The following is a 116,746-nucleotide window of genomic DNA, read 5'->3' on the forward strand; positions in this document are numbered from 1 at the left end:
CCCCACCCCCACCCCCACCCCCACCCCCTCCCCTACCCTCTCCCCCAACCCCATCCCCACCCCCACCCCCACCCCCACCCCCTCCCCTACCCTCTCCCCCAACCCCATCCCCACCCGCACCCCCTCCCCCACCCCCCTCCCCCACCCCCTCCCCCACCCCCATTGCAACCCCACCCCCCACCCCCTCCCCCACCCACTCCCCCAGCCCCTCCTTCACCCACTCCCCCACCCCCACCCCCACACCCACTCACACCCCCACCCCTCCACCTCCCCAACCCCTCCCCCACCCCCCGCCCCTCCCCCACCCCATCCCCACCCCCACACCTTCCCCCTTCCCCCCCCGCCCCCACCCCCTCCTCCGATTCCACCCCCCCCTCCCCCAGCACCACCCTCATATTAGCTTCAGCATTCCTTAAACCTGAGAACTTTTGTGGCTGCTCCTATGGGGTAAGAGATCCCACGGCCTCTCTATTGCAAAAGGGTCAGGGGGAACGAGTAGGATTCCCCAGTGTCTAGGTCAATATTTCTCCCCCTCGCCCACCCTCGCTCAGCCAGTCAGGTTGTTGTTGTTGTTGTTGACAGATGTCGAAGACAGCGGCGCCTAAGAAAACTGCCCCCCCTCCAGGATGCACCATCGACATCAAAGATGCCAAAGTACAAGATGCAGCCATTAAAATCCAGGCTTCCTATCGAGGACACAGGTACACGGGGAAAGACCATGGCTACTCGTACAGGGCCTGTCCGCTAGGCAGCGGGTGGGCAGTGAGAGGGCAGCGAGATGGGTCACTGACTGGGGTCAGAGAGTGGGGTCAAAGTGTAGGGTTAGAGTGTGTGGGGGTCAGAGCGAGTGGGTTTCAGGGCGAGTGGGGTCAGTATGGGGGGGGGGTCGGTGAGCGAGGTCAGAGTGTGGAGTCAGTGTGTGGGGTCAGTATGGGGTCAGAGTGAGTGGAGTCAGAGTGAGTGTGCTTGCACACGAGAAGGGGAGGGATCTCATCCTGAGTGAGACACAGCCAGAGTGAGTGTGGGTCTTGGCAATTTGGTGCACAGTGGGAATTCGGTGCAGAGGGGAAGAGGTGCCCTTTGCATTTTTTCTTTGCTATCTAACTTCTTAAATCTTCAGAGAGTGGTCTTGCCCTGCTGCAGCAGTGAAGTCTACAAGGGAAAGAAATGACTGGTAAGTAGTGGGTCAGGTCGGGTAAGTATTTACTACTTTTATTGCTTATATAGTATAAGGTCTTTTTGTCATTTATAGTTTGCATATTCTGTAGTAACGAGGATCAGGAAAGAAGAACCCTAGAGTAATTGATTTAAAAGGTTTAATTTAAAGGGATAAGTCATGGCAGGAGAGCTCAAAGCCGTGGTGTGCTCCTCGGGCTCCATGTGGGAAGTCGGGAACATTTCCAGTGCCCGGGACCAGCATCTGTGCAGGAAGTGTGTCCAGCTGCAGCTCCTGGAAGCTCGGGTTTCAGAGCTGGAATGGTGGCTGGGGACACTGTGCAGCATCTGTGAGTCTGAGAGCATCGTGGATAGCATGTTTAGAGAGATGGTCACCTCACAGCGAGATGAAGGGACTTGAGGAAGGAAGGGAATGGGTGACCACCAGGAAGTCCAGTTTCCAAGAGAAACAGGCAGGTAGTTTAAGAAGGGTTGTAGAGATAAGCCAGGGAACTACAGTCCAGTGAGTCTCACGTCAGTGGTAGGGAAACTATTGGAGAAAATTCTGAAGGAGAGAATCTATCTCCACTTGGAGAGGCAAGGTTTGATCAGGGATAGTCAGCATGACTTTGTCAGAGGGAGGTCATGCCTAACAAATTTGACTGAATTTTTTGAGGAGGTCACCAGGTGTGTAGATGAGGTTAGTGCAGTTGATGTAGTTTATATGGATTTCAGCAAAGCCTTTGACAAGGTCCCACATGGGAGACTTATAAAGAAGGCAAATGCACATGGTATACAGGGTAATTTGATAAGGTGGATTCAAAATTGGCTTAGTTGTAGGAGGCAGAGGGTGATGACAGAAGGATGCTTTAGTGACTGGAAGCCAGTGTTCAATGATGTACCACAGGGATCTGTGCTGGGTCCCTGATTGTTCGTCATTTAAATAAACGACATAGATGACTCTGTGGGGGGTGGGATTAGTAAGTTTGCGGATAACACAAAGATTGGCTGGATGGTTAACAGTGAGGTTGAGTGTCCTAGGCTACAGGAAGATATAGATGGGATGGTCAAATGGGCAGATAATTGATAGATGGAATTTAACCCTGAAAAGTGTGAGGTGATACACTTTGGAAGGAGTAATTTGACAAGGAAGTATTCAATGAACAGCATGGCACTAGGAAGTTCTGAGGAACAAAGGGACCTTGGCGTGTGTGTCCATAGATCTCTGAAGGCAGAGGGGCATATTAGTGGGATGGTGAAAAAGGCATATGGGACACTTGCCTTTATCAATCGAGGCATAGATTACAAAAGTAGGGAGGTCATGTTGGAGTTGTATAGAACTTTGGTGAGACCACAGCTGGAGTATTGTGTATAGTTCTGGCTGCCACATTATAGGAAGGATGTGATTGCACTGAAGAGGGTGCAGAGGAGATTCACCAGGATGTTGCCTGGGATGAAACATTTAAGTTATGAAGAGAGGTTGGATAGACTTGGGTTGTTTTCGTTGGAGCAGAGAAGACTGAGGGGTGACCTGATCGAGGTGTACAAGATTGTGAGGGGCATGGACAGGGTGGATAGGGAGCAGCTGTTCCCCTTAGTTGAGGGGTCAGTCACAAGGGGGCATTAGTTCAAGGTGAGGGGCAGGAGGTTTAGGGGGGATGTGAGGAAAAACTTTTTTACCCAGAGGGTGGTGAGGGTCTGGAATGCACTGCCTGGGAGGGTGGTGGAGGCGGGTTGCCTCACATCCTTTAAAAAGTACCTGGATGAGCGCTTGGCAGGTCATGCCTGACAAATCTGTTAGAATTCTTTGAGGAGGTAATGAGTAGGTTAGACAAAGGAGAGCCAATGGATGTTATCTACTTGGACTTCCAGAAGGCCTTTGACAAGGTGCCGCACAGGAGGCTGCTCAGTAAGATAAGAGCCCATGGTGTTAGAGGCAAGGTACTAGCATGGAGAGAAGATTGGCTGTCTGGCAGAAGGCAGAGAATGGGGATAAGGGGGTCCTTCTCAGGATGGCAGCCGGTGACTAGTGGAGTTCTGCAGGAGTCAGTTGTGGGACCACAACTTTTCACTTTATACATTTATGATCTAGATGAAGGAACTGAGGGCATCCTGGCTAAGTTTCCATTAGTAGGAGAGACTAGGACCTGAGGGCACAGCCTCAGAGTAAAGGGAAGACCTTTTAGAACAGAGATGAGGAGAAACTTCTTTAGCCAGAGAGTGGTGAATCTATGGAATTCATTGCCACAGAAGGCTGTGGAGACCAGGTCACTGAGTGTATTTAAGACCGAAATAGATAGGTTCTTGATTGGTAAGGGGATCAAAGGTTACGGGGAGAAGGCAGGAGAATGGGGTTGAGAAACTTATCAGCCATGATTGAATGGCGGAGCAGACCCGATGGGCTGAATGGCCTAATTTCTGCTCCTTTGTTTTATGGTCTTATGGTCTTATGGTCTTATAACATCAGCCGCGATCTGATTAAACAGCAGCACAGTATTGAAGGGCTGAATGGCCTCCTCCTGTTCCTATACTCCAATGCTCTCCACAGAGCAGAGTGCAGGAATGCCAAAGGGTTAGTGGGAGTGGGGGGGTGAGCAGAGATACAGTCGAGGAGGGAGGATTGAATGTGAGGGAGGGGGATTGGCAAAAGGAATTCCAACACTCCCGGCCAAGGAGGCTTCACTGGAGAAGACCTGATTGGTGGAATTGAGTTAATTTAATCCCAAAACATGAGAGCAGATCCCAGAACCCCAACCAATCACAGTGGAACTCGATGACCTCATCAGTCTCCTCTTTGTGGCTGACGAATGGCATTGTGGGTTCAGCTAGGGTCACAGTCCCATCAAATATAAACCAGCTGGGATTGAGGCTGGGATTGAGAGTGAAGTGGTAAATTATATAACACATATACCATTCTTCAGACATGGGCTTCGCTGGCTGGGCCAGCATTTATTGCCCGTCCCTAATTGCCCTTGAGAAGGTGGTGGTGAGCTGCCTTCTTGAGCCGCTGCAGTCCATGTGGTGTAGGTACACCCGCAGTGCTGTTAGGAAGGGAGTTCCAGGATTGTAACCCAGCGACAGTGAAGGAACGGCGATATATTTCCAAGTCAGAACGGTGAGTGTGCATGAGTGAGTGACTGGGAGGGCAGAAGATGTAGGGGGGGCGTGAGGATGAACTTTTTTACACAGAGGGTAGTGGGTGTCTGGAATTCGCTGCCCAAGCTGGTGGTAGAGGCAGAAACTCTAAACTCTTTTAAAAAAGTACCTGGATCTGCACCTTAAGTGCTGTAAGCTGCAGGGCTATGGGCCGGGTGCAGGAAGGTGGGATTAGAAAGGGCATCTGGGTGTCCTCGAGCTGGCATGGACAAGATGGGCCAAATGGCCTCCTTCTGTGCTGTAACTTTTCTATGGTTCTATTGCTTGAGGCGACGGTGCTTCTATATACAACTGTCGCCCTTCTACTTGCTCCAACAGCTTCATCCCTCCTATGTTCCCTCCCCTCCAGATCTCGTCAGGAGCTGAGGGAGAAGGGGCCTCCCAGAATCCTGAAGGAACTGAAAGATGTGGTGCTGATCGAAGGCAGTGCAGCCAGGTTGGATTGCAGGGTCAGTGCCTTCCCAGACCCCCTCATCCGCTGGTTCAAGGATGGTCAGGAGCTGAAGGATGGGCCCAAGTATCGCTACACGTTTGAGGACCCTGACATTGTAGCGCTGGTGGTTAGGGATGGGACACTTTCCGATCTGGGCAAATACACTATCTCAATCAGCAACACCTTTGGAGAAGCTTTCGATTCTGCAAAGATCATCATTGAAGGTAAAGGGATTCTGCCGCTCCCTGTGCGCTCTCGTTTGCATTCCCAAATGTCGTCACCCATCTCGTCTCTGCACCATCCTATCGAGAGTCCCCCCGAACCTTTCCCCTCTTGTCCCTTCAAAGCTCCAGAGCCCCTCATCCCGCAGGCAACTCGCAAGCAGTGATCCCGCATCCCAGGCCCATCCCTGAGGCACGAGCCCATAATCCAGGCTAACGACATTCCCAGTGCAGCACTGAAGGTGGGCTACACTGCCAGGGTGCTAGCTTTCAGATACACCAGGCCCCTTCTTCCCTCTCAGATGGACCTCAAAGGCCGCAAGGCCATGGTTTGAAGGAGAGCAGGGAGGTCTCCCCAGTGTCCTGGGTAACATTGGGACCTTACGTTATCCACTCATCGTCACGTTGCTGTTTGTGGGAGCTTGCTGTGCACAAGTCAGCTAATTACAACAGAGACTGAACTTCAAAAGTAGGAAAGTGCTTTGGGAAGCCCTGAGGTGGTGAAAGGTGCTATAGAAATGCAAGTCTTATCTTCTGCCCTTTCTTTCTCCTACACTCTGCAGTCAAAGCGAAATCACAACATCTCCAACTCTAACCCATCTTTGTCAGAATCCTCAAACTGTGGGACCCTATCCCCCTCTCACTCCCCTCAAACTGTGGGATTCCTCCCCCCCTCACTCCCCTCAAACTGTGGGACTCCTCCCCCCCTCACTCCCCTCAAACTGTGGGACTCCTCCCCACTCATCTATCTGCTGTCCTTGTCCTTCTGGATGGTAGTGGTCATGGGTTTGGAAGGTGCTGTCGAAGGGGCCTAGGTGAGTTCCTGCAGTGCATCTTGTAGGTGGTGCACACGCTGCTGCTGCTGTGCGTCGGTGGTGGAGGGAGTGAATGTTTGTGGATGGGGTGCTGATCAAGCGGGGCTGCTTTGTCCTGGATGGTGTCAAGCTTCTTGAGAGTTGTGGAAGCTGCACTCATCCAGGCAAGTGGGGAGTATTCCGTCACACTCCTGACTTGTGCCTTGTAGATGGTGGACAGGCTTTGGGGAGTCAGGAGGTGAGCTACTCACTGCAGGATTCCCAGCCTCTGACCTGCTCTTGTAGCCACAGTATTTATATGGCTAGTCCAGTTCAGCTTCTGGTCAATGGTAACCCCCAGGATGTTGATGGGATTGATGGATAACCCTTTAAAAGAGCTGGCACAGTCATGATGAGATGAGTTAATTTTTTAAATTAATTTTACAGGATGTGGGTATCGCTGGCTGGGCCCAGCATTTATTGCCCATCCCTAGTTGCCCTTGAGAAGGAGGTGGTGAGCTGCCTTCTTGAACCGCTGCAGTCCCTGTGGCCACCTGTGCTGTAGTTGCTGTGATTCCATAGATCTCTGGAGATGACTGTGTCCATCCCCTGTGAGGCTCTCTTGGTTTGGCTCCCCCCCACCCCCACACCCCGGCTCTGAAGCTAGCTCTCCATCGGCTGACCTCGTGACCTCCGCGCCTGTCGCTCTCACCCTGTTCATCTCGTTCCAGTTCCGGGTAAGATTCAGAAGGGGCCTGACAGTGTGAAGGTGAAAGCAGGCCAGACGGTGAAACTGGTCGCCCACATTAGCGGGGAGCCGGAGCCTGACGTGGGCTGGGCCAAGGACGGCCAGGATGTTGAGGAAGACGACAGGTAACAGCGCCTCAGGCTGGAGGCCGGAGGATAGTGAGGGTCTGTAGGGCAGGGCAGGCTGCTTTCCAATGGGAGCTCAGAGTCAGGACTTAAAAAGGGCTGAAATAGAGTTTTTATTTCATTCTGAGGAACGTGGGCATCATTGACGATTTATCGTCCATCCACTAGCTGGTGGATTTGTGCATCACTCACTAGGCCTTTGTTGTCATTCCCAATGACCTTTGGCCTGAGGGTCGTGCTCAGCCATTGCAGAGGAGGGTAAAGTGTCAACCACGTCGCTGTGGGTCTGGAGTCACATGTAGGCCAGACCGGGTAAGGGTGGCAGATTTCCTTCCCTAAAGGGCATTAGTGAACCAGATGGGTTTTTACAACAATCGATGACAGTTTCATGGTCACCATTAATGTTTAAGATGCATTTATTAATTGAATTTAAACCCCACCGTGGTTGGATTTGAACCCTGCTCCCTAGAGCCTTTCCTGGATTATTAGCCCAGTGATGCCACCATCTTCATCCCCCCCACCCCCCACCCATCATCTCCTGAGCTATGGAGAAAATCAAGGGATAGGAATAGTGCAGGGAAGTGGAGTTGATGCAGAAGATCAGTCATGATCTTGCTGAATGGTACAGCAGGCTCGAGGGGCCAAATGGCCTCCTCCAAACCCATGGTCATCTTCTGGTTGCAGGCTTGATACAACTCGCTGGGGCACGTTTTTCCCCATTCGTTCATTCACAGGATCTGAGTGTCGCTGGCTAGACCAGCATTTATTGCCCATCCCTAGTTGCCTGTCCCTGAAAGGTTGGTGCTGAGCCACATTCTTGAGCCGCTGCAGTCCCTGTGGTGAGGGTACACCCACATTGGCCTTTTCCTATCCATTCGGTACAACGGAGAGACGTGCTCGGACATTTCAGAGGGTGGTTGTCATTCAGCCACATTGCTGTGGGTCTGGAGTCACATTCACACCAGATTCGGTCAAAGGATAGTCACTTTCCTGGCCTAAAGAGAGGTTTGTAAACCAGATGGGTTTTTATGACAATCCATCTGTTTCATGGTCACTTTAACCAATAGCAAAACCCAAAGCCAATTCTCATACTCAAAGCTATGGTGAGATTTGTTCTCACACTCTCTGGATTATTGGCCCACAAGTCTAGATATCTAGCCCAGTAACATAACCACAACATTATTGCATCCCATAATCCGAGCTGGTGAAAGAGAATTCAATCTCGGGAGGTGGGAGATAGGAATTTGAAGCCCAGTTCCAAGGTGCTGTGTCAGCCTGTGATGGGGGGCTGGTGGGAGAGGGAGGTTCGGGAAGGTGAGTCTTATGCCTGCGCCCTTACATCAATGGTCATCCCTTCAACTCCATTGTAAACTCTCAGGGAGCTGTGCCCTGAGGCAGGGAGATGGTGGGGTAGTGGCACTGTCATTGGGCTAGCAATCCAGAGGCCCAGGTTAATGCCCTATGAGCTCATGTTCAAATCCCACCCCGGCAGCTGGTGGAATTTCAATTCGATGAATAAATCTGGAATATAAAGATAGTCTCAGCAGTGGTGACCATGGCAACTATCACTGATTGTCGTAAAAACCCATCTGGTTCACTAATGTCCTTTAGGGAAAGAAATCTGCTGTCCTTACCCAGTCTGGTCAACAATGTGGTTGACTCTTAACTGCCCTCTGAAATAACCCAGCAAGTTCAGTTCAAGGGCAATTAGGGACGGGCAACAAATGCTGGCCTTGCCATGAAAGAATAAAAGAAGGCATCTTCCAAAAGGCCCCAGATCTTCCCCACACTACAGCAAGGCCTTAAAGTAATGTGCGAAATACCAGGAGGGGAGTTTTATTTTCACACAGCGAGTTGTTGTGATCTGGAAGGCGCTGCCTGAATGGGCGGTGGAAGCAGATCCAATAGGAACTTTCAATAGGGGAATTGGATCACTACTTGAGGGGGAAAAGTTGACAGGGCTCTGGGGATAGAGCAGGAGAGTGGGATTAATTGGATAGCTCTTTCAAAGAGCTGGCACAGACGTTATAGGCTGAATGGCCTCTTGCTGTGCTGTAAGATTCCAGGCTTTTTCAGAGGACATGTGAGAGGAAGGGTGGGAGGAGTGGGCTGGGCTATATATTTCACAGCAGGAGCCTCCTTCAGAAACTCAATTTCTCTCTCTCTCTCTCTCTCTCAGGTTGTTCTATGATATTGATGTTGACACCACAACTCTGACAATCAAAAACATCACTGCAGCTGACGCAGGAAAGTATGAAGTCTTCGTGGAGAACAGTCTGGGAATGGATCAGTCATTTGCCAGAGTCGATGTCATCTGATCTCACCAATTCGCCATCTCTCTCCCTCTGTATCTTTCCCTGTGTCTCTCATACTCTCTCTGTCCCTCTCACGTTGTTCCTACATCCATGTTCAGAAACAAGATAAATGCTGAACTGACCAGTCTCCCCCATCATTGCCAATCCCAGCAGTCACTGCTCTGTAACCCAGACAAGACAAACTAATGGAGGTTCCTGACTCATTTCGGAGGCTCCCAGTTAGCTGGTGTTAATGAGAACTCCATTCCTCTCCCTCTGACAGACTTACCAGTGTCAAAATGTTAGCTTTTGTTTAAAATAAATATTTGAAACTGTTTCACTATCACCTTTCTGTGTGTGTTTGTGATTATGAGTGTTAGTGTGTGTGAGAATGTGTGTCTGCGGTGTGTATGTGATTGTGTGTGTGTATGTGAGTGTATGTGTGTATATGTGAGTGTGTGTGTATGTGTGTGTGTGTGTATGTGAGTCAGTATGTATGTATATGTGAGTGTGTGTGTATGTGTGTGTGTATGTGAGTTAGTGTGTGTGTAGATGTGAGTGTGTGTGTATGTGAGTGTGTATGTATATGTAAGTGCGTGTGTGTGTATATGTGAGTGTGTGTATGTGAGTGTGTGCGTATATGTGAGTGTGTGTGTACGTGAGTGCGTGTGTGTGTATGTGAGTGTGTGTGTGTATATGTGAGTGTGTGTGTATACCTGAGTGTATGTGAGTGTGTGTATGTATATGTGAGTGTGTGTATGTGAGTGTGTGTGTATATGTGAGTGTGTGTGTATGTGAGTGTGTGTATATGTGAGTGTGTGTGTATATGTGTGTGTGTTTGGGTGTGAGTGTGAATGTGTGTGTGTTTGGATGTGAGTGTGAATGTGTGTGTGTTTGGATGTGAGTGTAAATGTGTGTGTGTGTTTGGGTGTCAGTGTGAATGTGTGTGTGAATGTGTGTGTGTGTGTGTGTGTGTGTGAATGTGTATGTGAGTGTGAATGTGTGTGTGTGTCTGGGTGTGAATGTGTGTGTGTGAATGTGTGTGTGTGTTTCAGTGTGAGTGTGAATGTGTGTGTGTGTATGTGTGTGTTTGTGGGTGAGTGTGAATGTGCGTGTGAGTGTTTGTGGGTGAGTGTGAATGTGTGTGTGCGTGAGTGTGTGTGTGTGTGTGTGTGTGTGTGTTTGGGTGTGTGTGTGTGAGTGTGTGTGTGTGTGTGTGTGAATGTGTGTGTTTGGGTGTGAGTGTGAATGTGTGTGTTTGGGTGTGAGTGTGAATGTGTGTGCGTGTGTTTAGGTATGAGTGAATGTGTGTGTGTTTGCGTGTGAGTGTAAATGTGTGTGTGTGTTTGGATGTGAGTGTGAATGTGGGTGAGGTGGTGGGGGGTTTGAGGGGTGGGGTGGTGGGGGGTTGAGGGGTGGGGTGGTGGGGGGATGGGGGGATGGGGGGGTTGAGGGATGGGGTGGTGGGTGGGGTTGAGGGGTGATGTGGGGTGGGGTTGAGGGGTGGGGTGGTGGGTGGGGTTAAGGGGTGGGGGTGGGGTGGGATGGGGTTGAGGGGTGGTGTGGGGTTGAGGGGTGGGGGTGGGGTTGAGGGGTGGGGTGGTGGGGAGGGTGGTGGGTGGGGTTGAATGGTGGTGTGGGGTGGGGATGAGGGGTGGGGTGGTGGGGCGGTGAGGGGTGGGGTCGTGGGGGGGTGAGGGGTGGGGTTGAGGGGTGGGGTGGTGGGTGGGGTTGAGGGATGGTGTGGTGTGGGATTGAGGGGTGGGGTGGTGGGGAGGTTGAGGGGTGGGGTGGTGGGGGGATGGGGGGATGGTGGGGTTGAGGGGTGGGGTGGTGGGTGGGGTTGAGGGGTGATGTGGGGTGGGGTTGAGGGGTGGGGTGGTAGGTGGGGTTAAGGGGTGGGGGTGGGGTGGGATGGGGTTGAGGGGTGGTGTGGGGTTGAGGGGTGGGGGTGGGGTTGAGGGGTGGGGTGGTGGGGAGGGTGGTGGGTGGGGTTGAATGGTGGTGTGGGGTGGGGATGAGGGGTGGGGTGGTGGGGCGGTGAGGGGTGGGGTCGTGGGGGGGTGAGGGGTGGGGTTGAGGGGTGGGGTGGTGGGTGGGGTTGAATGGTGGTGTGGGGTGGGGATGAGGGGTGGGGTGGTGGGGGGGTGAGGGGTGGGGTTGAGGGGTGGGGTGGTGGGTGGGGTTGAGGGATGGTGTGGTGTGGGATTGAGGGGTGGGGTGGTGGGGAGGTTGAGGGGTGGGAGTGGGGTGGCGTTGAGGGGTGGGGGTGGGGTGGGGTGGGGTTGAGGGGTGGGGGGTATGAGGTAGTGGGGCTCCTGTCTTCTTGCCTTTCGGGGCCCCTCTGAGAGGCATCTACACAGCTGCACGTTAAAGATGGCACCCGGCGTGAGGGAGGGGTGAGGTGGTGAGGTGGTGGGGGGGGTGAGGGTGTGGTGTGGGGTGGGGTTGAGGGGTGGGGTGGTGGGTGGGGTTGAGGGGTGGGGTGGTGGGTGGGGTTAAGGGGTGGGGGTGGGGTGGGATGGGGTTGAGGGGTGGTGTGGGGTTGAGGGGTGGGATGGGGTTGAGGGGTGGTGTGGGGTTGAGGGGTGGGGGTGGGGTTGAGGGGTGGGGTGGTGGGGAGGGTGGTGGGTGGGGTTGAATGGTGGTGTGGGGTGGGGATGAGGGGTGGGGTGGTGGGGGGGTGAGGGGTGGGGTCGTGGGGGGGTGAGGGGTGGGGTTGAGGGGTGGGGTGGTGTGGGATTGAGGGGTGGGGTGGTGGGGAGGTTGAGGGGTGGGAGTGGGGTGGGGTTGAGGGGTGGGGGTGGGGTGGGGTGGGGTTGAGGGGTGGGGGGTATGAGGTAGTGGGGCTCCTGTCTTCTTGCCTTTCGGGGCCCCTCTGAGAGGCATCTACACAGCTGCACGTTAAAGATGGCACCCGGCGTGAGGGAGGGGTGAGGTGGTGAGGTGGTGGGGGGGGTGAGGGTGTGGTGGGGGGGGGGTTGAGGGGTGGTGTGGGGTGGGGTTGAGGGGTGGGGTGGGGTGGGGGTGAGGGGTGAGGTGGTGGGCCAATGAGAGCCCACCCACCATCCTAACAGCGTGTTTCCCGGGAATGCATAATTAATGGGGCGGGATTGGGACGATAGCTGTGAAATGCCACATTGCAGCCGCCTGGTAACATGTTCTTCGTTCCAGCCGCTGCTGCACTTAGTGCAAAAAAGGGATCATTCCACCCTTTGAGTGTGTTTTGGAGTTTGTATGAGTGAGAGTGAATGTGTGTGTGTGTGTGTGTGTGAACATGAGAACATAAGAACTAGGAGCAGGAGTAGGCAATTCAGCCCCTCGAGTCTGCCCCGCCATTCAATACAATCATGGCTGATCTCATTTCGGCCTCAACTCCAATTTCCCGCCCTCTCCCCATAACCTTTCACCCTGTTACTAATTAAAAATCTGTCTCTCTCCTCCTTAAATTTATTCAGCGTCCCGGCATCCACTGCACTCTGAGGTAGTGAATTCCACAGATTCACGACCCTTTGAGAAAAGTAATTCCTCCTCATCTCTGATTTGAATCTACTGTCGCTTAGCCTAAAACTATGGCCTCTCATTCTAGAATGTCCCACAAGGGGAAACATCCACTCCACGTCTACTTTGTCTATCCCCTTTAGCACCTTATATGCCTCAATTAGATCTCCTCTCATCCTTCTAAACTCTAGCAAGTATAGGCCTTGTATAGGCAAGTATAGGCTGAATAGCCCTGGATAAGACTGGATTAGGCCGGATAGGATTGGATAGGACTAGATTAGGCTGGATAGGATTGGATAGGACTGGATTAGACTGGATAGGACTGGATTAGACCGGATAGGCAGAGGTTACTGTCTCCTGGCGCTCTCGCTCTTCTAGGTGCTGCTGACTGCCCATGGTGCTCCTTTCACACGGGTGCTGTTTACTGTCTCCAGGTCCTCTTACTCCTGCAAGTGTTGGAGAGGGTAAATGTGGAGAGAATGTTTCCAATATGAGACAATCCAAAACTAGGGACCGTGAATACAAGATAGTTACTAATAAACCCATTAGGAAAATAAGGAGACATTCCTTGAATCTTGCTGAAGAGAGAGACATGTTGCCAAAGCTTTTCCTCTTGTACTCATCAGGACAAACACAAGAATACCAAATTTCAAGCAATTACAACAATTTGCACTTCAGGAGAAAAGAGTGCTGATTGGCTGATGAGTCAATTCTGATTGGCCAGGGCATTTCCACAGAGAAAGCATTGGAGAACTAGTGGCTCCCCAAGCTTTATTTACTCAGAGGGTAGTTAGAATGTGAAACTCATTACCACAGGAAGCAGTTGAGGCTTTCCAAAGGACACTAGATGAGTACATGAGCGAAAAAGGGATAGAAAGATATGTTGAAAGGCTAAGATGAGGGAGGTGGTTTGGAAGGAGACTCGTGTGGAATCAGCACAGACTCCTTGGCCCAAAAGGCCTGTTTCAACACTACATATTTCATATAACAAAGATTAGCATCAAAACTGAGCCCGATTCTGTCCTTTTCCTGTGGCCAGTCACAAGTTCTTCCCTCTTTATTCTTTCATGGGATGTGGGGGTCACTGGCAAGGTCAGCATTTGTTGCCCATCCCTAATTGCCTTTGAGCTGAGTGGCTTGCTAGGCCATTTCAGGGGGTAGTTAAGAGTCAACCACATTGCTGTGGGTCTGAAGTCACGTGTGGGCCATGCTACGTAGGAACAGCAGATTTCCTTCCCTAAAGGACATGAGTGAACCAGATGGGTTTTTATGACAATCCAGCAGTTTCATGATTATTATTAATGGGTGTGACGATTGTATAACAATTTTCATTATATTTTTCTGGTTTATTGTGAAATAGGTTTATGGGGGTAGGTATAGGTAGTTCTGTCTGTGTGATTTAATTACATTTGGAGTCAAGTAGACTGCAAGTTTGAAATCATCAAAAGAAGCTAGGTGTAGGAATGTGCCTGACATGCTAATGAGTAAATATGAATGTTGGCTTATCGTGTAAAGTATAAAGGGAATTTGCACTTTTCGATAAATGAAGGGTTTGTTGGATTTCAAGGGGATCTTAGTTTGTTTACAACTAGCCAGATAAGCAAGGCTAAGGAGCGTATTTATTTTTCCTGAATGTTGCTGACAATATTGGCAACATGGAAGTTTTTACATTACGAGGAAGATACAGTTTCAAAGACATACAGAAAATAGAATTTACATGTTAAAAATAGAGAAACATATATAAAGGAGAATGTAAGGCTATGTGGAGAAGGTCATGTAAGATCCAGCAGAAGTGTGTGAAACAGCCTTCAAGAAGCCTCCAGCCATTTGTGAATCAGTCTGCTATGTAAAGCAACTGAAGTTGGCGAAGCTATTTGGAACTCCACTGTCAAATGGGCACTGTGTTAACTTGCTGATTTCATTTTATATCTAAAATTTATTTTGGACTGTTGCCTTAAAGGGGGGATGTAACTAAGAGACAGGTCGGTTAGGAATTTTAGGATTTGCTGTCGTAGTAAGTAATTGTAGCTTTACGTATGTACTTGAAATCTTTTATTTTGTTAATAAATATATTAATTTAATTTTTAAAATCTCTATAGGTCTTGGTGGACTCATTACTTCTGAATTCAGTGCACACAACTCGTAATAAATACAAACTGCGAAACTGTTGTGATAGCACAACCAAAATTCCCTAGTGGATTTAGTCCACCTGGCAGACATCATCTTCCACGTCATAACGTGGGACTAGAATTTTATTCCACAATTGTTAATCAGATTTCATTTCCGTAGCTGCTGTGCTGGGGTTTGAACTCATTTCTCCAGATGATTGGTCCTTGCCTCTGGATTATAACACCTTTCACAACCTCAGAATGTCCCAAAGTACTTTACAGCAATGAAATACATAAGCAATAGGAGCAGAAGTAGGCCATTCAGCCCCTCGAGCCTGCTCCTCCATTCAATACGATCGTGGCTGATCTGATTGTGGCCTCAACTCTACTACCCTTGACCTCCTTGTCACTCAAAAATCTGTCTATCTCAGCCTTGAGTATATTCAATGATCCAGCCTCTGCTGCTCTCTGGGGCAGAGAATTCCAAACACTGATGACCCTCGGACAGAAGGAATTCCCCCTCGTCTCCATCTTAAATGGGAGACCCCTTATTTTTAAACTGTGCCCCCTAGATCTAAATTCCACCAGGAGGGGGAAACATCCCTTCAGTATCCACCCTGTCAAGCCCCTCCCTCACGTTTCAATAAGATCGCCTCTCCCACTGTTGTATAGTAGGAAATGCGGCTGCCAACTCATGCACAGCGAGATCCCATAAACAGCAATGTGATAATGACCAACTAATCTGTTTTTAGTGATGTTAGTTGAAGGGTAAACACTGGCCCCAGGGAGAATGGCCCTGCTCTTAGTGACCGTGGGATCTTTCACAACCGCCTGAGAGGGGTAGATCGGGTGTGGGTTTACTGTTACGTCTGAAAGACAATTCTGACAGTACAGCACTCCCGTGGTGCTGCGCTGCAGCTTCAGGCCAGGATTTGTTCTCAAGTTTCTGGGGTGAGACTTGAACCCGCAACCTTCTGACTCTGAGGTGGGAGAGCTACAAATGAATCAAGGGACAAGGATTAATAATAAGGGAGAGGATAATACAGGGAGAGAGAGTCATAAGGACTGTCAGAAGGATAACCGAGAGAGGTACAATCCCTCCTGGTCCCTCACTCTTATTCACCAGCTTGAATATCAAAGGGTAAAAATAACATCATGGATCCAAGTTTCGAACCTAGAGAGAGCCATCTATAGTCCAGACTAGTTGTGCACATGCACACGCACTCACACTCACACACACACACTCATACTCACACACACACACACTCACACACTTACACTCACACTCACACACACACACTCACTCACACACACACTCACACACACACTCATACACTCACACTCACACATTCACACTCACACACTCACACTCACTCACGCACACTCATACTCACACACACACACACACTTACACTCACACACACACACTCACACTCACACACTCAGACTCACACTCACACACACACACTCACACACACACTCACACACACACTCACACACACACACTCACACACTCACACACACTCACATACACACACATACTTGCTCATACACCCACACTTGCATTCACGTTCACTTTCATTCACACACTCACATGCGCTCACACATTCGTACTCACTTTCACACACTCTCATTCACCCATATACACACTCACACTCTCGCTCACTCTCACACTCACGCTCGCTCACACTCACACTCACTCTCACACTCACTCACACTCACTCTCATCTTCACACTCATCCTCACACACATCCTCACACTCTCACTCTCTCACTACCCTGAACTGGGTTTAACTCAGCCCGTGGCAATGGGAAACTTGGCTGCCGGGCCCACTTAATTGCGAGCGAGACCCTGCACCAGTCTCCCAGGGGCAGAGAAACCTCTCTGATTGAGTGGAAGGGAGGGAGGGATTGACACGGGATTCCCAGCCACCACCAGCGACATGTCATTAATGAGCCAATGGACACCCGCTATCCCTGAGCTCACCACAAAAGAGGCCGTGAGGGTCTCCCACAGTCCTGGAAGGATGCCCAGCAAAACCCGTTGGGTTTGCCAGCTGCAACCCTGGGGGGGAGGGGGGCGCTTCCTTCATGGAAATTCCCATGTTTGGAACCCCGGATGTGTGAGTATCGGTGACCCTGACTGAACCTTTCAAAGGTGTCCCTTAGAAACTCCAGAATCACTGTCCAGTTGAGGATGGTGGGGGCAGGGGTTGACGGGGGTGGGGTCAGGGGATGGTGTGGGGGGGTGGGGTGGGGTGAGAGGTCGGGAATTTTTTTAAGGTTTGGTATAACTTCATAGAATCACAGAAACCTACAGGGGAGAAAGCTGTTCAGACCATTGTACCTGCACTGGTCCTTTGAAAGAGCAGCCACCTTTAATCCCACATTGGCGTTTTGATCTCCAAATCTATAAGACCCTCATTCTCCAGGACCTGTCAACCCCCTTTTAAAATTCTTTATAGATCAGCTTCCAGCACCTTTTCATGTGGAGTGTTCCTGATCCCAACGATTCCCTGAGTGAAAATGTCTCCTCATCTCTCCACCCCATCTCACCCAATAATTTGAAATTGACAACCTTTGGTTACTGACCTAATCTACAGCGAATAACTTTTCTTTCTCTCTAATCAGAATCTCTCATCACCTTGAAGACCTCTATTCCATCGCCCCTTAACCTTCTCTATTCCACAGAGAACAGTCCAAACTTTTCCAATCTCTCCCTCGGAACTGAACTTCCTCATCCCTGATCACAATTTATTGATTTTTTCTTGGGATGTGGGGCTTCGCAGGCTGGACCAGCATTTATTGCCCATCCCTAGTTGCCCTTGAGAAGGTGGTGGTGAGCTGCCTTCTTGAACCGCTGCAGTCCATGTGGTGTAGGTACACCCACAGTGCTGTTAGGGAGGGAGTTCCAGGATTTTGACCCAGCGACAGTGAAGGAACAGTGATATATTTCCAAGTCAGGATGGTGAGTGACTTGGAGGGGAACTTCCAGGTGGTGGTGTTCCCTTCTATCTGCTGCCCTTGTCCTCCTGGTTGTGGGTTTGTAAGGTGCTGTCGGAGGAGCCTTGGGGAGTTGCTGCAGTGCATCTTGAGAAATCCTGGCAAACCTCCTTTGGACCCTCTCTTTGACCTTTACCTCTTTCCTGAATCCAGAATTATCCACAATATTCCAACTGAGTCCTACCAGCGAGTTATAAAGACTGAAGATGACCTCTGCTCTTTGAAACAAATTCCTTGCTTTTGTACAACATACCTCCAAGTATAAAGGCTGTGTGTTTCTTATAAACAGCACTCTCAACTTGTCACCCTTCAAGGGCTTATGTACATACATCCCCTGCTCCCCCGGTCTCTCTGTCCCTGCCCCCACCCCCACCCCTCTTTATAATCATTTCTTTTGGTGTTAAGTACAGACAGAGATCAGGTGGACTGTGGATTTCATGCCCCCAGGTGACAATAAATAAATAACTGGAAGCCAGCACAGATTGAATTTCAACCTTTCAATGTTTAATTGGTTGGGAGGACCTATTTGGAGATGCACAGAGGCCCAAGCTGTGTGACACACTCTGGGACAGTACGAGACGAACAGGGAGACTCAACAAAGGGGAGGAGAGTCAACGAGCTTTTAGTGTCATTACTGCAGGTACCATCTTTTACCAAGTGATGTACAAGTGAGAGTGTGTGTGTTTTATGTGCTAAAATCGTGAAAATCACCCTCCTACCCCCCACCCAGTAACAGTTGCTTCAACCCTCCAGGCAGCCATTCAACAGCAAAGGTTCCAGAACATTCCATGACATCATCTAGCATTGAAATGTTGCCAGGGCCCCTACAGCCTCCCATGTGAACAGGACAAGGTAATTCGGCCCCTCTGGCCTGTTCCAGCCACACAATTAAATCTTGGCTGGTCTGTACCTTAACTCCACCAACTTGCCTCAGTTCCTTAACCCTTAATTAATTACCCAACAAAAATTTACCAATTTCGCAGTTTTGACATTTTCAATTAACCCCCGGCCTGCAGAGTTTTTTTTTTTGGGGAGGGGTTGGTGGTGGGGGGGGTGAGTTCCAGGTTTCCAGTCCCCTTTTTGCGAAGAGGTGCTTCCTGACATTACCCTGAATGGTATGTTAAACACCTCGATTAAATCATCTCTTAATCTTCCATTCCCGAGGAAGACAAGCCCAGTCTATGAACCTGTCCCCATAATTTAACTCTTTAAACCCAATCCCTTCTTTGATCTACTGGAATCTGGAGGGGCAAACTCCACTCTAGGCACCTCTACACACACACAGGGTCTGATAGAGTCCAACCTGAGAGACAGACCCTGTCTCTAACTGCACTCCCCATGGAGAGATCAGTGGGGTTCCTGATGGAGAGATCTCTCTACAATGGGGGTCCCGATGGAGAGATCTCTCTAAAATGGGGGTCCCGATGGAGAGATCTCTCTAAAATGGGGACCCTGATGGAGAGATCTCTTTATAATGGGGGTCCTGATGGAGAGATCTCTCTCCAATGGGGGTCCCCATGGAGGGGTCTCTCTACAAGGGGGTCCCGATGGGGAGATCTCTCTAAAATGGGGGTTCTGATGGAGAGATCTCCCTATAATGGTGGTCCTGATGGAGAGACCTCCCTATAATGGGGGTCCTGATGGAGAGATCTCTTTATAATGGAGGTCCTAATGGTAAGTTCTCTCTACAATGGGGGTCCCTATGGAGGGGTCTCTCTACAAGGGGGTCCTGATGGGGAGATCCCCGAACAATGGGGGACCCGATGGAGAGATCTCTCTAAAATGGGGGTCCTGATGGGGAGATCTATCTATAATGGGGGTCCCGATGGAAAGATCTCTCTACAAGGGGGTCCCGATAGGAAGATCCCTCAACAATGGGGGTCCTGATGGAGAGATCTCCCTATAATGGGGGTCCCGATGGAGAGATCTCTCTACAATCGGGGTCCCGATGGAGAGATCTCTCTATAATGGGGGTCTCGATGGAGAGATCTCCCTATAATGGGGATCCCGATGGAGAGATCTCCCTATAATGGGGGTCCCGATGGAGAGATCTCCCTATAATGGGGGTCCCGATGGACAGATCTCTCTATAATGGGGGTCCCGATGGAGAGATCTCCCTATAATGGGGGTCCCGATGGACAGATCTCTCTATAATGGGGGTCCCGATGGAGAGATCTCTCTACAATGGGGGTCTCGATGGAGAGATCTCCCTATAATGGGGGTCCCGATGGAGAGATCTCTCTACAATGGGGGTCTCGATGGAGAGATCTCCCTATAATGGGGGTCCCGATGGAGAGATCTCCCTATAATGGGGGTCCTAATGCCGACAAACACCTGCCAGGGACAATCTCATCTAAAGAGAGAAAGAGAGTTTGAGACTCTCAGCCAGAACTATCAGAATGTGTCCTCCCTTTCCAGGGCTTTACAGCAACACTCCTCCCCCCAACCATCCCTCAATTACCTCCCCCCACCCCACCCCCACCCCCAACACCACACCCCCCCCCCCCCCACCCCACCACCCTGCCACCCACTCTTTCACCTTGGACTCATGTCACCGTGGCTGGCCCTGGTTGCGGTCAATACAATGAGAAAGCTGATGGTCTAACTGGCAGGGGATGCGTTGTGCAGCCTTGCCAGCAGGCTCCGCCTACCCTGGCACAACCCACCAATCGACGATGGCACCACGTCTCACCACACCCAATATCCCTGAGAAAAGAAAAATCTGGAATTGGGAATCGAAATCCGGCTCCAGAGAACTGCCCGAGGAAACATGGTAGCTAATTTCATCGACGGACGTGCTGTTTACCCGGTTTAGCGGTGACCCTTCAACTCACAGCCGCTGAACTGTGACCTCCCGCTTTGACCCGCGACCTGTTAGTGGGTTTTCAAAAAAAAAACAGGCAGCTCAAAGCTAACTTATAAATAACAGTGAAACAAATATAAAAAATACAAGTAAATCTGTACACGGCTATAAAACCAATCGGGCGGAGGGTGAGGGAGGAGTGAGGGGTGAGAGTGTGGTCAAGGGGCAGCAGCACCAATGCAGCAGTATCTTCCTGCTGCCTCAGTAATCCTAGTGTGAACAAACAAGGAGGAAGGAGGGATTCCTGTCCCATCCTTCGAGAGCAAGTGAATGTGGCGGTAACCTGAAAAACAAAGAGGTCAAGTCATTAGAGAGCAGCGGAGGTTAAAGGCAGAAACTCCTCCACTTCCGCAGTAACCCCCCCCCCCACCGTCTCTTCCATGCATCCCCTCCAACCCCACTCCACTTTGTCCTTCTCTCCTCCCCTCGCCCTTACCTCCCCCTCCCCGCTATCGCCCCTTCCCCCTCCCTCCCACTTCTCTTCCCCATCCCCGCTGTCACTCCCCTCCCCCTCTCCTCCTCCCATATTACCCCTCTTCCCCGTGAGACAGCATGGGAAACAGCGACAGACATTTAAGAAGACAGGTTATAACTCTCAACAGAGATACATTCCTTTGGGAAAGAAAGATGCTACGGGTAGGATGTGTCATCTGTGTCTGACTAAGGAGGTTAAAGGTTGTATCAGATTGAAAGAAAAGATGTACAATACTGCAATGATTAGTGATAGGTCAGAAGTGTAGCGTTGGGGAATTAATGGGGAACAAGGAAATGGCAGAGAGTTTGAACAAGTATATTGTATCTGTCTTCACAGTAAGAATCCCAGGAATAGCACAAAATCAAGTGGAAAAGGGCTGGAAGTTAGAACAATCACTACCACGAGAGAAAAAGTAATGGAAAACTGATGGGACTAAAGGCTGACAAGTCCCCTGGACCTGGTGGCCTGTGTGCAATAATCCTCAAGGAAGTGGCTGCACAGATGGTGGGTGGTTTGGTTGCAATCTTCCAAAATTCCCCAGGTCCTGGAAAGGTCCCAGCCAATTGGAAAACTGCAAAGGTAACATGACTATTCAAGGAAGGAGGAGACAGAATGCAGGAAACCATCTAGTTCAGTTGTTCTAACATCTGGCTTTGGAAAAATGCTAGAATCCATAATTAAGGAGGACATTTAGAAAATTATAATACCATCAGGCTGAGTCAACATAGTTTGGTGAAAGGGAAATCACATTTGACAAATTTACTAGAGCTGTTTGAGAATGTAACACACAAAGTGGATAATGGGGAACCTGTAGATGTGGTGTATTTGGATTTCCAAAAGGCATTTGATAAGACGCCACATAAAAAGTTACTGCACAATATAAGAGCTCGTGGTGTTGGGGGGGGGGCGATATATTAGCACAGATAGAGGATTGGCTACCAGGAAACTGAGAGTCAGGATAAATGGGTCATTTTCAGGGTGGCAAAGTGTAACTAGCAGAGTGCTGCAGCTATCAGTGCTGGGGCCTCAGCTACTTACAATTGATATTAATGACTTGGATGAAGGAACCTACAGCGTCGTAGCCAAATTTTCTGAAGATAGTTAAGAAAACAAGTTGTGAAGAGGATACAAAGAGCCTGCGAAGGGCTGGGGACAGGTTAAGCGAGTGGGAAAAAATTGGCAGGTGGAGTATAATGTGGGAAAATGTGAATTTGTTCACTTTAGCAGGAAGAACAGAAAAGCAGCAAATTATTTAAATATTGAAGGGAGTTTTCAGGATGCTGAGGTACAGAGGGATCTGGGTGACCTTGTATATGAATCACACAAAGTTATCATGCAGGTACAGCAAGTAATTAGGGAGGCAATTGCAATGTTGTCCTTTATTGCAAGGGGGATGGAATATAAAAGTAGGAAAGTCTTGCTACAGCTGTGCAAGGCATTGGTGAGACCACGTCTGGAATACTGGGGACAGTTTTGGTCCCCTTACTTGAGAAAGGCTATACTTGCATTGGAAGCAGTTCAGAGAAGGTTCACTCGGCTGATTCCCGGGATGAAGGGTTTTGTCTTATGAGGGGAGGTTGAGCAGGTTGGGCCTGTACTCGTTGGAGTTTAGAAGAATGAGAGGTGATCTTATTGAAAGTTTTAAGACTCTGAGGAGGCTTGACAAGGTGGATACTGAGAGGATGTTTCCTGTCATGGGAGAACTAGATGGCACAGTTTAAAATAAGGGGTCTCCCATTTAATTCGGAGATGAGGAGGAATTTCTTCTCTCAGAGGGTCACTTTTCCATGGAATTCTCTTCCCCAGAGAGCAGTGGAGGCTGGGTCATTGAATATATTCAAGGCTGAGTTAGATAGGCTTTGATCAACATGGGAATCAAAGGTTATGGGGAGCAGGCGACAGCGGAGTTAAGGCCACAAACAGATCAGCCATCATCTTATTGAATGGCAGAGCAGGCTCAATGGGCTGAATGGCCTCCTCCTGCTCCTGTTCCTAATGATTTCATTATCTTATGATCTTATGTGACGGTGAAATGCAGAATAGAAATGGGATGTTTTTTTTTACATCAGTCCGGAGTAAATAGGTGGATATCTCACCTTCCTTGATCGTGGTGAATGGTAACGTATACTGACCCACAAAATCATTCTTCGAAGTCAAGTCATAATCCTCAACCACAAATCGTACAAGAGCCAGGTCAGGGACATGAACAATGAAACTCAGAGTCTCGTACCACACGGGGTTAAAACCTGTGACAACAGCAAAATAAAAGATGTTGACCACTCGGGTGAGAGCTGACACAACTTAGAATCTTACAGCACAGGAGCAGGCCATTCAGCCCATTTGTACCTGTGCTGTAACAGCGATCCAATTAGTCCCAATCCCCTTTGCCTCCTTGCCCTACTCTCTATCCCCACATTCCTACAAATGTTATTCTTTTACAAACATAAATCCAAATCCTTTTTGCTACTGGGAATACCAGGCATAAATCACTCGGCATTCAGGCTCACACTCACCCACACAGTCACACTCACTCTCACAGTCACACTCACCCACACAGTCACACTCACCCACACAGTCACACACAGTCACACTCACCCACACAGTCACACTCACTCTCACACTCACACTCACCCACACAGTCACACTCACCCACACAGTCACACACAGTCACACTCACCCACACAGTCACACTCACTCTCACAGTCACACTCACTCTCACAGTCACACTCACCCACACAGTCACACTCACCCACACAGTCACACTCACTCTCACAGTCACACTCACCCACACAGTCACACTCACCCACACAGTCACACTCACTCTCACAGTCACACTCACCCACACAGTCACACTCACCCACACAGTCACACTCACTCTCACAGTCACACTCACCCACACAGTCACACTCACTCTCACAGTCACACTCACTCTCACAGTCACACTCACCCACACAGTCACACTCACCCACACAGACACACTCACCCACACAGTCACACACAGACACACTCACTCTCACAGTCACACTCACTCACACAGTCACACTCACTCTCACAGTCACACTCAGACACACTCACTCTCACAGTCACACTCACCCACACAGTCACACTCACCCACACAGTCACACTCACTCTCACATTCACACTCACTCTCACACTCACACACACAGTCACACTCACCCACACAGTCACACTGACTCTCACAGTCACACTCACTCTCACAGTCACACTCACTCACACAGTCACACTCACTCTCACAGTTACACTCAGACACACTCACTCTCACAGTCACACTCAGACACACTCACTCACACAGTCACACTCAGACACACTCACTCACATGGTCACACTCAGACACACTCACTCACACAGTCACACTCGGACACACTCACTCTCACAGTCACACTCAGACACACTCACTCACACAGTCACACTCAGACACACTCACTCAGGCAGTCACACTCAGACACACTCACTCTCACAGTCACACTCAGACACACTCACTCAGACAGTCACACTCAGACACACTCACTCTCACAGTCACACTCAGACACACTCACTCATACAGTCACACTCAGACACACTCACTCACATAGTCACAGTCAGACATACTCACCCACACAGTCACACACTCACTCTCACAGTCATACTCAGACACACTCACTCTCACAGTCACACTCAGACACACTCACTCACATGGTCACACTCAGACACACTCACTCAGTCACACTCAGACACACTCACTCACACAGTCATACTCAGACACACTCACTCACAGTCACAGTCAGACACACTGACTCTCACAGTCACACTCAGACACACTCACCCCACAGTCACACTCAGACACACTCACTCACATGGTCACACTCAGACACACACACCCACACAGTCACACTCACTCAGACAGTCATACTCAGACACACTCACTCAGACAGTCACACTCAGACACACTCACTCAGACAGTCACACTCAGACACACTCACTCACAGTCACAGTCAGACACACTGACTCTCACAGTCACACTCAGACACACTCACCCCACAGTCACACTCAGACACACTCACTCACATGGTCACACTCAGACACACTCACTCACACAGTCACACTCAGACACACTCACCCACACAGTCACACTCAGACACACTCACTCAGACAGTCATACTCAGACACACTCACTAAGACAGTCACACTCAGACACACTCACTCACATAGTCACAGTCAGTCACACTCACTCTCACAGTCACACTCACAGTCACACTCACCCACACAGTCACACTCACCCACATAGTCACACTCACTCTCACAGTCACACTCACTCTCACAGTCACACTCACCCACACAGTCACACTCACTCACACAGTCACACTCACTCTCACAGTCACACTCACCCACACAGACACACTCACCCACACAGTCACACTCACTCTCACGGTCACACTCACCCACATGGTCACACTCACCCACATGGTCACACTCACCCACACGGTCACACTCACCCACACAGACACACTCACCCACACAGTCACACACAGACACACTCACTCTCACAGTCACACTCACTCACACAGTCACACTCACTCTCACAGTCACACTCAGACACACTCACTCTCACAGTCACACTCACCCACACAGTCACACTCACCCACACAGTCACACTCACTCTCACATTCACACTCACTCTCACACTCACACACACAGTCACACTCACCCACACAGTCACACTGACTCTCACAGTCACACTCACTCTCACAGTCACACTCACTCACACAGTCACACTCACTCTCACAGTTACACTCAGACACACTCACTCTCACAGTCACACTCAGACACACTCACTCACACAGTCACACTCAGACACACTCACTCACATGGTCACACTCAGACACACTCACTCACACAGTCACACTCGGACACACTCACTCTCACAGTCACACTCAGACACACTCACTCACACAGTCACACTCAGACACACTCACTCAGGCAGTCACACTCAGACACACTCACTCTCACAGTCACACTCAGACACACTCACTCAGACAGTCACACTCAGACACACTCACTCTCACAGTCACACTCAGACACACTCACTCATACAGTCACACTCAGACACACTCACTCACATAGTCACACTCAGACACACTCACTCAGACAGTCACACTCAGACACACTCACTCAGACAGTCACACTCAGACACACTCACTCACATAGTCACAGTCAGACATACTCACCCACACAGTCACACACTCACTCTCACAGTCATACTCAGACACACTCACTCTCACAGTCACACTCAGACACACTCACTCACATGGTCACACTCAGACACACTCACTCAGTCACACTCAGACACACTCACTCACACAGTCATACTCAGACACACTCACTCACAGTCACAGTCAGACACACTGACTCTCACAGTCACACTCAGACACACTCACCCCACAGTCACACTCAGACACACTCACTCACATGGTCACACTCAGACACACACACCCACACAGTCACACTCACTCAGACAGTCATACTCAGACACACTCACTCAGACAGTCACACTCAGACACACTCACTCAGACAGTCACACTCAGACACACTCACTCACAGTCACAGTCAGACACACTGACTCTCACAGTCACACTCAGACACACTCACCCCACAGTCACACTCAGACACACTCACTCACATGGTCACACTCAGACACACTCACTCACACAGTCACACTCAGACACACTCACCCACACAGTCACACTCAGACACACTCACTCAGACAGTCATACTCAGACACACTCACTAAGACAGTCACACTCAGACACACTCACTCACATAGTCACAGTCAGTCACACTCACCCACACAGTCACACTCACCCACATAGTCACACTCACTCTCACAGTCACACTCACTCTCACAGTCACACTCACCCACACAGTCACACTCACTCACACAGTCACACTCACTCTCACAGTCACACTCACCCACACAGACACACTCACCCACACAGTCACACTCACTCTCATGGTCACACTCACCCACATGGTCACACTCACCCACATGGTCACACTCACCCACACGGTCACACTCACCCACACAGACACACTCACCCACACAGTCACACACAGACACACTCACTCTCACAGTCACACTCACTCACACAGTCACACTCACTCTCACAGTCACGCTCACCCACACGGTCACACTCACCCACACAGTCACACTCACCCACACAGTCACACTCACTCTCACAGTCACACTCACCCACACAGTCACACTCACCCACACAGACACACTCACCCACACAGTCACACACAGACACACTCACTCTCACAGTCACACTCACTCACACAGTCACACTCAGACACACTCACTCAGACAGTCATACTCAGACACACTCACTCAGTCACACTCAGACACACTCACTCACATAGTCACAGTCAGTCACACTCACTCTCACAGTCACTCTCACACTCACCCACATGGTCACACTCACCCACATGGTCACACTCACCCACACGGTCACACTCACCCACACAGACACACTCACCCACACAGTCACACACAGACACACTCACTCTCACAGTCACACTCACCCACACAGTCACACTCACCCACATAGTCACACTCACTCTCACAGTCACACTCACTCTCACAGTCACACTCACCCACACAGTCACACTCACTCACACAGTCACACTCACTCTCACAGTCACACTCACCCACACAGACACACTCACCCACACAGTCACACTCACTCTCACGGTCACACTCACCCACATGGTCACACTCACCCACACGGTCACACTCACCCACACGGTCACACTCACCCACACAGACACACTCACCCACACAGTCACACACAGACACACTCACTCTCACAGTCACACTCACTCACACAGTCACACTCACTCTCACAGTCACGCTCACCCACACGGTCACACTCACCCACACAGTCACACTCACCCACACAGTCACACTCACTCTCACAGTCACACTCACCCACACAGTCACACTCACCCACACAGACACACTCACCCACACAGTCACACACAGACACACTCACTCTCACAGTCACACTCACTCACACAGTCATACTCACTCTCACAGTCACACTCAGACACACTCACTCTCACAGTCACACTCACCCACACAGTCACACTCACCCCACAGTCACACTCAGACACACTCACTCACATGGTCACACTCAGACACACTCACTCACACAGTCACACTCAGACACACTCACCCACACAGTCACACTCAGACCTACTCACTCAGACAGTCATACTCAGACACACTCACTCAGACAGTCACACTCAGACACACTCACTCACATAGTCACAGTCAGTCACACTCACTCTCACAGTCACACTCACAGTCACACTCACCCACACAGTCACACTCACCCACATAGTCACACTCACTCTCACAGTCACACTCACTCTCACAGTCACACTCACCCACACAGTCACACTCACTCACACAGTCACACTCACTCTCACAGTCACACTCACTCTCACAGACACACTCACCCACACAGTCACACTCACTCTCACAGTCACACTCACCCACACGGTCACAATCACTCTCACAGTCACACTCACCCACACAGTCACACTCACCCACACAGTCACACTCACCCACACAGACACACTCACCCACACAGTCACACACAGACACACTCACTCTCACAGTCACACTCACTCACACAGTCACACTCACTCTCACAGTCACGCTCACCCACACGGTCACACTCACTCTCACAGTCACACTCACCCACACAGTCACACTCACCCACACAGTCACACTCACTCTCACAGTCATACTCACCCACACAGTCACACTCACCCACACAGACACACTCACCCACACAGTTACACACAGACACACTCACTCTCACAGTCACACTCACTCACACAGTCACACTCACTCTCACAGTCACACTCAGACACACTCACTCTCACAGTCACACTCAGACACACAGTCACACTCACCCCACAGTCACACTCAGACAGACTCACTCACATGGTCACACTCAGACACACTCACTCACACAGTCACACTCAGACACACTCACCCACACAGTCACACTCAGACACACTCACTCAGACAGTCATACTCAGACACACTCACCCACACAGTCACACTCAGACACACTCACTCACATAGTCACAGTCAGTCACACTCACTCTCACAGTCACACTCACAGTCACACTCACTCTCACAGTCACACTCACCCACACAGTCACACTCACTCACACAGTCACACTCACTCTCACAGTCACACTCACTCTCACAGTCACACTCACCCACACAGACACACTCACCCACACAGTCACACTCACTCTCACAGTCACACTCACACACACGGTCACACTCACTCTCACAGTCACACTCACCCACACAGTCACACTCACCCACACAGTCACACACAGACACACTCACTCTCACAGTCACACTCACTCACAGTCACACTCACTCTCATAGTCACACTCACCCACACAGTCACACTCACCCACACAGTCACACTCACTCCCACAGTCACACTCACCCACACAGTCACACTGACTCTCACAGTCACACTCACTCTCACAGTCACACTCACTCACACAGTCACACTCACTCTCACAGTCACACTCAGACACACTCACTCTCACAGTCACACTCAGACCCACTCACTCAGGCAGTCACACTCAGACACACTCACTCAGGCAGTCACACTCAGACACACTCACTCTCACGGTCACACTCAGACACACTCACTCACACAGTCACACTCAGACACACTCACTCTCACAGTCACACTCAGACACACTCACTCATACAGTCACACTCAGACACACTCACTCACATAGTCACACTCAGACACACTCACTCAGTCACACTCAGACACACTCACTCACACAGTCACACTCAGACACACTCACTCACAGTCACAGTCAGACACACTGACTCTCACAGTCACACTCAGACACACTCACCCCACAGTCACACTCAGACACACTCACTCACATGGTCACACTCAGACACACAAACCCACACAGTCACACTCACTCAGACAGTCATACTCAGACACACTCACTCAGACAGTCACACTCAGACACACTCACCCACACAGTCACACTCACTCAGACAGTCACACTTAGACACACTCACTCAGACAGTCATACTCAGACACACTCACTCAGACAGTCACACTCAGACACACTCACTCACATAGTCACTGTCAGACACACTGACTCTCACAGTCACACTCAGACGCACTCACCCCACAGTCACACTCAGACACACTCACCCACACAGTCACACTCACTCAGACAGTCACACTTAGACACACTCACTCACACAGTCACACTCAGACACACTCACACACATAGTCACACTCAGACACACTCACCCACACAGTCACACTCAGACACACTCACTCACATAGTCACACTCAGACACACTCACCCACACAGTCACACTCAGTCACACTCACTCAGACAGTCATACTCAGACACACTCACTCAGACAGTCACACTCAGACACACTCACTCACATAGTCACAGTCAGACACACTGACTCTCACAGTCACACTCAGACACACTCACCCACACAGTCACACTCACTCAGACAGTCACACTTAGACACACTCACTCAGACAGACACACTCACTCACATAGTCACACTCAGACACACTCACCCACACAGTCACACTCAGACACACTCACTCACATAGTCACACTCCGACACACTCACCCACACAGTCACACTCAGACACACTCACTCAGACAGTCACACTCAGACACACTCACTCTCACAGAGACAATATAAAATAAGGGCTACAATTTTTAAGCCAGTGCAGGAGCAGAGGAACCTGGGTTTATATGTGCAAAGATCATTGAAGGTGGCAGGACAGCTGGAGAGAGCAGTTAATAAAGCATACAGTATCCTGGGCTTTATAAATAGGTGCATAGAGTACAAGAGCAAGGAGGTTATGCTGAATTTATTAAGATACTGGTTAGACCTCAGCTGGAATATTGTGTACAGTTCTGGGCGCCACATTATAGGAATGTGCAAGGGTACAGGGAAAAGCCAGGGCAATGGCACTAGGTCACAATGCTCATTTGGAAAGCGGGTACAATGGGCCAAATGGCCTCATTCTGCACCATAACAATTCTGTGATTCTATGTTCAGTCAGACTCAGACATATTCACACTCACTCTCACACACTCGGTCCCTCTCCCTCTTACATTCATTCTCTCTCACTCTCACACTCTCTCACTTCCTTTTTCATTCCCCTCTCACACTCTCACCATTCCTCTCACAGTCACACCTTTCTCTCTCACACTCTGCCTCTTTCACACTCTCTCACTCACTCTCACACTCACTCTCACTCTCACACCCTCTCACGTTCTCTCTCTCCCACTCCTCTGGCAAGTAACATTCACGCCGCACAAGTGTCAGGCAATGACCATCTCCAACAAGAGAGAATCAAACCATTGCTCCTTGACATTCAGTGGCATTATCAACACTAAATCCCCCACTATCAACATCCTGGGGTTACCATTGACCAGAAACTGAACTGGACTAGCCATATAAATACTGTGGCTACAAGAGCAGGTCAGAGGCTGGGAATCCTGCAGTGAGTAACTCACCTCCTGACTCCCCAAAGCCTGTCCACCATCTACAAGGCACAAGTCAGGAGTGTGATGGAATACTCCCCATTTGCCTGGATGAGTGCAGCTCCCACAACACTCAAGAAGCTTGACACCATCCAGGACAAAGCAGCCCCATTTGATTGCCACCAAATCCACAAACATTCACTCCCTCCACCACCGACGCACAGTAGCAGCAGTGTGTGTACCATCTACAAGATGCACTGCAGAATTCACCAAGGCTCCTTAGACAGCACCTTCCAAACCCATGACCACTACCATCTAGAAAGACAAGGGCAGCAGATAGATGGGAACACCACCACCTGGAAGTTCCCTTCCAAGTCACTCACCATCCTGACTTGGAAATATATCGCCGTTCCTTCACTGTCACTGGGTCAAAATCCTGGAACTTCCTTCCTAACAGTACTGTGGGTGTACCTACACCACATGGACTGTAGCGGTTCAAGAAGGCAGCTCACCACCACCTTCTCAAGGGGCAATTAGGGAAGGGCAAAAGATGCTGGCCCAGCCGGTGAAGACCATATCCCAAAAATGAATAAGAAAACCCTCACACACTCTCTCTCTCTCACTCATTCACACACACTCTCTCACACTATCACACACTCTCTCACACTCTCTAACACTATCACACACTATCACACACTATCACACACACTCTCACACTATCACACACTCTCTCACACTTTCACAAACTATCACACACTCTCTCACACTATCACACACTTTCTCACACTATGACACACTCTCTAACACTCTCTCACACTATCACACACTATCACACACTATCACACACACTCTCACACTCTCTCACACTATCACACACTCACACACTATCACACACTCTCTCACACTCTCTCACACTATCACACACTCTCTCACACTATCACACACTCTGTCGCAATATCACACACTATCATACACTATCACACACTCTCTCACACTATCACACACTCTCTAACACTCTCTCACACTATCACACACTATCACACACTATCACACACTCTCTCACGCTCTCTCACACTATCACACACTATCACACACTATCACACACTCTCTCACACTATCACACACTATCTCACACTCTCTCACACTATCACACACTCTGTCACAATATCACACACTATCGTACACTATCACACGCTCTCTCACACTATCACACACTCTCTCACACTCTCTAACACTCTCTCACACTATCACACACTATCACACACTATCACACACTCTCTCACGCTCTCTCACGCTATCACACACTCTCTCACACTCTCTAACACTATCACACACTATCACACACTATCACACACACTCTCACACTATCACACACTCTCTCACACTTTCACAAACTATCACACACTCTCTCACACTATCACACACTTTCTCACACTATGACACACTCTCTAACACTCTCTCACACTATCACACACTATCACACACTATCACACACTCTCTCACACTCTCTCACACTCTCTCACACTCTCTCACGCTATCACACACTGTCACACACTATCACACACTCTCTCACACTCTCTCACACTATCACACACTCTCTCACACTATCACACACTCTGTCACAATATCACACACTATCATACACTATCACACACTCTCTCACACTATCACACACTCTCTAACACTCTCTCACACTATCACACACTATCACACACTATCACACACTCTCTCACGCTCTCTCACACTATCACACACTATCACACACTATCACACACTCTCTCACACTATCACACACTATATCACACTCTCTCACACTATCACACACTCTGTCACAATATCACACACTATCATACACTATCACACACTCTCTCACACTATCACACACTCTCTCACACTATCACACACTCTCTAACACTCTCTCACACTATCACACACTATCACACACTATCACACACTCTCTCACGCTCTCTCACACTATCACACACTATCACACACTATCACACACTCTCTCACACTATCACACACTATCTCACACTCTCTCACACTATCACACACTCTCTCACACTATCACACACTCTCTCACACTCTCACACACAATCACACACTATCACACACTCTCTCACACTATCACACACTCTCACACTCTCTCACACACTATCACACACTATCACACACGCTCTCACATTATCACACACTCTCTCACACTATCACACACCCTCACACTCTCTCACACACTCTCTCACACTATCACACATGCTCTCACACTATCACACACCCTCACACTCTCTCACACACTCTCTCACACTATCACACATGCTCTCACACTATCACACACCCTCACACTCTCTCACACACTCTCTCACACTCTCTCACACTATCACACACTATCACACACTCTCTCACACTCGCTCACACTATCACGCACTATCTCACACTCTCTCACACTATCACACACTCTCTCACCCTATCACACACTCTCTCACACTATCACACTCTCTCACACTATCACACACTCTCACACATTATCACACACTCTCACACATTATCACACACTCTCTCACACTCTCTCACACTATCACACACTCTATCACACTCTCTCACACTATCACACACTATCACACACTCTCTCACACTCTCTCACACTATCACACACTCTCTCACACTATCACACACTCTGTCACAATATCACACACTATCATACACTATCACACACTCTCTCACACTATCACACACTCTCTAACACTCTCTCACACTATCACACACTATCACACACTATCACACACTCTCTCACGCTCTCTCACACTATCACACACTATCACACACTATCACACACTCTCTCACACTATCACACACTATATCACACTCTCTCACACTATCACACACTCTGTCACAATATCACACACTATCATACACTATCACACACTCTCTCACACTATCACACACTCTCTCACACTATCACACACTCTCTAACACTCTCTCACACTATCACACACTATCACACACTATCACACACTCTCTCACGCTCTCTCACACTATCACACACTATCACACACTATCACACACTCTCTCACACTATCACACACTATCTCACACTCTCTCACACTATCACACACTCTCTCACACTATCACACACTCTCTCACACTCTCACACACAATCACACACTATCACATACTCTCTCACACTATCACACACTCTCACACTCTCTCACACACTATCACACACTATCACACACGCTCTCACATTATCACACACTCTCTCACACTATCACACACCCTCACACTCTCTCACACACTCTCTCACACTATCACACATGCTCTCACACTATCACACACCCTCACACTCTCTCACACACTCTCTCACACTATCACACATGCTCTCACACTATCACACACCCTCACACTCTCTCACACACTCTCTCACACTCTCTCACACTATCACACACTATCACACACTCTCTCACACTCGCTCACACTATCACGCACTATCTCACACTCTCTCACACTATCACACACTCTCTCACCCTATCACACACTCTCTCACACTATCACACTCTCTCACACTATCACACACTCTCACACATTATCACACACTCTCACACATTATCACACACTCTCTCACACTCTCTCACACTATCACACACTCTATCACACTCTCTCACACTATCACACACTATCACACACTCTCTCACACTATCACACACTATCACACACTCTCTCACACTATCACACACTCTCACACTCTATCACACACTCTCTCACACTATCACACAATCTCTCACACTATCACACACTCTCACACTCTCTCACACTCTCTCACACACTATCACACACTATCACACATGCTCTCACACTATCACACACTCTCTCACACTATCACACACTCTCTCACACTCTCACACACAATCACACACTATCACACACTCTCTCACACTATCACACACTCTCACACTCTCTCACACACTATCACACACTATCACACACGCTCTCACATTATCACACACTCTCTCACACTCTCTCACACTATCACACACTCTCTCACACTATCACACACTATCTCACACTATCATACACCCTCACACTCTCTCACACACTCTCTCACACTCTCTCACACTCTCTCACACTCTCTCACACTATCACACACTATCACACACTCTCTCATACTATCACACACTCTCTCACACTATCACACACTCTCTCACACTCTCTCATACTATCACACACTCTCACACTCTCTCACACTCTCTCACACACTATCACACACTATCACACATGCTCTCACACTATCACACACTCTCTCACACTATCACACACTCTCACACTCTCTCAAACACTCTCTCACACTATCACACACTCTCTCACACTATCACACACTCTCTCACACTCTCTCACACTATCACACACTATCACACACTCTCTCACACTCTCGCACACTCTCTCACACTATCACACACTATCACACACTCTCTCACACTATCACACATTATCACACACTCTCTCACACTATCACACACTATCATACACTATCACACACTGTCTCACACTATCACACACTCTCTCACATTATGACACACTCTCTCACACTCTCTCACACTCTCTCACACTATCACACACTATCATACACTCTCTCACGCTCTTTCACACTATCACACACTATCACACACTATCACACACTCTCACACACTCTCTCACACTCTCTCACACTATCACACACTCTGTCACACTATCACACACTATCATACACTATCACACACTCTCTCACAATATCACACACTCTCTCACATTATCACACACTCTCTAACACTCTCTCACACTATCACACACTCTCTCACACTCTCACACACTATCACACACTATCACACACTCTCTCACACTCTCACACACTCTCTCACACTCTCTCACACTATCACACACTCTGTCACACTATCACACACTATCATACACTATCACACACTCTCTCACAATATCACACACTCTCTCACATTATCACACACTCTCTAACACTCTCTCACACTATCACACACTCTCGCACACTATCACACACTATCACACACTATCACACACTCTCTCACAACTATCACACACTATCTCACACTCTCACACTATCACACACTCTCTCACGCTCTCCCACACTCTCTCACACTCTCACACACAATCACACACTATCACACACTCTCTCACACTATCACACACTCTCACACTCTCTCACACACTATCACACACTATCACACACGCTCTCACATTATCACACACCCTCTCACACTCTCTCACACTCTCTCACACTCTCACACACTATCACACACTCTCTCACACTATCACACGCTATCACACACTCTCTCACACTATGACACACTCTCTCACACTCTCTCGCACTCTCTCACACTATCACACACTCTCTCACACTATCACAAACTCTCTTACACTCTCTCACACTATCACACACTATCACACACTATCACACACTCTCTCACACTCTCTCACACTCTCACACACTATCACACACTCTCACACACTATCACACACTCTCTCACACTATCACACACTCTCTCACACTCTCTCACACTATCACACACTCTCTCACACTCTCACATACTATCATACACTATCACACACTCCCTCACCCTATCACACACTATCACACACTCTCTCACATTATCACACACTCTCTCACACTATCACACACTCTCTCACACTCTCACACACTATCACACACACCCTCACACTATCACACACTCTCTCACACTCTCACACACTATCACACACTATCACACACTCTCTCACACTCTCACACACTCTCTCACACTCTCACACACTATCACACACTTTCCACACTATCACACACTCTCTCACACTATCACACACTCTCTCACACTGTCTCACACTATCACACACTCTCTCACACTATCACACACTATCACACACTCTCTCACACTGTCTCACACTATCACGCACTCTCTCACACTATCACACACTATCACGCACTCTCTCACACTATCACACACTATCACACACTATCATGCACTCTCTCACACTATCACGCACTCTCTCACACTATCACACACTATCACAAACTATCACGCACTATCACATACTATCACAAACTCACACTATCACACACTCTCACTCACACTTTCTCACACTTCACACTCAGTCTCATTCACGCACTCACACACTCTCACACACTCTCACACCCTCTCACACTCTCTCACAATCTCTCACACACTCTCACACACTCTCACATTCTCTCACACTCTCCCACTCTCTCACACTCTCTCACACCCTCTCACAATCTCTCACATACTCTTACACCCTCTCACACCCTCCGACACTCTCACACTCTCTCACACTCACAAACTCTATCAATCTCTCACACACTCTCTCACACTCTCACACTCTCGCACACACTCTATCACACTCGCACACACTCGCACACTCTCTCACACCCTTTCACACTCTCTCACACTCACTCACTCACTCACACACTCTCGCACACTCTATCACTCTCTCACACACTCTTACACACTCTCACACATTCTCACACACTCTCGCACACTCTATCACTCTCTCACACATTCACATTCTCTCACACTCACTCTCTCATTCTCTCACACACTCTCACACACTCACACACTCTCAATCTCTCACACACTCTCACACACTCTCAATCTCTCACACACTCAATCTCTCACACACTCACACACCCTCAATCTCTCACACTCTCAATCTCTCACACACTCACACACTCTCACGCACTCTCACACACTCTCACATGCTCACTCTCACACTATCACACACTTTCACACTCTTTCACTCTCTCTCACTCTCTCACACCCTCTCACACCCTCTCACACACTCTCACACACTCTCACAGTCTCTCACACTCTATCAATCTCTCACACACTCTCTCACACTCTCACACTCTCTCACACACTCTATCACACTCTATCACTCTCTCACACACTCTCACACTCTCTCACACACTCTCACACACTCGCACACTCTCTCACACCCTCTCACACTCTCTCACACTCTCTCACTCTCTCACACCCTCTCACACTCTCTCACACATTATCACGCACTCTCTCACACTATCACGCACTCTCACACACTATCACGCACTATCACACACTATCACACACTCTCTCACACTATCACACACTCTCTCTCACTCACACTCTCTCACACTTCACAGTCTCATTCACTCACTCACATTCTCTCACTCACTCTCTCTCTCACTCACTCACACTCTTGTGCATTCTCTCATATTCTCACACACTTACACTCTCTCTTTCAGTCTCACACACACTCTCACTCCCTTACACACTCTCTCTCACTCTCTCACATACTCACACTCTCTCACATTTCTCACAATCTCACACACTCTCCCATACTCTCTCCCACACTCACATTCTCACACACTCTCTCATTCTCTCACACTCACTCTCAAGAACTCTCATGCACTCTCACAATCTCACAACCTCTCCCATACTCTCTCACACACTCACATTCTCTCACACTCACTCTCTCATTCTCTCACACACTCTCACACACTCACACACTCTCAATCGCTCACACACTCTCACACACTCTCAATCTCTCACACACTCAATCTCTCACACACTCACACACCCTCAATCTCTCACACTCTCAATCTCTCACACACTCACACACTCTCACGCACTCTCACACACTCTCACACACTCTCACATGCTCACTCTCACACTATCTCACACTTTCTCATTCTCACACTCACCCTCACACTCTCTCACACACACACACTCTAACACACACTCTAACACACACTCTAACACACTCTCACTCGTTTACACTCTCACATACAATCTCACCCTCTCACAATCACATTCTGTCACATATCTCTCACACACTCTCACAGACTCTCACACTCTCACACACACACTCTCTCACACTCTCTCACACTCTCTCACACACTTTCTCACACTCACACACTCTCTCACACTCTCTCACACACTCTCTCACATTCTCTCACTCTCTCACACACTCTCACATACTCTATCACTCTCTCACACACTCTCACACACTCTATCACCCTCTCACACAATCTCACACTCACAATTTCACACTCTCTCTCACACTCTCTCTCACACACTGTCACATTCTCTCACACTATCACACACTTTCACACTCTTTCACTCTCTCTCACTCTCTCACACCCTCTCACACCCTCTCACACCCTCTCACACACTCTCACACACTCTCACATTCTCTCACACTCTCTCACACTCTCTCACACACTCTCACACACTCTCACACTCTCTCACACTCTCTCACTCTCTCACACTCTCTCACACCCTCTCACACTCTCTCACAATCTCTCACACACTCTCACACACTCTCACAGTCTCTCACACTCTCTCACTCTCTCACACACTCTCACACACTCTATCACACACTCTCACACCCTCTCACACCCTCTCACACCCTCCGACACTCTCACATACTCTCACACACTCTCACCCTCTCTCACACTCTCACACTCTCTCACACACTCGATCACACTCTATCACTCTCTCACACACTGTCACACCCTCTCACACCCTCTCACACCCTCTCACACCCTCTCACACACTCTCACACACTCGCACACACTGGCACACTCTCTCACACCCTCTCACACCCTCTCACACACACTCTCTCACATACTCTCGCACACTCTATCATTCTCTCACACTCTCACACCCTCTCACACTCTCTCACAATCTCTCACACACTCTCACACACTCTCACACACTCTCACACTCTCACACACTCTCACACACTCTCTCACACCCTCTCACACCCTCTCACACCCTCTCACACCCTCCCACACTCTCACACACTCTCACCCTCTCTCACACTCTCACACTCTCTCACACACTCTATCACTCTCTCACACACTCTCACACTCTCTCACACACTCACGCACACTCTCACACACTCGCACACATTCACACACACTCTTTCACACTCTCTCACACACGCTCACAAACTCTATCACTCTCTCACACACTCTCTCACACACTCCCTCACATACTCTCACACACTCTCACATACTCTCACACACTCTCACGCTCTCTCACACTCACCCACACACTCTATCACTCTTTCACACATTCTCTCACACTCTCACACACTCACACACTCTCACACTCTCTCACACACTCCCACACACTCTCACACACTCTCACATACTCTATCACTCTCTCACACTCTCTCACACACTCTATCACTCTCTCACACTCTCTCACAAACTCTCACACTCACAATTTCACACACTCTCTCACACACTCTCACACAATCTCACACTCATGATTTCACACACTCTCTCACACTCTATCACTCTCTCACACACTCTCACACACTCTATCACTCTCTCACACACTCTCACACACTCTATCACTCTCTCACACACTCTATCACTCTTTCACACATTCTCTCCACTCTCACACACTCTCAAACACTCTCACACACTCTATCACTCTCTCACACTCTCTCACACACTCTATCACTCTCTCACACTCTCCCACACACTCTCTCACACACTCTATCACTCTCTCACACTCTCACACACTCTATCACTCTCTCACACACACTCTCACACACTCTCACACAATCTCACACTCATGATTTCACGCACTCTTTCACACACTGTCACACACTCTATCACTCTCACAAACTCTCACACACTCTATCACTCACACACTCTCACACACTCTCACACTCTCTCACACACTCTATCACTCTCTTACACTCTCTCACACTCTCTCACACACTCTATCACTCTCCCACACACTCTCACACTCTCGCACACACTCTATCACTCTCTCACACTCTCTCACACTCTCTCACACTCTCTCACACACTCTATCACCCCCTCACACACTCTCACACTCTCTCACACACTCTATCACTCTCTCACACTCTCTCACACTCTATCACACTCTCTCACACTTTCTCACACACTCTATCACACTCTATCACACACTCTATCACTCTCTCACACACACTCTCACACAATCTCACACAATCTCACACTCACAATTTCACACTCTCTCTCACACACTGTCACATTCTCTCACACTCACTCTCTCACACCCTCTCACACATTCTGTCTTTCTCTCATTCTTTCTCTCACACTCTCTCTCTCACACACTCTCTCTCACTCACTCTCAATCTCACACTATCTCTCACCCTCACTTTCTCACACACTTACTCACACTCTCACTCTCTCAATCTCTCTCTCACTCGCTCTCTCTCACTCACACTCTCTCTTACTCTCACTATCACATTCTCACTCTCACACTCTCATTGTCTCACTCCCTCTCTCTCACTCACTTTGTCACCCTGTCTCTCTCTTACTCTCCTTTTCACTCTTAATTTCATTCCCTCCCTTTCACTCCCCGTCTGTCTCCCATTCTCTCCCTCTTTCTCTTACTGTCACTCTCTCTCTCTCAGTCTCTCTCTCACTTATTCTCACCCTCGCTCACTCTCTCTTGCTCCCTCTCTCATGCCTTCTCTCTCGCTTCCTCTCTTTCCCACTCTTTCCCTCACCCACTCCCTCACTCCCTCACTCTCCCCTTCTCTCCTTCTCAATCTCTCATGCTCTCACCCTCTCTCTCCCTGTATACCTCATTCTCTCTCTATCTCTCAATCTCTCTCCACACTCTCTCTCTCACTCTCTCTCTCTCACTCTCTCACTCTCTCTCTCTCTCTCACTCTCTCTCTCACTCTCTCTCTCTCACTCTCAATCTCACTCTCTCTCACTCTCTCTCTCTCACTCTCTCTCACTCTCTCTCTCTCACTCTCAATCTCACACTCTCTCTCACTCTGTCTATCCCTCACTGTCTTTCTCGCTCTATCTCTCACTCTCCAACACACAAACATATCAGTTAGGAGCAGGATTAAACCATGGCCCCTCGAGTCTGCTCCACGATTGCAACCTCAGCTTCACATTCCCACCTACCCCCAATGACCTTTCACCTCCTTGTTAATCAAGAATCTATCTCGCTCTGTCTTAAAAATATTCAATGACTCTGCTTCCACCACCTTTTGAGGAAGAGAGTTCCAAAGACTCACCACCCACTGAGAGAAAAAAATTCCCCTTGTCTCTGTTTTAAATGAGCGACCCCTTTTTTTTAAACAGTGACTCCTAGTTCTAGATTCTTCCACAAGAGGAAACATCCTGTCCACATTCACCTTGTCAAGACCCCTCAGGATCTTATGTTTCAATCTCTTACTCTTCTAAACTCCACCAGATACAAGCCTAACCTGTCCTACCTTTCCCCATAAGACAACCTGCCCATTCCTGGTATTAGTCGAGTAAACCTTCTCTGAACTGCTTCTAATGTACTTACATATGAAAATAGGAACATCAGAACATAGGAGCAGGAGGAGCCCATTCAGCCCATTGTGCCTGCTCTGCCATTCAATATAATCATGGCTGATCCTCCTGTTCAATGCCTTTCCCCCCTCCCACACTATCTCCATGTCCCTCTACGTCACTGGCATCTCTACTTTAAACACACTCAATGACTGAGCTCCCACAGCCCCCTGGGGTAGAGAAATCCAAAAATATTTCTCCTCATCTCAATCCTAAGCAGGTTCCCCCTTATTTTGAAATTGTGCCCCCTGGTTCTAGACTCCCCAAACAGGGGAAACATCTTACCTTTATCTACCCTGTCTATTTCTTCAAGTATTTTGTAGGTTTCAAAGAGATCACCTCTCATTCTTAGAAACTCTAGAGAATATAGGCCCAGTTTCCCCAATCTCTCTTCACAAGACAGTCCAGCCTCCTGGGAACTTTGCTGCACTGTCTCTATGGCAATAATCTCTTTCCTGAGGTAAGGGGGCCAAAACTGCACAGAGTACTGCAGGTGCGGTCTAACCAAGGTTCTATACAACTGTAGCAAGACTTTGCTACTCCTGTACTCAAACCATCTTGCGATAAAGGCTAACATTCCATTAGCCTTCCTAATTGCTTGTTGCACCTGCGTATTAGCTTTCAGTGACATATTGATGAGGGCACCCAAGTCCCTTTGTACATCTACACTTTCTAATCTCTTACCATTTATGAAAGGCTCTGCGCATCTGTTCCTCCTACCAAAGTGGATAACCTCACATTTTTCCACATTATATTCCATCTGCCATGTTCTTACCCACTCACTAAGCCTGTCTAAATACCCTGAAGCCTCTTTACATTTTCCTCACAACTTACATTTCCATCTAGTTTTGTGTCATCAGCAAACTTGGAAATATTACATTTGGTCCCTACAATAAACTCACTGGTATATATTGTGCACAGCTGGGGCCCAGTACTGATCCTTGAGGTACCCCACCAGTCACAGCACGACAACCTGAGAATGACCCGTTTATTCCTACTCTCTGTTTTCTGCTTTTATATCTCTGCTTCAGCCTGAATGAAATTTAGAATTTAAACAGTAAATTTCAGTTAGATATTAAATGTTAAATACAAACAAAATTAGATATTTAGAGATTACCCCTTTCTATGTCTGATTCTCCCCCTCTCTCTTTCTATCTCACACTATCTCTCACACTCTATCTCGCTCATTCTCTCTGACTCACACTCTCTGTATGTCTCTCTCTCTATCTCACTCACTCTCTCCTTCTCCTTCTATCTCTCCTATCTCTCACTCTCTCCCTCATTCTCCTTATCTCTCACTCTCTCCCTCACTCTCCCTATCTCTCACTCTCTCCCTCACTCTCCCTATCTCTCACTCTCTCCCTCACTCTCCCTATCTCTCACTCTCTCCCTCACTCTCTCTATCTCTCTCGCTCTCTCGCCCTCATTCTCTCTTTCTCTATTTCTCATGCCGTCACACCCTCCCTCTTTATCTCTCTTTTTCACTCCCTCTCTATCTCTCACTCTCTCTCTCACTTACAGTCTCTCTCTATCTCTCATTCCCTCTCTATCTCTGACTCTCTCTCTCCCTCACACTCTCTCTCCACCTGTCTCTCCCTCTATCTCCCTTTCTCTATCTCACTCTCTCTGGTTGTAGTTTACGGTTTCTGTCAATAGGTGGGGACATTTCACACTTTAAATTTCTGACAGCGCCACCAGCTGGTGAGATGTGTAATAACAAATAATCCAGGCCTGGAATTGGCTGGTTAGTGAGAGCTGGACTCACCCCCTATCCCAATCCATGCTGGACCTGCCCTGGGAGAGTTTGATGGGGACAGTGTAGAGGGAGCTTTACTCTGTATCTAACCCCGTGCTGTACCTGTCCTGGGAGTGTTTGATGGAGACAGTGCAGAGGGAGATTTACTCTGTATCTAACCCCGTGCTGTATCTGCCCTGGGAGTGTTAAAGATCTATTCAAGTAACCATGCAATTTTCTTCTTTCATGTATTTACCTAATTCCCTTTTGAAAGTTCTGACTAAATCTGCTTCCTCCGCCCTTTCAGGCAGCGCCTTCCAGATCACAACAACTCGCTGTGTAATTATTCTCTCCTCTCCCCTGTTGCCGACTGCCCTCAGTCTGTGTCCCTCTGTTTGCCGACCCTCCTGTCACTCCAAACTGCTTCTCCTTACTTGCCAAAAACCTTCATCATTCTGAACACAACTACCAAATCTCCCCTAATCTTCTCCGCTGCTGATGTGAAGAGGTTTAGGGAGGGAATTCCAGAGCTTGGGGCCCAGGCAGCTTAACACACAGCCACCAACGATGGAGTGATGGAAATATAACACAGTTTAATATGGTTTAATGCGGTTTAAGTGCCAGAGTAACTGACACTCACATCACTGGAAAATGATCAGCACCATTAGTGAAGAGAGGCAGCAGTCCGGGATCAGTAAGGATAGTGAGAGGTTGATAAAGTCTGTACCGTTATTGTCGATGTATTTAGTCTCCTGCTTCACATTGTCCATGGGCACACCATGAATCTCCACCCTCACCAATGGATCCACAATCGATCCCTCCTTGCTGTTCTCCACTTTGGGCAATTGCTGCCCACTGATCACCTTCACAGGGAGAGAGAGAAGGAAATAGAGAGGGAGAGAGAGAGAGAGAGGGTTTTATCTCTTGGGTAAATGAGTTTGTTGGCCAACCAAACTCTAACTGCATGCCTTCCTATATTCTCCTCAACTGCTGCTTGCAATTAATAACAGGAAGAGACTGATGTGAGAATAAACAGTGATGGTTTATTGAGAGATAGGGCAGAACATCAGATCATATGTGCTCACTCAAAAACCTCCAGAACTTGACTACAGTTGCCCGCACTGTACGGTGATTCGTCAGTGCTGTCACATGATTAGCACACTTGCATTTTCTTAAAGGGACAAGGTACCTCACTTTACCACAGAGGGAGAGGGAGAGAATGAGAGAGAGTAGGAAAGGGAGAGAGAGAGAGGGAGAGAAAGAGTGGGAGTGAGAGGGGAGGGAGTGAGAGGGAGAGAGAGAGCAGGAGAGACAGAGGGAGAGAGGGGAGAGAGGGAGAGAAAGAATGGGAGTGAGAGAGGGAGTGAGAGAGGGACAGATGGCCCAAGAAGATGATTTCATAACACAGCCAAACAGGTAATCTGCAAATCCTTCCAACACACGCCAATGGCCGGCGGTAAGAGTGGGAGAGGTTCCTGGTCAGCCATGAAATGGAGAGAACGTTGGAGCCCCTCCCATCATTATCCATAAATACAGGCTACAACATACATGTAAAAGTGCACGTTGCCACAGCAACCAGGACTCTCTGAGTGAAACTGTAACACACCCACCCCTACCCCCGGTGCCATCCAATCAAGTCTGTCTACACCCGAGAAATCATTTCCTTCTCTTCATATTCCAATCCAGTTGAAATAACAACACATATTCCATTAGTTTCTCCATATCTAGGCACTAACAGTAACCATAGATACTGATTACCTGAACCCACAGGTTATGGGGTCATTTGTTAACATCAGCAACAAATTGCATTTATATAGTGCCTGTAATGTGGTAAAACATCCCAAGGTGCTTCACATAAACAACTACAGTATCAAACGAAAGTTAACGTTGAGCCCCACAAGGAGATATTCTTGACAAGTGACCAAGAACTTGGTCAAAGAGGTCAGTTTCAAGGAGTGTCTTAAAGGAGGAGAGGGGGATGGAGAGATTTGGACACATCACTAATGGAGTAGGAATCAGGATGGTCAAGAGGCAAGAATTGGAGGAATATTGGGATCTTGGGTAATTTATTAGCAATTGTAAGGTTTTATTAGTGTTAGTAAGGTTTACTAGGAGTAGTAAAGCTCACTGGGAGGTAATAGGGTTTATTAATTATAAATTAGTTAAGAAAATATGAATAAATTAATTAAAACATAATAAAGATGGCAGAGCAGGTGATGTGTTGTGACTGCAGAATGTGGAAGTTCCTGACCACCAGCATGATCCAGGACAGACATATTATAGTGTAATTGATCTGGAGGCCAAACTACAGACATTGTGACACATGGGGGAGGAGCAAAGTTACCTGGACACTTTGTTCCAGGAGGCAGTCAGGCCCCTTAGGTTAGGGTTGTCTGATTTGGTCAGTGCTCGGGGACAGGAGAGAGTGACTGTAAGTGAGGCTGGTAAGGGGATCGAGGAGGCGGAAGTAGCGGAGTCTCAGCCCTTGCAATTGTCCAACAGGTTTGAAGTTCTTGCAGTTTGTAGCGATGGAAAAGGAGGCTGCAGGATTGATGAGCACACTGACTATGGTAATGTGGTACAGGAAGCCATCCAAGTAGGGGGAGTTCATAGGAAGGTAGCGCTGTAAGGGACAGTATATTCAGGGGGGCTTTACACTGTTCTCTGCAGTCGAGAACAAGATTCCAGGAGGCTGTGTTGCCCGCCCAGTGCCAGGGTCCAGGGCATTTGCTCGGGGCTGGAGAGGAACTTGAAGTAGAAAGGGGAGGATCTAGTGGGCGTGGTCCATGTTGATACCAATGACGTAGGCAGGATGAGGAAGGAGATTCTGCTGTGGGATTATGACCAAATAGGGGACAAATTGAAAAGCAGAACCTCGAAGGTCAGAATCTTTATCCCACCAAACATTAATCCCTGCAGTACCCCACTGGTCACCACCTGCCACTCCGCAAAAGACCCATTTATTCCTACTCTGTTTCCTGTCTGTTAACCAATTCTCAATCCGTGCCAACATATTACCCCCAATCCCCTGTGCTTTAATTTTGCAAACTACCCTCTTATGTGGGACTTTATCAAAAGCTTTCTGAAAATCCAAATACACCACATCCACTGGTTCTCCCTTATCTATTCTGCTAGTTACATCCTCAAAAAACTTCAGTAGGTTTGTCGAACATGATTTCCCTTTCATAAATCCATGTTGACTTTGTCTAATCCCGTTGATATTTTCCAAGTGTCCTATTATCACATCCTTTATAACAGACTCTAGCATTTCCATAATAGTGAGACTAGGCTAACCGGTCTGTAATTCACCAATTTTCCCCTCCCTCCTTTTTTAAATAGTGGGGTTACATTTGCCACCCTCCAATCTGCCAGGACTGTCCCCGAATCTACAGAATTGTGGAAGATGACAACCAACACAACCATTGTTTCCATGGCCACCTCCTTTAGTACCCTGGGATGTAGATTATCAATCTCTTTGACTTCCTTTGCTGAATTCTAAACTGTTCCCAATCCTCAGGTTTGCTACTTTTTCTGGCAACTTTATATGACTCCTCTTTGGTTCGAATACCATCCTTAATTTCCTTTGCTGGTAATGGTTGGGCCAATTTTCCTGTTGTGTTTTTGCCAGGAAGGAATGTATAACTATTGCAATGCATGCATTTGTTACTTAAATATTAGCCATTGCCTATCCACCACCACTGCCCAATCTAACTTAGCCAACTTACGCCTCTGACCTTTATACTTTCCTTTGTTTAGATTTAGGATCCTAGTTTTGGATTGGACTACTTCATTTTCCATCCTAATGAAGAGTTCTATCATGTTATGGTCACTATTCCCTAAAGGATCCCACATAAGAGGATTATTAATTAAACCATTCTCATTGCATAACCCTAGGTCTAGTAAAGCCTGATCCCCAGCCAGTACCTCGACACACTGGTGTAAAAAACCATCTCAAACACACTCCAGGACACCACAGTATTATTGCTAATTAGATTTGCTCAGTCTATATGTAGATTAAAGTCACTCACAATTATCATAGCATCCTTGTTACATGCATCTCTAATTTCCTGTTTAATACTGTCCCTTACCTTATCCCTACTGTTTTGAGATCTATAGACAACTCCCACTAATCCTTTCTGCTCCTTGTTGCTTCTAAGCTCCACCCAAACTGATTCTACGTCTAGATTTTCAGAGTCAATATCCTTTCTCACTATCGCACTGATTTCATCCTTAACTAACAACGCCACACCACCTCCTTTTCCTTTTTGCCTGTCTTTCCTACATCGAGTACCCTTGGATATTCAGTTCCCAGCCTTGGTCACCCTTCAGCTATGTCTCCGTAATCGCAATCATATCATACCCGCTTACATCTATTTGCACTGTTAACTCACCTACCTTATTGCGAATGTTATGTCAGTGATACCGTGCCTTTAGATTAGTCTTTTTAACATTTTTACACTTCTTTTTTTTGGATTATGGCCCTATTTGCTGTTGCTTTTGTTTCCTGTACCTTCCACTTTTGCTTTTTACTTTTCTATCTTGCATTTCTATCTTTGCTTCTCTCTCTTGTGCCTCCCCACTCAGGTACCCATCCCGCTCCACTCTAGTTTATGTGGTAATGCAGCAGAGTATAATTTGGGTACTGATAACCAGAATATGGCATGAAGGGACAGAGAGTACAAACTCAAGAGTGCTCCATCAGATAAGGTTAGAGATTGCAAAATTGGTAAAAAGTCAGGGTTAAAGGCTTTGTATCTGAATGTGCGCAAAATTCGTAAGAAAATGGATGATTGTTAGCACAGATAGAAATAAATATGTATGACCTGATGGCCATCCCAGAGACATGGTTGCAAGGTGACCAAGGCTGGGACCTGAACATTGAAGGGTAGTTGACATTTTGAAAAGATAGGAAGCTAAGAAAAGGTGGTGGGGTAGCTCCGTTAATTAAATATGTCATTAGAACATTAGTGAGGGATGACCTTGGCTTGTAAGAATAAGATATAGTATCAGTTTGTGTGGAGATAAGAAATAGGAAAGGTAAGAGGTCACTTGTGGGAGTAGTTTATAGGCCCTTAACAGTAGTTGTATTGTAGAACAGAATATACAGGAAGAACTAAATAGACCGTGTAAGTATGGCACCGCAATAATCATGGATGACTTTAATCTACATATAGATTGGATGAATCAGTTTGGCAAAGGGTAGACTTGCAAATCAGCTCATAGAGTGTATGTGGGACAATTTCTTAGAGCAGTACATTCTAAAGCCAACTAGGGAGCAGTCTATTCCAGACCTGTGTAATGAAGAATGAGACAGGATTAATCAATGACCTCATAGTAAAGGAGACTTTAGCTGATAGGGATCATAACATGATACAATACCATGTTCAGGTTGAAGGAGAGAAGGGTGATTCTAAGACTAATGTTTTAAACCAGAATAAAGGTAATTAATTATGAGAGTATGAAAGCAGATCTAGCTAAAGTGATTTGTGAAACTAGGTTAAAAGGTAGGAGAGTAGAGATGCCATGGCAGACTTTTAGGTGTTATTTAATAAATCTCAGGGTATGAATGCAGAGCTAGCTAAAGTAACTGGGAAACGAGACTGAAAGATAAGACGTTAGAGATACTTAAGGAGATATTTAATAACTCTCAGCAAAGATTTATCCCGGTGAGAAAGGAAGAGTCTTTGAGAAGGATGCATCATCTGTGGCTAAATAAGGAAGTTAAGGATTGTATTAAACTGAAAGAAACACTCTACAAATCTGCAAAGATTAGGGGTAGATCAGAGGATTGGTCAGATTTTAAGAATCAGCAAAGAATGACTAAAAAAAAGAGGAAGTGAGTATGAGAGAAAGCTAGTGAGTAATATAAAAACAGATAGTAAGAGTTTCTACAAGTATTTAAATAGGAAAAGAGTAACGAAAGTGAGTGTTGGTCCTCCAGAGAGTGAATCTGGGGGTGGATGTGTTGGACAGGGAAGTTTACGTCTGTCTCCACTGTGGGAGACTTAGAAAACTTCCCAAAGATACCTGAAAATCAAGAGGTGAACGAGAAGGAGGAACTTAAAACAATCACCATCACCAGGGAAAAGGTGCCGGGAAAACTATCAGGGTGAAAGGTCAGCAAGTCCCCAGGACCTGATGGGCTGCATCCTGGGGTCTTAAAAGAAGCGGCTGCAGAGAGAGTAGATGCATTGGTTATAATCTTCCAAAACTCCTTAGATCCTGGAAGGATCCCAGGGGATTGGAAAGTAGCTAACGTAACACCTTTATTCAAGAAAGGAGGAAGACAAAAAGCAGGAAACTACAGGCCAGATAGCCTGACATCTGTCACAGAGAAACTGCTGGAATCCATTATTAAGGAAGTTATTGCAGATTACCTAGAAAACCATAATGGGATCAGGCAGAGTTCAACATGGTTTTGTGAAAGGGAAATCATGTTTAGCTAATTTATTAGAGTTTTTTGAGATGTAACGAGCAAGGTGTATAAAGGGGAACCTGTCAAGTGGTGTGCTCGGATTTCCAAAAGGCCTTTGGTAAAGTGCCTCATCAAAGGTGAGAGATGAGAGAACATGGTGAGGGAGAAACATATCAGCATGGTCCAAGGATTGTTTAGCTAACAGGAAGCAGAGAGTAGGGATAAATGGGTCTTTATTAGTTTGGCAAGCTGTAACCAGTGGAGTGCCACAGGAATCAGTGCTAGGTCCTCAACTATTTACACACTACATCAGTGACTTGGATGAAGGGACTGAATGTATAGTTGCTAAATTTGCTGATGACACCAAGATAGGTAGGAAAGTAAGTTGTCAATAGGTAGAGAGTCTGCAAAGGGATAAAGAGAGAGGATAAGTGAGTGGGCAAAATTTTGCCAAGTGGAGTATAACATGTGTAAATGTGAACTTGTCCACTTCGGCAGGAACAATAAAAAAATCAGTACATTATTTAAATGGAGAGAGATTGCAGAACTCAGTGGCACAGAGGGATCTGGGTGTCCTGGTACATGAATCACAAAATGTTAGTCTGCAGGTACAGCAAGTGATTAGGAAGGTAACTGGAATGTTGGTGTTTATTGCAAGGGGGATGGAATATAAAAGTAGGGAAGTTTTACTATAGCTGTACAGGGCCTTGGTGAGACCACATCTGGAATACTGTGGACGGTTTTGATCTCCTGATTTGGAAAAGGTTATAATTGCGTTAGATGCAGTTCAGAGAAGGTTCACTCGACTCATTCCTGGGATGAGGGGCTTATCCCATGATGAAAGGTTGAACAGGTTGGGCCTATACCCATTGGGGTTTAGAAGAATGAGAGGTGAACTTATTGAAACATATAAGGTCCTGAGGCAACTTGATGGGGTGGATACTGGGAGGACTAGAACCAGGGGACATGGTTTAAGAATAAGGAGTGTCCCTTTTAAGATGGAAATTAGGAGAATTTTTTTCTCTCAGAGGGTGGTTACTCTGTGGAATTCTCTTTCTCAGAGACCAGTGGAGGCTGAGTCATGGAATTTATTCCAGGCTGAGTTAGACAGATGTTCGATAGACAAGGGAGTCACGGGTTATGGGGGAGCAGACAGGAAAGTGGAGTTAAGACACAATCAGATCAGCCATGATTTTACTGAATGGCAGAGCAGGCTCGAGGGGCCGAATAGCCTACTCCTGCTCCTGTTCCTGAGTCCTATGTTCCTTTGTTCCTGTCTTTGAAAATTGTCAGGCTGGGAAAGCCTGTACCCCCAGAGGATCTCTCAGTGTGAAGATTTGTCTGCTAACACTCCTGTGAAATACCTCGGGATGCGTTACTACATTAAAGGTGCTATGTAATTGCAAGTTGTTGTTGGTATTCTGGGAACCAAATGGGCTAAGAGGCCATTTCCTCATCCCATGCGCTGACTGTCCTGGGAACATCAGAGCCCCAATGAGGGAGAGACAAAAGAGAGGAAGAGAGACAGAGAGAGAGAGACAGAGACAGAGAGAGAGACAGAGTGAGGGAGAGAGAGACAGAGAGAGAGACAGAGAGACAGAGAGAGAGAGAGACAGAGAGACAGACAGACTGTCAATGAGTTTACCTGGATAGTTAGATTCAGTGGTCGATAACCAACTGTATCTCGTGGGTGTTCCGGGTCAAAGTTGGATTCTATCGTTCTCATAAATGAGGGTTTCAACACAAATCCACAGTGAGCATTTCGGCTGAAGAGTCCATCATTCAGATCCATCTCTTCCCCAGCTGTCTGGAAATTCAACGCCACTCGAGGAGAGATAAGAGGAGATGCCACGTTAGTCAATCCTGTCAACATGATAGCTAGTGTCTCAACGAGATCAAACACACACACACACATAAAAACACAGAATGGTTACAGCACAGAAGGAGGTCATCCGACCCACCATGCCTGTGTCGGCTGTCTGTACATACACGTTCAAGTTTACACACACACACACACACATGGGCACACATCCTGAGTTGATTCATGGGTAGAGCATAATGGATAATGCTAACACTCTCCACATGTACCTGATGATTAATTGTATATTAATTAAGTATGTAATCATATTCAAGTGGTAGGCATTCAGTGGGAATTTACTTGTGTTCCTATGTATAGGACCAGGCTGAAACTTTGGTTGTTAGGTAATGTGTAAATAAAAGATTATAAAAGTGTGTAATAATTGGCTCCAGTTCTATCCTACACCACCTAGGAGCAGCAATTACAGGCCAGTTAGTTTAACCTTGGTGGTGGAGAACTTTTAACAACATTAATTGAGGACAAAATCAATAGTCACTTGAGTGATTGCAGTTTAATTAAGGAAGACTGGTATGGATTTATTAAGGGAAAATCATGTTTAACTAACTTCCTTGAGTCTTCTGATGACATTATAGAGGGCTTCGATAAAGGTAATGCTGTTGATGTGGTGCACATGGACTTCTGAAAGACATTTAATAAAGTGCCACACAACAGACTTGTGAGCAAAGTTAGAGCTCAAGAAATAAAAGGGACGGTAGCAATATGGAGTCAAAATTGGCTGAGTGTCAGGAAACAAAGAGTACTGAATGTTTGTGTTTCGGGCTGGAGGAACATTTATAACAGAGTTCCCCAGGATTTAGACTTGGGTGTGTAGGGCACAATTTCAAAATTTGTGGATGATATAAAACTGGGAAGTATTATGAACTGGGAGGAGGGTTTTGTAGAACTTCAAAAGGACATAGACAGGTTGGTGGATTGGGTGGACAAGTGGTAGATGAATTTTAACGCAGAGAAATGTGAAAAGATTCATTTTGGTAGAAAGGACAGAGAGAGACAAGGCAAACTAAAGGGTACAACTCTAAAGCAGAGGAGCCTGAAGGTATGTGTGCAAAAATCATTGAAGGTGGCAGGGAAGTTGAGAGAGTGGTTAATAAAGCATTTGGCATCCTAGGCTTTATCAAGAAAGGCAGAGAGTACAAAAGAAAAGAGGCTATGTTAAACCTTTACAAAAAACTGGTTCGGGCTCAACTGGAGTATTGCATCTAGTCCTGGTCACCTTGCTTTAGGAAGGATGTGAAGGCATTGGACGGAGTGCAGAAAAAATTCATCAGAATGGTTCCAGGGATGAGGAACTTCAGTTACACAGATAGATTAGAGAAGTTGGGACTGTTTTCCCTGGAGAAGAAATGGTTGCGAGGAGATATGATAAAGGTGTTCCAAATCATGAGGGGTCTGGACAGAGTAGATAGGGAGAAACTGTCCCCAATTGAAGGAAGGATCGAGAACCAGGGGCTAAGGTAATTGGTAAAAGAAGCAATGACAACACAAGGAAGATCTTTTCTTCATGCAGCGAGTGGTTAGGATCTGGATTGCGCTGCCTGAGAGTGCGGTGGAGGTAAGTTCAATTGAGGCTTTCAAGAGGGAATTGGATCCTTATCTGAAGAGGAAAGATTTGCAGGGCTACAGGGAAAAGACTGTAAGATTTTGATAATCTACTCATTTTAGGACTTTATCGTCATGGCGACTAACATTTTGGGATCCCATACCAACCACACTTTAAATAGACCAGCCTAAGTTCTTGCCTACTAAGAAAGGTAATTAAACAGTTAAAGACTGTGGAGCTGATAGTTTAGAGAACTGAGTTACTGTTAAAAGCTTAGTTGCCTGCTTGTCTGGAGTGATTACAGATCTTTGTCTTAAAAGGCACTCCCAAGGCCTAACAGAACCAACTCTCAGCATGACTCCCTCCTACAGTGATAAGGGCCAACTCAAATCACACATACCTTTTTAATTAGAATAGTTTTCTAATATTGTTCATTTAAGTATAGTCAATAGAGTAAGATTGTAAGTACAAGCTTCTTGTTTATTTTTAGCACAAGGGACACCACTTAACCCTTGTACAACAACTTGAGAAGGCAAATTAGCAATATTTTGTGATAAGGATTGACGTGGTTTATGGGAATGTCGATTGGATCTCTAATTCATGTAACATCTAGAAATAACATTGAAATCAAACAATGAACAACTGTTTTCAGTTTCTTGTTATGTGACTTTGGCCAAGGAATTGGGGATAAAACTAATGACCTCACTTTCAACCATACATTAATACATGCCATATCCAAAATTGGCACAAGTACAAGGACTTTCAGAATTAGGGCTAAATATTGAAAATTTCATGACATTGGGGGCACAGTCACCACTGGGGAGACAGAGGTGTAACGTCTCACGACGAGTAATCCAGAGGCCCGGGCTGAAGCTCTGGGGGACACGGGTTCAAATCCCACCACGACAGCTGGTGGATTTTCAATTCAATCAATAAACCTGGAATATAAAACTAGACTCGGTGATGGTGACGATGCAACTATTGTCAATTGTTATAAAAACCCATCTGGTTCATTAATGTCCTTTAGGGAAGGAAATCTGCTGTTCTTACCTGGTCTGAACTACATGTGAATCCAGACCCACAGCAATGGGGTTGACTCTGAAATGGCCTTAGCAAGCCATTCAGTTCAAGGGCAATTAGGGATGGGCAACAAATGCTGGCCTTGCCAGTGACACCCATATCCCATGAACGAATAAAAACAAAATCATTGTGACAACTCCCCTGAGAGACATCAAACTAGGACGAAGAGATGGACTTTGATTGTGCTGTTGGCACTAGAGGGTTTGTGGTCTTTGAGCATTAACATTGACTTTTGTTAGGAACATTTACTGTTCATGCTTAATTAATTCTGCTTTATTTCAACGTATTCCTTTGTCTTTCTCTCTCTCTCTCTCATTTGATTGGAAGGTCAGCTCAACAAGACCCATTAATCTAAATTGTGAATTTGGGATTTAAAAGTTAAATTGGCTAAAATATACCAGCAGCCCAAAATCTGAATCAAGTTCAAACTCTTACAGGTTGCAGTGTGGAGACTAGGTGAATTGTTCCTGCAAAGAGGCAGCGTGGCTAAGATGGGCTGAATGGCCTCCTGTGCTGTAACCATTCGATAGTTACATTCTGAACACTTTCCAATAGGATGGTGACCTGGAGGGACCCTGGGAGACTTTATCCCCTGCCTCACCCTGAAGATTTGAGGGGAAGTTGTTGTCTCACCTCCCCACCCTGGCTAAAATCAGCTGATTCAGCACTGACGGACACTAGGACCTGGGACACACACCATGGGTGGAATCCTGTTCGGAGGATGGTTACCTATTTGGCAGCCTGTATTCCACATCTCCTGAGGGCTGAAGTTTGAGGAGTCTGTCCTGAATCCGCTGGGGTACACACGGGTTAACTGCCAGGCATTGTGACGGACAAACTCGTTCGCTATCGCCCAAACAGAACAAACACAAGAGTGAGTGACCCACATCAGACGGAGCACAAAAGCAAACAAACTGATCAATATCTCACCATCTGGAGAAGGGGAGATCAAATCAGGCCATTCAGCCCATCAAACCTGATTCATGCCAGGATGTCAATTATGTATAAAACCACAACAAAACCCCTCAGTTAGATTCCGGTCTACAACTCACTCACGGACAAATGTTATTCTATATATAAATCCCCCAAACCCCTTGATTAGATTCCAGTCTATAACTCACTTCCAGACATCTGTTATTCTATATATAAACCCACCTGAACTCCTCAATTATATTCCAGTCTGTAACTCACTCCCGGGTATCTGTTATTCTATACATAAACCCCCCGAACCCCTCGATTAGATTCCAGTCATTAACTCACTCCCGGGTATCTGTTATTCTATATATAAACCCACCTGAACTCCTCAATTATATTCCAGTCTGTAACTCACTCCCGGGTATCTGTTATTCTATATATAAATCCCCCCTGAACCCCTCGATTAGATTCCACTCTGTAACTCACCCCCCGGGTATCTGTTATTCTATATATAATCCACCCCGAACCCCTCGATTAGATTCCAGTCTATAACTCACTCCCGGGTATCAGTTATTCTATATATAAACCATCCTGAACCCCTCGATTAGATTCCAGTCTATAACTCACTCCCGGGTATCAGTTATTCTATATATAAACCCCTTGAACCCCTCGATTAGATTCCAGTCTGTAACTCACTCCCGGGTATCTCTTATTCTATATGTAAACAACCCAAACCCCTCGATTAGATTCCAGTCTGTAACTCACTTCCCGGGTATCTGTTATTCTATATATAATCCACCCCGAACCCCTCGATTAGATTCCAGTCTGTAACTCACTCCCCGGGTATCTGTTATTCTATATATAAACCACCCCGAACCCCTCGATTAGATTCCAGTCTATAACTCACTCCCGGGTATCAGTTATTCTACATATAAACCATCCTGAACCCCTCGATTAGATTCCAGTCTGTAACTCACTCCCCGGGTATCTGTTATTCTATATATAATCCACCCCGAACCCCTCGATTAGATTCCAGTCTGTAACTCACTCCCCGGGTATCTGTTATTCTATATATAAACCACCCCGAACCCCTCGATTAGATTCCAGTCTATAACTCACTCCCGGGTATCAGTTATTCTACATATAAACCATCCTGAACCCCTCGATTAGATTCCAGTCTGTAACTCACTCCCCGGGTATCTGTTATTCTATATATAATCCACCCCGAACCCCTCGATTAGATTCCAGTCTGTAACTCACTCCCCGGGTATCTGTTATTCTATATATAAACCACCCCGAACCCCTCGATTAGATTCCAGTCTATAACTCACTCCCGGGTATCAGTTATTCTACATATAAACCATCTTGAACCCCTCGATTAGATTCCAGTCTGTAACTCACTCCCCGGGTATCTGTTATTCTATATATAAACCACCCCGAACCCCTCGATTAGATTCCAGTCTATAACTCACTCCCGGGTATCAGTTATTCTACATATAATCCACCCCGAACCCCTCGATTAGATTCCAGTCTGTAACTCACTCCCCGGGTGTCTGTTATTCTATATTTAAACCACCCTGAACTCCTCAATTATATTCCAGTCTGTAACTCATTCCCGGGTATCTGTTTTTCTATATATAAACACCCCCCCACATCCCCCCCCCCCCCCCCCCCCCCCCCCCCCCCCGCCGAATCCACTGATTAGATTCCAGTCTGTAACTCACTCTCAGGTATCTGTTTTTCTCTGTGGGAGCTCCGTGGACACCAGTGTAACTTGCGGCAAACACGTCTGCAGCAAGTGTCTGCAGCTTGAGAAACTCCGGCTCAGAGTCATTGAGCTGGAGGCTGAGCTGCAGACACTGTGACACATCAGGGAGGGGGAAAGTTACCTGGACACTTTATTCCAGCAGGCGGTCACATGTCTTAGGTTAGGATCTTCTGATTTGGTCTGTAGCCAGGGACAGGGAGGTGTGAATGTGAGTTAGGCAAGTATGAGGGCCGAGTAGGTAAAAGTGGAGGAGCCTCAGCCCTTGCAATGGTCTAACAGGTTCGAGGTTCTTGCAGCCTAGATGGACAAGAGTGGTTCTGCAGAGTGAATGAGTGGGCTGACCATTGCACCATGGTGTAGGAAACCATTAAAGCCAGTAAAGGGAGGTGGTAGTGCAGTGGTACTGTCACTAGACTAGTGTGCCAGAAACCCGGGGAAATGTTCTGGGGACCTGGGTTCAAATCCCACCACTAGCAGATGGTGAAATTTGAATTCAATAAAAAAAATCTGAATTTAAAAGTCTAATGATGACCATGAAACCATTGTTGATTGTTGTAAAAGCCCATCTGGTTCACTAATGTCCTTTAGGGAATAAAATCTACCATCCTTACCTGGTCTGGCCTACATGTGACTCCAGACCCCACAGCAATGTGGCTGACTCTTCAATGGTCTCTGAAATGGCCTAGCAAGACACTCAGTTCTCAAGGGCAATTAGGGATAGGCAATTAATGCAGGCCCAGCCAGTGATGCCCACATCTGGTGAACAAATATAAATGAAACCTAGTGGTTCTAGTGGACAGTATAATCAGGGGGATAGACACAGTTCTCTGCCTGCCCAGTGCCAGAATTCAGGACATATTCTCAGGGCTAGAGAGGAACTTGCAGTGGGAGGGGGATGATCCGGTTGTCATGGTCCATGTGGGTACCAGTGGCATTGGTAGAATTAGGAAAGAGGTTCTACTTAGGAATTATGAGCAGCTAGGGGGCTAAATTAAAAAGCAGAAATTCAAAGATCAAAATCTCTGGATTATTACCTGAGCCACGAGCAAATTGGTGTGGGGTAAATAAGGTTAGAGAAATGATTGTGTGGCTCAGAGACTGGTGAGTGGGAAATGGGTTTTTAATTCGCACTGGGCTAAGTTGGAGCTGTACCCTTGCGGCAGTCTTCACCTGAACTGTGATGGGACCCGTGTTCTGGTGAGTCGCATAACTAGAAAGGGCTTTAAACTAAATAGTGGGAGGGAGGAATCATGTGAGAGATGTGGTAAATCAAAGGGGAACAACAAGGTATTAGAGCAAAACAAAAACAGAATTACCTGGAAAAACTCAGCAGGTCTGGCAGCATCGGCGGAGAAGAAAAGAGTTGACGTTTCGAGTCCTCATGACCCTTCGACAGAACTTGAGTTCGAGTCCAGGAAAGAGCTGAAATATAAGCTGGTTTAAGGTGTGCGTGTGGGGGGCGGAGAGATAGAGAGACAGAGAGGTGGAGGGGGTTGGTGTGGTTGTAGCGACAAACAAGCAGTGATAGAAGCAGATCATCAAAAGATGTCAACAACAATAGTACAATAGAACACATAGGTGTTAAAGTTAAAGTTGGTGATATTATCTAAACGAATGTGCTAATTAAGAATGGATGGTAGGGCACTCAAGGTATAGCTCAAGTTCTGTCGAAGGGTCATGAGGACTCGAAACGTCAACTCTTTTCTTCTCCGCCGATGCTGCCAGACCTGCTGAGTTTTTCCAGGTAATTCTGTTTTTGTTATAGCTCTAGAGGGTTTTTTTTTATATAATGGAAATAGGTGGGAAAAGGAAAATCTTTATAATTTATTGGGAAAAAAAAAAGGGGGGAAACAGAAAGGGGGTGGGGATGGGGGAGGGGACTCACGACCTAAAGTTGTTGAATTCAATATTCAGTCCGGAAGGCTGTAAAGTCCCTAGTCGGAAGATGAGGTGTTGTTCCTCCAGTTTGCGTTGGGCTTCACTGGAACAATGCAGCAAGCCAAGGACAGACATGTGGGCAAGAGAGCAGGGTGGAGTGTTAAAATGGCAAGCGACAGGGAGGTTTGGGTCATTCTTGCGGACAGACCGCAGGTGTTCTGCAAAGCGGTCGCCCAGTTTACGTTTGGTCTCTCCAATGTAGAGGAGACCACATTGGGAGCAACGAATGCAGTAGACTAAGTTGGGGGAAATGCAAGTGAAATGCTGCTTCACTTGAAAGGAGTGTTTGGGTCCTTGGACGGTGAGGAGAGAGGAAGTGAAGGGGCAGGTGTTGCATCTTTTGCGTGGGCAAGGGGTTGTGCCATAGGAGGGGGTTGAGGAGTAGGGGGTGATGGAGGAGTGGACCAGGGTGTCCCGGAGTTGCCCAACCTCGGACGGCCCGCTTCTATCTCCTACCCAAAATCCACAAACAGAACTGCCCCGGTAGACCGATCGTCTCAGCTTGCTCCTGCCCCACAGAACTCATTTCTCGTTATCTTGACTCCCTTCTCTCTCCCCTTGTCCAGTCCCTTCCCACCTACATCAGTGATTCCTCTGACACCTTACGTCACATCAACAATTTCCAGTTCCCTGGCCCCTACCGCTTCCTCTTCACCATGGACGTCCAATCCCTCTACACCTCCATCCCCCACCAGGATGGTCTGAGGGCCCTTAGCTTCTTCCTCGAACAGAGGCCCGAACAATCCCCATCCACCACTACTCTCCTCCGTCTGGCTGAACTTGTTCTCACGCTGAACAATTTCTCCTTCAACTCCTCTCACTTCCTCCAAATAAAAGGTGTGGCTATGGGTACCCACATGGGCCCCAGCTATGCCTGTCTCTTTATGGGGTATGTGGAACATTCCTTGTTGCAGTCCTACTCCGGCCCCCTTCCACAACTCTTTCTCCGGTACATCGATGATTACTTTGGTGCTACTTCATGCTCTCGTCAGGACTTGGAAAAATTTATTAATTTTGCTTCCAATCTCCACCCCTCCATCATTTTCACGTGGTCCATCTCTGACACTTCCCTTCCCTTCCTTGACCTCTCTGTCTCAATCTCTGGTGATAGACTGTCCACCAATATCCATTACAAACCCACCGACACCCACAGCTATCTCGACTACAGCTCCTCACACCCCGCTTCCTGTAAGGACTCCATCCCATTCTCTCAGTTCCTTCGCCTCCGTCGCATCTGTTCCGATGATGCTACATTCAAAAACAGTTCCTCTGACATGTCCTCCTTCTTCCTTAACCGAGGTTTTCCACCCACGGTCGTTGACAGGGCCCTCAACCGTGTCCGGCCCATCTCCCGCGCATCCGCCCTCACTCCTTCTCCTCCCTCCCAGAAACATGATAGGGTCCCCCTTGTCCTCACTTATCACCCCACCAGCCTCCGCATTCAAAGGATCATCCTCCGCCATTTCCGCCAACTCCAGCATGATGCCACTACCAAACACATCTTCCCTTCACCCCCCTTATCGGCATTCCGTAGGGATCGCTCCCTCCGGGACACCCTGGTCCACTCCTCCATCACCCCCTACTCCTCAACCCCCTCCTATGGCACAACCCCTTGCCCACGCAAAAGATGCAACACCTGCCCCTTCACTTCCTCTCTCCTCACCGTCCAAGGACCCAAACACTCCTTTCAAGTGAAGCAGCATTTCACTTGCATTTCCCCCAACTTAGTCTACTGCATTCGTTGCTCCCAATGTGGTCTCCTCTACATTGGAGAGACCAAACGTAAACTGGGCGACCGCTTTGCAGAACACCTGCGGTCTGTCCGCAAGAATGACCCAAACCTCCCTGTCGCTTGCCATTTTAACACTCCACCCTGCTCTCTTGCCCACATGTCTGTCCTTGGCTTGCTGCATTGTTCCAGTGAAGCCCAACGCAAACTGGAGGAACAACACCTCATCTTCCGACTAGGGACTTTACAGCCTTCCGGACTGAATATTGAATTCAACAACTTTAGGTCGTGAGTCCCCTCCCCCATCCCCACCCCCTTTCTGTTTCCCCCCTTTTTTTTTCCCAATAAATTATAAAGATTTTCCTTTTCCCACCTATTTCCATTATATAAAATAAAAAAAAAACCCACTAGAGCTATACCTTGAGTGCCCTACCATCCATTCTTAATTAGCACATTCGTTTAGATAATATCACCAACTTTAACTTTAACACCTATGTGTTCTATTGTACTATTGTTGTTGACATCTTTTGATGATCTGCTTCTATCACTGCTTGTTTGTCGCTACAACCACACCAACCCCCTCCACCTCTCTGTCTCTCTATCTCTCCGCCCCCCACACGCACACCTTAAACCAGCTTATATTTCAGCTCTTTCCTGGACTCGAACTCAAGTTCTGTCGAAGGGTCATGAGGACTCGAAACGTCAACTCTTTTCTTCTCCGCCGATGCTGCCAGACCTGCTGAGTTTTTCCAGGTAATTCTGTTTTTGTTTTGGATTTCCAGCATCCGCAGTTTTTTTGTTTTTTTTTTCAAGGTATTAGAGCATTTTGTTACAAATGCTGCACGTATTCTGATACCAGTGCTTTTAACTCTGCCTTTTTACCACTTTTGCAATCTCTGGCCTTATCTGCTAGTGCAGTCTTAGGTTTATATACTCTGTCCCTTCCTGTAACTATCTGGTTATTGTCACCATAATGATAGTCAGACTGTGGCAGGAAGGGAGAGTATACCAGCAGATAAAGACTGGGATTGCAAAGATGCTAGAAGGACAGAGTTAAAGGCTCTGTATCTGAAGGACAGAGTTAAAGGCTCTGTATCTGAAGGACAGAGTTAAAGGCTCTGTATCTGAATGTGTGCAGCATTCATAATAAAATGGATGAATTATTAGCACAGATGGAAATAAATATGCAAAACCTGATGACCATCAGAGAGACATGGCTGCAGGGTGACCAAGGCTGGGACCTAAATATTGGAAGATATTTGACATTTCGAAAACATAAGCAAGTAGGAAAAGATGGTGGGGTAGCTCTGTTAATTAAGGATGTTATTAGTACGGTAGTGAGAGATGACCTTTGCTCAAAAGAACAAGATGTAACATTGGCTCGGGGAGAAATAAGAAATAGAAAAGGCATGAAGTCACTTGTGGGAGGAGTTTACAGGCCCCCTTAGATTTGTTACATGGAGAACAGAGTACACAGGAAGAAATAAATGGGGTCTGTAAGAACGGACTGCAATAATTATGGGTGACTTTAATCTACATGTAGATTGGACAAATCAGATTGGCAAAGGTAGCCTGGAAATTGAGTTCATAGAGTGTATGCAGGACAATTTCTTAGAGCAGTAACTTCTAGCACCAACCAGGGAGCAAGCTATTTTGACCTGGCAATGAGCAATGAGACAGGATCAATCAATCAGCTCATGGTAAAGGAGCATCCAGGTGACAGCAAGCATAACATGATAGAATTTTACTTTCAGTTTGAAGGGTAGAAGAGTGGGTCTAAGACTAATGTTTTAAACCTAAAAAAAGGTACATTTTTAAATTCATTCATGGGATTTGGGCGTCGCTGGCTGGGCCAGCATTTATTACCCATCCATAATTGCCCTTGAGAAGGTGGGGGTGAGCTACCTTCGTGAACTGATGCAGTCCATGTGGTGTAGGTACACCCACAGTGCTGTTAGGGAGGGAGTTCCAGGATTTTGACCCAGCGACAGTGAAGGAACAGTGATATATTTCCAAGTCAGGATGGTGAGTGACTTGGAGGGGAACTTCCAGGTGGTGGTGTTCCCATGTGTCTGCTGCCCTTGTCTTTCTAGATGGTGGTGGTTGTGTGTTTGGAAGGTGCTGCCTAAGGAGCCTTGGTGAGTTGCTGGGTGAGTTATAAATAGTTTCTTGGTGGTACAGAACTTGAGTATTGCTGAAAAGAGAGGCAGGCTGTTGAAGTTTTTTGTCTTGCATCCATCAGGACAGAATCACAAGAATATCAAATTGCAAAGAGGAAACAACGATATATCCTTCATGAGAAGAGGGTACTAACTGGTTGGCAAGTTGACTCTGATTGGCAGAGGCATTGCTTTGGAGAATATACCAGGGAACAGTTAACTGCCAAGCTTTTGTTTAAATTCAAACCAGGCAGGTCGACTCTGATTAGACAAGGCAATACTATGAGGAATGAATCAAGGAGCGGCTGTCCTTCAAGCTTTTGTTTGGTTGAAAAGGGCACTATGCACGGACCTGTTCTTTCTGTTTGCAAAGCATGCATAAGTGAGCCACAATGCAAGCCCGGCTGAAATTGATTGTCAGTGTAATTGTTAGCATTCAGGATTGTTTAGCAAGCTCCGTCCAATCGTGGAATCACATTTAATGCTGGACACTATGAACTGAGTTTTGCAAGCGTGGGCTGGTTGGGTACAGTCAGTACTTCAATTGTTGCGAACAGTTGAAAGGACATGCTGTTTGATACAACCCACCGGTCTTTGGGATATACATACAGCCTAAATACCTAGCATCACACTGGCACTGAAATTCATATACCACATTACTCATTTGTGTGATAGGCAGAATGTCTTTTTGCTTGACAGCAGCATCCTGTTAGTGGTGAATGCCACTCGTGTTGCTACTGCATAGTAGCAGCGTGAAACAGCTGGCTTCATCTGTTGCTCAAATATTTGAGATGCCTTACCCTTCCATGGTAATCTGAGGTAGACTGGGCATTTCTCAGGGCTGAAAGTGACAGCCTTAGGCCCATTCATGAGTTGGGTGATATGCAGTGGGCAATGATCTGATCAGGGTGGCCATTATCCTGCAGGATTCCTTTGATGTGCCTATTTCAGCATCAAGTTTGCACAGTGAACAAATGGCTCGGGCCGTATTACCCAGGTTGCTGACAAGGCTAATCTTATAGTTTGAAGAACTGTAAGAATCCCAACGCGCATATTAACAGAGAAGGTAGGCTTGCAGTAGACCGTGGTAGAGAATACCCTGGCAGATTTCTCAACCAGTACGTCAAGGAAAGGGGAGCTCATTTAACTGCCTCATTTCAAAGGTGAATTTGAGCGCAGGATGGAGCCCTTTAAGGTGTATAAGGAAATTCTTATTTGCAGCTGTGGATTCAAATATAATAAACATATCATCTACATATCAGAAATATACAAGGAGTAGGGGGTTAGGTAACCCTCCATCAGAGATGCGTTTCCCATGGAAACCAACAATGACGTTTGTGAGAGCTGGGCCTAGAGGGGGTCCCATGGCAACACCATCTATTTAGGCAAACTGACCTCTCTAAAACTCATTAAAACTGATCTCAACTGTGTGAGTTTCCGAGTTCATAAGCTCAATGAACGTAGATTCAGTCAATGGCGGTGGGTCTAGATTACCATGATATAGTGATGTGGTGATAGGGCACTGAGGAGACCGGAGGAACAAAGGGATCTGGGAGTTCAGAAACATAATTCCCTGAAAGTGGCGTCACAGGTAGACAAGGTTGTAAAGAAAGCTTTTGGCATACTGGCCTTCATAAATCAAAGTATTGAGTATAGGAGTTGGGATGTTATGGTGAGGTTGTATAAGACATTGGTGAGGCCAACTTTGGAGTATTGTGTGCAGTTCTGGTCGCCTAACTACAGGAAGGATATCAGTAAGATTGAGAGAGTGCAGAGAAGATTTACTAGGATGTTGCCGGCTCTTAAGGAATTGAGTTACAGGGAAAGATTAAACAGATTAGGACTTTATTCCTTGGAGTGTAGAAGGATGAGGGGAGATTTGATAGAAGTTTACAAAATTTTGAGGGGTATAGACAGAGTAAATGCAAGTAGGCTCTTTCCACTTAGATTAGGAGAGATAAACACAAGAGGACATGGCTTTAGGGTGAACGGGGAAAGGTTTAGGGGGAACATTAGGGAGAACTTCTTCACTCAGAGAGTGCTGAGAGTGTGGAACGAGCTACCATCTCACGTGGTGAATGCAGGCTCACTCTTAAGTTTTAAGAATAAATTGGATAGATACATGGATGGGAGAGGTCTGGAGGGTTATGGACTGGGTGCAGGTCAGTGGGACTAGCGGAATAATATTTTGGCACAGACTAGAAGGGCCAAATGGCCTGTTTTCTGTGCTGTAGTGTTCTATGGTTCTATGGGTCTAACTTGTTCACTTTGGCAGGAAGAATAAAAAAGCAGCATATTATTTAAGTAGAGAGAGATTGCAGAACTCTGAGGTACAGAGGGATCTGGGTGTCCCAGTACATGAATTACAAAAAGTTAGTCTGCAGGGACAGCGAGTGATTAGGAAGCAAATGGAAAGTTGTCATTTACTGCACAGGGATTGGAATATAAAAGTAGGGAAGTTTGCTACAATTGTACAGGGCATTGGTGAGACCAACGCTGGAGAACTATGTACAATTTTAGTCTCCTTATTTAAGAAAGGATATAAATGTGTTAGAAGCAGTTCAGATGAGGTTCACCCAGCTGATATCTGGGTTTTGGTGGTGGGTCGGGGGGGTGGGGGCAGTGTTATTTTATGAGGAAAGGTTGGACTGGCTGGGCCTGTATCCATTGGAGTTTAGAAGATTGAGAGGTGATCTCATTGAAACATATAAGACCCTGAGGGGACTTGACAGAGTGGGTACTGAATGGATGTTTCCCCTTGTGGGGGAGACTAGAAATATGGTACACAATTTAAAAACAAGGAGTCTTTCATTTAGGACAGAGATGCAGAGAATTTTTTCTCTCAGAAGATTGTGAATCTTTGGAAATCTCTTCCCCAGAGAGTGGTGGAGGGGGGGTCAATGAATATTTTTAAGGCAGAGGTAGATTTTTGACTAGCTGGGGTGTCAAAGGTTATCAGGGGTTGGCAGAATGTGGAGTTGAGACCATATTCAGATGAGCCATGATCTTATTGAATGGCTCGAGGGGCCGAATGGCCTACCAATGTTCCTAATTTAAATGTTTGTACATTCATATGACATGCAAGTTGTGTATAGCCTTCACAAAGGTTAAGGAATCCTTCACCATGTACGTGGAAACCTTGCTCAGAACTGATTACACCAACTCACTGAACCATTTGGCCAATTCATGTTGTACAGAGCCGGTCATTGGTAAGATAGAGCATCAAGGGTCATCATTCTGTGTGTCTTGGGCAGTCCATCCATACACGGAGCCAGCAAGTTCTGAGGGTGAATCCTATCATATACACCATTAGGCAGCTCGTTACGCTTACACAACTCCAACCAGCATTCTTGTAACTCGCTATTGAGCAGGTCCATGCAGTCATGATTAGCAGTGGGTCCAATGGGTACAAATTAAAACCATCATTAAGAAAGGTATGCATTTTGTTGAAATAGCCACGTTTGTTGAGGATGACTATTCCAGTCATCTGTCCTGATGAGTGCAATGCAATTATGAGAGTATAAAAGCAGAGTAACTGGGAAACAAGACTGAAAGATAAGATGTTAGAGATACTTAAGGAGATATTTAATAACTCTCAGCAAAGATTTATCCCAGTGAGAAAGGAAGAGTCTTTGAGAAGGATGCATCATCTGTGGCTAAATAAGGAAGTTAAGGATTGTATTAAACTAAAAGAAACACTCCACAAATCTGCAAAGATTAGGGGTAGATCAGAGGATTGGTCAGATTTTAAGAATTAGCAAAGAATGACTAAAAAAATAATAAAGAGGGAGAAAGTAGAGCATGAAAGAAAGCTAGTGAGTAATATAAAAACAGATAGCAAGAGCTTCTACAAGTATTTAAATAGCAAAAGAGTAATTAAAGTGAGTGTTGGTCCTCCAGAGAGTGAATCTGGGGAATTGATAATGGAAAACAAGGAAATGGTGAATGTGTTGAACAGGTAAGTTGTGCCTGTCTTCACTGTGGGAGACTTAGAAAACTTCCCAAAGATACTTGAAAATTCAGACGTGAATGGGAGGGAGGAACTTAAAACAATCACCACCACCAAGGAAAAGATACTGAGAAAACTGTTAGACCTAAAGGTTGACAATTCCTGTAGGCCTGTACCCTAGGGCCTTAAAAGAAGTGGCGGCAGAGATATTAGATACATTGGTCATAATCTTCCAAAATTCCTCAGATTCTGGAAGGATCCCAGTGGATTGGAAACAAGCAACTTAAACACCTTTACTCAAGAAAGGAAGGAGACAGAAAGCAGGGAACTACAGGCCAATTAGTCTAACATCAGGGAAAATGCTAGAATTCATTATTAAGGACTTTAAAGCAGGATACTTAGAAAATCATAATGTTATCAGGCAGAGTCAACATGGCTTTGTGAAAGGGAATTCGTGTCTAACTAATTCATTAGAGATTTTTGAGGATGTAACAAGCAAGGTGGATAGAGGGAGATTTCCAGGAGGCAGCTGACAAGGTGCCACATCAAAGGTCACTACACAAAATAAGAGCTCATGGCATAACTGGTAACATATTAGCATGGATAGACGATTGGTTAGCTAATAGGAAGCAGAGAGAAGGCGTAAATGCATCATTTTTTGGGTTAGCAAGATATGATGAGTGGAGTACCACAGTGACCAGTGCAGGAGCCTCAACTATTTACACACTACATCAGTGACTTGGATGAAGGGACTGAATGTATGGTTGCTAAATTTGCTGGTGACACCAAGATAGGTAGGAAAGTAAGTTGTCAAGAGGAGATAGAGAGTCTGCAAAGGGAAATAGACAAGTTAAGTGAGTGGGCATAAATTTGGCAGGTGGAGTGTAATGTGGGAAAATGTGAACCTTGTCCACTTTGGCAGGAAGAATAGAAAAGCAGCAAATTATTTACATGGAGAGAGTTTGCAGAACTCTGAGGTACAGAGGGATCTGGGTGTCCTGGTACATGAATCACAAAAAGTTAGTCTGCAGATACAGTAAGTGATTCAGAAGGTAAATGGAATGCTGGTGTTTATTGCAAGGGGGATGGAATATAAAAGTAGGGATGTTTTATTATAGCTGTACAGGGCTTCGATGAGCACACATCCAGCGTACTATGTACAGTTTTGGTCTCCTTATTTGAAAAAGGATATAATTGTGTTTGAAGCAGTTCAGAGAAGGTTCACTCAACTCATTCCTGGGATGAGGGGCTTATCCCATGAGGAAAGGTTGAACAGGTTGGGCCGATATCCATTGTAGTTTAGAAGAATGAGAGGTGATCTTCTGGAAACATATAAGATCCTGAGGGGATTTGATACGGTGGATACCAGGAGAACATTTCCTCTTGTGGGGGAGACTAGAACCAGGGGCTATAGTTTAAAAATATAGTCTCTCATTTAAGACAGAGATGAAGAGAATTTTTTTCTGTCAGAGGGTCATTAGTCTGTGGGATTCTCTTCCCCAGGGAGCAGTGGAGGTTGGGTCATTGAATATATTCAAGGCTGAGTTAGACGGATTTTTGATAGACAATGGAGTCAAGGGTTATGGGGTACAGGCAGGAAAGTGGAGTTAAAACCATGACCAGATCAACTATGATCTTATTGAATGGCAGAGCAGGCGCGAAGGGGTGAATGGCCTACTGCTGCTCCTAATCTGCATGTTTCTATGTATGCTCCTGTACACATTCCTATATAAAACCACCAATCCCCATCCCGAACCCCTCAAAAGGATTCCAGATGTACCTAAACCATTCCCCTCACTGTACTCTGCGAACAATCACTCACCAGACTCTCTGATCTGTTTCCTGGCCTTGGATTCAGTGAAGGACGAGGTCTCGTAGAATTTGTAATGTGTGCGGGAGTGTTTGAAGCTGTTGAAATGGACGCTCTTACAATAAATGACACAGTCAGACAGTTCCTTGGCCAAACTCTGCTTAGATGCCTAGCAACCAATCACAGCGAGAGAGACAGGTGTGAATATAAAAATCAGTGCAGGATGAACTGCAGCCTGGGACGATGAGCTGCACGGCTGCTGCACTGGGAGCAGTCTGAGATCCAATCCCTGGAACAGCAGGAGACCATTCAGCCCATCCAGCCCATTACACAGGAACAGCAGAAGACCATTCAGCCCATCCAGCCCATTACACAGGAACAGGAGGAGACCATTCAGCCCCTCGAACCTCTTGCACAGGAACAGGAGGAGGCTATTCGTCCCCTCAAGCCCATTCCATCATTCAATTAGATCATGACATGATCCAAATCTCCATATCCCCTTACACAAAATGAATATGCAAAGGACAATGTAACCAAAAGCGCCTTCTAATGCCTTTATGATTTTTCTCCCGGATTTGTAAAATATTCATGCACGGGGCGTGAGCATCGCTGGCTAGGCCAGCGTTTATTGCCCATCCCTAATTGCCCCTTGAGAAGGTGGTGGGTGAGCTGCCTTCTTGAAGCGCTGCAGTCCCTGTGGTGTAGGTCCACCCACGGTGCAGGAGCGTCTGGGGGGTCCCTGGCAATCCTTCTACCTGGGGAGAACCCCAGTTGGGATAGTGAGGCGAAAGTGAGCAAATATGGTCCTCAAAACTCCGCTAGGCTCTCGTCTGAATCTGTGGCAGGAGAATCCTCCACCCCACCCTCTCACCCACCACCACCACCACCACCACGGTCCTGCCCCTTGGGCCTTAACGTCAGTGGGGATGACCTGGCACCATTCAGAGGCAGCCCTTACCTTCCCTTTCCTCTTCACTTCGTTCTTGATGTTCTCGTCATCTATTTCTGCTGCCTCGTCCTCGTCGGTGACCTCCCCCGTGTAGTGGTGATCCCCCTGCCCATTTAGGCAGTCCTCCAACTTGTCAATCCGTTTCCCTTTCACCAGAACCTTCCATTTCAGCTCCTGTCAGAACAAACATTTCATGAAGCTTCCCATCAGCGCAATGTCCATTGGCTGTCTGGTCTGGTACTGAGGCCAATAAGCCCGAGCATTGACTCCTGGATCGGCAAACACCCCACGTTTAAAATTCTCGACCTTTCAAATCCTCCCCACGACCTCACCCTCCCTATCTCGGTAATCTCCTCCAGCCCCACGGCCCTCGGAGATCCCCGCGCTCCACTCAGTCTGGCCTCTTGCCTTTCCTCGATTTTAATCGCTCCACCATTGGCGGCCGTGCCTTCAGCTGCCTGGGGCCCCGAGCTCTGGAATTCCCTCCCTGAACCTCTCAGCCTCTGTCTCTCGAGGTTCCCTCTAATACCTGGCATTTTTCACCAGGTTTTTTGACCACCTGTCCAAATATCTCGAGTGGCTCAGTGTCCAACCCTGTTAGGTAATGACTCCCGTGAAGCACCTTGCGCCATTGTTACTACATGGAAGGCATTACATAGATGCAGTTTGTTGTTGGGTGTGGAGGCTCCCAGATTTGACCCTGGCTCTGTGCGGAGCATCGTGTTAGGAAGGGGGAGGCTCCATTTGGCTCCCCAACAGTTCTGGCCGGGTGTGGGGGTGGTGGGGGAGGGGGGGGGTGGTGGTTGGGTAGGGGGGACAAACAACCATCCAGGCTTCCGGCCGGGGCTCAATAACAACAATTTTGATGCGTCTGATGCAAGAAAACATCCCAAGATAACTTCTCCCCAGTGTCCTGGGGACAATACTTATCCTTCAAACAATATCACAAGATAAAAATCACATTGTTGTTTATGGGATCTTACTGTGCTGCGTTTCCTATATTTCCAACAGCGACTGCACTATTGGCTGTAAAACACTTTAGGATGCCCTGCGGTTCTGAAAGGTGCTATATAAATGCATGTCTATTTTCTCTCTCTCTCTCTCTCTCTCTCTATCCCTCCTTTCCTCCTCTCCCTCATCCATCCTCCTGCCCCCCTCACAGTGGCCTGTCTTCCTCTTGTTAGGAATCCATATCTCCAAGAACTTACATGGGCAGAATTTTACGCTGATCGGGGGTGGAGGGGGGGGGAGGGTGGGGGAGGGGGGAGGGTGGCGCCTGACCCAATTGGGCATGAAATTGTGCGAGATGACGTTGGGCGAGCGTCCGGACACCATACCCGCGCTCCCGCGATATTCCAGTCGGCGGGCGCGTACAGAAGCCGGAAGCCCGCTCTCCGACAATTAAGAGGCCAGTTAAGGTCATGAACGGTGCAATTGTCTAATTTTACGCTGTCCGTCCCAACCTCACTGTTAGCAGACAGGCCAATCGGCCAGGCAGCCTTCACATTCTTCACGTAACCTCATCCAAGCGCAGGATGAGGTTTCCGTGACCAGATAAAATAAAAATCAAAATCGATGGACAGCACTTTCAGCGTATATATATTTTCATTCACCTGACTGGGGTGCTTGGACAATTCTTTTCTGCCTTTCAAAATTAACCTATGAGGAACGTTTGAGGACTCTGGGTCTTTACTCGATGGAGTTTAGAAGGATGGGGGGGGGGATCTGATTGAAACTTACAGAATACTGAAAGGCCTGGATAGAGTGGACGTGGGGAAGATGTTTCCGTTAGTAGGAGAGACTAGGACCCGAGGGCACAGCCTCAGAGTAAAGGGAAGACCTTTTAGAACAGAGATGAGGAGAAACTTCTTTAGCCAGAGAGTGGTGAAGGTATGGAATTCATTGCCACAGAAGGCTGTGGAGGCAGCGCTGAGCCGTTAATTGGCCAGCCAGCGTGAATCACAGTCGGGGGGGGGGGGGGGGGGTGGGGGTCAATCGAGGTCGGCGATCCACTCCCTGGCCGATCCCAGGCCAGCCAATCCAACCCACCCGCCAACCTAAAAATTATTCTGCCCGGTGTGTTTTTAGAAATTGGAAGGGTATTGAATGATTTGGACTTTCTTGGGAACTGACCTGATTTTTTCTTTTTGTAAAAGGGTTATAAGTTCACTGTGAGCAGGCTGTTTCTTTCCCAAGAAGTCACATGCCTTCAGCTAACTGACCAGCAAGGCACCTGAGCAGATAAGAGTAATTTGTAGTTGAGCTTTAACTGCTGGAGGGAAAAAAAGTTACTGCTATTTGTTTCCAAGCTGTGGGCTCCTGCTGACTTTTCTGGAAATACCTGACCTGAGATGAGTTCTATTTGAACATTTTTTTTTGAACCCAGGGTGTGTTTGTGAGTAAGCTGAAAAGGAAGGTTACCCAATTATCTCTCTCCCAAACTTGCCCGGAATTTGGTTATCAATCTTCAGCCGGAAAATGCTCATCTCAGTATAACTTATCTGTATTGAGAAACCTGAGAAACTGCAACAAGAGACAGTTCCCAGCAACAGTGATTCACCGAAGCTCCTTTGGACAGAACTGCCGGTCAACTCCCATGATCAGTGAGCTCTCTTTGCCCGCAGAACCACCAAACCAACAGCATCGAAACTCTTCAAACTTTATCCTTTTCTCATAATGTGTTCCCACTGGGAAAATGTTTTCTCCTCCCTACACCAACCACTGCGATTGTGTGTGTGTGTGTGTGTGTGTGTGTGTATGGATTTAAATGGGTATATAGTTACACTTCCAGATTACAAATTGTATGTTAACCAGTTTTTGCAATTTGTTTTAAAAAAATAAGTTTTGCTACATAATAAGTCAATCATTGTGAGTTTATTGAAAGAAGCCTGGTTTAAAGTCTCTTTTACTCTAAGTCTAAAATAGCAAAAGTGAACCATTGGCCATTTTGGTGAGTGAATTAAGCATTTACAGTTATGGTGAGACCTGTGCAGCAGTGGGGCTAAAAGAAACTGCGCACACCTCCCTTCCTGGTCATAACACCCTTGGGTACTTTTCTGTACAATATCAGCATTTCCCCACCTCCCAATGCCTCCCATTTCTCTGTCTCTGCGACCTCCTCACTGGGAGGTGTCCCTTTGGGCAGAGAGTTCTCTCCGTCCCAGTGCTCCAAGGGGGTTAATCGGTCTCGTTGTTCACTGACCATCAATTATTAATTTGACTCTCCTCTGCAGACTGACCTCTCTGCTGGTGAAATGTGTTAGCAGCTGCCAATGGGGAGCCTGAGGCTATCGTGTTTCATTCTTCAGCAGAGGGCAAGTGTTTCTCAAGTAGCCACCAGGCATCAGGTTAGGTTGCCAATAGCTGCTACAACAACGGAGATGGAATCTGTTGTGTTTTTTTATCTTTTTAAGATGATCATGGAAACTCAGCTGCTTCAACTTCTGAGGGTTTTATTGAATGACCTGGACTCTGCCGGAACAACGCCGAGACTTGTATAGGGTTAAATGTTGTATCGATCCCTTTAGTTTAGAGGATTGAGGGGTCATCTGACTGAGGTGTTAAAAGGTTAAGTCATTCAATAGGGGAGATAGAGCCTGGTGGAGTGGGATTGGGGGACGTGGGGAGCGAGGGTGGGGGGTTTTGGGGGAGGGGTGGAGCGAGGAGTCCGGAACAAAAGGGGGGAGCCAGGCCGTTCAGGGGTGATGTCAGGAAGCACTTCCTCACACAGAGGGCAGTCGAAATCTGGAACTCACATCCCGCCCCCCCCCCCCCCAACCCCCACCCCCACCCCGCAGCCCCCACAACAAGCTGCTGAGACCAAGAGGAGGTGGGGTCCGCGAGGGTGGGGGTGCGTCAACTGAACATTTCGAAACTGATGGATTTTGAAAGAAAAACAGAAAGTGCTGGAAATATCCAACAGGTCAGGCAAAATCTGTGGCGAGAGGAACAGAGTTATTGTTTCAGCTTGTGTGACCCTCCATCAGAATTGTTAGATTTTCGTTGGGTAAGGGGATTAAGGTTTCTGGAACAAAGGCAGGTGGATGCAGTCCAGATGCAGATCAGCCATGATATGATTGAATGGTGGAGCAGGCTCATGGGGCTGAATGGCCTCCTCCTGTTCCTGTGAAACAGGATCGAGGGGCTGAATGGCCTCCTCCTGTTCCTGTGTAACAGGTTCGAGGGGCTGAATGGCCTCCTCCTGTTCCTGTGTAACAGACTCGAGGGGCTGAATGGCCTCCTCCTGTTCCTGTGTAACAGGCTCAAGGGGCTGATTGGCCTCCTCCTGTCCCTGTGTAACAGACTCGAGGGGCCAAATTGCCTCCTCCTGTTCCTGTGTAACAGACTCGAGGGGCTGAATGGCCTCCTCCTGTTTCTGTGTAACAGGTTCGAGGGGCCTATATATGTTTTATAGTTGGTACCTGTCATACCTAATGGGATAATCATTACTGGCGGATGCCCAGGGATTCGACACCAGTGTTTATTTTCTCTTGTATATTTGTTATGAATTAAGAGTAGGAGTAGGCCATTCAGCCCCTTGAGCCTGCTCCCCCTATCAATAAGATCATGGCTGATCTGGCTGTGGCCTCTAATTTCCTGTCACCCCCTCTAGGCTTTCACACCCTTGTCAATCAAGAATCCTCTCTGATTCTAATGATCTATAAATGGACCCAACGACATGAACCCAGGAAGAGGGAAACAGGGTTTTAATGCTAGTCCGTTTTTCTAAATTATATTCCCACACTGTAACCCCTCCCCAGTTTGGGACGAAGACTTTTCTGGATTTTGGAATTTTCTGGATGATAGAATAATGTTAGACTCCCTAACTGCAAGAGTGTGAACTGGATATATACACGCACCTGAGAAATAAAACATGACAAAACATTACAAAGAAGGCTCCCCATGTCTGGTAACACACGAGACAGGGAAAGCACGTGCTTCCATCTGTTTGTCCTGCTGTCCGAGGAGCGCCGCTCCACATCAAACATGGCTGACCAGGAGACTCTCCCACTCCTACCGCCTGCCATGGGCGTGTGTTGGAAGGATTTTACAGGCTGATACTCAATCTGTTTGGCCACGTTATTAACACATCTTCTTAAGCCCCCGGAGTGAGACTATGACTCTGACTGTTCTTCTGAATCAGGAAAAAGGGTGCCACCCAACGTAGTATAAGGGTCTGGCGCATATAGAGTTAATGTGGGGCTGAGTGCAGTACCGCACACACAGTGATGTAAGAGAGCACATGACAGCACCCAGGGTCAGTTGAGTGTGAGGACAGAGATGTGTGTACCAGCCAGCATGGAGACAGCTCCCAGCTTGTTCCCTTTACACTATATTTGTAAAAGCTCTAAGAGTCGACAAAGACTTCCAGTTAACCTACATATGACTGCAAAGACTTCTTCAGACTTACCAAACTGTAACCAACACCCTACAACACCCGCTGCGCTCCATGACTTCCCTTCCAAACATTTGAAGAACTAGTAAAAAATGTTTTTTTCTCAAAATGCTTACATTTTGCTGCACTTTTCTTAGATGCCATTGGTTTTAAAAAAAAGTAAAACCTACCCCTGGTCAGCTGCAGACAGACTGAGGAGCAGATGTTCAATTTCAATTCCTAACTAATTAGCTGCATTTTCTTCCTTCGTCACCCATCTCTCTCCCTCCTGCTACCTTCCCACTGAAAGAGCCAAAAGCTGTTACTTTGACCTTCAGTAAAAGGAAGACCATTAGAATAATTATAACGGCTGTCACACTCACTGCTTTGTGGTTTGCCGCAGCTCTGAGTGGCGAGTCTGGTGGTGGCGTAAGTCTCTCAAAAAAATCTCCGGATAATTGGTGTGTCCGCATTTGTGGATTTCCGGAGTTACAGGGAATTATTAATAATAGCAGGCATGCCAATCCCGCCATCTCATAAATCCAGGAATTTGGAATAAATAAATAACAGGAATTGATGTTTTTTTTTCCAAAATAACAGCAAAAGCTTGCATTTCGTGGTGTGCAGTGTGTTTAATCGAATAGAATGTCCCAAGGTACTTCACAGGAGCAACATCCAACCCCGAGCCACTGAAGGAGAGGCTGGGTCAGTCGATCAAAAGCTTGGTCAAGGAGGTAGGTTTTAAGGAGTGACTTGAAAGAGGAAGGTGAGGCAGAGAGGCAGAGAGGGTTAGGAAGGGGGTTCCAGGTCTCAGGGCCCCAGGCAGCTGAAGGCACAGCTACCAGTGGCAGAGCGAGTAAAATCAGGGATGTGCAGGACACCAGAATTAGATGAGGGGTGCAGGGCTGGAGGAGATTACAGAGGCAGGAAGGGCTGAGGCTGTGGGGGTGGGATTTGGAAAGGAGGTTGAGAAATTGTAAAATTTGCCAAGCCAGCGGCTAATGTAGGTCAGCGAGCACAGCGGGTGATGGTTGAACTGGGCTCGGTGTGAGTTAGGGCCTCACCTGCAGGGTTTTGGATGACGTCGAGTTTAAGGAGGTTAGAATGTGGGAGGCCAGCCAGGACTGTGCTGGAATAGTCCAGCCAAGAGGTAATGAAGGCACAGATTAGGGTTTCCGTTCACAAGAACACAAGATATAGGAGCAGGAGTAGACCACACGGCCCATCGAGCCTGCTCCCCCATTCAATACCATCATGGCTAAACTTGGACTTCAACTCTACTTGCCCACCCATTCTCCATATCCCTTGATTCCCTGAGAAACCAACAATCTGTCCATCCCAGCCTTATATATATATTCAGAGATGGAGCATCCACAACGCTCTGGGGTAGAGATTTCCAAAATTCACAACCCTTTGAGTGAAGTAATCTCTCCTCATCTCAATCCTAAATGACCCCTCCCCCTGAGACTGTGCCCCTGTGTTTTAGATTCACCGCCCAGCAGAAACAATCGCTTAGGTCTACCCTGCCAAACCCCCTCAGAATCGCACGTTTCAATGGGATACCCTTTCATTCTTCCAAACTCCAGAGAAAATAGATTCAATTTTAGAGCCTCTCATCCCAGGGGCCAATTTAGTGAATCTTCATTGTACCCCGTCCAATGCAAGTATATCCTTCCGTAAAGGTAGAGACCAAAACTGCGCACAGTATTCCAGATGTGGTCTCACTAAACCCAGTACAATTGTAGCAAGACTTCCTTATCCCTGTACACCAAACCCCTTGCAATAAAGGCCAACATGCCATTTGCTGTACCTGTATGTTAACTTCTTGCACTCCTTGTACAAGTACACCCAAATTTCCTTGAACATCAATATTTATACATTTCGCACCTTTTGAAAAAATTCTGGATTTCTACTCTTTCGACCAAAGTGAATAATTTCACACTTCCCCACATTACACTCCATCTGCCATCTTGTTATCCACTCACTTAACCTGTCTGCATCTCTTTGCAGCCTCTCTGTGCCCTCCCCACAGCTTACCTTCCCACTCAGCTCAGTATCATCAGCAAACTCCAGTAACGTACGCTAAAGTAGCAGGTAACTGAGACAGGGTGAAGGTGCGGGGTGTTACTGAAGGGGAAATAGGTGGTCATAGTGATGGTGTGAATATGAGGTCAGCGGCACATCTTGGGATCAAGTATGACACAAGGGTTGTAAAATGATGTTGATGGTTTGTAGTTGTTGACAGTTGGTTTGTAAATCATGTTAGCAGCTTATTGAATCTCTAACTGGTCAAAGCTCTTTGTAAAAGTAATTATATTACTTCATCTGAGAATGATTTGCAAGAAATTTTTTAAAACCTCCCTCAACACACATGCGCACAGACACACACACATTATTTCTCTCACACACACACACATACACACACACTATTTCTCTCATACACACACACACACACACAAGCACACACACACTCTCTCTCTCTCTCACACACACTGTCTCTCTCACACAAGCACACACACTCTCACAGACACACGAACACATAGTTAAAAACAAAAAAACTGCGGATGCTGGAAATCCAAAACAAAAACAGAATTACCTGGAAAAACTCAGCAGGTCTGGCAGCATCAGCGGAGAAGAAAAGAGTTGACGTTTCGAGTCCTCATGACCCTTCGACAGAACTTGAGTTCGAGTCCAAGAAAGAGTTGAAATATAAGCTGGTTTAAGGTGTGTGTGTGGGGGGCGGAGAGATAGAGAGACAGAGAGGTGGAGGGGGGTGTGGTGTGGTTGTAGGGACAAACAAGTAGTGATAGAAGCAGATCATCAAAAGATGTCAACGACAATAGTACAATAGAACACATAGGTGTTAAAGTTAAAGTTGGTGATATTATCTAAACGAATGTGCTAATTAAGAATGGATGGTAGGGCACTCAAGGTATAGCTCTAGTGGGGTTTTTTTTTTTATAATGGAAATAGGTGGGAAAAGGAAAATCTTTATAATTTATTGGAAAAAAAAGGGAAGGGGGAAACAGAAAGGGGGTGGGGATGGGGGAGGGAGCTCACGACCTAAAGTTGTTGAATTCAATATTCAGTCCAGATGGCTGTAAAGTCCCTAGTCGGAAGATGAGGTGTTGTTCCTCCAGTTTGCGTTGGGCTTCACTGGAACAATGCAGCAAGCCAAGGACAGACATGTGGGCAAGAGAGCAGGGTGGAGTGTTAAAATGGCAAGCGACAGGGAGGTTTGGGTCATTCTTGCGGACAGACCGCAGGTGTTCTGCAAAGCGGTCGCCCAGTTTACGTTTGGTCTCTCCAATGTAGAGGAGACCACATTGGGAGCAACGAATGCAGTAGACTAAGTTGGGGGAAATGCAAGTGAAATGCTGCTTCACTTGAAAGGAGTGTTTGGGTCCTTGGATGGTGAGGAGAGAGGAAGTGAAGGGGCAGGTGTTGCATCTTTTGCGTGGGCATGGGGTTGTGCCATAGGAGGGGGTTGAGGAGTAGGGGGTGATGGAGGAGTGGACCAGGGTGTCCCGGAGGGAGCGATCCCTACGGAATGCCGATAAGGGGGGGTGAGGGGAAGATGTGTTTGGTGGTGGCATCATGCTGGAGTTGGCGGAAATGGCGGAGGATGATCCTTTGAATGCGGAGGCTGGTGGGGTGATAAGTGAGGACAAGGGGGACCCTATCATGTTTCTGGGAGGGAGGAGAAGGCGTGAGGGCGGATGCGTGGGAGATGGGCTGGACACAGTTGAGGGCCCTGTCAACGACCGTGGGTGGAAAACCTCGGTTAAGGAAGAAGGATGATATGTCAGAGGAACTGTTTTTGAAAGAAGCATCATCGGAACAGATGCGACGGAGGCGAAGGAACTGAGAGAATGGGATGGAGTCCTTACAGGAAGCGGGGTGTGAGGAGCTGTAGTCGAGATAGCTGTGGGAGTCGGTGGGTTTGTAATGGATATTGGTGGACAGTCTATCACCAGAGATTGAGACAGAGAGGTCAAGGAAGGGAAGGGAAGTGTCAGAGATGGACCATGTGAAAATGATGGAGGGGTGGAGATTGGAAGCAAAATTAATAAATTTTTCCAAGTCCTGACGAGAGCATGAAGCGGCACCGAAGTAATCATCGATGTACTGGAGAAAGAGTTGTGGAAGGGGGCCGGAGTAGGACTGCAACAAGGAATGTTCCACATACCCCATAAAGACACAGGCATAGCTGGGGCCCATGCGGGTACCCATAGCCACACCTTTTATTTGGAGGAAGTGAGAGGAGTTGAAGGAGAAATTGTTCAGCGTGAGAACAAGTTCAGCCAGACGGAGGAGAGTAGTGGTGGATGGGGATTGTTCGGGCCTCTGTTCGAGGAAGAAGCTAAGGGCCCTCAGACCATCCTGGTGGGGGATGGAGGTGTAGAGGGATTGGACGTCCATGGTGAAGAGGAAGCGGTTGGGGCCAGGGAACTGGAAATTGTTGATGTGACGTAAGGTGTCAGAGGAATCACGGATGTAGGTGGGAAGGGACTGGACAAGGGGAGAGAGAAGTGAGTCAAGATAACGAGAAATTAGTTCTGTGGGGCAGGAGCAAGCTGAGACGATCGGTCTACCGGGGCAGTTCTGTTTGTGGATTTTGGGTAGGAGATAGAAGCGGGCCGTCCGAGGTTGGGCGACTATCAGGTTGGAAGATGTGGGAGGGAGATCCCCAGAGGAGATGAGGTCAGTGACAGTCCTGGAAACAATGGCTTGATGTTCAGTGGTGGGGTCATGGTCCAGGGAGAGGTAGGAGGAAGTGTCTGCGAGTTGATGCTCAGCCTCCGCGAGGTAGAGGTCAGTGCGCCAGACAACAACAGCACCACCCTTGTCAGCGGGTTTGATGACAATGTCAGGGTTGGACCTGAGAGAATGGAGTGCAGTAAGTTCAGAGAGAGACAGGTTAGAATGGGTGAGAGGAGCAGAGAAATTGAGACGACTAATGTCGCGCCGACAGTTCTCAATGAAAAGATCGAGAGAAGGTAAGAATCCAGAGGGAAGGGTCCAGGTGGAGGGAGAATATTGGAGATGGATAAAAGGATCCGTTGAATGGGGAGAGGACTCCTGCCCAAAGAAGTGAGCCCGGAGACGAAGACAGCGGAAGAAGAGTTCAGCATCGTGCCAAGCCCGAAATTCATTGAGGTGAGGGCGTATGGGTATGAAACTAAGTCCTTTGCTGAGCACTGAACGTTCAGCATCGGAGAGGGGAAGGTCAGGGGGTATAGTGAATACACGGCTGGGGTTGGGATTGGAAGGTGGGGTGGGGACGGAGGGACAGGCAGGGGTGGAGGGTCCTAGATGGGTGTTGGTGTCGATGAGTTGTTGGAGCGTGCGTTCCTTAGCACTTGAGAGAAAGAGAAAAAGTTTCTTGTTGAGGCGTCGGATGAGCCGAAGGATAAAATGAAACTGGGGGCACGCGCAGCTTTGAAAAAGGGTACGGCGGTGCTGCTGGAGGGAGAGGTCGAGTGTGTTCATATGGCGGCGCATGGCACTGAGTGTGGATCTCAGAATGTGACGGGAACAGCAGTCCGAGAAACGTTTTATGTCCCTGAGATACCTGTAATCCTGGGTGGGTTCGAAACATGAGGGGTGGAATTTCAGTTGAAATCCACGTGGGGTAAGTCGGAGACGGAGACAGTCACTGAGAAAGGAGATATGGCTGTGAAAGCGGGTTTTAGTAAACACCTTGTCAAACACTAGGAGGGAAATGGAAAGCAAGGAAGGTGAGCAAGACAACAGAGAGATACGGAAATCTTGTCGCAGAGAGGAACAGAACTTCTTCAAGGAGGTAGACGAACACATAGTGTCTCACACACACACAAACACAAGCACACACTGTCTCATACACAAACACACACTCTCACAGACACACAAACACACTCACACTGTCTCTCACACACACAAGAACACAGACTCTCACAGACACACTGACACACACAAGAACACACACTCTCACAGACACACACACACACACACACACACACACACACGTTCACATACACACACACACACACACACACACACGTTCACATACACACACACACACACACACGTTCACATACACACACACGCACGCACACATTCACACACACACACATACACACACACAGTGGAATCGTCCCAGAAATCGGCAAAGTCCGAAAGTGGGTGGGGAAATTGGTGTGTGATCCGCTGACAGCAATGGCAGCTTTTTCTGTTGTATCATGCACCACTTTGCTGAAAAAATTGAGGGGCACGTGTTTGACGTTGGGTTACCGGCCTCTGATTCACCCACCCCACCATCACCTCAGGCCTTCTGTAAACTTAGCACCATATTATAAGTTTGCCCCTGCACAGAGCTTTCACTCTCTAAGGGATCGAAAGTTGGTGTAAAGACATGGCTTCCAAAGGAAGGAAACATGCTGCTCCCAAATTCAGTGCCACCTCTCTCTGGACACAGGGAGGCCCATTGCAAACTCCTCTAACCCCGGCTCTGGGCAAAGAACCTCATCTAAGGTCACCAATCCAGCATGGGAGGCGGAGGCAGAGGTGGTCAGTGCCAACACCCTGCAAAAGAGGACAGCCACCCAGTGCCCAAAGAGGGTGAATGATCTCCTCTGTTCTGCCAGGGTAAGTCACTCCTCTCATTACTCTCAACTCACCCACTCACAAACCCATCACACACCCACAGGGATCTCACTCACTGTCGGTTCAGGGGACATCACCATTCACTCTCTGTCTCACACACACCTTCATCCGCCCTGCATATCATGTCCTCATCCAGTCCAGGGCACCACTCACCACCCACACATGCCAGGCATCCTTTTCACCTGGCCTGACAGGCGTCCCGCTCTCAGTCTCTCCCTCTGTCTTCATGCAGGACAAGCTGGCAGAGAACAACAGGGAGAGGTCCCAGACTGGTGGTGGAATGCCTCAACTGAAGGCCCTTACCGACTTGGAAAATAGACTCATCCAGCTGACTGGCAAGGATGTGGACTGGTCCTGTCCTGATGGTGAAGTCAGCGCTGCTCAACCAAGTGAGGATCCTGCACTACAACATCCATCAGATAACCATGCTGTGAGTGACGTGTTCTGTTACACAGTCCCCTGCTACGCACTAATGATCTCTCCTTTCCTTCATAGGCACATCTGGAAAACAGCCAGGGGCATCCACCAGCCAGGCCCTTGACTCAAGCCCCAAAGACAGTGATTGGGAAGAGGAATCGGATGACGCTCTCATTGAAGACCTGTCACAGCCTCACCCACACCCTCCACTAGCACAGAGACACACATCTCGGTAGGACCTAGTTCTAGAGTAGCCTCAGCAGGCAGAGACAGGGACATCCCAGTGTGCGGACACTCAGAGGACAGCTGGAGGGGTGGGGGGGGGGAGCAGAAATCTGCTGACTCCGAGTCAGATGATAAGCCTTTGGATTCAGTTCTACCTCAGTTGCTGGAGCTGCAAATGCAAGCTGGGGAACATCGGGAAGGGATGTCTGCTGCACTCCTCAAGCTGCAAAGCACGATGGAGGAATCTGGCCACCTTTAGACCAAGGTGATATCGCCGGCATGCCAATGCACCCAGGTCAGCACTGGTAGGATGGCAGCAGCTTTGGAGACCTTGGTCTAGGACACTGGTCCTGCGTTGTTGCAGGAGCTGCACTCCATCGCTGAGGCACATACCGGCTTCCATCACCGCGAGAGGTGGGGGCAAGGCATCTCAGGCTCACTCCAGCTGCCCCTTTCTCTTAAGGAGTCAGCCAGAGGCCCTAGGACACCCATAGGGGGAAGGATCAACAGGTGCCAACCCCAGGGCCATCCACCCAGGTGACTCCGGGAGCGTCCGGCCCATGTGAATCCCCTCTTCCTGTGATCCAGCACCTCCAGCTCCACAGGCTGAGGAGGTGCCACTGTCACACAGCAGGACCCCGAAAGCAGGCCGGGGACCCTCCAGGTCTCTGCCCTGAGAGGATGCCTGTCAAGGTCCTCACGGACAGGCTGTCACAGCCAGCTGGCTGTCTCCACCTCCACCGTGGATGTCCGGGGAGCACCAAGACATAGCGGCAGCGTTAGGAAAGTAAAGGAGATGCAGCTGCACAGCCTGGGCCCTGGTGTTAATCACTTGTAAATAATGCTCACCAATGTAAATACACTCATAATCATGTCTCCTTGTTATGATGAGGTGTGTGCGTGTCATTCAGAAATGAAACCCTGGTCCCTGCACAAAATGAAGTCAGGGGTTGCAGTTCAGGGTCTCTCCCTCTGTCCAGTGTGTAACCCCCTGATCACAGCAATTGTCCTGGTCCAAACTCACAGCCCACCTCAGTGATACCTGCACCTTGATGTTGATTGTGTTTCCTGTAAGAATATCGTGCCCCAGTGTTGCTGGGTCACGTGATGTTCTGTGTGCTCGGAGCGCCTTTGAGGCTGGGCTGCCCCCCTTCTCGCCTGTGTTCTGGGCAGGTGAAGGTGTAATGCTGAAGGTGGGGGGGGGCTGGGGGCAGGTGATTATACATGCAAGAGGATCAAGTACTTTTGAAGTCCATGTTGCTGCTGTACTCCAGCGAGGTCTGTATGAGATGAGACTCTGCACAGAGTGCGAGTGTGATAACCTCTGTCAGGCTGGTGCCAGACACTCCCAGTTGTTATCCTGTGCTTTCCGGAGAATCCTCGCTGCATCTCGTCAGCCTCCTCGCAGAATCTTACAGCTATTAAGGCCTCATGAGCAAGCCTGCCTCGCCCTGGCCAGAGCAACAGCCTCATCCCCTGAATCCCGGGCTTCCAGGACCTCATCACCCTCCTCTCCTGCCACTTCCTCCTCATCAGAGATGTGGCAGCTCCTCTATCTCCTCATCACCCAGGAACTCCCCCCTCCTTTGCATCGCCAGGTTGTGCAGAGTGCAACCAGCCACAATGATGCATGATATACCCCTCCGAGGTGGGGGGTGGGGGGGGTGGGGGGATGGAGGCGTGGGTACTGCAGAGCTCTGCCAGATCTCTCAAGGCACTGGAGCCTCATTTCCAGGAGCCCAATGATTTGTTCCACCAAAGTCCGGGTTGTAGCATGAGCCTCGTTGTACCTTCTCTCTGCTGCAGTCTGAGGCCGCCTCACGGGTGACATCAACCACGGCCTCTGTGGGTGGTCCTTGTCCCCGAGGAGCCAGCCCTGCAGCCTCTGTGGACCCTGGACAATGTCAGGGAGCTGAGACCTGCTGAGAATGTAGGAGTCATGGACGCTCCCTGGGAATCGTGCGCAGACCTGCAGGTTGTGTTTGTTATGGTCACAGAGCAGCTGAACATTGAGGGAACGGAAGCCCTTGCGGTTCACATACTGAACTCCTTGTTGCCACAGAGACCTTAGAGCCATGTGGATGCAGTTGGTGGCACCCTGTACCAGTGGGAAATGCAAACCTCAGCTAATCCCAACAAACCTCAGCTAATCCCAACACTCTCGCTTCCTGGGTCGCTTGAATCCAGTCGAAGTTAAGAAGATGTGAGCCCTGGCGAAGATGGCGTCGGTGACCCCCTGCATACACTTGTGGGTGGAGGCTTGTGAGATCCCTCGTGGGTCACCTGTGGAGCCCTGGAAGGAGCCATTGCCATGGAAATTGAGCACCGCAGTCACTTTCACCGCCACTGGCTGTGGATGCCCTCCGAGCCCCCAAGGTGCCAAATCCTTTAGAAGGTGGCATAGGTGAGTAACCAGTTCCCTCGGCAATCGCTGTCTTTGTTGACACCGGTTCTTGCTCATCTGCAGGTAGGACATGTGCCATCTACTTACCCTGGGTTGAGTGAGGTGCCTACGAACAACGGCTCTCCATGGACCTTCCTCTACATGCGGAGGAGGTCCTGCTGCCCCTCAATCTTGAGGGTTGTGCTCCTCCCTTTGCCAAGCCATGTAGCTCTGTCACATTCTCCTTCTATCCTGCCTGTAAGCCGGGAGGCAGACAGCAGGATCGTCAGGCTCCGTGTTCCTAATGTTTTCCTCCTGCAGTAACAAAGAGAGAGATGGGAGGCTCTGCGTACGTCTCCCAGGACTTCTCCTGATTAAGTCTGTACTTCCAGCTGCATCTCAAGGCCCCTTCCCAGATTCTGACTGCATCCCGTGCTGTCAGCTCCAGCTCCGGTATTACCCTAACCTGCACTCCAGGGCTGCCTGGTCAGCTTGGACCGTGAGGGTGACTGCTCCAAGCCTGAATAACTACAAAGCAAGAGTTTCGGAGCACCTCCCTCAGAGATTTCCATGCCCGCCTCCCACATGGGGACCCTCTAACTTCCCCGGTTATCCCAATTGTTCTGCAGCCCCATGAAACCCAGATTAGTTTGCAGTCTGCGCCCGAGGGGTTCAAAGTTCAGGAGCAATCGGTGACCCTGTCAGGAGTTTGTATTGTTTGTGTGGGTATAATTGTCTCAGAAGCCGGACTCCAAGTGTGTCCATGGAGCTGATTCTGAACAGTCTCAGCAGGGGGAAGAATGGTCAATGTTGAAATGTTTATCCAAGTGCCTGGCCGATTGCTTCCCCCTGCACCCCCACCCCCACCCCCACCCCCCCCCCCACCCCCAAACGTGGTGTGTACTTCCTTCAGTTTGTGCTTCTCCCACCCCAACCCCCAGCACTGGAGCCCTTGTCCCGAGGCTCCCCTCAGTGCTGCCTTGCCCCCACCTGTCCCCTCCGCTCTGGAGCCCTTGTCCCGAGGTGCCCCTCAGTGCTCCCATGCCCCCCCAACCCCCACTCCCCCCCCCCTCCCCCCCGCTGTCTCCTCCGCTCTGAGAGCCAGGGTGAGGCCACTCTGCAGACTCGCCCGTGGCAACTCCCTGAATCCGCGCTGCTGCTCCCTGGAATTCCTGTGCGGGATCCTCGGGAGTGCTGTGCTGAGTAGTGCGCGCTCACTTCCGACTTCCCCTCATAGCTCAGGTCCCCAGGTACACACCTTTTAAAAGCCGCTGGGAATCACACCGTTCTGAAGTCACACTCACGTGGGCTTTAAATCAGTTTCTGTTTGTCAAAGTCCTGACCCATCAAAGAGAAATGATTTTAATTTCATTATTAACCCAACTTCATTGCAGAACGTTCTAGGATTCAGTCACGTGTGACATGACACTGGGGGCCAGCTCGCTCCCTCTGCTCTGTGGGTTCCAGTTCTCAGTTCTTACCTCTGGAGATGGGAATCTACTTGGGATCTTCCCATCGATGGTGCTTTTTACCAGCTTGTCTCCCAAGATGTTTTGGAGATGATGAGCCATGACAGTCTGCTGTTCGATGCTGCAGTGGTTCTCGATGGACAGGATCACAGGGAAGTCCGACACCTGCCACCAATAACCATAAACGGGAGGGCAAAACAGTGAAAAAACACACAACCTTTCTACACCCCCCCACCACACCCCCAGCCCCCAACCCCCACACCCCTCCCCCACTTCCACATACCCCACCCCACACACCCAAAAACCCCCATACCCCACACACACACCCCCCACACGCCCAGCCCCCAACCCCCACACCCCACACACCCACACACACACCCCCCCACACCCCCAGCCCCCAACCCCCACACCCCACACACCCACACACACACCCCCCCACACCCCCAGCCCCCAACCCCCACACCCCACACACCCACACACACACCCCCCCACACCCCCAGCCCCCACACCCCACACACCCACACACACACCTCCCCACACCCCCAGCCCCCAACCCCCACACCCCACACACCCACACACACACCCCCCCACACCCCCAGCCCCCAACCCCCACACCCCACACACCCACACACACACCCCCCCACACCCCCAGCCCCCAACCCCCACACCCCACACACCCAAATACCCCCACCCCCACACCCCCCGAACCTCATACACCCAAACACCCCCCACACCCTCACACCGGAACACTCCGCCACACCCCACCCCTCACACCCTGACAATTCCTGTCACCTACCTCCCCCACACCTCTACCCCCAACGCCCTCCAAAAACCCCCATACTCCCCACCACTCACACCCCACACCCACGCCCCCACCACCACCACCGCCCCCCCCTCCACCCCTCCCTCCCCATCCACCACCACCCACACTACCACAACCTCCAACCACAAGCCCCCCAATCCCACACCCCCCACAACCCACCACACCCTCCACACCCCTGGAACCCTTACACCCCCCACAACATCAAACCCCCTCCAATCACCCCGAAATCGGAAAACTGCACAGAAACAGGTCACTCGACTCACCTGGTCCATGTCAGTTTTAATGTTCCACACATTCCGCCTCTCCCCTATTTCACCTGATCAGCAAACCCACAACCACTACCATCTAGAAGGACAAGAGCAGCAGATAGATGGGAACACCACCACCTGGAAGTTCCCCTCCAAGTCACTCACCATCCTGACTTGGAAATATATTTCCGTTCCTTCACTGTCGCTGGGTCAAAATCCTGGAACTCCCTCCCTAACAGCACTGTGGGTGTACCTACACCACATGGACTGCAGCGGCTCAAGAAGGCAGCTCACCCACCACCTTCTCAAGGGCAATTAGGGATGGGCCCAGCCAGTGATGCCCGTGTCCCATGAGTGAATAAAAAAAAACAATATTTGTCTCTTCCTTTTTCCCACTTGTGTTTATCCAGCTTCCCTGTAAATTCCCCCATTCACCTCAACCATTCCCAGTGGCAGCAAGTTCCACAGTCTCACCCCTCTATGGGGAAAGGAGCTTCTCCTGAACGTTTCTTCGTGATTACCTTACCTCGATTGTCCCTGGTTTTGGTCTCCCCACAAACAGAAACATAGAAGGATAGAGTTATTACAGCACAGAAGGAGGCCCTTCAGCCCATCGCCTGCTTTCTGCCAGCTCAATTCCCCCACTCTGCCCCCCCTGTAGCCCTACAGGTTTGTTTCCCTCACATGTCCATCCAATTTCCTTTTGAAATCATTCGTCGTCTCTGCTTCCACCAACCAGCCCCCCCACCCCGGTACCGAGTTCCAGTTCATTACCACTCAACCCCTCCTTGCACCTCTTACTCAAAATCTTAAAGTCTGCGTCTCCTCGTCTTTGTACCATCAGCCAATGGGAACAGCTTTTCTTTGTCTCTCTTATCCAATCCTGTCATTCCTCTATCAAATCTCCCCCTAATCTCCTTTGCTCCAAGGAGAACAAGCCCAAATTCTCCAACCGAACCCTCTCGCTAAAATCCCCTCATCCCTGGAACCAGCCTGGGAAATCTCCTTTTTTTATTCTCTCTTGAGACATCAGCATCACTGGCAGGGCCAGCATTCATTGCCCAACTCCAATTGCCCTGGAACTTGCTAGGCCATTTCAGAGGGCAGTTAAGAGTCATTGCTCCAGACCCACAGCCATGTGGTTGACTCTTCATCGCCCTCTGAAATGGCCTAGCCAGCCACTCAGTTCAAGGGCAATTAGGGATGGGCAACAAAAGATGTGCTTGTCAGTGATGCCCACATCCCAGGAATAATCCATTTCCATACAAAGGGCCGGAGCAGCTCACCGGGAACATTCTGGGAAGCTGGAACTCCCCCTGTTTCTTCACAGCTTGTCACTGGGCCTGAAGCCTGAAAACCAATCACCCACTCACAGTGCGGCCCAGGTCACCATCTGACCCCACACGCGTGTCAATGCTTCGTCCACGTGCACCTACCCGGAAGGCGTACTTGTTGACCACCGAGATGACGTCTTTAAAGGAAATCTTGGAAGTCAGCGTGTGGCCGTGGTACACAATTGGTTCCAGGTTTGGTCCATCCCAGCAGTCAACCTCCACACACCGACATCCCTTTTTAAATGCTCTGCGGAGGAGAATGAGAATGGGAACCTGAGTCCTTCTCTAATTCCACAATATAGACAACAGGGGGAAGAGCTGAGGCTACAGAGCCAGGGCTATGCAATGTAAGATATTAGGGCAGCTCACCAAAGGCTTGGTCAAAGAGCTAGGTTTTAAAGGAGTGTATTTCAAGGAAGAGAGACAGGTACATAAGAACATAAGAACTAGGAGCAGGTGTAGGCAATTCAGCCCCTCGAGCCTGCCCCGCCATTCATTACAATCATGGCTGATCTCATTTCAGCCTCAACTCCAATTTCCCGCCCTCTCCCCATAACCTTTCACCCCATTACTAATTAAAAATCTGTCTATCTCCTCCTTAAATTTATTCAGCGTCCCGGCATCCACTGCACTCTGAGGTAGTGAATTCCACAGATTCACGACCCTTTGAGAAAAGTAATTCCTCCTCATCTCTGATTTAAATTTACCACCCCTTAGCCTAAACCTGTGGCCTCTCATTCTAGAATGTCCCACAAGGGGAAACATCTGCTCCACGTCTACTTTGTCTATCCCCTTTAGTGTCTTATATACCTCAATTAGATCTCCTCTCATCCTTCTTAACTCTAGCGAGTATAAGGCCTAAACTGCTCAATCTCTCCTCATAAGACTAGCCCCACATCTCTGCAATCAATCTAGTGAACCTCCTCTGAACCACCTCCATAGCAACTACATCCTTCCTCAAGTAATGGGACCAAAACTGTGTACAGTACTCCAGGTGCGGTCTCACCAATGCCTTGTACAGTTGCAACAACACTTCCCTGTTTTTATACTCTATTCCTTTAGAAATAAATGCCAAAATTCCATTTGCCTTCCTTATTACCTGCTGTACCTGCATACTAGCTTTCAGCGATTCATGTACCAGGACACCCAGATCCCTCTGCACTGAAGCATTCTGAGGTTTCTCTCCATTTAAGTAATAAGTTGCCTTTTTATTCTTCTGACCAAATTGGATAACCTCACACTTATCCACATTAAACTCCATCTGCCAAATTTTGGCCCATTCACCTAACCTGTCCATATCTATTTGCAAATTTCTTAATTCTTCATTGCAACTTATTTTCCCACCCATTTTGGTGTCATCTATAAACTTAGCTATAGTACCTTCTATCCCTGAATCCAAGTCATTAATACAGATTGTTAATAGTTGGGGCCCAAGGACCAAACCCTGTGGCACCCCACTGGTTACAGCTTGCCATCCAGAAAAAGACCCATTTATTCAACTCTCTGCTTTCTGTTGGTTAGCCAATCCTCTATCCAAGCTAATATATTACCCCTAACTCAGTCTGATCTTATCTTGTGTATTAATCTTCTGTGTGGCACCTTATAAAAGGCCTTCAGGAAGTCCAGATATATTACAGCTACAGGATCCCCATTATCCATTTTGCTTGTCACATCTTCAAAGAACTCTAGCAAATTAGTCAAACACGATTTACTCTTCAAAAAACCATGCTGACTCTGATGGATTGCATTTTGACTTTCCATATGCCCCATTACTACTTCCTTAATAATAGATTCCAACAATTTCTCAACGACAGACGTTAAACTAACTGGTCTATAGTTTCCTACTTTCTGCCTCCCCCCCTTTTTGAATAAGCACGTTTATATTAGCATTTTTCCAATCCACTGGAACCTTTCCAGAATCCATGGAATTTTGGAATATTATAGTCAATGCATCCACTATCTCTGCTGCCACTTCCTTTAAGACCCTGGGATGTAGGCCATCAGGTCCTGGGGACTTGTCACCCTTTAATTCCAATAGTTTGCTCAGTACTTTTTCTCCAGCGATGGTGATTGTTCTAAGTTCCTCCTTCTCCATACCTCTGCACTAACTGTTACTATTGGGGTGGCACTAGTGCCCTCCACCATGAAAACTGAGGCAAAATATTGATTAAGCGTCTCTGCCATTTCTGCGTTCCCCACTATTAACTCCCCTGCCTCATCCTCCAAGGGACCAACATTCACTTTAGCTGCTCTCTTTCCTTTTATATACTTATAGAAGCTTTTGCTATCAGTTTTTACATTTTGATCTAGTTTTCTTTCATAATTCACCTTTGCTCTTTTTATTATTTTTTTTGAGAAGTAGAGAGGTTTAGGGAGGCAATTCCAGAGCTTAGGGCCCAAGTCTGCTGAACACATGGCCACAGAAGGCATGAAAATGGGTGCTGCATAAGAGACCAGAACTGCAGGAGCGCAGAGATCAGAGAGGATTGGGGGCGGCGGCTGGAGGAGTTTGGGGAGATGAAGGATTTGAAAACAAGGATGCAAATTTTAAAATCAACGCATTGCTGGACCAGGAGCCAATGTTGGTCTGCGAGGACAAGTCTGATAGGGGAATGGGACTCAGTGTGCATTAGGATATAGGCCAACTGTAGCATCCAGTGGGTAGTCCACTGGTAAGCTAGTCCAGTACCTGATGTAGCCCTCCACACTGCTGTGTCCACGGAGCTGGTCCTCCATCAGGTACGTGTTGTGAGATGAGGAGATGAAGTAATGGCAGAGCGGCTGTGACATGTCCTGGTGTAGAGGCTCATGTTCTGGATTGAAGATGGATCCATCAGGAGAGCAGAGGTACATGAGGAACCCATCTAAAGTCATGGCATGTAGCTTCCTGGCTGAAAACACGAGTAAGAAAGAAAGAACGGGGATTATTCAAACATCAGAGCAACAAACACAGCCTGGCAATCCAAACTCACGTTTCACCCACTCCAGGAACTCAACAACACACCGCTCCCTCAGCACCGGGACACACCCTCCCTCAGCACCGGGACACACCGCTCCCTCAGCACCGAGACACACCCCTCCCTCAGCACCGAGACACACCCCTCCCTCAGCACCGGGACACACCGCTCCCTCAGCACCGGGACACACCCCTCCCTCAGCACCGGGACACACCCCTCCCTCAGCACCGAGACACACCCCTCCCTCAGCACCGGGACACACTGCACTCCCTCAGCACCGAGACACACCCCTCCGTCAGCACCGAGACACACCCCTCCCTCAGCACCGAGACACACTGCTCCCTCAGCACCGAGACACACCCCTCCCTCAGCACCGAGACACACCCCTCCCTCAGCACCGGGACACACTGCTCCCTCAGCACCGAGACACACCACACTCCCTCAGCACCGAGACACACCCCTCCCTCAGCACCGGGACACACCCCTCCCTCAGCACCGGGACACACCGCACTCCCTCAGCACCGAGACACACCCCTCCCTCGGCACCGAGACACACCCCTCCCTCAGCACCGAGACACACCCCTCCCTCAGCACCGAGACACACCGCTCCCTCAGCACCGGGACACACTGCTCCCTCAGCACCGAGACACACCCCTCCCTCAGCACCGGGACACACCCCTCCCTCAGCACCGAGACACACCGCTCCCTCAGCACCGGGACACACCGCTCCCTCAGCACCGAGACACACCGCTGCCTCAGCACCGGGACACACCGCACTCCCTCAGCACCGAGACACACCGCTCCCTCAGCACCGGGACACACCGCTCCCTCAGCACCGGGACACACCGCTCCCTCAGCACCGAGACACAACCCTCCCTCAGCACCGAGACACACCGCTCCCTCAGCACCGAGACACACCGCTCCCTCAGCACCGAGACACACCCCTCCCTCAGCACCGGGACACACCGCTCCCTCAGCACCGAGACACACCCCTCCCTCAGCACCGAGACACACCCCTCCCTCAGCACCGGGACACACCGCTCCCTCAGCACCGAGACACACCCCTCCCTCAGCACCGAGACACACCCCTCCCTCAGCACCGGGACACACCCCTCCCTCAGCACCGGGACACACCGCTCCCTCAGCACCGGGACACACCGCACTCCCTCAGCACTGAGACACACCCCTCCCTCAGCACCGGGACACACTGCACTCCCTCAGCACCGAGACACACCCCTCCCTCAGCACCGGGACACACCGCTCCCTCAGCACCGGGACACACCGCACTCCCTCAGCACCGGGACACACCGCTCCCTCAGCACCGGGACACACCGCACTCCCTCAGCACCGGGACACACCGCACTCCCTCAGCACCGGGACACACTGCACTCCCTCAGCACTGAGACACACCCCTCCCTCAGCACCGGGACACACCGCTCCCTCAGCACCGGGACACACCGCTCCCTCAGCACCGAGACACACCGCTCCCTCAGCACCGAGACACACCCCTCCCTCAGCACCGAGACACACCGCTCCCTCAGCACCGAGACACACCCCTCCCTCAGCGCCGGGACACACTGCACTCCCTCAGCACCGAGACACAACCCTCCCTCAGCACCGAGACACACCCCTCCCTCAGCACCGAGACACACCCCTCCCTCAGCACCGAGACACACCGCACTCCCTCAGCACCGAGACACACCCCTCCCTCAGCACCGAGACACACTGCACTCTCTCAGCACCGGGACACACCCCTCCCTCAGCACCGAGACACACCGCTCCCTCAGCACCGGGACACACCCCTCCCTCAGCACCGAGACACACCCCTCCCTCAGCACCGAGACACACCGCTCCCTCAGCACCGAGACACACCCCTCCCTCAGCACCGAGACACACCGCTCCCTCAGCACCGAGACACACCGCACTCCCTCAGCACCGAGACACACCGCTCCCTCAGCACCGGGACACACCCCTCCCTCAGCACCGAGACACACCCCTCCCTCAGCACCGGGACACACCCCTCCCTCAGCACCGAGACACACCGCACTCCCTCAGCACCGAGACACACCCCTCCCTCAGCACCGGGACACACCGCACTCCCTCAGCACCGAGACACACTGCTCCCTCAGCACCGGGACACACCGCTCCCTCAGCACCGAGACACACTGCACTCCCTCAGCACCGGGACACACTGCTCCCTCAGCACCGGGACACACCGCTCCCTCAGCACCGGGACACACCGCTCCCTCAGCACCGAGACACACCGCTCCCTCAGCACCGAGACACACCGCTCCCTCAGCACCGAGACACAGCGCTCCCTCAGCACCGGGACACACCCCTCCCTCAGCACCGAGACACACCGCTCCCTCAGCACCGAGACACACCCCTCCCTCAGCACCGAGACACACCCCTCCCTCAGCACCGAGACACACCGCACTCCCTCAGCACCGAGACACACCCCTCCCTCAGCACCGAGACACACCCCTCCCTCAGCACCGGGACACACCCCTCCCTCAGCACCGGGACACACCGCTCCCTCAGCACCGGGACACACCCCTCCCTCAGCACCGGGACACACCGCTCCCTCAGCACCGGGACACACCGCACTCCCTCAGCACCGGGACACACCCCTCCCTCAGCACCGAGACACACCCCTCCCTCAGCACCGGGACACACCCCTCCCTCAGCACCGAGACACACTGCACTCCCTCAGCACCGAGACACACCCCTCCCTCAGCACCGAGACACACCGCTCCCTCGGCACCGAGACACACCCCTCCCTCAGCACCGGGACACACCCCTCCCTCAGCACCGAGACACACCCCTCCCTCAGCACCGGGACACACTGCACTCCCTCAGCACCGAGACACAACCCTCCCTCAGCACCGGGACACACCGCTCCCTCAGCACCGAGACACACCCCTCCCTCAGCACCGAGACACACCGCTGCCTCAGCACCGGGACACACCGCTCCCTCAGCACCGGGACACACCGCACTCCCTCAGCACCGGGACACACCGCACTCCCTCAGCACCGGGACACACCCCTCCCTCAGCACCGGGACACACCGCTCCCTCAGCACCGAGACACACCCCTCCCTCAGCACCGAGACACACCCCTCCCTCAGCACCGGGACACACCGCTCCCTCAGCACCGAGACACACCCCTCCCTCAGCACTGGGACACACTGCTCCCTCAGCACCGAGACACAACCCTCCCTCAGCACCGGGACACACCGCTCCCTCAGCACCGAGACACAACCCTCCCTCAGCACCGGGACACACCCCTCCCTCAGCACCGAGACACACCCCTCCCTCAGCACCGGGACACACCGCACTCCCTCAGCACCGAGACACACCCCTCCCTCAGCACCGAGACACACCGCTCCCTCAGCACCGAGACACACCCCTCCCTCAGCACCGAGACACAACCCTCCCTCATCACCGGGACACACTGCTCCCTCAGCACCGAGACACAACCTTCCCTCAGCACCCAGACACACCCCTCCCTCAGCATCGAGACACAACCGTCCCTCAGCACCGGGACACACTGCTCCCTCAGCACCGAGACACAACCCTCCCTCAGCACCGGGACACACCGCACTCCCTCATCACCGGGACACACTGCTCCCTCAGCACCGAGACACAACCCTCCCTCAGCACCGAGACACACCCCTCCCTCAGCACCGAGACACACCGCTCCCTCAGCACCGGGACACACTGCTCCCTCAGCACCGAGACACACCCCTCCCTCAGCACCGGGACACACCCCTCCCTCAGCACCGAGACACACCGCTCCCTCAGCACCGGGACACACCGCTCCCTCAGCACCGAGACACACCGCTGCCTCAGCACCGGGACACACCGCACTCCCTCAGCACCGAGACACACCGCTCCCTCAGCACCGGGACACACCGCTCCCTCAGCACCGGGACACACCGCTCCCTCAGCACCGGGACACACCGCACTCCCTCAGCACCGAGACACACCCCTCCCTCAGCACCGAGACACACCGCTCCCTCAGCACCGGGACACACCCCTCCCTCAGCACCGGGACACACCCCTCCCTCAGCACCGGGACACACTGCACTCCCTCAGCACCGGGACACAACCCTCCCTCAGCACCGAGACACACCCCTCCCTCAGCACCGGGACACACCGCACTCCCTCAGCACCGAGACACACCGCTCCCTCAGCACCGGGACACACCGCTCCCTCAGCACCGGGACACACCCCTCCCTCAGCACCGAGACACACCGCTCCCTCAGCACCGGGACACACCGCTCCCTCAGCACCGGGACACACCGCTCCCTCAGCACCGGGACACACCGCTCCCTCAGCACCGAGACACAGCGCTCCCTCAGCACCGAGACACACCCCTCCCTCAGCACCGGGACACACCCCTCCCTCAGCACCGGGACACACTGCTCCCTCAGCACCGGGACACACTGCACTCCCTCAGCACCGAGACACACCGCACTCCCTCAGCACCGAGACACACCGCACTCCCTCAGCACCGAGACACACCGCTCCCTCGGCACCGAGACACACCCCTCCCTCAGCACCGAGACACACCGCTCCCTCAGCACCGGGACACACCGCACTCCCTCAGCACCGAGACACACCGCTCCCTCGGCACCGAGACACACCCCACCCTCAGCACCGAGACACACCGCTCCCTCAGCACCGGGACACACCGCACTCCCTCAGCACCGAGACACACCCCTCCCTCAGCACCGGGACACACCGCTCCCTCAGCACCGGGACAAACCGCTCCCTCAGCACCGGGACACACCGCACTCCCTCAGCACCGGGACACACCCCTCCCTCAGCACCGGGACAAACCGCTCCCTCAGCACCGAGACACACCGCACTCCCTCAGCACCGAGACACACCCCTCCCTCAGCACCGAGACACACCGCACTCCCTCAGCACCGAGACACACCCCTCCCTCAGCACCGAGACACACCCCTCCCTCAGCACCGAGACACACCCCTCCCTCAGCACCGGGACACACCGCTCCCTCAGCACCGAGACACACCGCTCCCTCAGCACCGAGACACACCGCTCCCTCAGCACCGAGACACACCCCTCCCTCAGCACCGAGACACACCGCTCCCTCAGCACCGAGACACACCGCACTCCCTCAGCACCGAGACACACTGCTCCCTCAGCACCGAGACACACCCCTCCCTCAGCACCGGGACACACCCCTCCCTCAGCACTGGGACACACTGCACTCCCTCAGCACCGAGACACACCCCTCCCTCAGCACCGAGACACACCCCTCCCTCAGCACCGGGACACACCCCTCCCTCAGCACCGAGACACACTGCACTCCCTCAGCACCGAGACACACCGCTGCCTCAGCACCGGGACACACCGCTCCCTCAGCACCGGGACACACCCCTCCCTCAGCACCGAGACACACCCCTCCCTCAGCACCGGGACACACCCCTCCCTCAGCACCGAGACACACCCCTCCCTCAGCACCGAGACACACCCCTCCCTCAGCACCGAGACACACTGCACTCCCTCAGCACCGAGACACACCCCTCCCTCAGCACCGAGACACACCCCTCCCTCAGCACCGAGACACACCACTCCCTCAGCACCGGGACACACCGCTCCCTCAGCACCGAGACACACCGCACTCCCTCAGCACCGAGACACACTGCTCCCTCAGCACCGAGACACACCGCACTCCCTCAGCACCGAGACACACCCCTCCCTCAGCACCGAGACACACCCCTCCCTCAGCACCGAGACACACCGCTCCCTCAGCACCGAGACACACCCCTCCCTCAGCACCGAGACACACCGCTCCCTCAGCACCGGGACACACCCCTCCCTCAGCACCGAGACACACCCCTCCCTCAGCACCGAGACACACCGCTCCCTCAGCACCGGGACACACTGCACTCCCTCAGCACCGAGACACACCGCTCCCTCAGCACCGAGACACACCGCTCCCTCAGCACCGAGACACAGCGCTCCCTCAGCACCGGGACACACCCCTCCCTCAGCACCGGGACACACCGCACTCCCTCAGCACCGGGACACACCCCTCCCTCAGCACCGAGACACACTGCACTCCCTCAGCACCGAGACACACCCCTCCCTCAGCACCGAGACACACCGCTCCCTCGGCACCGAGACACACCCCTCCCTCAGCACCGGGACACACCCCTCCCTCAGCACCGAGACACACCGCTCCCTCAGCACCGAGACACACCGCTCCCTCAGCACCGAGACACAGCGCTCCCTCAGCACCGGGACACACCGCTCCCTCAGCACCGGGACACACCGCACTCCCTCAGCACCGGGACACACCCCTCCCTCAGCACCGAGACACACCCCTCCCTCAGCACCGGGACACACCCCTCCCTCAGCACCGAGACACACTGCTCCCTCAGCACCGAGACACACCCCTCCCTCAGCACCGAGACACACCGCTCCCTCGGCATCGAGACACACCCCTCCCTCAGCACCGGGACACACCCCTCCCTCAGCACCGAGACACACCCCTCCCTCAGCACCGGGACACACCGCACTCCCTCAGCACCGAGACACACCCCTCCCTCAGCACCGAGACACACCGCTGCCTCAGCACCGGGACACACCGCTCCCTCAGCACCGAGACACACCGCTGCCTCAGCACCGGGACACACCGCACTCCCTCAGCACCGGGACACACCCCTCCCTCAGCACCGGGACACACCGCACTCCCTCAGCACTGAGACACACCCCTCCCTCAGCACCGGGACACACCGCTCCCTCAGCACCGGGACACACCGCTCCCTCAGCACCGAGACACACCGCACTCCCTCAGCACCGGGACACACCGCTCCCTCAGCACCGAGACACACCCCTCCCTCAGCACCGAGACACACCCCTCCCTCAGCACCGAGACACACCCCTCCCTCAGCACCGAGACACACCCCTCCCTCAGCACCGAGACACACCCCTCCCTCAGCACCGAGACACACCCCTCCCTCAGCGCCGGGACACACCGCACTCCCTCAGCACCGAGACACACCCCTCCCTCAGCACCGAGACACACCCCTCCCTCAGCACCGGGACACACTGCTCCCTCAGCACCGAGACACACCCCTCCCTCAGCACCGGGACACACCCCTCCCTCAGCACCGAGACACACTGCTCCCTCAGCACCGAGACACACCGCACTCCCTCAGCACCGGGACACACCCCTCCCTCAGCACCGAGACACACTGCTCCCTCAGCACCGAGACACACCGCACTCCCTCAGCACCGGGACACACCCCTCCCTCAGCACCGAGACACACTGCTCCCTCAGCACCGAGACACACCGCACTCCCTCAGCACCGAGACACACCCCTCCCTCAGCACCGAGACACACCCCTCCCTCAGCACCGAGACACACCCCTCCCTCAGCACCGAGACACACTGCTCCCTCAGCACCGGGACACACCCCTCCCTCAGCACCGGGACACACCGCACTCCCTCAGCACCGGGACACACTGCACTCCCTCAGCACCGAGACACACCCCTCCCTCAGCACCGAGACACACCGCTCCCTCGGCACCGAGACACACCCCTCCCTCAGCACCGAGACACACCCCTCCCTCAGCACCGAGACACAGCGCTCCCTCAGCACCGGGACACACCGCACTCCCTCAGCACCGAGACACAACCCTCTCTCAGCACCGGGACACACTGCTCCCTCAGCACCGAGACACAACCCTCCCTCAGCACCGGGACACACTGCTCCCTCAGCACTGGGACACAACCCTCCCTCAGCACCGGGACACACTGCTCCCTCAGCACTGGGACACACTGCTCCCTCAGCACCGAGACACAACCCTCCCTCAGCACCGGGACACACTGCTCCCTCAGCACCGAGACACAACCTTCCCTCAGCACCCAGACACACCCCTCCCTCAGCATCGAGACACAACCCTCCCTCAGCACCGGGACACACTGCTCCCTCAGCACCGAGACACAACCCTCCCTCAGCACCGGGACACACCGCACTCCCTCATCACCGGGACACACTGCTCCCTCAGCACCGAGACACAACCCTCCCTCAGCACCGAGACACACCCCTCCCTCAGCATCGAGACACAACCCTCCCTCAGCACCGAGACACACCGCTCCCTCAGCACCGAGACACACTGCACTCCCTCAGCACCGAGACACACTGCACTCCCTCAGCACCGGGACACACCGCACTCCCTCAGCACCGAGACACACCCCTCCCTCAGCACCGGGACACACCCCTCCCTCAGCACCGAGACACACTGCTCCCTCAGCACCGAGACACACCGCACTCCCTCAGCACCGGGACACACCCCTCCCTCAGCACCGAGACACACTGCTCCCTCAGCACCGAGACACACCGCACTCCCTCAGCACCGAGACACACCCCTCCCTCAGCACCGAGACACACCCCTCCCTCAGCACCGAGACACACCCCTCCCTCAGCACCGAGACACACTGCTCCCTCAGCACCGGACACACCCCTCCCTCAGCACCGGGACACACCGCACTCCCTCAGCACCGGGACACACTGCACTCCCTCAGCACCGAGACACACCCCTCCCTCAGCACCGAGACACACCGCTCCCTCGGCACCGAGACACACCCCTCCCTCAGCACCGAGACACACCCCTCCCTCAGCACCGAGACACAGCGCTCCCTCAGCACCGGGACACACCGCACTCCCTCAGCACCGAGACACAACCCTCTCTCAGCACCGGGACACACTGCTCCCTCAGCACCGAGACACAACCCTCCCTCAGCACCGGGACACACTGCTCCCTCAGCACTGGGACACAACCCTCCCTCAGCACCGGGACACACTGCTCCCTCAGCACTGGGACACACTGCTCCCTCAGCACCGAGACACAACCCTCCCTCAGCACCGGGACACACTGCTCCCTCAGCACCGAGACACAACCTTCCCTCAGCACCCAGACACACCCCTCCCTCAGCATCGAGACACAACCCTCCCTCAGCACCGGGACACACTGCTCCCTCAGCACCGAGACACAACCCTCCCTCAGCACCGGGACACACCGCACTCCCTCATCACCGGGACACACTGCTCCCTCAGCACCGAGACACAACCCTCCCTCAGCACCGAGACACACCCCTCCCTCAGCATCGAGACACAACCCTCCCTCAGCACCGAGACACACCGCTCCCTCAGCACCGAGACACACTGCACTCCCTCAGCACCGAGACACACTGCACTCCCTCAGCACCGGGACACACCGCACTCCCTCAGCACCGAGACACACCCCTCCCTCAGCACCGGGACACACCGCACTCCCTCAGCACCGAGACACACCCCTCCCTCAGCACCGAGACACACCGCACTCCCTCAGCACTGAGACACACCCCTCCCTCAGCACCGGGACACACCGCTCCCTCAGCACCGGGACACACCGCTCCCTCAGCACCGAGACACACCCCTCCCTCAGCACCGAGACACACCCCTCCCTCAGCACCGGGACACACCGCTCCCTCAGCACCGAGACACACCCCTCCCTCAGCACCGGGACACACCGCTCCCTCAGCGCTGGATTATAGCTTTGGTCTCCTTATTTAAGGAAGGGTACACCTGCATTGGAAGCAGTTCAGAGAGGGTCCACTAGGCTGATTCCTGGAATGGTTGGGTTGTCCCATGAGGAAGGGTTGAATAGGTTGGGCCTATGCTCACTGGAGTTTAGAAGAATAGGAGGTGATCTTATTGAAAAAGATCCTGAAGGGGCTCAATAGGTTAGATGCTGAGGGGATGCGGGGATATCGAAAACCAGGGGGTACAGTTTCAGAATAAGGGGTCTCCCTTTTAGGACAGAGATGAGGAGGAATTTCTTCTCTCAGGGGGACGTGTCGGGCTGGAATTGGTGGGCCTGTCACCCGACAGGACGTGTTTGTCCAGGCAGCTGCTGTACCTGTCTCGGATGGCTCGTATCTGGCGATTAGATCCATGACAAACTTCTCCACATTCTCCCCGTGCTCAAGTTGCTCGTACTTCAGAAAATCCACAAACTCGAGCAGCGTCAGCTTCTTCCTGTCCTTGGAGAACTCGTTGAAGACCCGGCGAACATCATCGCGCTGGGTTAGTGCCTTATAAAACAAAACAAACTCCTCGCCCTCGAGGGTCCCTGACTGCGATTTGTCTGCCATCTGGAAGAGACAGGAACAACAGCTTGATCAGGCCTATCCCGGTCAATCCAACCTATCAGAAAGAGCCATTGCCGGCACCAACCAATCAGGTTATTTGCCCTCAGTTTAGGTGAGACCTAGGGAGATGCAGAATGGGAAATTTCTTCACACAGAGGGTTGCTAATGTGTGGAGCACACTCCCTGATGGGGCTCTGGAAGCAGGCTCCATAGGAACTTTCAAAAGGCAATTGGACATATACATGGAGAGGATTAATTTACGGGGTAAATGGGGAAACATCTGCGGAGCGGTGTTAATTCGGTAACTCAGCCAGTACACTCAGGATGCACCAAATGATCTCGTTCTGTGCAGTGAGATCCTATGATTCCATAGTCCTATAAAGAGTGGAGTTGGGGGGATGGGACCTACCTTGAAGAGCCGGAGGGAGTGGTCCTCATTCATATGAACATTCATCATCTTCAGTAAATCCCGCACCTCCTTAAAGTTCATCCGCCCATCTTTATCTTTATCAGCTTTATGGAACCAATCACTAATCCACCTGAGAGAGTTAGGGAAAGAAATACCCTGAGCTAGACATGCAGAATAAAACTCTGTCCCCACCATCTGGCCAAACACTCCCAGGACAGGTACAGCACGGGGTTAGATACAGAGTAAAGCTCCCTCTACACTGTCCCAATCAAACACTCCCAGGACAGGTACAGCACGGGGTTAGATACAGAGTAAAGTTCCCTCTACACTGTCCCCATCAAACACTCCCAGGACAGGTACAGCACGGGGTTAGATACAGAGTAAAGCTCCTTCTACACCGTCCCCATCAAACACTCCCAGGACAGGTGCAGCACGGGGTTAGATACAGAGTAAAGCTCCCTCAACACTGTCCCCATCAAACACTCCCAGGACAGGTACAGCACGGGGTTAGATACAGAGTAAAGCTCCCTCGGCACTGTCCCCATCAAACACTCCCAGGACAGGTACTGCACGGAGTTAGATACAGAGTAAAGCTCCCTCTACACTGTCCCCATCAAACACTCCCAGTGGGTTAGACCCTGTACTGTGTGCATGATGCTGGATATCTCAAACAGGACCATCCTGATCTCTGCCAGTGACATTTCCCCCCCTAAAACCTTTCAGGGAATCCAGCAACAATAAGTGATTCATTAAGAAAGGATATTGGTCGAGCTTCTCCTTCTGGTCCATGTTTTTGACGTTCTCGATGAGCTTGCGGAGTCCCTGAATCCAGTGACCCGCCTCCCGGGCGGAATCAGCCACAAGGTCCAGGTTCCCTCGCCTCCCACGGAAAACGACAGTGAAGCAGCGATCCGGAGTGAACTCCTCTGCGATGCTCTGCAGGACCTCAGATTGGTGCCCCTCACGGACAGTTTCAATGTCGCTGATGGAGACTGCATGGGAAAGAGCAAAATGCAGAGCCTCATCGTCACTGACCGTTCAACAGCTGGCGTTCAAACAACATCCTTAGCATCGTAAAACAGGCCCAGCCCCAGGCACATGGGCAAGGTCAAAACCTTGACACCGAGTCACATGGAGATTCATGGGACAGATGATCAAACGCTTGGTCAAAGAGGCAGGTTTTAAGGAGCAACGTGAAGAAGATAGAGAGGGTGGGAAGGGTTAGAGAGCTTGGGGCCCAGGCAGCTGAAGGCACAGCCACCAATGGTGGAGTGATTGATATCAGAATTACAGAGGTAGAGACGGGTGAGGGCCACGGAGGGATTGGAAAACAGGGATGAGAATTTTGAAATTGTGGCACTGCAGGATGAGGGAGAAACTGAGTTTATTCACATCTCAACATTAAACGTTCATCAAACATATTTAATTATTTGTGATGTTTCTCCTTCCCTCTCTCTCTCTCTCTCGGTCTCATTCCCCTCTCTCTCTCACCCACTCTCATCTCTTTATCTCCCCCTCATCTCATTCTCCTCCTCTCTCTCTCCTCCCTCTCCCTCACATTCCTCTATCCCAGTCCCCTCCTCTCCAACTCCTCCCCTTTCTCCCTCCTTCTTCCCTCCCCTCACTTCCTACTCCCTCTCCTCATCTCTCCCTCCCTCTTGCTCCCGTCTTCTCTCTCTCCCCCCACTCTCTCTCCCCCCATTCTCTTTCCCCCCACTCTCTCTCTCTCCACTCTCTCTCTCCCACTCTTTCTCCCTCCACTCTCTCTCCCCGCAGTCTCTCTCTCCCCACTCTCTCTCCCTCCACTCTCTCTCCCCCCACTCTCTCTCCCTCCACTCTCTCTCCCCCCACTCTCTCTCTCCCCACTCTCTCTCCCTCCACTCTCTCTCCTCCCACTCTCTCTCCCTCCACTCTCTCCCCCCACTCTCTCTCCCCCCACTCTCTCTCCCCCCACTCTCTCTCCCCCCACTCTCTCTCCCTCCACTCTCTCTCCTCCCACTCTCTCTCCCTCCACTCTCTCTCCCCCCACTCTCTCTCCCTCCACTCTCTCCCCCCACTCTCTCTCCCTCCACTCTCTCTCCCTCCACTCTCTCTCTCCCACTCTTTCTCCCTCCACTCTCTCTCCCCCCACTCTCTCTCCCTCCACTCTCTCCCCCCACTCTCTCTCCCTCCACTCTCTCTCCCTCCACTCTCTCTCCCTCCACTCTCTCTCCCTCCACTCTCTCTCCCTCCACTCTCTCTCCCCCCACTCTCTCTCTCCCACTCTCTCTCCCCCCACTCTCTCTCCCCCCACTCTCTCTCCCTCCACTCTCTCCCCCCACTCTCTCTCCCTCCACTCTCTCTCCCTCCACTCTCTCTCCCTCCACTCTCTCTCCCTCCACTCTCTCTCCCCCCACTCTCTCTCCCCACTCTCTCTCCCTCCACTCTCTCTCCCCCCACTCTCTCTCCCTCCCTCTCGCTCCCGTCTTCTCTTTCTCCCCCCACTGTCTCTCCCCTCATTGTCTCTCCCCACACTGTCTCTCCCCCCCGCTCTCTCTCCACCCACTCTCTCCCCCCACTCTCTCTCCCCTCATTGTCTCTCCCCACACTGTCTCTCCCCCCCGCTCTCTCTCCACCCACTCTCTCCCCCATTCTCTCTCCCCCCACTCTCTCTCCCTCCCTCTTGCTCCCGTCTTCTCTCTCTCCCCCCACTGTTTCGCCCCTCATTCTCTCTCACCCCACTCTCTCTCCCTCCCTCTTGCTCCCGTCTTCTCTCTCTCCCCCCACTCTCTCTCCCCCCGCTCTCTCTCCACCCCCCCCACTCTCTCTCCCCCCACTCTCTCCCCCCACTCTCTCTCTCCCCCCACTCTCTCCCCCCACTCTCTCTTTCCCCCCACTCTCTCTCTCTCCACTCTCTCTCTCCCACTCTTTCTCCCTCCACTCTCTCTCCCCGCAGTCTCTCTCTCCCCACTCTCTCTCCCTCCACTCTCTCTCCTCCCACTCTCTCTCCCCCCACTCTCTCTCCCCCCACTCTCTCTCCCTCCACTCTCTCCCCCCACTCTCTCTCCCTCCACTCTCTCTCCCTCCACTCTCTCTCTCCCACTCTTTCTCCCTCCACTCTCTCTCCCCCCACTCTCTCTCCCTCCACTCTCTCTCCCTCCACTCTCTCTCTCCCACTCTTTCTCCCTCCACTCTCTCTCCCCCCACTCTCTCTCCCCACTCTCTCTCCCCCCACTCTCTCTCCCCCCACTCTCTCTCCCCCCACTCTCTCTCCCCCCACTCTCTCTCCCTCCCTCTCGCTCCCGTCTTCTCTTTCTCCCCCCACTGTCTCTCCCCTCATTGTCTCTCCCCACACTGTCTCTCCCCCCCGCTCTCTCTCCACCCACTCTCTCCCCCACTCTCTCTCCCCCCACTCTCTCTCCCTCCACTCTCTCCCCCCACTCTCTCTCCCTCCACTCTCTCTCTCCCCACTCTCTCTCTCCCTCCACTCTCTCCCCCCACTCTCTCTCCCCCCACTCTCTCTCCCCCACTCTCTCTCCCCCCACTCTCTCTCCCTCCACTCTCTCTCCCTCCACTCTCTCCCTCCACTCTCTCTCTCCCCACTCTCTCTCCCCCCACTCTCTCTCCCCCCACTCTCTCTCCCCACTCTCTCTCCCCCCTCTGTCTCCCCACTCTGTCTCCCCACTCTGTCTCCCCCCCACTCTCTCTCCCTCCCTCTCGCTCCCGTCTTCTCTTTCTCCCCCCACTGTCTCTCCCCTCATTGTCTCTCCCCACACTGTCTCTCCCCCCCGCTCTCTCTCCACCCACTCTCTCCCCCCACTCTCTCTCCCCCCACTCTCTCTCCCTCCCTCTCGCTCCCGTCTTCTCTTTCTCCCCCCACTGTCTCTCCCCTCATTGTCTCTCCCCACACTGTCTCTCCCCCCCGCTCTCTCTCCCCCCACTCTCTCTCCCTCCCTCTTGCTCCCGTCTTCTCTCTCTCCCCCCACTGTCTCGCCCCTCATTCTCTCTCACCCCACTCTCTCTCCCTCCCTCTTGCTCCCGTCTTCTCTCTCTCCCCCCACTCTCTCTCCCCCCGCTCTCTCTCCACCCCCCCCACTCTCTCTCCTCCCACTCTCTCTCCCCCCACTCTCTCTCCCCCCCAACTCTCTTTCCCCCTGCTCTCTCTCCCCCCACTCTCTCCCCCCCACTCTCTCCCCCCACTCTCTCTCCCTCCCTCTTGCTCCCGTCTTCTCTCTCTCCCCCCCACTCTCTCCCCCCCTGCTCTCTCTCCATCCCCCCTCCCACTCTCTCTCCCCCCACTCTCTCTCCCCCCACTCTCTCTCTCCCCCCCCCCACTCTCTCTCCCCCCACTCTCTCTCCCCCCACTCTCTCTCTGTTTGGGGAAATGCCTTTGTGCGCCGCTACCTCTGGTGTCCTGGGGTTTGCCGCAGCCCATGTGGCGGCTGAAATCATCTTGGGTGAAACCAAGGCTTCGGGCAGAAGTCATCTTTTCCACCACATGGAGCGTGCGGCTGAATTTTCAGGTTGGCTTGTGGGTGTGTGCCTGACCCACTTGAGCGTGTGATGACATTGGACAAGTGTAGTTAATGTTACCCCACGCTCAGACAACGTTTCAGTCAGCAGGCATGCGCAGAAATCAGAAGCGAGTCCACCGACAATGAAGGAGTCAATTAAACCCATTAAAGTTGACATTGTCCTGGATATTTCATGGTCTATCCAACCTCACTATTGGCAGACGGGCAAATCGGCCAGGCGGCTTTCACAATTTTTCATGAAGCCTCATCCAAGGGTGGGATGAGGTTTCCATTATTAAATAAAAATCTTTGATGAGCAAATTTATAACGTATAAGTTCAGGTGACTGAGCATTTCAGAGCGAGCTTCACACTGACTGGCACAGACAGTGTGAAATCGCAGTTGGGGCCTGATCATGGTGGACGGTCTGTTCACTGGCTGCTCCTGGACCGGCCGATCGTGCCCACCCGCGGACCTGAAAATCCTGCCCCTGGCATCAAGTACGTGCAGCTGAATCTGAGTGGATTTTGGGAGATGTAAGAGAGCCAGTCACTATAAAGAAGCAGCGGAGAACAATTAAAACTTTACTCTGCCACTTTGTACAGTGCAGTGACTGCTGGGTGAATCAGCCTGGCTTTGAACATTCCAGCGCTGGCTCCTATGGAGATGAAGGCAGATTCCAGAATGAGTTGAAAATTCTTCTAACCTCAGTGGCACAACTTGCCAGAGTTAAACAAGAAACCTGAGCAAATAAGAGTAGCAACTCTGTTATCAGTGCTGGGGAAAGAGTGCCACAAGCTGTATGGCACTCCAGACCTCTTGAGGAGCAGAAAAGCTAGTCTTGTGAAATTTTGGAAGCCTTGAAGACCTACTTTGACTCTACAGATGTTATTTATGAACTCTACGTGTTCAATGCCAGAGCTCAGGAAGATGAGAGAATATTGATCAGTATGTGATGGCATTGAGAGGTCTAGCTGAATCTTGTGAGTCTGAAGAATTGAAGAATGATCTGATCAGAGATAGGTTTGTCCAAGGAACAAGTGACGCTGCCATGGGGGCACATCTGCTGAGAGAAGAGAAGCTTACTCTCAAAAAGCTCTTGACCCACACGAGCTCTGGAGTGGTCAACCATCAGCTGAAGAGTACTGATGGGAGAATCGATGAGGCTTTGCTCTCTGCTGAGAGGTAGTTCAGGCCTTTCAAGCACAAAAAAAAGGAGAGCATACAGATGTACAAATATACAAACATGAAGGAAGAAGGAAGAACGATTTACAGAAGGACCAGCAGAAAATCAAGTCCAGAGCACCAGATGGAGCTATTGTGAAGACACAACACAAAAGAAAAGGATGTCCAGCGAGGGGGAAAGCTGTGCTCTAACTGCAAGAAGCTGAATTATTTTGCACTCAAGTGTTTTGTTGGAAGGAAGAAAAGCAAGCCGATAAAGATGGTTGCTGGAGAGATGTTGGACGATGACCCTGCCGACTCACTCTACACTCTAGAACAGGCTGGCACCCTCCAGTCTCACTCTACGCTCTAGAACAGGCTGGCACCCTCCAGTCTCACTCTACACTCTAGAACAGGCTGGCACCCTCCAGTCTTACTCTGCACTCTAGAACAGGCTGGCACCCTCCAGTCTCACTCTACACTCTAGAACAGGCTGGCACCTTCCAGTCTCACTCTACACTCTAGAACAGGCTGGCACCCTCCAGTCTTACTCTGCACTCTAGAACAGGCTGGCACCCTCCAGTCTCACTCTACACTCTAGAACAGGCTGGCACTCTCCAGTCTCACTCTGCACTCTAGAACAGGCTGGCACCTTCCAGTCTCACTCTACACTCTAGAACAGGCTGGCACTCTCCAGTCTCACTCTGCACTCTAGAACAGGCTGGCATCTTCCAGTCTCACTCTACACTCTAGAACAGGCTGGCACCCTCCAGTCTCACTCTACACTCTAGAACAGGCTGGCACCCTCCAGTCTCAAAGAAACAAAATGTTCTGCGACAATCGAAATGATGACTGCAGCAGGACAGCATAAAGTTAATATGAAGTGTCAGGGAGACACGTGCAATATCCTGAGGTTTGCAGACAAACTTGAAGTTGCTCAAGATGGTGACCCAAAAATGAAGTTGAAAGTAAAGCTGAGGCGATACGATGGAAGAATGCTCACCCCAAGTGGGCAAACATTCACCCTCAGTTCACTCCCCAGGAGGCAGTCATGGACCCATCAGACCCCTCCCTGCATGTTCACCTGGACATCCCCTTTCCCCCTTCCAGACCCCTTCCCCCTGGAATCCCTTCACCCCCCAGAACACCTCCCCCCCCACTTAGTCCTCCCAAACCCCCTCGGACTCACCCCCACTTAGTCCGTCCCCCTTTCTGACTCCTTCAGACCCCCTTACTCCTTCTGCCATCCTTAGTCCTTCCCCCCACCACTCCTTCCTCCACCTTTACTCCTTCCTTTCTCCACACATCTTCCCTCCACTGCGATGGACTCCCTCCCCTCTCCGCACTTCTTCCTTCCTTCGAACTCCTTCCCTTACACCACCCCCACCCTGCTTACACCGACCTCCCCAGCTGCCATCTTCTCTCCCGTTACTCCCTCCCCCCACAACCTCCCAATCGACACCTTTATCCTCCCCCCTCAACCTCAACCCCACCCCCGACACCCTCATTCCCCCCCAAGCCTCATCCCCCAACAACATTGGTCCCCCCTCCCAACCTTACCCGACCTCCCCCCCCCCACCGCTGACATCACTTCTTTTCCCAGTCGAGCCTAGACCTTCCTCTCCCACTCCCTCGACCATCATCCATTGTGAGCATCAACTTTCCAATTCCCGTGAGCTGCTTCCCAGAGGAGCCGTTTCCATGAGGATCCACCCAGCCTGTCATGGGCGTTCCTCCATGAGGTCTCCAGCATCTTCTGCTCCTCGGGTGTCCACGATGTGAGCGAGGCCCTGGCTGGAAGTCCCGACTTCTGCACATCACACTCGTCAAGACATGTTCCACGCCGGCCTGTTTCCCCAACAACATGGGCGGACAATCCAGAGGGGGGGAGGGGGAGTCCGGCGGAGGTGGGGGGAGGGGGTGTCCGGCGGAGGTGGGGGGAGGGTGAGTCCAGCGGTGGGGGGGAGGGTGAGTCCGGCGGTGGGGGCGGGGGGGGGGGGGGGTGAGTGGGAGTCCCAGCGGGATAGGGGGGGAGGAGGAGTCTGGCGGGGGGGGGGAGGGGGAGTCCGGCGGTGGGGGGAGGGGGAGTCCGGCGGTTGGGGGGAGGAGGAGTCCGGCGGAGGTGGGGGGAGGGGGAGTCCGGCGGAGGTGGGGGGAGGGGGAGTCCGGCGGAGGTGGGGGGAGGGGGTGTCCGGCGGAGGTGGGGGGAGGGTGAGTCCAGCGGTGGGGGGGAGGGTGAGTCCGGCGGTGGGGGCGGGGGGGGGGGGGTGAGTGGGGGTCCCAGCGGGATAGGGGGGGAGGAGGAGTCTGGCGGGGGGGGGGGGGAGGGGGAGTCCGGCGGTGGGGGGGGAGGAGGAGTCCGGCGGTGGGGGGGGAGGGGGAGTCCGGCGGTTAGGGGGAGGGGGAGTCCGGCGGTTGGGGGGAGGAGGAGTCCGGCGGAGGTGGGGGGAGGGGGAGTCCGGCGGAGGTGGGGGGAGGGGGAGTCCGGCGGAGGTGGGGGGAGGGGGTGTCCGGCGGAGGTGGGGGGAGGGGGTGTCCGGCGGAGGTGGGGGGAGGGGGAGTCCGGCGGAGGTGGGGGGAGGGGGAGTCCGGCGGAGGTGGGGGGAGGGGGAGTCCGGCGGAGGTGGGGGGAGGGGGTGTCCGGCGGAGGTGGGGGGAGGGTGAGTCCAGCGGTGGGGGGGAGGGTGAGTCCGGCGGTGGGGGCGGGGGGGGGGGGGGTGAGTGGGAGTCCCAGCGGGATAGGGGGGGAGGAGGAGTCTGGCGGGGGGGGGGGGAGGGGGAGTCCGGCGGGGGTGGGGGGGGGGGCGCGGTGGGGGAGTCCGGCGGGTTGGCCTTATAAGGATTCGCTGATGTATCAGAAAGAGGTTCCTGATGTCTGATGGTGGGAAACGTGACCCACCATCGCCAGGCGGAGTGGACAATCACAAACTGCTTTCACAATCCTGTGAAACTGATTTTTGTCCTTCTCACCATATTGTCCGCTCACCACCGAACACGCGCGACACCAGCGGGCATGGGCAGTGCCATCCTGTGTGGGTGATGTGTGTAGAGACAGACGTTAGTGAGAGAGGTTAGAATGAACAGCCTCCTGTTCACGGTGATGACTCTCTATGGGTCGTGTACGTGGGTAACTTGTACCTGCAACAAGCTGTTTATGTGAAAAGGGGGATGTTTGGAGAAATGCCTTCCTGTGTGCTCCTTTTGCACTGTCACAACCACCCCACCCCCACCCTCATCCTGACCTCATCCCCACCCCCACCCCCACCAAACCCCCACCCCACCCCCATCCCACCCAAACCCACCCAACCCCACCCCACCCCCACCAAACCCCAACCCCACCCCGACCCCAACCCCACCCTACCCCCACCCGACCCCCATCCCAACCCCACCCCCACCAAACCCCACTCCCACCCCGACCCTGACCACACCACCACAAAACCCCACCCTACCCCTACCCCACACCCACCAAACCCCACCACAGCCCCACCAACCCCACCGTTACCCCCTCCCCCACTGCCACCACAACCCTCATCCCACTGACACTAAACCCCACCCTACCCCCACCCCACCCCCATCCCAACCCCACCCCAACCCCACCCAAACTCCACCCAAACCCCACCCCACCCCCACCCAACCCAAACCCCACTGACACTAAACCCCACCCTAACCCCACCCCACCCCCATCCCAACCCCACCCCACCCCCACCCAAACCCCACCCAACCCAAACCCCACCCCACCCCCATCCCAACCCCACCCCAACCCCACCCAAACTCCACCCCACCCCCACCCAACCCCCACCCAACCCAACCCCACTGACACTAAACCCCACCCTACCCCCACCCCACCCCCATCCCAACCCCACCCCAACCCCACCCAACCCAAACCCCACCCCCACCCCCATCCCAACCCCACCCCAACCCCACCCAACCCAAACCCCACCCCACCCCCATCCCAACCCCACCCCAACCCCACCCAAACCCCACCCAAACCCCACCCCACCCCCACCCAACCCAAACCCCACTGACACTAAACCCCACCCTACCCCCACCCCACCCCCATCCCAACCCCACCCCAACGCCACCCAAACTCCACCCAAACCCCACCCCACCCCCACCCAACCCAAACCCCACTGACACTAAACCCCACCCTAACCCCACCCCACCCCCATCCCAACCCCACCCCAACCCCACCCAAACTCCACCCCACCCCCACCCCACCCCCACCCAACCCAAACCCCACTGACACTAAACCCCACCCTAACCCCACCCCCATCCCAACCCCACCCCAACCCCACCCAACCCAAACCCCACCCCACCCCCATCCCAACCCCACCCCAACCCCACCAAACCCCACCCAAACCCCACCCCACCCCCACCCAACCCAAACCCCACTGACACTAAACCCCACCCTACCCCCACCCCACCCCCATCCCAACCCCACCCCACCCCCACCCAACCCAAACCCCACCCCACCCCCATCCCAACCCCACCCCAACCCCACCCAAACTCCACCCAAACCCCACCCCACCCCCACCCAACCCAAACCCCACTGACACTAAACCCCACCCTAACCCCACCCCACCCCCATCCCAACCCCACCCCACCCCCACCCAAACTCCACCCAAACCCCACCCCACCCCCACCCAACCCAAACCCCACTGACACTAAACCCCACCCTACCCCCACCCCACCCCCATCCCAACCCCACCCCAACCCCACCCAAACCCCACCCAACCCAAACCCCACCCCACCCCCATCCCAACCCCACCCCAACCCCACCCAACCCAAACCCCACCCCACCCCCATCCCAACCCCACCCCAACCCCACCCAAACCCCACCCAAACCCCACCCCACCCCCACCCAACTCAAACCCCACCCCACCCCCATCCCAACCCCACCCCAACCCCACCCAACCCAAACCCCACCCCACCCCCATCCCAACCCCACCCCAACCCCACCCAAACCCCACCCCACCCCCACCCAACCCAAACCCCACCCCACCCCCATCCCAACCCCACCCCAACCCCACCCAAACCCCACCCCTCCCCCCTCCCTCCCTCTCTCTCACATCACCCTCCCAGCTGTTACTCACAGGTAGATTTGGGGTTGCCAGTTTTTTTGGATTTGTACCAGATGCTCATACAGTCATCCTGCAGTTTGAAGTATCGTTGTCGCTTCCAGCTCCTGGACTTGACTTTCCTCATCATTGACCCCACCAGCATCGACTGGAGGTTCTCATCAACCTGTAAGCCTGTAGTGAGACAGCGAGGATGGGAGCTCAGAATCAACAGCCTGGACCAGGGAGACAAGCCCACGGCAACAGGGAATATAACAAGTGCTTACACATCCTGTACTCCCCCCACTTCTTTCCTTAAGGGGACCGTCTCCTTGTGGGACCCGGGACTGAAGGTATCGAACGCGTCACCAGACATGCTCCCCGTGTCAGTTCTTCATTGTTAAGCCTAAAGAGTAAACATCAAAAAGCTGCTCGACCTTGGAAGCCATCATACTTGCTGCCCATTTGCTTTCCAGTCACTGGATAGGGATCAGGGGCAGGAACTTTCTTTCACCCAATGTGCTCTGACCCAAACCCATTTCATTTTCTGATGGAAGGCTCCAGAAGTTTCTTCCGGTGCCTTGGAGGTGACTCAAGCAAGGTTTACATCGAAAAGCTCAGGTACATTTTATACCCTTCAGGATTTCCCCTAGGAGATTGTCAGAGGGTCACTGGTCCCACCCTGGACTTACCACGGAATCATAGAAAAGTTACAGCACAGAAAGAGGCCATTCAGCCCATCACATCTATGCCAACCAAAAAATAAAAATACAAAAAAAAACTAGTTGCCCATTTTAATCCCACCATCCAGCATCTGGTCCGCAGCCTTGGCAGGTTACTGCCCTTTAGATGCAGATCCAGGTGCCTTTTAAATGAGTCGAGGGTTTCTACCTCCACCACCAAACCAGGCAGTGAATGCCAAACACCCACCACCCTCTGAGTGGAGAAGTTTTCCCTCAAGTCCCCTCTAATCCTTCGGCCGATCACCTTAAATCTGTGCTCCCTGGTAATTGACCTCTCTGCTAGGGGGAAATAGGGTCCTATCTAGGCCCCTCAATCTTGTACTCCTCAATCAAGTCACCCCTCAGCCTCCTCAGTGCCAGGGAAAACAACCCCAGCCTATCCAATCTTTCCTCATAGCCGCTCTTTTCAAGCCCTGGCAAGACATCAGAGTACAAGATGTACTCTGGAGAGAGTAAATCTCCTCTGTACTCTCTCCAGAGCAATTATGTCCTTCCTGTAATGTGGCGACCAGAACTGTCCACAAAATTCTTGCTGTCGCCTGACCAGCATTTTATAAAATTCCATCATTACATCCCTGCTTTTGTATTATATATCTCGTCCAATAAAGGAAAGCATTCCATAGGGTTCCGAGACTGAGGTTGTTCGGTTTTTGCTGTGTAAGGTTATCGAGGGACAGGGAGGAAAAACGGCCAAATGCAGCTGCGACACAGGTCACCTATGATCTGATTGAATGGTGGAACAGTCTTGAGGGGCTGAATGGCCACCTCCCGTTTTGACGTATCAGCATCAAGGGGCAGAGTGACATCCTCCTGTTTCTATGTAGCAGGCTCAAGGGGCTGAATGGCCTCCTCCTGTTTCTGTGCAATAAGCTCGAGGGGCTGAATGGCCTCCTGCTGTTTCTTTATAGCAGGCTCGAGGGGCTGAATGGCCTCCTGCTGTTTCTTTATAGCAGGCTCGAGGGGCTGAATGGCCTCCTGCTGTTTCTTTGTAGCAGGCTCGAGGGGCTGAATGGCCTCCTCCTGTTTCTTTGTAGCAGGCTCGAGGGGCTGAATGGCCTCCTCCTGTTTCTTTATAGCAGGCTCGAGGGGCTGAATGGCCTCCTCCTGTTTCTTTATAGCAGGCTCGAGGGGCTGAATGGCCTCCTCCTGTTTCTTTATAGCAGGCTTGAGGGGCTGAATGGCCTCCTCCTGTTTCTTTATAGCAGGCTCGAGGGGCTGAATGGCCTCCTCCTGTTTGTTTGTAGCAGGCTCGAGGGGCTGAATGGCCTCCTCCTGTTTGTTTGTAGCAGGCTTGAGGGGCTGAATGGCCTCCTCCTGTTTCTTTGTAGCAGGCTCGAGGGGCTGAATGGCCTCCTCCTGTTTGTTTGTAGCAGGCTCGAGGGGCTGAATGGCCTCCTCCTGTTCCTATGAGTGCTTGAACACATTGAATTGGGTTGACTTTCTCACATGTGAGATGCTACCTGGTAGGTGAGGGCAGGTCGCAGTTTTGAGGGGGTGGGGGCGGGAGTCACTGCACTGCTGATGCCCCTCATACTCACACTCAGCAGGTCTGGTAAACTCCGTATTCCCCACCCAAGACCAGCCCCTGTACCCCACTCCCACCCCCACACCGCCCCCCCGGCCACTGTCACCATCTCTGCTGTAGGAGAGAGTACTCACGCATGTTGGGCTTAGCAGAGGCCATTGGCACCTGTCCACACCGCCAGATACTCCACAATCTGAAAAATTAAACATCAGGAAAGGCTGTGCAGATCCCAGAATAACACAAACAACAACTAGTCTTTAATCTTCAAAAAAACACAGCAAAGAAGGAGGCCATTCGGCCTATCTTGCCCATGCTAACTCTTTGAAAGAGCTATCCAATTAGTCCCACTCCCTCACTCTTTCCACCTGGCCCTGCACATTTCTCTTTTTCCAGTATTTATCCAATTCCTTTTGAAAGTTCCTATTGAATCTGTCTCCACCGCCCTTTCAGGCAGCGCATTCCAGACCACGCAAAAAGGATGCTCCTCACGTCACCTCTGGTTACATACATATGAACATACGAAAATACAAATTAGGAGCAGAACTCAGCCCCTCGAGCCTGCTCCACCGTACAATTAGAC

General features: G+C 50.6%; 2 protein-coding genes across 2 annotated transcripts; one reads left to right on the top strand and one right to left on the bottom strand.

The window, feature by feature from the left end:
- The first annotated feature begins 582 nt into the window (after positions 1-582).
- Positions 583-8,950, top strand: LOC121284636 (SPEG neighbor protein-like). The gene is made up of 4 exons (XM_041200167.1): positions 583-701; positions 4,661-4,968; positions 6,491-6,632; positions 8,812-8,950. Exons 1-4 carry the CDS (start codon positions 583-585, stop codon positions 8,948-8,950), a joined length of 708 nt encoding a protein of 235 aa, XP_041056101.1.
- A 9,787-nt stretch (positions 8,951-18,737) lies between these two features.
- Positions 18,738-116,325, bottom strand: LOC121285066 (1-phosphatidylinositol 4,5-bisphosphate phosphodiesterase delta-4-like). Its single transcript, XM_041201191.1, has 16 exons — positions 116,301-116,325; positions 113,935-114,093; positions 103,922-104,177; positions 103,186-103,315; positions 102,545-102,779; positions 92,337-92,538; positions 89,750-89,894; positions 87,255-87,407; positions 70,739-70,903; positions 69,793-69,949; positions 56,242-56,358; positions 52,659-52,837; positions 45,326-45,461; positions 22,972-23,121; positions 20,601-20,683; positions 18,738-18,761 (listed from the first exon to the last, which is right to left on the bottom strand). Exons 1-16 carry the CDS (start codon positions 116,323-116,325, stop codon positions 18,738-18,740), a joined length of 2,316 nt encoding a protein of 771 aa, XP_041057125.1.
- Between the last annotated feature and the right edge of the window lie 421 nt (positions 116,326-116,746).

This window comes from Carcharodon carcharias, chromosome 12 (genome assembly GCF_017639515.1).
Source record: "Carcharodon carcharias isolate sCarCar2 chromosome 12, sCarCar2.pri, whole genome shotgun sequence".
Lineage (NCBI taxonomy): Eukaryota > Metazoa > Chordata > Chondrichthyes > Lamniformes > Lamnidae > Carcharodon > Carcharodon carcharias.

Excerpts from the sequence above, each read along its gene's own strand:
- LOC121284636 (XM_041200167.1), top strand. The coding sequence starts at position 583 with ATGTCGAAGACAGCGGCGCCTAAGAAAACTGCCCCCCCTCCAGGATGC. Across the intron at positions 702-4,660 it reads GCTTCCTATCGAGGACACAG|ATCTCGTCAGGAGCTGAGGG; the intron begins GTACACGGGGAA and ends CCTCCCCTCCAG. Across the intron at positions 6,633-8,811 it reads GATGTTGAGGAAGACGACAG|GTTGTTCTATGATATTGATG; the intron begins GTAACAGCGCCT and ends TCTCTCTCTCAG.
- LOC121285066 (XM_041201191.1), bottom strand. The coding sequence starts at position 116,325 with ATGGCCTCTGCTAAGCCCAACATGC. Across the intron at positions 45,462-52,658 it reads CACTGAATCTAACTATCCAG|GTGATCAGTGGGCAGCAATT; the intron begins GTAAACTCATTG and ends CTCCCTGTGAAG. Across the intron at positions 18,762-20,600 it reads TTCACACTAGGATTACTGAG|AAGGGATTGGGTTTAAAGAG; the intron begins GCAGCAGGAAGA and ends AGTAGATCAAAG.